The sequence below is a fragment of the Antennarius striatus genome, chromosome 8 (genome assembly GCF_040054535.1).
Source record: "Antennarius striatus isolate MH-2024 chromosome 8, ASM4005453v1, whole genome shotgun sequence".
In the NCBI taxonomy this organism is placed as follows: Eukaryota; Metazoa; Chordata; class Actinopteri; order Lophiiformes; family Antennariidae; genus Antennarius; species Antennarius striatus.
The window spans coordinates 14,256,515-14,399,180 of record NC_090783.1 but is presented as its reverse complement, the minus strand read 5'-3'; the positions used below and the strand labels follow the sequence as shown (position 1 = coordinate 14,399,180).

General features: G+C 40.9%; 10 protein-coding genes across 18 annotated transcripts in view; 4 read left to right on the top strand and 6 right to left on the bottom strand.

Annotated features, from left to right (window-relative positions):
- Positions 1–135: 135 nt before the first annotated feature.
- LOC137600563 (uncharacterized) lies at positions 136–16,068 on the bottom strand. Of its 4 annotated transcripts, XM_068322260.1 has the most exons (8): positions 15,896–16,068; positions 13,817–13,944; positions 12,169–12,225; positions 10,188–10,589; positions 5,536–5,667; positions 4,819–4,869; positions 759–824; positions 136–493 (listed from the first exon to the last, which is right to left on the bottom strand). In XM_068322260.1, exons 2-8 carry the CDS (start codon positions 13,887–13,889, stop codon positions 390–392), a joined length of 885 nt encoding a protein of 294 aa, XP_068178361.1. In that variant the 5' UTR covers positions 13,890–13,944; positions 15,896–16,068; the 3' UTR covers positions 136–389. The 4 variants fall into 4 exon arrangements, with proteins under 4 accessions (XP_068178361.1, XP_068178362.1, XP_068178364.1 ...); XM_068322261.1 differs by lacking the exon at positions 759–824; XM_068322263.1 differs by lacking the exons at positions 13,817–13,944; positions 15,896–16,068 and adding an exon at positions 13,730–13,809.
- Positions 16,069–21,214: 5,146 nt separating this feature from the next.
- On the bottom strand, positions 21,215–30,374 carry vps37c (VPS37C subunit of ESCRT-I). 2 transcript variants are annotated; one of them, XM_068321595.1, is made up of 6 exons: positions 30,094–30,374; positions 29,886–29,998; positions 29,342–29,451; positions 25,715–25,886; positions 24,086–24,168; positions 21,215–23,234 (listed from the first exon to the last, which is right to left on the bottom strand). In XM_068321595.1, the coding sequence occupies exons 3-6, from the start codon at positions 29,432–29,434 to the stop codon at positions 22,506–22,508; spliced, it is 1,077 nt and encodes a 358-aa protein (XP_068177696.1). In that variant the 5' UTR covers positions 29,435–29,451; positions 29,886–29,998; positions 30,094–30,374; the 3' UTR covers positions 21,215–22,505. The 2 variants fall into 2 exon arrangements, with proteins under 2 accessions (XP_068177696.1, XP_068177697.1); XM_068321596.1 differs by having other exon boundaries at positions 29,886–29,993.
- Positions 30,375–31,809: 1,435 nt separating this feature from the next.
- On the bottom strand, positions 31,810–40,080 carry si:dkey-9i23.16 (uncharacterized protein LOC571915 homolog). Its single transcript, XM_068320749.1, has 6 exons — positions 40,010–40,080; positions 35,326–35,425; positions 35,116–35,226; positions 33,855–33,911; positions 33,053–33,223; positions 31,810–32,734 (listed from the first exon to the last, which is right to left on the bottom strand). The coding sequence occupies exons 2-6, from the start codon at positions 35,419–35,421 to the stop codon at positions 32,627–32,629; spliced, it is 543 nt and encodes a 180-aa protein (XP_068176850.1). The 5' UTR covers positions 35,422–35,425; positions 40,010–40,080; the 3' UTR covers positions 31,810–32,626.
- On the top strand, positions 38,889–52,110 carry tmem176 (transmembrane protein 176). The gene is made up of 7 exons (XM_068320748.1): positions 38,889–39,207; positions 41,343–41,471; positions 42,406–42,516; positions 43,161–43,217; positions 44,279–44,416; positions 45,235–45,351; positions 50,774–52,110. The coding sequence occupies exons 2-7, from the start codon at positions 41,346–41,348 to the stop codon at positions 50,831–50,833; spliced, it is 609 nt and encodes a 202-aa protein (XP_068176849.1). The 5' UTR covers positions 38,889–39,207; positions 41,343–41,345; the 3' UTR covers positions 50,834–52,110.
- A 3,550-nt stretch (positions 52,111–55,660) lies between these two features.
- tmem109 (transmembrane protein 109) lies at positions 55,661–59,173 on the top strand. Its single transcript, XM_068322016.1, has 3 exons — positions 55,661–56,178; positions 56,527–56,629; positions 58,468–59,173. The coding sequence occupies exons 1-3, from the start codon at positions 55,975–55,977 to the stop codon at positions 58,839–58,841; spliced, it is 681 nt and encodes a 226-aa protein (XP_068178117.1). The 5' UTR covers positions 55,661–55,974; the 3' UTR covers positions 58,842–59,173.
- Positions 59,174–71,086: 11,913 nt separating this feature from the next.
- Positions 71,087–87,227, bottom strand: wu:fc21g02. Its single transcript, XM_068322072.1, has 14 exons — positions 86,905–87,227; positions 84,703–84,748; positions 84,481–84,628; positions 84,309–84,366; positions 84,120–84,201; positions 82,736–82,851; positions 80,993–81,161; positions 79,248–79,378; positions 78,607–78,690; positions 78,445–78,474; positions 78,227–78,277; positions 77,940–78,074; positions 74,544–74,666; positions 71,087–74,127 (listed from the first exon to the last, which is right to left on the bottom strand). Exons 2-14 carry the CDS (start codon positions 84,746–84,748, stop codon positions 74,005–74,007), a joined length of 1,296 nt encoding a protein of 431 aa, XP_068178173.1. The 5' UTR covers positions 86,905–87,227; the 3' UTR covers positions 71,087–74,004.
- A 534-nt stretch (positions 87,228–87,761) lies between these two features.
- On the top strand, positions 87,762–99,228 carry stx3a (syntaxin 3a). Its single transcript, XM_068320844.1, has 10 exons — positions 87,762–87,972; positions 88,933–89,007; positions 89,099–89,198; positions 89,608–89,682; positions 90,426–90,496; positions 91,434–91,542; positions 92,538–92,611; positions 94,691–94,825; positions 97,036–97,146; positions 97,766–99,228. The coding sequence occupies exons 1-10, from the start codon at positions 87,943–87,945 to the stop codon at positions 97,841–97,843; spliced, it is 858 nt and encodes a 285-aa protein (XP_068176945.1). The 5' UTR covers positions 87,762–87,942; the 3' UTR covers positions 97,844–99,228.
- A 1,738-nt stretch (positions 99,229–100,966) lies between these two features.
- On the top strand, positions 100,967–117,392 carry kdm2aa (lysine (K)-specific demethylase 2Aa). The gene is made up of 26 exons (XM_068320824.1): positions 100,967–101,501; positions 102,682–102,820; positions 103,085–103,163; positions 103,262–103,308; positions 103,412–103,590; positions 104,623–104,729; positions 104,831–104,924; positions 105,077–105,230; positions 105,308–105,423; positions 105,601–105,727; positions 105,824–106,065; positions 106,146–106,223; positions 107,073–107,197; positions 107,406–107,529; positions 107,604–107,732; positions 108,262–108,345; positions 108,662–108,922; positions 110,408–110,440; positions 110,555–110,660; positions 110,757–111,338; positions 111,440–111,605; positions 113,792–114,040; positions 115,429–115,592; positions 115,689–115,835; positions 116,101–116,319; positions 117,082–117,392. Exons 1-26 carry the CDS (start codon positions 101,466–101,468, stop codon positions 117,261–117,263), a joined length of 3,969 nt encoding a protein of 1,322 aa, XP_068176925.1. The 5' UTR covers positions 100,967–101,465; the 3' UTR covers positions 117,264–117,392.
- Positions 117,393–121,746: 4,354 nt separating this feature from the next.
- spcs3 (signal peptidase complex subunit 3) lies at positions 121,747–127,533 on the bottom strand. Its single transcript, XM_068320847.1, has 5 exons — positions 127,274–127,533; positions 127,011–127,084; positions 126,789–126,865; positions 123,998–124,113; positions 121,747–122,023 (listed from the first exon to the last, which is right to left on the bottom strand). The coding sequence occupies exons 1-5, from the start codon at positions 127,414–127,416 to the stop codon at positions 121,891–121,893; spliced, it is 543 nt and encodes a 180-aa protein (XP_068176948.1). The 5' UTR covers positions 127,417–127,533; the 3' UTR covers positions 121,747–121,890.
- A 9,603-nt stretch (positions 127,534–137,136) lies between these two features.
- Positions 137,137–142,666, bottom strand: part of nacc1b (nucleus accumbens associated 1, BEN and BTB (POZ) domain containing b) — a 46,464-nt gene continuing 40,934 nt past the window's right edge. For all 5 annotated transcript variants that reach the window (XM_068320835.1, XM_068320839.1, XM_068320837.1 and 2 more), the window contains exon 8: positions 137,137–142,666. This exon is cut by the window's right edge and continues 3,904 nt beyond it. The gene's annotated coding sequence lies outside the window, so the exon portion shown is untranslated.

Genomic DNA, 142,666 nt, shown 5'->3' with positions numbered 1-142,666 from the left:
AATGACAAATATTTAAAACCAAACTACAATGACTACAATGACTACAAACTACGATGACATTCAAAATATTGTGAGGTGACATGGAAAAATGTAACAGAATTTCAGTCAAGGTAACATAACTTCATCTGGTTTTATTTAAGTTCAGTTAATTAATAGCATTCCAGAATGAGTTATAGTCCTGTCTATAAATTGTTGCAAATAGCGATTATTCCATATAACAAATGTTTTCATAATATAAATGCAGGTACATTAAATATATTACATTTACATGACTTTGAATATTGTCTTGGCAAACGTTCCTCAATATACAAGGGTATATGAATTCTTCCAATGAGACACATTCCAGACATATTCACATATGAAGACATATACTAAACTCAAATGATATGTCAGACAGTGGATGATGATGATGGCAAGGCCTGCCAGACACTATGACCACTGTTCCTGTTCGATGAAGGTTCTCTGCTGTGACCGGTTATCAGTCCCTCCAAAGCTGATAAGACAACAAAAAATTTCAACCAATCAAATGACTACTGAGGAACAGTCATATAACGATATGGCTGCATGAGTGTTTAATGTCCACAAGTGTGTGTGTGTGTGTGTGTGTGTGTGTGTGTGTGTGTGTGTGTGTGTGTGTGTGTGTGTGTGTGTGTGTGTGTGTGTGTGTGTGTGTGTGTGTGTGTGTGTGTGTGTGTGTGTGTGCGCGGGTGAGTGTGTGCGTGTGCGTGAGTGTGTGTGTGTGATTGTATGTGTGTTACCAGGGAAGGAAATTCTCTTCTCTCCATCATCACATTTAACTGCAGTTTTCCCTCGATGGTAGGACACTGAGATAGAGACACAAACAGGTGACAAACAAACTTGGGGTTCGTGTGAGGTTTTATCCAAACAACTTTAAAAGTAACTCTGTCACAGGCGTGACTTCCTCTGTATCTCAAAGTATCTCTAAACAACTCTGTTTGGGCAATTACCACTTAATGGATAATGACTGCAACAAGGATAAAAGTCACACAATGACATCCTCTTAGCTAAACCACCATTACTGAAAAATAGTTTCTAAATAATTATCAAGCTATGGTAATTATATAATAAACACACATATATAGGCCTTTATAAACTAATTATTCAAAGCTACTACTTTACAGTAATTTTGATATTTTTATTTTATTTTATATACTTTAGTAATCCCCGAAGGGAAATTAAAAGCACACTCTAGTTAGTTAGATCAAATCACATGCATATATTAGTGTGTACAGGCCCTGAAAAAACACACACAGGGGGCCTCTACACATTCAAAGGGAGGTAGAGTGGCGGGCAGCTCCTACTTGGTGCGCTCCAAATCAGCAACTTGTAGGGGGCACAGCGCCTTGCTCAAGGGCGCCTCAGAAGTGCTCCGGAAGAGAGCTGACACTTCCCACTGTCAGCTCACCTCCAGGTGTTTTTTTGGGCGGGAGCGGGAATCGAACATTGGACTACCGCGAGCTCTGCCACTGAGCCACTGCTGCCCCCTCCTCCAGCAGTTTTCCAGCACGTCAGCATTCATCACCTTTCACACATACACTCATACTGTAGCAGGTGATACCGGCACTAACCATTGACATCATCATCAAAAGCTGTTTAGATAAATCCACTGGACTTTAAGAAATTTTCGTGAAGACGTTTCACTTTTTATCCAAGAGGCTTCTTCAGTTATGAGGAGATTTAAACAGCTTTGGATCTTCATGACCTGGATAATTGAGAACCTACACAGACATTCAAATCATCACTCACAAACCAGTGGAACAGCAACTGGAATCAGTTTGGGTATTTTAAGATTTAGTGTACTTTATTAATCCCCAGTGGGAAATTCTTTTTACACTTGATATGTTTAAACACACGCTCAGCAGTAGATGTGCAGTGCAGATGTCTTGTAGACAGATTGCCCCAACCATCGGCGGATTGAAGCCCGCTCCCGCCAGGATATCTCCGGAGGGAGTGTGAGCTGACGGTGGGAGGTGTCAGCTCACCTCCCAGCCACTGCCGAGGCGTCCTTGAGCAAGGTGCTGTCCCCCCTACAAGCTGCTCAATTAGGGCGTGTTCCTGAAGCCGGTGCCCGTCACTCTGCCTCCCAATGTGTGTTGTTGGATGTATGTAATAACTGCTAACTGCATGCTTACAGGCCCCCCTGTGTGCTGTGTTTCACGGGGCCTGTGTATACACTGATTGTCATAAACTAACACAAAGAACATGTAAAAATACCTGAGTGACTATGTAATTTCCCTGCGGGGATTAATTAAGTGTGCTTCTTCTCTTCTTCTTCTTCTACAAACTGGAGCACACACACATCCACAAAAGGCCTGTAGACATGCAAGTAATCTAACAATCTTTGCAAATGTTTGTGCAAACCTAGATATTTTGACTAAAGTAGTAATTTTATTCTTCTCCTTTTCCTTTCGGCTTTTTGAGGGTCGCCACATCGAATCAGTTGCCTCCATCTAGCCCTCTCTTCTGGATCCTCTTCTACCAGCTACCTTCATGTCCTCTTTCACTACATCCATTAACCTCCTCTTTGGTCTTCCTCTAGGCCTCCTGCCTGGCAGTTCAAAACTCAGCATCCTTCTATCAATATATTCACTATCTCTCCTCTGGATATGTCCAAACCATCTCAGTCTGGCCTCTCTGACTTTATCTCCAAAACTTCTAACATGTGCTGTCCCTCTGATGTACTCATTCCTTATCCTATCCATCCTGGTCACTTCCAAAGAAAACCTCAGCATCTTCATCTCTGCTGCCTCCAGCTCTGTCTCCTGTCTTTTCCTCAGTGACACTGTCTCTAGACCAAACAAAATTGCTTGTCTCACCACAGTTTAGTACACCTTTCCTTTCATTTTAGCTGAAACTCTTCTATCACACATCACACCTGACACTTCTCTCCACCCGTACCATCCTGCGTGTACACGCTCCTTCACCTCTTTTCCACACTCTCCATTGCTCTGGACTGTTGACCCTAAGTACTTAAAATCCTCCACATTTTCTTCTCCCTGTAACCTCACACTTCCACTTGGGTCCCTCTCATTCACACACATGTACTCTGTCTTACTGCGGCTAACCTTCATTCCTCTCCTTTCCAGGACAAACCTCCACTTCTCTAGCTTCTCCTCCACCTGTTCCCTGCTCTCACTACAGATCACAATGTCATCTGCAAACAACATAGTCCATGGAGATTCCTGTCTAACCTCGTCTGTCAGCCAGAACAACCCAGTCAGAAACTCTACTGCCATCTCCCCTAGACACTTCCAAACCTCTACAGGTATATCACCAGGACCGACTACCTTTCCACTTTTCACTGTCCTCACTTCATCTTGACTAATCTTTGCTACTTCCTGGTCCATAACAGTCACCTCTTCTAGTCTTTGTTCTCATTCATTTTCTTCGTTTATCAACTCTTCAAAGTACTCTTTCCATTTTCCCTTCACACTACTGGCACCTGTCAATAGACTTCCATCCCTTTCCTTAATCACCCTAACCTGCTGCACATCCTTCCCATCTCTTTCTCTCTGTCTTGCCAACCTGTATAGATCAGTCTCTCCCTCCTTACTGTCCAACCTAGCATACAAGTCATCATAAGCCCCTCGTTTGGCCTTTGCTACCTCTACTTTCACCTTACACTGCATTTCCCTGTACTCCTGTCTACTCTCCTCAGTCCTCTCAGTGTCCCACTTCCTCTTAGCTATCCTCTTTCTCTGTATACACTCCTGTACTTCCTCATTCCACCACCAAGTCTCCTTATCTACTTTCCTACCAAACGACACACCAAGTACTCTCCTACCTGTCTCCCTGATCACATTAGCTGTAGTTGTCCAGTCATCTGGAAGCACCTCCTGACCACCCCGAGCCTGTCTTAACTCCTTCCTAAAAGTCATGCAACACTCTTCCTTTTTTAGCTTCCACCATTTTATCCTCTGCTCTGTCTTTGTCCTCTTCATCTTCCTCACTATTAGAGTCATCCTACACACCACCATCCTATGCTGTTTGGCTACACTCTCACCTACCATTACTTTGTAGTCACTGATCTCCTTCAGATTACACCGTCTAGATGTAATCTGAAGGAGATCAGTGACGTCTACCTGTGTGCTCCTACCTCAACCTTTATAGGTCACCCTACATGTTCCTGCCTCTTCTGTAAGAAAATATTCAGTATAGCCATTTCCATCCTTTTTGCAAAGTCAACTACCATCTGTCCTTCTGCGTTCCTCTCCTGGATACCCACCCTGCCCATCACCTCCTCATCACCTCTGTTTCCTGCACCAACATGTCCATTGAAGTGTGCACCAATGACAACTCTCTCACTTCTATGTATGCTCTGCATCACTTAATCAAAGTCCAACCAGAATTTCTCCTTCTCCTCCAGCTCACATCCTACCTGTGGAGTATACCCACTAACAACATTGAACATCACGCCTTCTATTTCTAGCTTCAGGTTCATCACTCTATCTGAAGCTCTTTTTACCTCCAGGACATTCCTAACAAACTCCTCCTTCAAGATAACTCCTACTCCATTTGTCTTCCAATCTACACCATGATAGACCAACTTGAACCCTGTCCCTAAACTTCCACCTTGCTACCTTTCCACCTGGTCTCCTGGACACACAGTATGTCTACCTTCCTCCTCTGTATTACGTCAATGTTAAGTAGTATTTTTATTAATGGCTTGTAAATGTGTGTGTGTGTGTGTGTGTGTGTGTGTGTGTGTGTGTGTGTGTGTGTGTGTGTGTGTGTGTGTGTGTGTGTGTGTGTGTGTGTGTGTGTGTGTGTGTGTGTGTGTGTGTGTGTGTCACTCACCACTATGACTTTCTGTAGGTCCAATCCAGCGATTCTGCCTTCTGTCTGATACTGAAAAACGACAACCCAGCAATCAAACTGAACATGTAAATGTCACAAGGATATTTCATCAAAGTTTACATTACATTTGCTGTCCTCTGAGTGGATATTATCTCCTCACACAAAACATCTACAGGAGTAGATGCTGTCGGGTAGAACCAGTCTGAGTTTTTACCATTATCCCTCTTCCATACTTCTACAATATATCTTTTTTGTGAATGAAATGATGACCAGTATCTGATTATTGTAATCAAAGTAACAGTCAGATCTACATGTGGCACCCTCTGATCATTTGTGACAAAAATCTTTGGACGCTGTCCTCTCAGCAGGCTTTTGTGATGCTCTCTCTTTTGCACAGCTGTCTATTGTATTGTATTCTATTGTATTGTATTGCATTGCTGTCATTGCATTGCATTGAATTCCATTGAATTCCATTGTACTTTGCTGTATTCTATTCTATTCTATTCTATTCTATTTAATGTCTTAGAGCATCCTTGGATTTAAGAAAAAGAGATTTTCTTGTACATAATTTGTCATCTGGTCACTCTGAAAATATCACAGGTCTTCGGTCAAACCCTGATTGCATGCAAGCATGTGAGAAATGTGTGTGTGTGTGTGTGTGTGTGTGTGTGTGTGTGTGTGTGCGTGTGCGTGTGCGTGTGTGGTTAAGGTACTCACATCTCTTCTGTAGGGCTTTGATGGTGGGTCTGGTGAAGCGAATCAGCAGTAGGACAAACAGTACACAGCAGAGCAAAGCTGTGACTACTTTATGAGCTTGCAGCTGACCCTGTACATCTGTGAGTTCTTCACCTGAAAACATGCAGACAGGCATACGGAAACAAATAATCATGTAGTAGTGCTGAAATCTTTCTATGAGTACCATTGGGGGTTGAGGCTGTGGTGGAGAGGAGGACTCTGAACAACCTGTTATCCATCATAGATAACCCCGATCACCCTCTCCACCACACACTGGACAGAAAGCAGAGCTCCTTCTCCAGCAGACTGCTACAGTTCCGCTGTCGAAGGGACATATGCGGAAAGTCATTCCTGCCACAAGCCATCGCTCTGTGCAACATTTCTAACATATAAGATAAAGTCTCACCACATTCTGATGTTTACATATGGCTTATCATAAAGTCCGGTGTATTCAGAGTTTCACACTTATTAATAACCTTATATTTCTTATGCTGGGGTGGAAGAAGGAGAGGAAGAATGTGTGTTCATAAGGACAAAAGAGGAATGGCAAGAGTACAGGACTGAGACTAGGGATGTCGAAAGTACGAACTATGACAGGAAAAGGTAGAGAGTTGGTTGACATGATGCTGACAAAGAAGGTAGACATACTGTGTGTCTAGGAGACCAGTTGGAAATGTAGCAAAGTTAGAAGTTTAGGGGCAGGGTTCAAGTTGTTCTATTATTGTGTAGATAGGAAAAGAAATTGAGTAGGAGTTAACTTGAAGGAGGAATTTGCTAGGAATGTCCTGGAGGTAAAAAAGAGTGTCAGATAGAGTGATGAGTCTGAAGCTAGAAGTAGAAGGTGTGACGTTCAATGTTGTTAGTGGGTATGCTTCACAAGTAAGGATGTGAGCTGGAGGAGAAGGAGAAATTCTGGTTGGACTTTGATGAAGGGATGTAGAGCATATCTAAAGTGAGAGTTGTCATTGGTGCAGTCTTCAATGAACATGTTGGTGCAGGAAACAGAGGTGATGAGGAGGTGATGGGCAGGGTGGGTATCCAGGAGAGGAATGCAGAAGGACAGATGGTAGTTGACTTTGCAAAAAGGATGGAAATGGCTATACTGAAAACTTTCTTCCAGAAGAGGCAGGAACATGTAGGGTGACCTATAAGAGTGGTGGTAGGAGCACACAGGTAGACTACATCTTGTTTTGACAATGTAACCTGAAGGAGATCTGTGACTGCAAAGTAGTGGTAGGTGAGAGTGCAGCCAAACAGCATAGGATGGTGGTGTGTAGGATGACTCTGGTGGTGAGGAAGATGAAGAGGGAAAAGGCAGAGCAGAAGACAAAATGGTGGAAGCTAAAAAAGGAAGAGTGTTGCATGACTTTTAGGAAGGAGTTAAGACAGGCTCTGGGTGGCAAGGAGGTGCTTCCAGATGACTGGACAACTACAGCTAATGTGATCAGGGAGACAGGTAAGAGAGTACTTGGTGTGTCATCTGGAAGGAAAGTAGATAAGGAGACTTGGTGGTGGAATGAGGAGGTACAGGAGTGTATACAGAGAAAGAGGTTAGCTAAGAGGAAGTGGGACACTGAGAGGACTGAGGAGAGTAGACAGGAGTACAGGGAGATGCAGCGTAAGCTGAAGGTAGAGGTAGAAAAGGCCAAACAAGGGGCTAATGATGACTTGTATGCTAGGTTGGACAGTAAGGAGGGAGAGACTGATCTATACAGGTTGGCAAGACAGAGAGAAATAGATGGGAAGGACATGCAGCAGGTTAGGGTGATTAAGGATAAGGACGGAAGTCTATTGACAGGTGCCAGTAGTGTTATGGGAAAATGAAAAGAGTACTTTGAAGAGTTGATGAACGAGGAAAATGAGAGAGAACAAAGACTAAAAGAGGTGACTGATGTGGACCAGGAATTAGCAAAGATTAGTCAGGGTGAAGTGAGGAGGGCATTGAAGAGGATGAAGAGTGGAAAGGCAGTCGGTCCTGATGAAATACCTGTAGAGGTATGGAAGTGTCTAGGAGAGGTGGTAGTAGAATTTCTGACTGGGTTGTTCAACAGGATCTTAAATAGCGAGAAGATGCCTGAAGAATGGAGAAGTGTGCTGGTGCCCATTTTTAAGAACAATGGAGATGTGCAGAGTTGTGGCAACTACAGAGGAATAAAGCTGATGAGCCATACAATGAAGTTATGGGAAAGAGTAGTTGAAGCTAGACTAAGGGCAGAAGTGAGCATTTGTGAGCAGGACTATGGTTTTATGCCAAAAAAGAGTACTACAGATGCAGTATTTGCTTTGAGGATGTTGATAGAGAAGTACAGAGATGACCAGAAGGAGCTGCATTGTGTTTTTGTAGATCTGGAGAAAGTTTATGACAGGGTGTCCAGAGAGGAATTGTGGTATTGTATGAGGATGTCTGGAGTGGCAAAGAAGTATGCGAGAGCGGTGCAGGACATGTATGAGGACTGTAAGGCAGTGGTGAGGTGTGCTGTAGGTGCGACAGAGGGGTCCAAGGTGGAGGTGGAACTGCATCAGGAATCCGTTCTGAGCCCCTTTTTCTTTGCTATGGTGATGGACAGGCTGACAGACGAGGTTAGACAGGAATCTCCATGGACAATGTTGTTTGCAGATTACATTGTGATCTGTAGTGAGAGCAGGGAACAGGTGGAGGAGAAGCTAGAGAGGTGGAGGTTTTGTCCTGGAAAGGAGGGGAATGGAGGTTAGCCGCAATAAGACAGAGTACATGTGTGTGAATGACAGGGACCCAAGTGGAAGAGTGAGGTTACAGGGAGAAGAGATCAAGAAGGTGGAGGATTTTAAGTACTTAGGGTCAACAGTCCAGAGCAATGGAGAGGGTGGAAAAGAAGTGGAGAAGCACCAGGTACAGCAACAACATCTAAGTTCCATAAATGTTCCCTGTTGTTCGACAGTGGCAATGAGAATGTGTGTTTGTTACGGCCGACTGGTACACAGGCAGGATGGAACGGGTGGAGAAAAGTGTCAGTGTGATGTGTGATTGAAGATTTTCAGCTAAAATGAAAGGAAAGGTGTACAAAACTGTGGTGAGACCAGCGATGTTGTTTGCTCTAGAGACAGTGACACAGAGGAAAAGACAGGAGACAGACCTGGAGGTAGCAGAGATGAAGATGCTGAGGTTCTCTTTTGGAGTGACCAGGATGGATAGGATCAGGAATGAGTACATCAGAGGGACAGCACATGTTAGAGGTTTTGGAAATAAAGTCAGAGAGGCCAGACTGAGATGGTTTGGACATGTCCAGAGGACAGATAGTGAAAATGTTGGTAGAGGGATGCTGAGTTTTGAACTGTCAGGCAGGAGGCCTAGAGGAAGACAAAAGAGGAGGTTTACAAATGTAGTGAGGTAGTTGGTGTGAGAGAAGAGGATGCAGAAGACAGGGTTAGGTAGAGGCAACTGATTTTCTGTCGTGACCCCTGAAGGGAAAAGCCGAAAGGAGAAGTAGATTTCTTATGCTGGGGTATTATAATAATAATAATAATAATAATAATAATAATAATAATAATAATAATAATAATAGTAATAATGATAATAATAAAAAATATTATTATTATTATTATTATTATTATTATTATTGCTTGACCACCACTTGATTTTACTCTTAAACGTGTGTCAGCATAACAAATGAAGATTCTCATTCTGATTTCTCCATGCTTCAGGTACAGCAACAACATCTAAGTTCTATATATGTAACCTGTTGTTCGATAGTGGCAATGAGAATGTGTGTTTGTTATGGCCGATTTGTACACCGCAACAAATAACATGACAGTGTTCCGCCCCCGACCTGATGTTCTTTATCATGTTATGTGATAGGGCTTGATTGAGCTGTGCACATGCCCAAAAAAGTTATAAAAGGTTTGAATCAAACAAGGGAAAAAAGAAAAAGGGAAAGTTGACAAGGAGCTTGAGACAAGGCAGTCATGTTATATAAATAATGTAAATTATGTATTATAATTAGCATGAACACAGTCTCTTTCTACCAACTCATCACTAAATTATCCCCAGATTCCCTGAATATTAATTAAAGACAGAAATTTCTTAAACTTTGCAAAACATTAACACATTTACATTGATACCTACAGTACTAAATGTCAAATGAAATGTTTTCCTGTCTAGATTGGTCCTGGTTGTTTAGCGTTGTCACGTCTGTACTGTATGCTCTGCCACCATGGTGAGTCTACCCTCCCAACATGTCAAAGCAGTGTGAACACTTTGCTTCAGTTGATTTCACCATTAACATTACTTTGTACGAGGAAACAAAATCTTGATGGTTTAAATTCCATATTTAATACAATAAACATAAACTCTACCATATTTTCACCTGTAAACAGTTCCCACACTTCACTGATTTTGTACATGAAAAATTGTGTTAAAAAATAGCTCCTCCAATCCTTATGTTGAGACCAAAGAAAAAAGCTGCTGAATATCTGAATTTTTAGACCATATTGATTTTTTTTAAATATTACGTTAGTGGTTGGAGTAACAGCGGTTGGCTACACTATGAAATATAATAATAGTGTTTTCAGACTACATTCATACTGCATCATGTAAATTTCTACAGGTTAAAGTGTGAAGAAAATTATCAGACTCAGCACACAGACAGTAGACCAACCTGTGCATTGGACCCTCAGTGTTTCGCAGTTGGTTCCCACTGCTCCACTTTCTGAGAACCAATATCCGTTCAGTTTGTTTCTGCTTTTGTCCCATTGTGGTGTGCCTGTGCAGCCTTTCTTACTCTGACACACAAGTCTCAAAAGGCTCTGAACATTTGCTACAGAGCCGTGACATACAGGCAAGGGGGAGCTGACGAGATGGTGGAGGATCAGCTTAACATCTCCTTCACATTCACTTGTCCACACTACTGTGAGGAGGCCCAGTTCAAGTACCAAGCTGCGTGGAGGGGTGGCTTTGGCTGAAACGGATGTTGGAGTATTGGAACCGGTTCTGTTATTGTTGGTCTGCACATGAGCGTAAGTCTCTGACACATCCGGCCGAAATGTTGTTTCCACTGATTCTAGAAGACAAACATCAGTAGGTACAGAGAACACAGACATACGCAGCAGATAAAGCACCGCAGCTTAACAAACATTAAAGAATCAATTATGATTCATTAATGTTTATTAATGAATCATAATTCATTAATAATGCATAGCTGAATAGTTCTTCGCCATTCAAGTATGCACTAGAAGTATTGAAAATGCTTCATATATTCCTGGAGTTGGGCAGCATGGTGGCACATGGGTAGCACTGTAGCCTCATAGAAATAAAGTCCCCGTTTCGATTCCAGCAAGGGCATTTCAATGTGGGTTCTCTCCGGGTTTGTACACTGAAAATTTTGCGATATTTGTTTTATTTTATATAATTTCATATTTTTCTACATTAACTGGCATGTTAAAATGTCAAAACATCAAAATTTGGGAAATAAACATATTATTTATTCCACGTAAATGCAGATCTTTAGTTTTCACCCAAGTGATTTCTACCTGGGCTCTTTTGGGTGTAGAGGCTCTCACTGGTGCCTCAGAAAACAGCTGCAGTGAAAGGAAGGTCTGGTTAAGGTTGTAGTCAATGACAAAATATGATCCAGATCCAAACTATAGGCAGTCACCCTTATTTAGTTGTCGGCCAGCCAGTTAAGTGGATGTTATTTTTACAGCATTCAGACAAATTAGGAATTCAATCTCTTTTGTGAAGTTAGTATTTTGACCTGTCCTTATAGGCATAGCACCAGAGAAATTAACTAAAGGTCCCATCTCTAGCACAGAATTTAAGTCCCATAAGTCGATGACAAATCTGCTGCAAAGTATCCTTCCTTTAGTACTTTACGGTGACATACAAGCAGCATATTGATGTTTCCCTGTAGAACCTATGTAGGCCATGATGCCTCCGACAGTCTCAAGTGAAAAAATATTACCCGCCAATGAGACAAAAAGTTATTATGTTTGTAAAAAAAGCACACTCTAAAATTCAGGGTTTGAATCATGTACAGTAGTTGTAATAGAAGTGAAGACACCCCTGTCCTATTACTAGCATATACAGTACAAGTACAGTATATGTGAGAAATGTGAAACATATACAGCATATGTTTAAGCCTGATGTATGACCAAAAGCCACTATAAATGGAAGCCACACACAAGAGAATATTTTACTGTATATTTGGAGGAACCTAAAAGCATGGTATAGCTAGCAGACATCAGATGAGCTGGCGATAGCAGCCTGGTCATTCCCCATGATCTACCATCAAATAACAAGAGGGTATGCTGCTTATACTGTATGTTGACACATTTTAACCATCTGGAAAATATCATGGAGACTTTTTCACATGACAAAAATGTACATATTTCTTATTATCTAATTAGTGTTTTGTTTTTTTTTCATATTTACTTATCTATCAGGCACTGGGCGATTTTCTCACATACTGTCTTCAAGCATTGTCTTAGTGCTGGCCTTCTGCTGCTATTTTTCATACTTTAATATTGTATTATCTCTCAATTCAGTTCATGCTTGTATATATTTCACTGTTTCATTGGGCTCAGGATACATTGTCCTTCCTTTTGTAATTGACATATCACACAAAAATAATGTGCACTTACCAGTAGTCTTGAGTAAAAGAGTTGAGATGATCATAACAGTTCTGAGATCCATTGCAGCTGCAAAGAACAGTGAAAGGTGGAGGAAGACACACACAGCAAGGGAGCACAAATCAATTCAAGATACCAACAGCAGAAAAACTGATGAGAAAGGAAATGAGCAGATATGTAAAACTTCCAGTGAATCACTTCCACAGCCTGTTGCTGCTACTTGTGCAAAGGTGCAGATTTCCTCCCTTCAAAGAAAGCTGGGTGAAGAGCAGCAGACAAGGGAGGAGAAAACAACAAAATGATGCGAAGGAGGGAGAAAAGAAGAAGAGTGGGAGGTTGAGTGAAAGAAAAACTTTTTTTCTCGCCATTTTTGTAAATCCCCGAGTCTCTGCTGGGTAGGAAACTGGGGTAAAAGGGTATCTGTCCGGAGGAGTAGTAAGATATACTGTTAATGAACAAGTATATTTCTTTCATCACTTCAGGATCAGTGAGAGAAATCACTTTGGTAGTTCAGCTAAAAGCAGATCAGTCTACAAGAAGAGAAACAATGAAGAAACAAGCTGCATCCAGAAAGTCCTTGAATTACCACCATCCACTTTATGCATGCACTACCTACTCAAGCATGTGTTGGTTGTCAGCTATAGTATTTGTCTTTGTATTTTTTCACACAAGAACTGTGAGATGGTGCAAGAATATGTCTTCATTATCATTGTCTAATATCCGTTCGGTGTGTTTGCTGCTTATACTACATGTTCAAAAAACAAAGCACAAGAAATGACATTTAACCGTATATTCAAATCACTAGTAATCGGCAGAAGCAATTATACATTTATGATGATATGTGTCACAGTGTGAAATACCATAATTTTAAGAATGGTGTTTTGGGTCTTTATTCATCTGAATAGTTAAGTGAGATCTTTCATGTGTAACTGCTCAGCGTGACACATTTACCCCTTTTGCAGCAGACATAATTATACAGTACTGTATGATGAACTATGATGCGCAGGTTTTAGTAGTGTTTTCTTGTAATAACTTTGTAATGACTGGACCCTTTGGAGGCTGCTTAGGATTAGAATAAGCCCTATCACACTTTTTTTTTTTTACATTCTGACATCACAAGTAGTAGTAGTGTAATTTAATTGGATATTACTGAAAGAATGCCCTTCATACACAAACTTTAAAAAGGAAACCAACAGGGAAATTAATATTTTATAACAAATTACAGAAAGTAATGCAGAAATTAGGGTACTTTTATTGAAGATCACAATATTCTAATTAATTTGTATCTATTAGGTGCCCCGCAACCCGCCACAGCAATGAAGCGGTTGAAAAATGAATGAATGAATGAATGAATGAATGTCTATTAGTGAAGCACTAAAACAAAAGTAAAATATAACTGACAAGTAAAATACTAAATCTATACGGTCAGCCCGTCAAAGATAATCAACCACCAAATTTAAATGTTTCATCAGTTCTGATAGCAGGAGACATATTTGATAACTGGTCTGTTCCCCCCCCCTTCCATTTCATTCATTCTATTCTGACAAAGTTCAACTATCTGCCTCATACTCACCTCGAGTTTAATCACACAGCCTCATCAACCGCATCACTTGTTTTATCTCATCCTCCACCTCTATATGACGGAGCCAAAATAACTCACTCTTATCTCCTCCTCCTCTTCCGCTTCCTTCCTTAGTCTGCATCATGATATGGAAACTCCATCTGTTCAACATGGGCACATGTTCAGACAAAGGATTGTGATCTGTTGATCAGCAGCAGCTGTGACTCCTGGGGATTACATAATCACAATTTAAAAAATATAACATAGTGTATATAATCAATCAGCTTTTTGAACTTGGACCATGATAATAAGGCAGACTCTTAAATCCACGATGCACTCATATTAAACAAAGTGATACATACCTTTTAGCTGTGAACCAATTTTATCAACAATAAATCTAAAAAAAATTGTTTATAACAAATAATATAATTATTCCGTTGTTACTTTTTAATCAAAAACTTACTTGATAGGAAAATGATTATGATGCTGATATTTACTATAAGTTTACGTAGGTCACTCACATCACATTATAAAATCACATTTACACTCATCACATGTATCAAATAGAATGATATTTTTCTTGTTTTTGCAGAACCATACACTGGTCATGAGTCAGGAAATATCAATATATCAATATATATCAATATATTCATGGAGGCAAAGAGGTGAAAATTAGATCATAACCTTGAAAAACTAGGTCAAGGTCACATTTCCACTTTTATACCTTTTTAGGTACACATCTCTGAAACCTGATGAGATATAATCACAAAACAAAAAGGCACAAAAATGTGTAGGTCAGGGTAAAATTTTGAATTCAGGGGTGTTGCGGGGTGTTGCAGTTTGTGACTGCCTTGTTCATTTTTAGACACTCTGACCTTTTATGCTCTTGCGGGCCACATAAAATGATGTTTCGGGCTACATTTAGCCCCGGGCCTTGACACATGTGTTTTAACAGGTGAAAATAAACAAGTGAGATTGAAAAGATTTTGGCTTTATTTAGTTGCATAATAAGTCTGCACAATAGTTGTTAAATCATCATATACGTATAGATATGGTGTGAAGAAAGCCAAAAGTTCTCTTTTACTACTTCAGGTTTGAGGGTTTAAGGTTTTGGATTGACTAAGAGCACTGTAGTTGTACAATAGCAAAATTGATCCTCAATTAGAACCAATGCAGTCAGAGACTGCAACATCCCGCAACACCCCTGAATTCAAAATTTTACCCTGAACTGCTCGTATAGGTCAAAGATCAAAGCTTGTGGTCTGACCCACTGTCATTGATCAAAGCACTAGGTTTGATCTATGGTCTTACTCACACTGGCCTTCTCCTTTGTCTTTCTATCTTTCCCAGTTCCTGAGTGTACGAAAGTTAAACAACCACGCCCGAGTAATGTGTTTCATCTTTCTATCTGCAACGGTTGCGAAGATACTTGGTGGATTAACAGATGTACAGACAGACGAACAAACACACAAACGCTTACAATTAACAATTATTAACATTAACTAACATTAACTAATTAACAATTATTAGGAGAGATGTAACAATACAACTCTCCTCATAATTCTGCACACAGTGTAGACATAATTCATGAAGTTATAGAATGAATATTGCAATCGCCTCAAATGGTAAAGAATTATCAGAAGGCGAAAAAAAGATATCAAATGGATGTCCCTTGGACCATATGTACTTGGTTAAAATGTTAATCAATATCTGTTCAAAGGGTCTTAAGTTATCCTGACGTTACTACCCAGCTAGAGAAATGGAGAAATAGCATACAGTAAATCCACCAAGATTTAAAAGGGGGAACATAAAACATTTATTCAAATTCTCACTATAAGTACAAGGGTTTAACTAAGATTTCATTTAACAAACGAAGGAAGGACAATGGGCGCTGTACAAAAATGAACAAAAATTCAATAACCAAAGGACTCTCTATAAGATATAAAGATTAAACTAAAGATCGAGGCCAAATGGGCGTGGTTCAACGATAACAAAGGGTGCAACAAACAGAGGTCTCACAAACTTCCAAGACTTCACTAACTAAAATATTCAAATAGAACACAAAACTGTACCAGTTATTAACAAAGGGGTAGACACCAATTCAAAAGACACAAGGTCACAGATTGACATGCACGATGGCGTGCTGCCACAGTCAGACAGTCGCCCTGACTTACTGACCGGCTCGCAAAGCTTTTATAGTCCAGTGGCAGGTGACGAGGCAGGGCTTAGGTCTGTCAGGAAGATGGGACACCAATCAGGAGATGGACATGGTGGAGTGGCGTGGCCAGGAGTCTCGAGGACACAGCACCTGGCACTGATGAAGAAAGGCGGAGCATCTGGGAGCAGTGCAGTGCCAGCAGCTCAGAGGCAGGGTCGCAGAGGGATACACAATATAAACAAAAGTCATGAGCCGTGGCCGTAACACCTGACAACAAACTCATGCTGGTAAAAACAATCTTTTTACTGAAAGTAACAATGAGTCAATATTTCTGAAATTTTATGCAATGTTGTAAAGAATTGTAGAATTATAAAGTCTGTGATGCATCCTTAGAACATTCAGCAGGTTGAACTGTATTAAAACTTCAAATGATCCTCCTCTTTTGAACTCAATTCAAAATTCAGTGGTTTCTTCATCACTGCCTCTGACTTAACTGAAGCAACACCATTTTATTGACAGCTGCTGCATTAGCTCATGATCTTATTTTGATTGTCATTTTGATGTGAAAATGTTTCACAGACTACCTTGTGAATGTTAATAATTAAATGCTGCAAGGATTAAAATAACATTTAGAAGTCATAACTGCCAAGGTTCCTGAATGCATGCTGTATGTGATTCTCCAAGCTAAACCACTTCTTCTTTTGAAAATGAAAACGCAGTGTTTCAATTAGATCAAGTTTGGTTTATTCACAACCCCCCCCCCAAAAAAAGACAAGAAACAAAAGAAAGGTCTTTCACAATCCATCATCATTATCATTTGATTCATCCCCATCAGAACAGATAAATCCATCCATGTCATTTCCCCCTGGATATTAATGCTAGACTATATTGGAGCAGCTCCCTTGTGCTTCTTCTAAAACACTGTAATACTATTATTACTGTCATTCTTAGTCCTCCGTACATACTAGACTTATACATGTCTTAAAGTTGTATATGTAAAGCTTGTCATGCTCAGACTGTTACAGTAACTTTATCTTAAAACACACAATTCTGTGTGAGCATGTGTTGAGGGGGAAAAAAGACAGGTGACATACAGGTAAACACAATGATGTCAGTATCATACTGTAAGTATGTAGCGCTGCAACAGGGAATCAACAGGTCTTTTTTTGTATATGCACTATTTTTTTTAAAATACTTGACCAATGCATGATTAGACACCTTCTCAAAGATAAATACCACAGGACAGATTGAAAAAAGTTCACACCTGATGGGACATTGTCATTCTGTAAGCTTTTGCCATCATGTTACAATGAGTTCAGGTTGGGCATTTAGCATCTCATGCATGATTAGTTGGACATGACACATTCATAAATATGCTCAGTTATGTATTGTCACTGAACAAGGTCCCCTTCATAACAGGTTTATAAATTCTAACTGATGGCTAATTGATAGCAACTCATATTTAAGTTAGGGTTGTCAGATTGTTCAAAATCTCAATGGCTTTTGTTTTTCCTTGTATTTATTTAAAAAGTAGATGTCCTTGGTTGATTTCACCTGAAAGCACCAGGTATGCAAACACTATATAACAAGGGGTAACACGCTTTTAATCAATGGCCCATGAGGTCAGAGAGTATCCAAGTCATGACAAATTAAAGTTAAGATGACACTGGAAGTGTGATTGTGCTAAATGAGAGACACTAGCAGTACAGCTTCACTTAGATGTAACTCCAGCATTGACAGATGAAGATTTGAAGATTTCACTTCTCACCCCCTACAAAATCTACGGTTATTACAAATCTTGAACCTCTGCCTCTCCCTAGACATACTCTATCATTGATCATTGGTTAAAACATTTTAGATTTTGATTTCAGGTTTGTTGCCTGATTTAGGTGATCATTACTTTGAAAATGGCTTTTACAAACCACTAGTGACTTTTTACAGCCTGGCAACCCAGAAATGTTTACTCATCATTATGACTGACAAGGCTTCATAGACACATGTGAGATAGTACATTTTGCGTCAGCCATTCATAAACCCTTAGTTAAATTTTACTAGCATTTATAAAGGGAGCCTGATTAGACCTTTTTCAAAATATAACCTTCTCGAGATAAAAGCTGTTTTGTTAGTGGCCTGCAGATGCTCCAAATCAACTTGCATGTGATTGAGGTCGTACAGACAGTCGTGGTCATTCTATAAGGTCAAAATACATTATAATTCCATTATTGGTATAAGAAAAACTCTTTTTTTCTGGTTGATTTAATGAAGAAGCAATGTCCACATTGGCTCTTCCAGTTATACAATACTTTGCCTGTTGCAATGTTGCTATTTACATTTATTTTGCGCTTGACGTAAGTTTTAAAAAATGAAAGATTTCATCAACTTGGTTGATCACATGGCTGGATGAGCTTTGGAAATGTTGTTATTCTATTACAACAAAGCAGTTTCAGTAGCACCGTCTTCTTAATGTTAGTGACTGTGGGCTGTGGTATAACAGCACCCAACACCTACAAATACAACTCTTTTAGCATTCAAGGTACTCATTTAAGTCTGAAGAACATTTTTCTAATTGAACATCATCCAATTGGGAACACTTGGTGTAGAGGTAATAATTGAAAACACACCAAAGGGCCAGATGCATAAAATTGTTTTTTTAGTACTATGTTTAGGCACGAAGACTGAATTATGCATAGCTACACAGCGTTCTCGCCAGATTTATACATGTACTCCAAGAAACACTCTACATCATTCACACATATCAACGATTAAGGCCTGTTTTTACCACTTGTTAGTGCAGTGAAGTAGTGTCATTTGTGTCGCATCTGTGTGGTCCTCCAACAACAGTCAGCACACGGTTTTGGAAACTTATAAACGTGTGCAATTAATTAATCGGATGTATTTATATACTGTTAACACAGTTCTGCGCAATATCCCATCTGATAATTAAACATTAGGATGCTTAATGCCTTATTTGTAGAGCTCACAATGAAAGTCATTTTGAAAATTCATGACTGATGAATAGGGAAATAACCAGTCACATGTAAAAAAAAAAAAAAAAAAAAAAAAAAGAAATCTGTCACAAAGTACAGTATTTTCAAAATTAATTATTAGCTTTAAAGATTAGATTTCCTTTTGATTAGCATTTTAGACTCACTGTCTTAGCATATCAACCTTTTCTTCACATAAACTGAAGTATTTCACCGACAGCTATGTATAACTGCTCTGACGACTTATGTTACTTATGTTAGAGATATAGTGCATGCATGCTTTTCGTGTATTTCTGAATACTGGCAAGGTTCTGGAAATACAATGCACATCACAATACTGAGGGCATGACCCCACATGTTGTGACATACAGTATGAACATAATCTAAGCAGGGCATTACATTATGAATTTTTTAATCTAAATTTTGAAAACACTCATTTTATAAAAGCTTCCATATGTGTGAAATCTGAATATAGGTACTTTTTCTTCAAAACATTAGGATCTAAATTTGTTATATTAACTCCTGTAAAAAAAAGTTTTCATCAAAACATTTTGCATTTAATTATTTAAAAATTAACATAGCATTCCAGAAAATCAGTAGTTTCACATGTACCCAATATTCAAAACTATTACTACATTCTTAACCACCCCCACCCCACCCACCCCCCTTTTTTTTGTGTACTCGTCTTTTATACATCTGGCCCAAGATCTTCATTTCATTGAGTTGCAAATTCTCATTGGTCAGGGCTGACTGTAATATATGCTGTAAAATCTACATATGGCATTCCAGCTAACAATATGGAGAAAATACACATAGGTAGATCAATCATTATTTTATAAAGTTTTAATAATGCCAACCAGTGAAAGTAAGAAGCTGAATTTCAAGCGATAAATAATAATTAAAGAAAAACAATTGAGCAGAACGGCTGCTGGTCTACCCTGCTGCCAATCCTGGCAAATTTTAAATTGTGACATGCCATCAATTATAACACGATTGAAGAGTCCAAGAGGCATAAGTACTTTCTATCATAAAATAAGAAAGTTAATTCCTGTTAGACTCCATGGATAACAATTTTTAACATGCAGCGTCACAGAAGATGTAAATGTGTTGCAGCTCTGTAATATAATGTATATGATAATAGCACACTGCCCTCAAACTGCCCTCCCATTATACACTACTAGTCAACTACATCCTCTCTCTACATTTACATGCTTCATGTCTGGATTAAAGAACTGAATCTGAATACTCAATCTGAGCTCCTTCATTTTGTTTTTGAAGAGTGTTAATAGCAAAGCAACATTTAAGAGGTTGGGACCATTTAGGATTTAATTGAAGAATCAGTTCACCCAGCTGATGAAGGAAACATTGTCTTGATATGCTGAATTTACAACATATGTATGAGGCAATATTGGCACTTTAAGGACAAAAATCCTGAAAGCCCTGGATGAATCCTTCCAATCTATTTTCTTTATTGTATAGCTGCATTTTGGGTATACTCCAGAGCTAACGCTAATAACTTGCTCTGAGAAAACATGTACAAGATTAACAGCCTGATGAAAAGTTACACAGTGAGAAAAAAATTGGAGTCATATTTCAATCAGGTGGTTTTTCCAAATTTAAAGAGGTGATTATTACTTTTAAATGGTACAAAAAATAACCTTCATTGCAATTTCAATACTATCCCAAATGATTCAATTATTAAAGAGCTATAATCCATTACAGTCCATTATATTCCACTGTTCAGACCATATGTATTCTCAATGACAATTCATTGTAATTATACTATTTTTCTCTGTAATCATTGTCAAGCATCAGTTCATGTGAAATGAGATGAAGATGAGGAAGATAAGGGTAGGAATGAAGACGAGATGAGGACAGGGGAGTGTTGCTGCAGATGATACATGTTGGACATGATACATGAACAACAGAGACTCCAGCAGTTATCATTGTCTCAAGTCATGTTTTAGTGTTGCTACAGGACTACAGTGCTCCTAACTCACCCCAAATAACACAATCAAACTAAGCATAGTTTACTGCTTAGACTTTTAACTCACGTCAGACTTTTCCTTTACTTACTCTGATCACAAAACCATAAGGGATGCAGAAGACAATTAAATGGAGGCAATTGATTCGCTGTTGCGACCCCTGAAGTGAAAAGCCGAAAGGAAAAAAAGAAGATCGGCCTGGTTCTTCACTGTTGTCATGTTATGTTGATCACATGAGAATCAGATGTCGTTTGAAATGACAGAAATATTAATCAACACTTTGTCAAAACCTTGTCAAAGCCTGTTGTCCCAGGACCATGTCAATTGATTGTGACATTTATATTAACTGTTGGAACGCTCCGGTCCTCTCCTGAAAATCATTTATTGACCATAAGTCAAAATACCTGGGGGATGCAAGCCAGTGCAGAAAGAATAGAAAAGCAATAGCTCACAGTCACTGGTCCCAAATGCAAATGATCAAACTTCAATTAAACACTCACGTCAAGCTTTTTATTGTTTGATCGTACCTTTTCTGTGATGGACTGCAGACACTGCACCTAACTTACTTTTTCATTGATAAAGGGAAATGCAAAGCCCGGGAAAAATGACACATTTCTTTGGTAAAATAAACTGAAGCATGATAGTTTCTGACCGCACCAGCAAATGTTATCACAATTCTGTTCATAATTCTGGAGAAGCTGACAGACCAGGTTGGTATGGCTGAGAAAGCCTGTTAACTGAACAGTCATCCTAGTTAGTTAGTTTTTACATCCCGCTTCAAAGCGGTGACGTATTGTAATTGTCAACTTTCATGTGTTTGTCCGCTCATTCGTTCATCCACCGAATATCTTTGCAACCGTTGCAGATAGAAAGATGAAACAAAAAGCACATTACTCAGGCGGCAAAGGGGACGAAAATGAGATGATGACCTTGAGATAACTAGGTCAAATTTCAACTTTTGTACTCAGGAAGACAAGGAGAGAGCCTGTGAGTGAGACCATAGATCAAAGCTACCTCTTTGATCGATGAAAGTAGGTCAGAGAACTAGCTTTGATCTTTGACCTATGCAAGTAGGTCAGGGTAAAATTTTGAATTCAGGGGTGTCACGGGATGTTGCAGTCTGTGATTGCCTTAGTTCTACTTTTAAACTGTGTTCACAGATAACAATGTGACCCAGCAGATTGTGGTCCTAGCGGAAACTGATACATTGGTACAGATTTTACTTTTAATATATTTGTTATAAGGGAGAGTGCATTTGTAACTTTATAACCTGTTTGCCAAATATGTAGCAACACGTGATATGGACAGATGGATGCAGGGAGCAATACAGAGAGAAAAGACAGTGACTGTATGAAGACATAAGTGTTTCGACACTAACACAACGCAACAACCTGAGACTAGTGTGGGGGAGTTGGTGGGTTGGAGGGAGCTAAAAGTAAAGAGAGAAAGCCTGGGAGATCAAAAACTGATCATTTCAGACAGAGAGAAATAGTGCAACAAAGTTAAGTAAAGCAAGACACCTCTTGAATTTGGGTGAAATTAAGTAGTAGGGTAGGAAATGTATAAAGGGTGAGAAGGTGTGGTGTGCAGGGAGAAAGAGAAGAAAAGGGTGAGACAAAAAAAAAAATTAAAAGGATTCAGACAGCGGAGCAGTAGTGCTTTCAGGAGTATGGTTGGGGAACTCCATATCCTGGTCTGCAGATTGGTCTCCCCGTTGGTGACTGAGAATTAGAATAGCTGGGGCCAGCAGGGTAGCTGTACCCACCGTAGCTGTAGGAGGCTGGGTACGGTGCCGGCCCACTCTGGGGATGACTTGGGGTGTACTGACCAAATGCTGAGCCTGGATGTGGTGCAGGGAAGGAGGGCTGTACTGGGTAAGGACAGGAAGCTGAAGCCGAAGGCCCAAAAGCAGGCCTGGGGCCATGATAGCTTCCTGCTGGGGTGAAAGCTGTGCCAGAAACTGGATATGGAGGGAATTGCGATGGGGGTTTGGTGGAACCAGAGGCTGCAGCTGCTACAGGGGTAGGGTTTGGGGGGGTGGCAGGGTACGGGCTGTAAGGAAGGCCAGCGGAGCTCGCTGCAGATGAGGAGGCTGACTGTGGGGCATTTTGGTAGCTAGAGGACTGAGCTGTGGAGTTTGGCTGCTGTGGATTTGTCGTAGTTGCTGTCGTTGTGTGTTGATTCCATGGTGAGAGTGTGGCAGTGGGGTCCTGGCTGGCACCTGCTGATGACGTCATGATAGCGGGATTGCCCTCACTTCTCTGTCGCAGAATTTCCTGGAGTTTCTCTATCCGCACCCGTCTCTTGTGAGCAAGGGAACGCAGGGAGAGGAAATGATCCAGGAAGGAGTCCAATGTCACAGAACCCTCCAAAAATTCATCAGCTATAGCCTGCAAACAGACACACAGCGAGTGACAGTGGTGTGTTCTACTGCACTTCTTCATGTATTACATTCCCCATAACCTCAACACAAAAACTCAGAAGATGGAACTGTGATTGGCTGCTAGTCATAATGATTGGGACCTTCTGCTGCAGTCTGAGTTTCAGAAATTGAACTGCAGTACAACAGGAAAAAAAAATGTAATGCAAAATTATGTGAAAACTAGAGGGGTTTAATGTCATAAAAACTGAAATTGACTCAAGATTTCTGAGGGTCAGGGGTGAGAAAATAATTTTTAACTGAGTTTATAATAAGAGTTATAAACACAGTAAAGATTTTAAATTATTGCATTTTGTGATACAAATCTGCTGAAAGTCTGAAAAAAAAAACCTCATTAGAGACAAGCCAATTTGTCTTGAAATTTGAAGATTGAGTAAACAAATAAACCAGCCCTGGTAGGGACAAAACTCAACAGGTCGCTGCTGTCTTGCTGATCCCCCTGAATCTTCTTAATACAGAAATCCAAAAGATCACCACAGTTTTGATTCAATGTCTAAGATCTTGTTTTTGTAGCTTTAACCTGAACACATCATATTTCATTGTAGTTTACCAACAGAAGTGGACAAAAGAGCATATTTTTTGTCTTTGACTGTATTCACCCCTGCCCTGACAATATGACACAATTACATTGCATGGAGTCTGGCTGCTTGAGAATTCAAGAGTTTAAAATAATATTACATCGTGATAACAATTCTGAAAACAACCATATTAATATCTGGCATACTTTTGGGGTTTTACAATAATTTAATCAATAGGTAATATGTGTGTGTCTGTGTGTGTGCCTGTGTGTGTGCTTCTGACCTCAGAATCTGCCTCTGTTTTGCTGCCCTGTGCCTGCAGTCGAGAAAGCAAGGCCTCTGGAGACACCTGACCCACCATCCCATCTGAGCCGCACATCAGGAGTGGTGAAGTGACACAGAGATAGCACAGGAGACATAAAGACAATAAGTAAGATGGGGAAAAAAAAAACAACACTCCAGCAGAGAACAGTAAAAACTACCGTAGTTCTGTCAAAGCATTTCAAAGTGTCGGGCTGTCAAGCATTTTATCTCACAATTAACTGTCCTACAAAACATTTTATTTCTGTCTTTCTTTATTTTTTCCAACTATTACAGTATGGGACCCTCAGTTTTATAACACATACACTATCTACCAAGTAAAGATGAGCAGTTTACTGGCACTGTTGCATTTAAGTCTGTAATGTGAAAGCTTCAGCAAGTCACCTGGACAGTTTTGCAGCTGCAGGTGTTTGTCAAAGATTAACACATGCTTTTAAGGTATGATGTTCATTAACAAGTGGCATGAAAGACTCATTTAATTTGCTAATAATAGCAGAAGGTATACAACTAATTCATGAAGTCATTAACAACGACAATTCTAACACCAAAAGGTGAAAAACAACAGGGAAATAGTGACAACATACACTAGTACCTTGAGATATGAGCTGCTCAACATACAAAATTTTTAAAAACGCGAGCCGTCACTCTGTCCATATTTTTGATCGACATACAAGTGTAAGTCCAAGATACGAGCCGTGATCGGGTCTACTGGTTGGTGGATAGATACAACATTGGCTGAGACCGAATCTCGTTCTTATTTGTGGAGCTCGTGTGAGTTTGTGACTTTTGCTTCTCTTTTCATACTTGATCATTGTTTACAGAACTTATATACAGGTAGTCCTCCACCTACCAACACAACTGTTTCCAAGACTGTTTGTTGGCTGAATCGTTTGTAAGTCAGTATTTATAAAACTTCAATCTATAATCGCCACTTGAGGTCATTTAAATGGTATTACTTTTTTTACAAAGCTGGAGCGATGAAATTAGTTATTTCAAATGAGGAAAATTTGCTTAGTTAGAAGTTGTTTGACTTACGAGCTCTGTCACGGAGCAAATTGAACTCGTATATCAAGGTGCTACTGTATGACTTTCTCTTCTATGACTCAGATGAATGGAAGCCATTCTGGCAACTGTTAAAAACCACTACAGTCACCTCAATCAGGAAATAAAATAATTATAATGATGGGACTCAAAAGACTCTGCTGCAGTATAAAACACAAACATCAGAAAGATTCCAAACACTAAACTAGTAAAAATGTCCTCATTATCAAGAATGCTTTATCTTCCTAGAAAGAATCAACATCTCACTAATATTTGTAGTAGTATAAGTGATTATACATTTTATTCCAACTTGCTCCACAGGATGGTGACGAGTGTGACGGTATGGTTTTAGGTTAAAGGACAGATAAGAATGTGACTGAACTCTCCAATCCTGTTTCAGCCAACATTTTAAACACAAAGTGGGCATTTTTTTCTTGTGGTTTGATGACTGTGACAAAGTAATCCCAGCATTAATGTGTTTTAAGGTCTCCATCCCTCCTTATTTACTATTTTTTCAGCCACTCTCTGTGTTTCCCTCCCTTCCTCCTACCTCTTTGGGAGCAGTGTTGTTCGTAGGTTTCTCTGACACCCTCTAGCTGAGAATATCTCTCCACTAGCACCTCCTTCTGGGACTCCAGACGAGGCCTCATGTCCAGGTTTTGCTCAGCCAGGCTGCGATTTGATGCGAGTGCCATCTCTCTCTCTAGCTGAATGTTCTGGATCTGAAGAGAGAAGATACAGATTGAGATTTTTTGAAATTTATGGATGTTAACGTTAAATTCTGTGGCTTGTCCTTAAAGATGCTAGCACCATCAAAGCCCATAACTATACAGTGCCAAAAGCTGGCATTAGTCCAGATTCAGCACCTTGGTTATTTTTTTCCTAGATATATCAATATAATCCCAAGACCAACACTAATGTAATGACATTAATACTCGAGAAAAGACAGTTGTGTACATGCATGAATGTTGGTTCAGATGAGCCTTGAACATTTGTGTCAGTGCTCAGGGTAGGAGTAGCTCTTCTCTCCTCAGCAGCAGAGGAGCAATTATCACCCTTGAATCTGGCATCAGGTTCAGGCTGGGTGGTGGCAGGTCAGCTTATCAGAAAAATCTTGGACAGATTTATGCTTGGTGGCTGACATTTGCAAATCTTTGATTTTGTAAATGTGTTTATTGCATGGAATGTAATGACTTTCTCCTGAACTGGGGTTACTATCGGTCTACCTGTCTAATCTATTTTGCTGTGTGTGTGTGTGTGTGTGTGTGTGTGTGTGTGTGTGTGTGTGTGTGTGTGTGTGTGTGTGTGTGTGTGTGTGTGTGTGTGTGTGTGTGTGTGTGTGTGTGTGTGTGTGTGTGCGTGTGCGTGTGCGTGTGTGTGTCTGTGTGCAAAACCAGACCAGAGCACAGGAGTCAAGAAAGTGACAAGAAGATGGTAATGGTCCACTGAAATTCCACTAATTAAAAAAACACTGTTTATCTTTTCAAAAGGTCGGCGATCACGTTGGGGTTGACAACCACCTCTCCTCCACCTCAAAAGGAACGGTAGAGAAACATTATATGTAAATCTTCTTTTCCTTTCAACTTTTCCCTTCAGGGGTCGCCACAGAGAATCAGTTGCCTCCATCTAATCCTGTCTTCTGCATCCTCTTCTCTCACACCGACTACCATCATGTCCTCTTTCACTACATCCATAAACCTCCTCTTTGGTCTTCCTCTAGGCCTCCTGCCTGGCAGTTCAAAACTCAGCATCCTTCTACCAATATATTCCCTATCTCTCCTCTGGACATGTCCAAACCATCTCAGTCTGGCCTCTCCCTCCTCCTATTCTTCCTGGTCACTCCAGAGAGAACCTCAACATATTCATCTCCGCTACCTCCAGCTCTGTCTCCTGTCTTTTTCTCATTGCTGGTCTCACCAGTTTTGCACACCTTTCCTTTCATTTTAGCTGAAACTCTTCCAGCACACATCACACTTGACACTTTTCTCCACCCGTTCCATCCTGCCTGTACACACTTAGAATAATATAATATTTACATACCGGTATATGTAAATATAAGAAGAAAAATTGTCACCTGGTCTGACAAACTCACATTTCAGAAATGTTTTGGAAATACTGGATGTCATCTCCTCCAGGACAAAGAGGTAAAAACCATCCAGGTTGTTACCAGCACAAATGTCTAAAGTAGTATATTTGACCCTGTGTCATGCGATAGTCTCCATCTTCCATCACATGCTTTCACTCTTGGGCACAGCAGTCTTGAGGAGGGGCTTTTGTGGCCTTGGATTCTCCTGTGGTTTTTTAAAGTTCTATATTCCACTGTTTGCAATTTCACATAATGCCTTCAAGTCCCACCATCAAAGTTCCTTGCCTAAAACATCGTCAGATCCAACATTATACGATATGTGTGCAAAGCCTACTATAATGTATTGTTGGCCCCAAATTTGAATTGTTCTAAATATTTTGTGATAGGTGCAGTGAGCAAAAGCGAGATGATCTTTTATCTCATGTCTAATGTGTCAGTAGTCAGGTATCTTTATTGGAATATAATGAAAAGGTGTTTTTCACATATGGGACCTTTAGAGGAAAAGATAAACGGTAAATGTTAATCAAAAAAATTGCGAAAACTTTTATATTAATAGTATCAACTTTAGAATGACAATATATTTATTGATAAAGTTTGTAAGTATGAACATTTAGTATCTTGTCTTTATAGTGTATTCCTTCCACTTATGTTATAAAGCATTTTTTATATTCTTTTTTACTGACATTTTACACATTTTACTAATTTTCATGAAAAAGTAATTGTAATACTAGTGAGGGCTGTCACTTTATTTTCATTATAGATAAAAGTAATGCTTATTGTCAAAATTCAATACAGTAATTAATATTTTAGTTGACAAAACACCCCCAAAGTGATTTTCCAGTTGCTTCTATTTCCATCTAACTTTCAAAACCTCAAAACCTCTTCTAAGAAGTAATTTGTGTAGCGTAACTACCTTGCAAAATAGTTACAAAAGTAATATATTTGTATAAACCTTGACACGTCAGGTAAACTGATAATACTATAACAGGTTTACACTGGTGCTTTGTGCTGAAATGGAACAAAACCACTTTGACACTGTTACTGCAGTCACATCAGGAAGCATCTGTACAACCCCAAGATACATCTGGTCACTCAACAAAGGCAGTAAGTATCTGATAGCTAAATTTATCCTAATGATTTCATTTACACATGGCAGAATAGTAAGTTACAGAGGAGTAACAATGCTCAGGTGCTCATTTAGATCGTGGTACACAGAGAGGATGGTGAGAAAATTGGCAAGTAAGAATATATGGGGTTCTGAAAACTAGCTTTGCCAATGAGGCCTGAAAGTCCTAATGGAAGATTACATACTTCCTTGACCATACATCACAAATTTTGTGTTGTCTTCCGAGCAAAAAAAAAATCCAAATTGCAGAAGGGACACAGTTGTATTATATTGTTACATCAAAATACATTTAATTTGCTCAGTGACACACTCAAGTCTTGTATTATAATAAAATATTATCTGTCTCAGTAGTTATACATTAGGATGAATAGACCGTGTTAATGAATTGGGCAAACTGCATATTGAAAACTGCATTTAATGCACAGCGCTGTCCACAGCACCAAGTGGACAATGCTGGCTGTGCGAGACTTGTTCACAAAGTTGTTTTCTTAGTTCAAAGTAAATTTAGTGAAAGTCAATGAACTACTGTTTACATTCTGCTGATGGTGACAAATTTTTAACTTTTAACATGCGCCTCAGGTTCATTGGCCATTCCAAATTGACCGTAGTGTTTGAATGTGTGTGTGAATGTTTGTCTGTCTCTGTGTGGCTCCGCGGTGCACTGGGGTCACGCCAGGAGTTTCCCCCGCCTCACGCCCTCAGTCAGCTAAGATAGGCTCCAGCTCCTGCCACAGCGTATGAAGCGGTAGATGATGAATGAATTATCATGAACTGCCAATTTATTGGACTGTAATACTAAGCTTCAAAGTCAAACAAATTGGGTTGTGCTTTGTTTTGTATTAGTTTGCTTGCTTTGGGGGATAATAATGTTTTATTTTAAAGCAAATCCTATTTTCCCACAAAACCCTGAGTGCCCAGCCAAGTAAAGCACTCTTTCAAGCTAGAAGATGAAGCGTGATTTATACCTCGTCAGACTCCAGAGCCATAGACTCCACCCTCTCAGGGTTGTCCAGGAGCTCCTGGAGCTCTGATTGGCTCAGATCCTGGAGCTTCTCCATTTGATTTGCCAGGATGTCTGTCAGTCAAAGTGAAACCAGGAAAAGAGAAGAGAGTTCAGACAATGTTTGGAAACCGAAAGATGACAGTCAAGGGCCTAAATTCTAAACCGTAATATGAATAACGTCTGCTTGTTCTTTTATAAATCACTGACATGTTGAGCCATTGTTTACAACTCGAGATACAACAAATCATGGTGTCTAAATGCACTATCTTAATTGGGCAATCAAAATAAACATTACATATAATAAATGTGGTCAGGTCCAGCGAAGATAATTCAGAGTAACATATTCAGAATGCATTAACTTGAACAAAACCTGTTCAAAGCTAAGCTAACGTTTTAAAGCCATATCACTGAGGTAAGTGACTGTAGGCCACAAACAGAACAGACTGTTCAGACGAACAATAGTTACAGTGCACTAAGAAAAAAGTTGTGAATAAATGTGTACTTACACGGTGCTAGCAAACCAGTTTTAGCCTGACAGTCACCAGCGGTGACATCCAACACCACCGACCTGTTTCCGCTGACAGGTGACGTGACACGTCCTCGGGATCTCCGACCTGCCCTGGCGGAATTCCGTCAAACAAACAATCGTAGATTGGTTTTTGACGCGATCTGCTTGGCAAGCTAACAAACTCCTCGACAGACCTATTAATTCACCTGATGGTTCTGCGTTCAGTGACCTGATGACAACAGTCAGTATGATCGCAATGTCAGGCACTTAGCTGCCGTCAACTTCGAGGGAAGCCCAGTGACTTGACGATCAAAATGGAGCCTTGAATGAATTGCCTGGGTCCTGCCGATCAATACTAACAGTCTTTGGATTCCGATACTTATTGCTGTAATAAATGGATGAGCAAAGCGAATGATACACGTTAGAAACTGATTTTTTCACATAAAAATAGGAAAGTTTCCCTCTACATTGACAGATACCGCCGCCATTTTAGGAACAATCCATGTTTAATGGATCGTGGGGGTTTCTCGGACCAATTCAAAATGCGAGAATGTTCCAAATCCCTGGTGGACTGTTGTAAATTCCTAACTTACTATTTCAAAGGTTTTTAAAACATCATATTTGTCTAGATGCGTTCGTGAAAGGATTTTAATGGACATGTATTCCTTCTGATGACCCCTGCACCGCCAGTAATGGTATGTCCCTGAGCTCAGCTGATACAAGGGGAACCCTTATGTCCTAGTGATGGGCAGATGAAGCTTCATAATGCTTTGAAGCGTTTCATCCAATTGGTTCATTCCAACACAAAGCTTCAGAGCCTTTATTTGCTCTAGTAGGACATCTACTGGACGCAAAAAATATCAGATGGTATGACTTTGAAGTGTGTGGCATGTTTCATAAACCCTGAGAATACAAATTAAAAAATTGTTTAAAAAAATAAATTATGAAAATATGTATATTCCCTAAGGAAGTCTTCATCTTCATCACACACATACACACACACACACACACACTGGCAGTATGGAAAAATCATTGGTTTGAATTTAAAAACAACGTCTCTCCAAACTATCTCTAACTCTGTCTAAACTGTTTTTAGACTTTCTCCAAACTCTCACTGACCACAACTCTCTATCAAACAACCACAATTTGAATGGAGCCTGGGGGGTTTATTGTATTCCAGAACAAAATCAGTACCACTTCCTGAACCGGTCACGAGGTATCAGCCTGGCAGCGTGGCTTCGGACGTCTTTATTTTCAGCTCCTCGCCTCATCGCGGAAACGCCCCCTCCCTTATTCGGGACACGCTTCGAAGCCTCGATACGGATCACGTCATGATTTGTGTGACGCGTACTTTCCGTTGGAGGATTCCAGCACCACCAATACATCTGTTCATGGCAATACGAGTGTCTTTTTGCACTGCTTGAGGAATCCTACTTTTTATTCTTATTCTTTACTTCTGGAAAAGAAGACTGTTAAATCACATCTGGAGAGCTTAATATATAGGCAAGAGTCTTTGATAAAAAATCAATCATAACTTAATGGATGATTTATCATAAAATTCACTGAGTATGAATAATGACACTGCCATTGATAATACTAATAAAGTTTGGTGCGTTGCAGCAGCGGTACTGATGTCATTTAAGCATTTAAAATATAGGGTGCATTTTTTAAAAATACAGGAATACAATTAAAATGGCCAATAAGACAGGAAAAGTATTAATTAAACTTCTGTGTAGAAACATTTATTCTTATTAGACCCTCAGTCAGTGAAACTATAATTTTGTTTCCCGCAACTAGGTTGTGTTTTCACCCATATCTGTTTGTTTAACGGTTGATTGTTGTGTTTGCAGATTAACACAAAATCTCTTACCTCAACAAGTCTTTTGGAACTATCACTCCCAGTGAAAAAAGTACCCATTAAGTTCATATCAAAAAGAAAACCGGTTTAATCTAAATCAGGAATATAAAAAAATACATATTAAACTTTTCTTTAAATATTAAAGTACACATTTTTAACATCTTTTTAGGATTGAAAGCATTATAGACTGTTCCACACTGTATTACAGTTGAAGACACTTATAACTATCGTATATGTTCAGTACAGTACATATATACATAACAATATGTACAGTTCTTGTATGGTCTCAATGACAGAAGTAATTGTACACACTAAAATCAGTATTAAACTAGTTGTTATTTTCTGTTAACCTCTGCACAAAGTATATACACTAGTCTATTGCATCATAATCCAAAAATTCGCGAAGAGTACTTTTGGTGATTGTGTGTTTGCAGTGACACACTTTTGTCATTTTGTGACATACTTCCTTCTGATCTTAGATTAAGAAGTACATTACTTCTAGAGTACATTACTTCTATGTATGTGTGCCTGCACATGTTCATGCGTGCGTGCCTGCAGACAGACAGACAGACAGACAGACAGACAGATAAATAGATATACAGTATATATAATATATTCTCTGGTTCTCTGGTTTTCCTCCCATCATGAAAAACATGCATTATAATTGTCTCATCTTCCATTAAAACAAAACAACAACACAACATTTATAACATCAATGACAATAATATTATTTGAGGCAAAAGGATTCCACTCTCATCACATACAACATGAAAAATATTTCAATAAGATTATAATTTATTGGGACCAGTGATCATCAAAATCAAAATATCAATTGTTTTTGGTACACAAACATATTGTTGTTCGTATCAGTTGTATTAGTATCAGTCTGTTTTGAGTGCTCTGATGGCACAGAATGACAGGACACAATGCAAAAGAATGGCTCCACTGTCATAAAGCATCAGCAGCACTGTCACACTCCAGTTGTATGCCTGCAGGAGAAAAAATAAAACACATTATGCACTCACTTCAGGTGACAGAAGTTACGTATCTCTTTAACTTCAACATTAACGTAGTGTCATGTGTAACATAATAGTGATGTCTGTATTGACTTATTCACTCATGACAAATGTGATGGTGTTGCAGCTTCTAAAACACATGCATGCACAGATCACTTTCTCATTATTGTCATCATTACAGTTCTCGGTTGTAGGTAATCCCATTTTCTCCCTAATCTCAACCATTCATTGTATTTCTAAATGTTATTATTTTACATTTTCCTTTTACTCATTTGCAAGCAACATACTGACCGTCAGGAATTCGGTGGGACAACCATATGATGTGTGTCTGTAGTAATAATCATCAGTAGGAATGCTCACACACGGCTCATTATGTACTCTGCTAAGGCTGTAGCAGTATAGGCAGAAGGCGAGCACCGCCCCCAGCAAGCCAACCACATTACTGCATGCACATCCTCGAAGCTGTGGAGCGATGCAGACATTTTTAATCATCGTTCATTTGAGGATGAAAGATATAATACTACTGAGTTACTGGATTGTAATGGTGTTGTGCTATTGGATTGTGCAATGCAACATTTTAGTTTACATAAGATTTATCAAGAATATTTTTACAAATGTGTTGTCTGACCTCTGGAAATTGTAATAAAATACATTATAAAATGTTATTTTGGGGAAAAATATTTATGACACAGAGAGTTGGAAATGTGTAAGATATAGATAATGTCTTAAACATCATCCATCCATTATTTGTAACCGTTCATCCTCTGTACAGTAAAGGGGTACAGGAGACTATCCCTGCTGACATAGAGATATGAAGTACACCCTGGATACGTCACCAGTTAATCACAGGAACAACATATAGAGTAACCATTCACTTCTTCATGTTTGTGGACAATGGAAAGAAGCTTGAGGGAACAAACACAGACATGGGACATGGAAATATGCAAATTCCACACAGAAAAGTCCACCTGTCCTGTGGTGTTTTTGAACCCAACAAGTAGCTGCAGCGCATCAGTGCCATTACATCTCCATGATGCCTAGTTGAAGCACAATCTCCCATGAGTAAGTGGATAAGGTTGTTATTTGAACACACCAGTAGTCTGCTTGGGTTCCTCTCACTGGCCATTGTGAATGATCCTCCTGCCACAATCTACACACACACACACACACACACACACACACACACACACACACACACACACACACACACACACACACACACACACACACACACACACACACACACACACACACACACACACACACACACACACACACATACACACACACACACACAAAGATGATGTAGGATGTGGGGTGGGAAAAAATAAAATCAAACAAATCTGAAGATGTACGTAAAGGTGAGGTTAGATTGATTACAGCCATCAAAAACCCTTTCAGTGTACAGACAATAGATGTCATATGATTTATCTTAATGTAGAAGTGATCCTTGAAGGTCCTGTGTGTGATTTTGGGGGAATCTCATATCAGAAATTAAACTAAATGTTCACTATACTCATGGCTTTACATACTTTCAGCGTCAGTAGGTTTAGATGACTGAAGATGCACATGCACTGTAGTATAATTTAAGCCTCTTGTAAATTGCCAGGCTTATGACCAGGAAACTGAAAGTGTATTTTACATGTAGTAGTCTTGCTGTACAATCAACTGTACAGTTTGAGTGCATAAATCACAGCTCTAGCTTCCCGCTGCAGCTGATTTACTCATGCAGCATAACATTAAACAGCAACATTTCTCAGAAAGTCCAGTGTACAATATTAATAAGGTCTGTCTGTTGCTGGTTTGGACTTATGCAGTACAAAACCAGACTTTTATCATAATTGTTTAGTGAGCTAATAAATGCCCCCTTTTTTTAGTTTTAAAATAGTCTGGGGTTTTTTTTTACAAGGGATAGAAAATAGTTTTGGTACTTTATTAACTATATTATTTTTCATTACTACTTATGAGATGTTCTATTTTCCAGTAAAAATGTTGGTATAGTCATGGGATAACTGCTTCCTGACTTCATCAGTACAGATGTTAAGACTCTGTGTCAAGTTTCCCTGCACTTCACAATAGTTGCATACATTGGGTAACATTGAACATATTGTTGCTGAGCTGGACGGTTTAATTTTATTGCACAACACTGAGCAGAGCTCTCAAGCATAAAACTTTCCATTTTGTCAGTGACACTAAAAAATTAGTACACGCTGATTTCAAACTCATTTTCATGTCATACTTTTAGTTTGAGTAAAGTGATTATTTTTCCGTGCTAAGAGCTTTATTGCAGTTTAGCATGCTGAAACTATAATAGCTACACTAGAAATATGAATAAGAGCATACATAGTACATACTAGAATTCCTATGACGAAAGGCAGTACGAAAAACTTTGGCAGGTTTTTCTCAGCATAAGCAAGTAGGACAGAAAGCAAAATCTGGAATAGCCCCAAAAGGATGGTGACCACCTGCACAGAAAGGGAGATTTGGAATTACACACTGATTATTATACGGAATAATAACTAATTGGATGTTAGACTGTTCAGTCAGTGGTGGTCTGATCTCACCGCAGCTGATTCAGGGTCAAACCAGGCAGAGAGGCGATATATCCTTGGCCCAACTGCTTGTACCCCCTCCACTGCTGGCCTCCCCTCTGAAGACATGTTCCTGCAAAATAGCAAACGTAAGTCATAACAGATTTAAGGCATCATAGTGGTGCAGTGAGTGTTCTCCTCATGTCTGTGCGCCTTCCATCCTGGTTCTCCAGCTCTAGCAAATTCAGTGACTCTAAACTGACCCTAGGTGGGATTGTGAGTGTGAATGAGTGTTTGCTTGGACTGGGCTTGTAATAGGATTCATATACCGTTAATAAAAATATATTCAAAGAGCAAAACCGTTAAACCACATGATCATGAAACACATCACTAGAGAGCAGGCAGGAGACAGCAGGAAACCAATAAAACTAAGGAGCATGTGTATTGTATTTTCGCAATTGTTCTTGTGTGTTTCTGCTGTGTGCACATCTGTTTGGAATGGGAGGAAGGGATTGAGAAAGAATGGGGTAGTGAAAGAGGGGAAAAAAGGAACAGAGAGAGTATGTGAATGTGTTAGTTCATCAAAACCACATGTTAGAATCCTCTTAAGACAAAAAGGAATGCTGCAAAATGAGAAGCAGATGTGGTGACAAGAGGAAGGGGAGAGAGAGCAGGGAGACCATGAAAAAAATCAACAAGAGAATCAGTGAGGGACAACTTTTGTTTCCCGCAATCACCAAACAAGTTCACCTATTTTTCTTCATGTACATAGTTGTATATTTGTTAATTTATTTGGTGTTTTTCCCTTTCACTATAGAGAATGTACTTGGAATTTAACCCGAGAGAACCCATGGTGACACCAGAGTAACACACAAACTGACTGTTCCTGTTCTATGTGGTCCACTTGTTGATTGTTATAACCCACATCATGTTCCTTTTAGGATGAATGGGTGTGGGCTCCAAAGGGTTAAAGATGGATCACCATTCCATGCATAACTAGACATCGTCAGCAGGTCTCTTTAAAATTGGCCTGAATGTATAAACTGAGTTGTGCAATTGCTTCATGATGCTCTTATGTCCTATATCAGCAATACTGGTCATGTTCAGTCTGTGTCACAAATGTAGTTTGTATGGGTGATGAGCAATATGTGTAATCTGATCTTGTAACTTTCCACAATATATATTTATTACCATTTAGTCTAGTATGATAGAGTTTACTGATTGCTGTATGTGAGTCCCCTGGAAACAAAAAAGTGCATTGTTCCAGATTGAGTCGGCGTGCTTTTGTGTTGCATCATGTCATATTGTGTTGTTTTGTGTTGTATCATGTCATATTGAGTTGTGTTCTGTTGTGTTGTATCATGTCCTATTGTATTGTATTGTGTTGTGTTGTGTTGCGTTGCGTTGTGTTGAGTTGAGCTGAGCTGAGTTGAGTTGAGTTGTGTCGTGGTGTCAGGTTGAGGTACATCAGGGCTTATTGAGGGTTTTGTTGAGTCCTGTCATGCAGTGCAATGTTACATCATGACATACAGTATGTTGTGTTGAGTCCTGTTGAGTCTTAACATATTGTGTCATAACATGTTGTGTTGTTTTGTTGTGTGATTTCATGTTGACTCGCATTGTGTTGACTCTTGTCATGTCGTGTTGAATTGTGTCATGTTTTTGATGCCTCATATTGCATCGTATCATGCAGTGTAAAGTCATTGTTGCTCAATGTCTTGTATTGTTGAGCTATGGCATGTCATGACATGCTGAGCCATGTTGAGTCGTGTCATATTGTGCATTGTTGATTGCATTTTAAATTGAGTCATGTTTTAAATTGTGTCATGTTTAATTAAGTTAAGCAGTATTTGATTTGTCTCATATTGCAACATATGGAGTTATGTCAAGCCATCCTGTATTACATCGGGTCATTCCTCATCTTGTTAAGTAGAGATCAGTTATGTGTTTGTCATATTGTATTGTATCATATTGAGTTTGGTCATGTTGAATCAAATTGTGTCATGTCTGGCCATGTCGTGTCATATGTGCAATATCCTCCGGGATTAATAAAGTATCTATCTATCTATATCATGTCATCATATTGTAACATGTAGGTTGCACCTTCATGCTTGACAGGCTTCATATAAATTGGCTTAAGTCTCAGAGTCGGTGCATCATGTCATTAAAGATTAAGATTTAATCTACTTTATTGTCCACGCGTGGGGAAATTATCTTTACACTCTTCACTCTTTTTGCATGTGGTTACAGTCTTTTTGTTAGTCATGCATACATACAGTTTTTGAATACAGGCCCATGTCGTATCATATTGGTTTGTGTCAAAACATGTTATGTCATGTGTTGAATTGTGTTGTGTTTATATCTTGTCAATTTATACATCATGTTGTGTTGACTTGAGCGACATTTGTGTCTTGTTGATTTGGGTCACGTCATGTCGAATTGAACCGTGATTATGTTGTCTCTTACTATATTGTATTGAGTCAGGTCATATAGCGCTATGTAGTGTTTCTGTACTCTCATCTTGCATTGCATTGTATAAAGGCCTGTCGTGTCATACGGTATTGTGCTGAGTACAGTTGGTTCATGTCGCCTGCTACTGAATTTTATTGAGGAGGTCATGTTGAATCAAATGTGTCATGTCTTGTCATACTGTATTGTGCAGGATACGTCCACATGCTACATTCAGGTGCAGACAGAGGGTACACATGGAACACACAGATACAGACTAGCTTACAGACAGTATCTACTGTATACAAGTATAGACAGATTCAGTGCTGTTTCTACATCTCTGACTCCACAGTCATTTCTATTATCTAGTACATTTTATTTTATTTTATTTTGTTTTGTTTTGTTTTCGCTGTATGTTACTGATGACAAATCTCCAAGGGGCTATTCTTAACCAAAAATGTCACTACTTTTATTTGGTATTTATTTGGTGATTGTGTTTTAAAGTAGATATAATCAATCAATTTGCAACTCCAAATCATTTAAATTGTACAGGACAAAATTCTAACTCACTGTCAAAGTCGATATTTGCAGCTTCAACGTTTTAAACAGTGGCTTTGTCGGGTCGCGGGGAGCTGGAGCCTATCCCAGCTGGTTTAGGGCGTGAGACGGGAAACTCCGGGCGCGACGCCAGTGCACCAGGGAGCCACACAGACACACAGACAACCACGCACGCACACACTCACACCTACTGTCAATTTGGGACCAGACATTTAACCTGAAGTGCATGTGTTTGGAGGTGGGAGGAAGCCGGAGAACCCGGAGATAACCCACGCAGACACGGGGAGAACATGCAAACTTAGTTCTTCAAGTCTGGAAGAACGAAATCATTCTGACGTTCTTCAACATTAGTTACAGTTTATTTGCTGTTTACTGTCTAGTTTAACTTCATGTCATTTGTCCATTGTGCATTCCTGAACGAAATGTGTGGCAGTTTATAAAATGGACTCTTCGATCCATTTGTAGATAGTAGAACACACAAAACGTAAACTGACTTTTGCAACCATCCGTCCACAGATCAAATCCACCGTGCCAAAACAAATCTAAATGTGATGTGTTGGTCTGTGCAGGCGCGCCTACAGAGGGGTGACTTACCTCAACCAAAGGTCTGAAGGTACGGAGATGGCAAAAGGTTTATTCGTATTCCGTTTAGTCTCTTAGATGAGTAAATAACAACGGAAAATGTCGACAACAAAATGACTTCTGCAACTGAAACTTGGAAAGGATGTGAAGGAGGAGCTCAGTTGAATCTCATCCAAAGTCAGGGAACAATCTCTTCTTCTTTTGGACACACAACACCCGTCAGCAAGAGAACCCAGAAAGACAGACGCGCTTTATGAGGAGCGGTCGAGAGAAGTCCGAATTTATTAAGGAAGACAACTTTAAAAATACATCAAGGAGAAAAAAAAGGTAGGCAATAGACATTCTTTGGTTCCTAATATCGAGACAACAACATGATGGCATCCTGTTACGTCAGAGTGTGAAAGACTAGTTTAAATGTTGAGTCAATTTATAGATGAGGAGTTCATTGACCATGGGCTGTAATATTTAGATAGTAAAACCTAATCTGTAATCTGTTAGACCTAATCTGTTAGACCTAATCGTATCGTATGCGTAAACGATCATCCAACCATTGTAGATGTTCAGCTCAGACCATTTCTTGTTTGACAGTAACGCACGGAGCCATTGCACCAAACACCAAATCAGATTCCCAGTAAAAGTGAGGTTATCAAGACACTTCGACACATCCCTCCAATGTGCTGTTGTCCAGAGTAGACCCATTAATGTTCGATAAAGAGACAGAACTATGGGCATTTTTCCGTTTTACTTGAAAATCGCAACAACAACAAAAATTCTTCTTTAATTTGTCTGGTATTAATACATCGTTATGATGGTGGAGCTTTAGAGTTTGGTATCTATGGCATGGGCGATTTGGTGTGGATGTGCCACTCATCACACTGAATATAAAACATACAATAATGTTTTTCATCTGCCTTAGGATTTTCACATAGAGAAATAAGTGGAAATTAAATGGCTATTTGTAAAATTGTTGAAAACATTGAATTTTTTTTAAACCTGAGCAGCATGCTTTGCAAAATATTATTTCTGAAGTTCAGTCCTCATGTCTTTTACTACATGGGCTAAAATAGGAAAACTTGTAGACACACTTCTAAAAGCATTGAAAAAAAGATAATAAATAAAATGGACATACTTGCTCCAGAAAGTCAGATTCTGCTCAAAAATTGATCGCCTGTTCCCGTCCCAAAATCCCAACCTATAAAAGAGTTTTGAGATCAATTAATGCCCTCAGGATAGAAAAAAAATAATGGTTCCTCCCTCTCTTTCACAATGTTTGTTCATAATCTACAAAGTACATACACCATAAAATTGTCCATCTTGCTCCCCAGCCCTCCAGCCCCTTCAATCCATACAGCCTTTTCTTTTAAATTTCTTGAAAACAGCGTTTAATTGCTGAACTGAAATATTTACTGTTTTCTAATTAAACTAACTACTCTCATCAGTTATAACATTATATATTATCTTTTGCTATTTAGGGACTGTCATTTATGTTTTTATTTCTATGGTCACAAGCATAATTTAAATTATTTTGGAATAGATTGTTTTTTGCGCAGATCGTTTGTCTAAAATGAGGGTTTCTAGTACATAGCTTTAAAAAAAATGCTCACTGTATTCAACTGCAGGACATCCTGAACTCTTCGTGCTTGTTTAATGATTTACTTTGAAAAAATTGTATAATCACGCAAGAGCAACGACAATTGTCCCATCAGCAAAAATCAATTGCCCAACTGCAAAACGGGATAAAACACTACAATTGAGATAATATCAGAGATATTAGGCGATACCCTTTGCCCTGCCTCCACCCCGTGATTGGACCATTCATTGTTTTCTCTTCATTTCTGTTATTTTTCTCCTTGTTTTTGCCTGAAAACAAATAATGGTGTCTTGTTTAGTGTTGGCAGACCTTTACTGCCCCCTCCTGGACTACTCAAAAACAATACAGTACTGTATCCATTCAATGGACTTGTTCTGTTGACTGCTTGTGGCTGAAAGAAGAATGTTTTGGGGTTTTCCCATCTGTCTTTAGGTCTATCAGTCCATCCTTCTATCCTAGTCATGCACTATCTCAAAAATACCCCCTTTGCACTTGTCATGAACAAGGAAATTAGTTATAGCAATAAAAAAAAAAAGCTTTTATCAGCAGACTGCAAACATGCATTTGCTGCTCTAATGTTAATTCATTCATTTTTTCATTCATTCATTCATTCATTCATTCATTCATTCATTCATTCATTCATTCATCTACTATACCAGCTTTTCTCAACTGTCGCGGGTCGTGGGGTGCTGGAGCCTATCCCAGCCGACTGGAGGCGTGAGGCAGGAGACACTCCAGGCACAACACCAGTGAAATTGCATTATTTTGGACTGAGTGTGATGGATTCCGCTTCCCATCCCAGAGACTGCCACTTGGTTTTAGCTTATCTGTATGTATTATCTCTGGAGGTAAGCTCTGATCTCTTGTGCAGGCGATGGCGGTGGCAGTCTCCAGGGATCTGACCGTGCAGGTGCTCGAGGACGTGAATGCTGTCAAACTGACTGACAGACAGCAGGCTCTGCGCGCAGCCATCCAGAGGGGAGAGCCCAAATGCCTCGGGGTCAGTCTCAAATTCTTTCCAAGATAGTTGATACAGAAATGACGGAGTTTGAGAGATGGTAGGTTGATGTTTAGGGTCACATGGATTAGCTTATCCTAAAGCTTGTGCATTTTATGGCAAGAGTCCAGGGTTTCGAAAAGATAACTAAATCCAGCTTGGAAAAAATTGGAGCTGTTAGCTTAGCTTCCATGGTCTAAAGACAGAGGACGTTGTGTGCTACATTGATAGCAAAGCCTGCCAGAGCAAAATATTATTGAGACTGAGCTGTATAAGATTCCCTTAACTTTACCCCCATTGGGTGCTTTATGGCATTTCTCTTATGAAAGTTCTGTAATTTATTTGCACAACCCCCATAAAATCCATTTTAAAGTACACGACCAGGCTATAGATGTGTGCTCTTGTGGATGTGCACAAGATTCAGTCGTAGGAAAACTTGACTACAATGAGGAGTTACGAGGGGTTGGCAGTAGCTCAGTCCACTAAGTCTCTGGCTGGGGACCGGAAGTCCCCAGAGTGGGCCAAAACATCCGGAGTGTGAGCTGGAAGTGGGAGGTGACAGTTCACCTCCCCAAGTTTCCCACCTGGGCACACCCCGATGGAGCTGCCCATCACCCTGCCTCCCACTGTATAAATTGCATGATTACAGGACCCCAGTGTGTGTGTGTGTGTGTGTGTGTGTGTGTGTGTGTGCGTGCGTGCGTGCGTGTGTGTGTATGTTTGTTTCAGGGGCCTGTACACACACACACACACACACACACAAAGATATATATGCATGTTTAAAAAATATATATATAGTAAAGAGTGAAAAGATCATTTCTCCACGGGGACAATAAAACATTTAAAAAGTATCATCAAATTTTTAGTCTTAGCCAAAAGTAATGAATGGTTTCATGTTTAGTTTGAAATGCTTTGTGTGCTTATGTGTGTGTCTCAGGTGAGTCAGGTGATGCTGGGGCTGATGGTTATGTCCTACTCCATTCCTCTACATGTCACTGATGCCACTGAAGTGGTCACTCTGGGAGTTCCTTGGTGGACCGGTCTGACAGTGAGTGCATATGTTTGTTTTCACCTCTTTCACCTCCAAGCAAACTCTAAAATGATGGAAGGGATCAAGAAAATCCTTCTACTTTACTTAAGACAGTGCGTTTTCAGCTAGGATGAATTAACCATAAGTCTTTGTGTAAGGATGGGCCAAGCAAATCCAGACAACGGGAGAAATCCTTGTATTTCTTTCACTTTCATACTTTCTGAACAATGTCAATGTGCATGAACTACTTCACAAATGTGAAAAGAATGGACCCATTAAATTCTTTTAATAGATCCAGAAATAGGTAAGTTCTCTAATTTGCTGGAAGGTAACCATACTGATAGTTTGCATGTCATGTTTGGATTTGAGTTTGGCTATAATTCACTTAAATGGAACTGCTGGGCTGTAGCAGAGATATGCAGTGCTAGCTATTGTCCGTCTTATTAGTATTTATACCATATGTGTCCGTAACTGAAACAAGCATCGGAGCACAACCTTTAGCGGTTCAAGCCCACTAAGCAGAGGAATCCTGATACTGTTTCGTCATTGTGTGGTCCCCTCTGCTGACTTTCTGTTGTGTGTGTGTGTGTGTGTGTGTGTGTGTGTGTGTGTGTGTGTGTGTGTGTGTGTGTGTGTGTGTGTGTGTGTGTGTGTGTCCCTAGTTCATTGTAGCTGGAGCAGTCGCTATTGTCTTGGACAAACACTGCACTATGAAGACAGTAAGTTTATAGTGAACAGATACACACACATACACGCAGTGGTTATACATGTTCAAATGGGCTGTTTTACAGAGTGATCTGCTGGATGTTTTCTGTACTACTTATTCCTGTCTGCCCCTGTCACGGTTTGGTATTGCTGCTGCTGTGCTGGAGTGTGGCAGGAGGAGAACATATGGCGGAGTCTCGTCTCCAAACATGTCCCTCATCTCACCACCTGGACTTGATCAGAATGTTTAGCCTGAGCCTTTACAAGCCTGACTCTCTGTTTGTTCTGTGCCAGCATGTCTAGTTTGCTGCATTTCGCGAGTTTTCTCGTGTTTCCTGGATTTTTTCGTGATTAATTAAAATATTAATGAAGACTTCTCCTTGAGTGTTCTGCATTTGGATCCTAACCCTCGAGACCGCGCCTTGTCTCGATAACTGCTTTCTGACAAGAGTGGGTACCTTAAAGCTACATCTTGTATATTTTTAGGTAATCTTCATGGTCCAATGAACAAGTTGGCTTTGTTCTGCCAAACGGAAAAAATCTGATTTGAGCTGTTGTTAGTGAAATTGTTGAATTTGGCAACTGCCATCATGCAGCAAGTTAAGTAACCTGGGAAAGAGTTTACCTTGTTGTCAAGAAATGAATGTTTTTTTAAATCTGTTTTGCTGTCGTTTCCATATTAATCGCTTTATTTTGAATGTTCGACTTCTGATCAGAACTTTTAAAATTAGTCCATTATTATTAATGATTAGATACATGAATGACCACACACACACACACACACACACACACACACACACACACACACACACACACACACACACACACACACACACACACACACACACACACACACACACACACACACACACACATATGGAGGTTGAGTAATGCTGTTGCTGCAGTATTTGTACTAGTGTACCTGCTGCTCAAAGTACTATGTATCTACCACTGGAAAACATGAAGTGTGTGTGTGCATGTGTGTGTGTGTGTGTGTGTGTGTGTGTGTGTGTGTGTGTGTGTGTGTGTGTGTGTGTGTGTGTGTGTGTGTGTGTGTGTGTGTGTGTTTTCTCAGCTCAGGGTGTGTTTGTTGGTGAGCATGGTGTCTACTCTGCTGTCAGTGATTGCCCTGATCATCTACTTTGTGGACATGGACAGGAATCCTGACATCGTGTGCACGTATGGCTCCTGTAACCAACACCACTATGCCCAGGTTAGTATCAGCTTCACAATTCACCATGCTGTCACGACAGACAGCTGGTGACTGAAACATGGTGACAGGCTTCAAAAATGAAAATGTGAGTCTTGAGTGTTAGTCTATAGATAGCAGGACATAGGACAGGGATATTTGTGCTGGTTCTGTAAAATAAACAATGACTGTTGAAGATAAAGTATTGATTCACATCTTTATTTTGAGTGCATTTGCATTCGTTTCAGCTTTTATAGACACAATTTCCCAAAATATAGGCCATAGAAGCCATCAGTTTAATATCAATTTCAATATATTGTCACATTATTAGATTTTTTTGTTTGCTGAACCTCTATAAACTGTTTCGGATATGTGTGTCATATGTAGTTGTTACCAAGGTTGTTCTTTCATAATCCCAACATCAGTCAACCAGAGACATATGTGAATATATCTTACTCACACAAATGCTGCAGAGATATTCACGAGTGAGGTGAGTAAAGTGGAATAAAACAGGGTAAAAAAAAAAAGTTCAGTGTTTCTTGTAGTGAAAAATTCAATGAAAATTTTAAATTTCCAAATATGACAACAGAAAGGAAAGACTTTTAAATTTTATGGTTTATTTCCTAAACACCACTTTCATAGATGTTTATATTGTAAATAGTAATCGGATTAAATAATAGGGTTATTATTTAATCCGATTCCTACCAGTGAAAGGCTTTTGAAGTGAAAACACTTCAAAAGTCTTTTACTGGTAGGCTGGACAGCAGGTCCACTCTAATGTCTATGTTGTGTGTATCTTATGACTGACATTGATATGCTTGCTGTGCTACCTTTGCAATCAGAAGCTGAGCAGAGGAGTGAAGGCATCCCTTCTTATCTTCACGCTGGCCCAGACAGTCATCTCTGCCATTCTCTGCTGCCTTCTCTTCAAACAGAGACGCAGCTTTGAACAGTATTCTGTAAGATTCCAAAGTTTTCCTTTTATTCTCAAAGAAGATTCTAGCCTTGCTGAAAGAACATTAACTAACCCTAGCCCTAAACCTTTTGTGTTAAATACAGTGTTCAATTTTTTTCCTGCTTGGGTGGACCCATTAAATACTAAAGTACTAAAGTACTTGAGTACTAAATAATTCTACTGAATATACAGGGAGTGTAGAATTATTAGGCAAGTTGTATTTTTGAGGACTAATTTTATTATTGAACAACAACCATGTTCTTAATGAACCCAAAAGACAAATTCATATCAAAGCTGAATACTTTTGGAGGTTGGAGTGGGGATTTTTTAGTTTTAGCTATTTTAGGAGGATATCTGTGTGTGCAGGTGACTATTACCGTATTGGCCCGAATATAAAACAACCCTGATTATAAGACAACCCCTTAATTACAGTACATCTGAAACAAATGATTACATCAATATATTCGATCACATTCCAATTGTTTGAAGACTGTGCCTCATTTATAACCATCATCTTGAAGTTTGCATCATAACTTCTCCTCAGCTGACGGTTAACCTGGCCAATCTCCGACCCACGTTTCTCTAGATTGTTGCAATGTTTCTCCATTTTCTGTTATCTATTCTCTTATTTTCTTCTTTTTTCTTTCTAACCACTATTTTTTATTTTTCTTCTTCATGCTACCGCTATTTTTTATTTTTCTTCTTCGTGCTACTGCTATTTTTATTTTTTTTCTTCGTGACAGGGGTTCGCTTTGGCCTGGGCACTACGTTCAGCATTCGCTTCAAAGATATGTGGTGCCATCTAGCGTTGTGAATGGGTATAATGTCTAGACCCCGAATGTAAGACGACCCCCACTTTTTCAGTCTTATTTCAATGCAAAAAACACCGTCTTATATTCGGGCCAATACGGTACTGTGCATAATTATTAGACAACTTCCTTTCCTTTGGCAAAATGGGTCAGAAGAGGGACTTGATAGGCTCTGAAAAATCAAAAATACTGAGATATCTTGCAGAGGGATGCAGCACTCTTAAAATTGCCATGCTTTTGAGGCGTGATCATCGAACAATCAAGCATTTCATTCAAAATAGCCAACAGGGTCGCAAGAAGCGTGTGGAAAAACCAGGGCGCAAAATAACTGCCCATGAACTGAGAAAAGTCAAGCATGCAGCTGCCAAGATGCCACTTGCCACCAGTTTTGCCATATTTCAGAGCTGTAATATCACTGGAGTGCCCAAAAGCACAAGGTATGCAATACTCAGAGACATGGCCAAGGTAAGAAAGGCTGAAAAACGACCACCACTGAACAAGACACACAAGCTGAAACATCAAGACTGGGCCAAGAAATATTCAAGACTTATTTTTCTAAGGTTTTATGGACTGATGAAATGAGAGTGAGTCTTGATGGGCCAGATGGATGGGCCCGTGGCTGGATTGGTAAAGGGCAGAGAGCTCCAATCCGACTCAGACGCCAGCAAGGTGGAGGTGGGGTACTGGTATGGCTGGTATCATCAAAGATGAGCTTGTGGGGCCTTTTCGGGTCGAGGATGGAGTCAAGCTCAACTCCCAGCCCTAATTCCAGTTTCTGGAAGACACCTTCTTCAAGCAGTGATACAGGAAGAAGTCCACATCCTTCAAGAAAAACATGATTTTCATGCAGGACAATGCTCCATTACAGACATACAAGTACTCCACAGCATGGCTGGCAAGAAAGGGTCTAAAAGAAGAAAAACTAATGACATGGCCTCCGTGTTCACCTGATCTGAACCCCATAGAGAATCTGTGGTCCCTCATTAAATGTGAAATTTACAAGGAGGGAAAACAGGACACCTCCTAGACAGGTGTCTGGGAGGCTGTGGTTGCTGCTGCATGCAATGTTGATTGTAAACAGATCAAAACACTGACAGAATCCATGGATGGCAAGCTTTTGAGCGTCCTTGCAAAGAAAGGTGGCTATGTTGGGCACTGATTTGTTTTTGTTTTGTTTTTGAATGACAGAAATGTATATTTGTGAATGTTGAACTGTTATATTGGTTTCCCTGGTGAAAATAAGTAATTGAAATGGGTATATATTTGTTTTTTGTTAATTTGCCTAATTATGCGCAGTAATAGTCACCTGCACACACAGTTATCCTCCTAAAATAGCTAAAACTAAAAAAGCCCCACTCCAACTTCCAAAAATATTCAGCTTTGAAATTCACGAGTCGTTTAGGTTCATTAAGAAAATGGTTGTTGTTCAATAGTAAAACAAATCCTCAAAAATTCAACGTGCCTAATAATTCTGCACTCCATGTAGTAATGAAAGACCCACCACGGTGCATCATTGCACACATGGTTAAAGGTCAAAGTATTAATGCCAATATTTTGTTTTAAAATATTACCATTCAAACAAAATGAATGGTTTCAAGTGCATAGTCCAGTACATGCTGGGTGTAACTCAGGCATGGGCAAACTACAGGCCATATACAGCCCATTAGGCATTGTAATCCGGCCTGCCAAACTTGTTTGACTTTGATGCACTGCAAAAAGGGACACCAGCAGCACTGTTCCCATTGAGTACATCTACTGTTATGAAACCAAAATTTTAAGAAAAACTTTGTCCAAAGATTTATGGAACTAACTGTATGTACACCTATAATTAAACTGGCGGAGTGTCCAGAGTGTCCCCCTGCCTCTCGCTCGTAAACACGTGGGCAAAATTGTTGGTACCCCTCTGCTAATGATAGAAAAATCCACAATGGTTATTAAAAACACTTGAAACTTACTGATGTAACAATAAATTGAAAATTATTGAAAATTAAACAATCAAAATTAGTCATCACTTTTTAATTGTCGTTCAACATAATTAAAAAAATAATAAACTACTGAAACATGCCTGGGCAAAAATTATGGTAACTCTGTAAAAGATTGAAAAAATTGATCAGAGGCACATGAATAACTCAGGTGTGTCCTGTAATTGGCATCACAGGAGTGTTGAATCTCATAAGTAATCAGTTTGCCTATTTAAAGGATGACAAATAGTCACTGTGTGTGTACTGCACTGAACATGGACAGCAGAAAGCAAAGGAGAGAGTCGTCTCAGGAGCTTAGAAAGAAAATTATAGACCAGCGTATTAAAGGTAAAGCCTATAAGACAATCTCGAAGCGGCTTGATGTCCCTGTGACAACAATGGCACATATTATTCAAAAGTTTTAAGATCCATGGGACTGTAGCCAACCTTCCTGGACGTGGCCGCAAGGGGAAAATTGACAATAAATTGAAGAGACAGATAGTTCAAAGGTATCCAAAGAGCCCAGAACAACCTCCAAAGAAATTAAAGATGAACTCCAAGGCCAAGGTACATCAGTGTCAGATGGCACTATTCGTTGTTGTCTGAGCAACTTAGCCAGAAGGTTCTGCACATGGGAAGCACAAGCTAACTGTGCTTGTCCTTGAACACTATCTAGCAACTGTAGCATACCGACAAGTGCTCTAACTCTGCTTGCAAAATCACTGAAGCCTTGAGTCGCCAGTTCAAAGGGAGGGGAGAGCTTGAATTGCACTTATTTCACCAAGTACCAGCTGATGGGGCTGACCATAACGTTGCTGGGCAGCTAGTGCACGAGTGTAAGGATATGGGCTGTTATCATGGGGGAGAGCAAGGCGGTGAGCAGAATCCAGCTGTAGATGATCAAGCAGTATATGATATTTAAACTGTTCAGGTTCATCTGGGGATAGAAGGTTATGGAGGGCCACCTTGAGCATAGAGAATTCTTGTGGGTCATCATGAACAAAATGAGGGAATGAAGGGGCTTCATGGCGGGACTGGTAAGAAGTAGTCTGGTAAGCTGGCCATGTGACCAATGACCCTACAGGTTGGTGTAGCACATCAGGATGGAGGGGAGCATCTGTCTGTGGAGGCTGCGGAACGGCACCAACTGTAAGTGGCATGTGGTGACTCAAAGGAACAGCACGATAAGTATATAGTGGAGGGAAAGGACGAACGCCAGTGACAGCTTGTAATGGTTGAGGATGGAGAGCCCCAGTGGCAGGTTGGGAGGTTGCAGAGCTGCCACAGTAGATTGAGACCGAGGGAAAGAAGGAACATCAACAGTAGCTGCTCTAATTCGAACTGGAGGATATGAGGCTCTCGGGTAAGGAAGCTGCCGGTCGGAGGGTTCCATCACTACAGTCAGCTCTGCTGCAGGTTGTGTCGAACCAGGGGGTACTACACAGGAGGCTAAGGAGGCATCATGTGGGGGAAGGCTTGATGCTGGAACTGCACATAAAGTAGGACCAGAGATGGCCAGCCAATGTAGCTGTTGGACCTCGCAACGGGAGGGAGGCACTTGCAGAGAAGCATTACCCAAAGAGGAAATAGGAGGTGCAGCCTCAACTAATCCTAATGTTATATGAGCTTGGGATTTAGGAATGGAGGTGCTTGGTACTGCAGGATGCATCAGGTTAAGTGAAGGCGGCAGCAAGATATTATAGGTGGGAGGCCGACTGGTTTAAACTCTGATTATGTAAGGGAGGTTCAGAAGTCTTGATCAGAGAGTGGGACGTGGATGGTCGTGGTGGAGGCTCTGGTGTAGGCAACAGGGATTTAGTTGGTCTCTAACCAATTTATAAATTGTCCAGCCTCTAACTCCTCCCATTTCCTGATCCTTCAGCTCCTCTTCCAAACCTGCTCTTCACAACAATTGGAGTATTCTGAAGTGGCCTTCTATGAGCCCAGATCTAAATCCTATTGAACATAAGTGGAAAGAGCTGAAACATGCCATCTGGAGAAGACAACCTTCAAACCTGAGACAACTGCAGGAGTATGTTCACGAGGAGTGAGCCAAAATACCTGTTAAGCGGTGCAGAGGTCTCATTGTCAGCTACAGAAATCGTTTAATTGCGGTGATTGCCTCAAAGGTTGTGAAACAAAGTACTAAATTATGGGTACCATCTTTTTTTTTCAGGCCTGTTTCATTAGTTTGTTTTTTTTAATCTGTTTTACCAAAATTCCAAACTAATGTCTGACTTTGATTGTTTAATTTTCAATAAATTTGTATTTACTGTTACTTTGGTAAGTTTCAAGTGAATTTGGTGACCATTGTGGGTTTTTCTTTCATTTTACCAACAATTTTTTCCATGGGTGTAAGTACGCTGGAATAGGCCCCAGCAACCCCCGTGACCTGCAAAGAGGAAAAAATTGTTAAAAATGAATGAATGAATGAATGAATGAATGTGCAGTATGTAGAAAATGAGCAGTTACACACACCCTACTTCCTTCCATGTCCCCTAGTTTGAAAATTCCTACATCACTCACCTACAGTACATTTTCCTATGTCAGCTACTGAAAATGTGTCCCAGCTCATAGACCAATAAACAAGACAGTTTGTTATTACATAGGATGTTTAAATTAAAAATGGGATACTGATGCTCTTTCTGTTTTTTAGACTCTCTCGCAAGGAGCTCCTCCAACCCCAATAACAATCACACCCCCTGACCTGAACTGATCACTCAGTGAACGGGTGTTCAGCAAATGGGTGGATCCGTTTTCATCAGGTAACTGGATGCCTGTTTTCAGATAAAATTGTATCTATTTACTTGTATCTCTTTATCCACTGTGATATTATACATCACGTACTGAGGAGTGTCTGCTTTCACATTGTTGTCATCTTTTGAATGCTAGGTTTTTGTTATACTTCAGCCAAATAATTCATAACATAAATAAGCACTGAGATTTAAGTTAAGAAAAGAACAAAGTTATGGAGAAATGGAAGAAATGTTAAATATTGGACTGTAATTTCTGATTTAGATAACCGTCAACAAAATCACTGGAGAAGAAAGAGATGATTGACAAAGAAATAAATGTTTCTTGTGTTAAAGCCATAATAAGATGGTTCGGATGTAAAAAGTAATATGTATCTTGATAACAGTTGTAAACTGTCCTGATGGGATCAGATGCAAAGAGCATCCATGTGTGAGGGAAGTGATTTATATATACTCATTTGATTTAACAAGTTGAGTCGTATCGCCTGCATTGAGGTCTGACTTTGATTTTAGACTGAATATTGTCCCTTTCATACACTGGCAAATAATCACATTCAAAGCAATCTGGATAAGATGATGATCCAAATCCCCACCTGAATCTAATGAACAGGTTTTTTGGGCCATAACTCATCTTTCCCACAGAAATCAGCAAAATCCTTTTGATAATTTCTTTGAGCAATCCTCCTAACAAACACTGGCAAAAACAGTATTTATGCAGTAGACAGAGGTTCTGTACTTGATACCTTACTAGAAATGCTATGAAAAAGATTAAACTATGATTTATCTCCTGGCTTATTGCCAGTGGTTAAAAAAACTAAATGACAAACAGGGCAGTTTCTTCAGCAGGTTAGGAATATTAATGAGTCCAATTTCTGTCATTCCTCCGGTGGTACATAATCCTGGTTAGAAATGTGCTTATTTTTCACCAATGGGACTGAAGTCACTAAGAGTATGCAAAACACCAACCTGGTAACCTTACCAGGACTGTTGCACTTTGCTCCGTGTTTCCACTCTTTAAAAGCCCTTTGAATTCTCTCATTTTGAAAGTGTTTACATGATACCTTGCCAGTCTTTTTATTTTTGAACAAATATGTGTTACATAATATGTGAACTCTTTCTGTTTTCTAGATTGTTGGTTCAGTACAATGAAAGATGTGTTCATCTATTTTGTAACTAACTCCTAGACGTATTTTTTTATAAAACAAAATCATATGTTTAAATAAACAGTATACAGTATGTATGAAGCCTGATCCAGTGTGATAAATTTTGTCAAATATTTTTGAGTATGTGAGAAGAGAGTATGAATTAAAGACACATGTCTAATAAAGGAACATGAATGTGTGTTATGAAGAGCATACACTGCAGCATGAAGTCACTGCAGCCACACCCAGTGAGTGGCGGGGAGCTCTTATCAGCGGAAGCTTGAATCCTGCGAAAATACATAAAAACATCCAAAAAGAGAATCGAGTTGCTCTGAGAAGGAGTAACATTCAACGGAAACTCAGGCCCACCTTTATACAAACTGCTTTTTCTATTTCCCTGGTATTGAAATTGGATCCATATTAAGGGTCATTCTACCAAATTTGTGCAAATTGCTGTTTCACAATAAAAAAACTATTTAACAAAACAAGAATTCAGACTTTCAATATTTACTAAGATTGTGTTTTGATCTAGTTAAACACGACACTGTAACTAGGGTCCAATGTAAGTCATTGCATAACATTACATGATAACTATTAGTTAAATGTACATTGAATGTAATAATTAACTCAAATCTTTAAGATCACTTAATTCATTTTACAAAAAAAGATTGCATTTAAATTTTGATGAGTCTCGGAAAATAAACTTTGAAATTTGTTTTAAAAATTATTTTAATTGATTTCATTGTAAAACCCTTAGTAAATTACTAAAAAAATTCTTTAGAGGTTGTATGGACACACAATATTAATAGATTAATATAATAGTTTTTATTGCAGTGTGTTACTGTGTTATGATAGTGACTCATTTCAGGAGTAGAAAAACATTTCAAGAACAGGCAGGCATTAATATATGAAATGTGACTGCCTTTACTAGATATGCACCATAGAAGCATGGAAGAATTTATATGGACAAGGTTTTTGGAAAACAACTTTTGAAAATGTGTTTCCAACTCTGAACTTTGCACAAATTCAGTAGAATGGCCAAATATCAGAATATGGTTCATTGCCATTAATGTCAACTGAACTTTGGATATTTGGCATGTTGTGCTCTTCTCGGTACTGTTGTACTTTTGTGCTGCTATACTACGATAGGCCTTTAAATCTAAGTGCGTCATATTTGATACACTTGGCCTTTCAGGATTATGAGACTTCTACATAATAAGTTTGAATTTTTTTTTCTTGAAATACCTGAAGTATACAATGAGATGCATGCGTCTACATTTTTCATGTGAAGAAACTGAATTTACATAACTCCTCTGCCGTGTCACTCATCAGACTTTTCCTCTGTCCATGTTCGTGTCTGGTACGCATGGGGAGTCTCTCAATCCTCACATTGACTGGGCATCCGGAACTGTTCTGCAATGGGGTGCTTATTGTCAGATGTACTGTCTCAATTCTGTCCTGTCAGCTCCTAATTCCCGCCATTCAGGAGGATTGTCTGACTTCGCAGAGGTTTCGGACGGATGCACGGAACCCCAGGAGGCGCTTGGTTCTACCTCCCCTAAGGGCAGACTGTATTTCTTTTTGGCACCTCGGCCCGCTTCCGTCTCTGCGCCCCGGCCCGCTCCAGTCTCTGCGTCCTGGCCCTTCTCTGCGTCCGGTCCCCAGCCCGTCTCTGCGCCCAGACCCTGGTCCTTCTTCTGAGTCGGTTCCAGAGTCCCTCCTGGAACCCGGTCCTGGCCCTCCCCTGGGACTATTTTTGGGACATCAGCGGCCGTCCATAGAGGGGGGTGTTCCGTCACGTCTCTGTCACTAACATTTCATGCCATGTTGAGCCGCATTTTGTAATAACGGTGCATTTTGTAATAAATAGTCCAAAATGTAATAACTTTTTCATTTCATTTTGCAATAAAGCCGCATTTTGTAATAAAGTACTGCATTTTGTAATGAACTGCCCCAACGCATTTTGTAATAAATTTTGCCGCATTATGTAATAACTTATTACATTTTCGACGTTAATTACAAAATGCACCGTTATTACAAAATGCGGCTCAACATGCCATTCAGGATCCGGTCCCTCTTGTAATCACTTCATTCCCTGCACCTGCCCTCCCTTCGCTCACTTGCTGCCACTCCCCTAATCAGCCACCACTCTTCATATACCAGCTCAGCCCTCAGTTCTCTGCCAGATTGGTAGTGTTTGTCCTGACCTTCCAGCCATCGTATCCTGGCATACCTTTTGACCTTGTTTCGACCTGCTAGTTTCTTGGACCCTGCCTGTCATAACACCTCTTCGGATTTGTCTGCCTGGTTTGTCGGATTGCCTTTTGTGTATGAACTGCCTGATTACTAGACTCTGCCTGTTTGCTTGCCGTCTGCTTGATTTGTCTGGTTGGACTGATTCCCCGGTACCAGAGTTCTGCCTGTCTTATTAAACCTGTTTTTGGACTTGACTCGCCTGCTTCACTGTCGTTCTTTTGGGTACTCACCACCAGTCTTGTTCGAGCCGTGACAATTTTGATGACAACTTGAGTCCTTCAAACTAGAAGAGACAGAAGATGTAAACTAAAAATAGGCCTAATAGAAAAAAAACCTAGAACACAAGTCAATTAAAATGAGAGAATATACATTTTTAAAATACAGAATATCATAGAATGGAATATGGATTTGAAATACAAATAACATTAAAATTACTGATTCAAATACAGGGTAATTAGATTTATTCATTCATTTATCTTCCGGACCTCTTTATCCGCCATAGTGGATCAGGGGGAGCTGGAGCCTATCCCAGCTGGCACAGGGTGTGAGGCCTGTGCCAGCTGGGACGCCGGTGCACCGCTGAGCCACACAGAGACAGACAACCACTCACACACTACGGGCAATTTGAAACGTCCAATTAACCTGAAATACATGTTTTTGAGGGTGGGAGGAAGCCAGAGTATTAAGTGTTAAATATTATGTTGTCTACATTCTCTGTCTAACCTAATTGTATAAATATTGTGGCAATCTATGTCCACCCATTTGTCTGCAACCTTTTTTGATCTTTTTCATTATCACTGCTTGAAAAGGACACTCTCGAACCACCCTGACTTTGATGCCCACTGCTCCCCAGGGTAAGGTGAAATTTTGAGAAAGAATTTCTGCACCAGGAAAATACAGAATTTTATAAATGGAGGGAAGGTTATAGGTTGGTTAGAGTTAGGGTTGTGTAAAATTCAAATTGGCAAAATATGAAGGAATCAGTATATTAATTACATACATACATACATACCTATACATACATACATATTGAAGTAGGAGACTGAAGTGTATGGGACTCCTCTATCCTACAGTCCTTTGTTGGGCCCCAAGCAAGCAGTATGCCTGCCCAGTATGTAAGTATATAGAAAACAGATATGTAATCTTTGCAGGACAGGCTTTTTCTTTTGTTTTGTTTTTACTGTTCACCAGTGATGTACAAACTACCTGACAGATCAGCATGAAATTGGATAAATGGAATGTGACAGAGGCAGGGGCTCAGAATTAAAGGCACAAATGCTTTTTCCACTACATACTTCTTCTTTTTTTTATGATAGTAAGGGGAATTTTGACAAGTTTAATTTCTATTAAGTAAAAGGGAATGTACATGTATGTGTAGTGTTTCTTGATACATATGCATTCAGCACTCAGTGTCTTTCTAATTTGGGGTTAGTATAAATGCTCTAATTTTTTTAACATGATTCAGTGTTTGAAATGATTTATGTTAATGATGTAATTGACCTATTTAACCATCTTCTCTCTTTTTCTGATGAATGGAAAACTTGTTGCACACTCGGCCCAGACGGTGGCACTCAATTCTTTTCATTCGTTCTTATTTTTTCTCCACACATCTGTTGCTGCTTCCCGGTGCTGCTTCTCCGAACAACAAACTTTTTACCGCTCATTTTGAGTTTTCATAGGTTCTGATTGTGATAGACATTTCTGCCATGTTTCCCCACTTCAAACAAACTGCTTTGGGGCGCCTGTGCGTACTTGGCGTGCTGCTGCTTTCGGTTTCCGGGGAGAAAGTATTGGAGAGTCGCTCCGGGATGATCCATGAGCTCCGGGCAGCAGTAGCAGACTTGGCCGAGCAAGGAAGGGTCTACGTGGGTAGGCTGGCTGGGGAGCAAACGGTACTCTCTGTACAAAAGGTGAGAACAAAGGAGTTTGACGTCATCAGAAGCCACCGGCGTGAGGCCAAATGCGAAAAATGTGGATTTGATTTATTGTCCCTGGAATCTAATCATCCATCCATCAAAAAACGCAATCATCGTCCATAAATACCAGTGTTTGAACTCTTTTCATCGAAAGAAGACGTGTTCCGACTTTCATGGGAATAGTTTTCTAATTCGGTGACTTTAGCACGGCATACATGCTTAAATGGGAGTGACGTATGTTGTTGGAAAGTGAGGATCATGAACGATTACTTCCGGATCCTTTCTGAAGGCAACTTGTTGCTGACTGGTGACTGTCTTAACCCCTCTATTTCTGTCCTCCAGGCTTTTTCTCAGGTTCTGAATGTTGTGGTGGGGAGTTTGGCTGCAGGGCTGAATGTGCTCCTTCAGTATGTGTCTCACCTCCTGCAAACCGCTGGAATCCAAGGTGAAAATCACACATTTAAGACTAAACTATCCATTCCCATTACAGTATAGACCCATTCCCATGGCGTAGGACTAGTCCAGCTCACTCGTCAATTTTATTGTGTCTTTATGCAAAAGAAAATCATGCTCCCTGAATTACATTTTTAGGATCATTTTAACAAATATGAAAATTGTTTAATTCGAAACTAAACTGAGAAGTGACAAAGAAAGCTCCAATGAAATCTGAAATCATATTTAAATATTTGAGAAAAAAAATGTTCATTGAGTGAGCTTAGTTATCAAAACTGTAACAGAGTCCAGTGACGCTTTGTGTGACTTAAAGACACGCAGTATAAAGAGGCTCCCTTGCTATGACAGTGCATCTCAGGTCCTGCTGCTGGATTGATGCTCTCCTACATCCAATGTTCAGAATGTTCTGTCAAAAAAACACATTTTCTGTCAAAAAATGTTCTCTTCTAATGATCTTGAACATGTTGGAAGTTTTTGAATACAAAGTAAAATACTGAGACACAATTAACTGTATAAATTTGTAAAAAGAGTGGAAATACCGGTAGTGTTGGTAGACTTTAGTATGAGCCATGACCGCTGGTAGTAGTGAACTCCACACTGGCAACATGCTATCCAGACACTATGGTCAGTTCATAAGCCTTATAACCCAATACAATGAGACATAAACATTTGGAAGATTTATTTGTTTGTAACATAACATTCTGTGCAGTCCTTGCTTGAAACGAATAATTTCAAAGCTACATGTGTAAGATTCTGATATTATTTTTTTTTATGAGCAGAGATATTGGATTGTATTTCTATGTTTGTAAAAAGATTGCTGAAGCCCCTCCTACCACCCGCTGGTGTTACACAGTGGAAACGCAGCAAAGTTATAGTATTTTTCAGCAGTAATAATAAGGCCACTTAGTGAATATACAGAAGACAAGAAAAGGGGCAAAAATGAAGAAAAAGAAATCACATTTCTTTATGATTAAGTAGTTTTGTAGGGCAGAAACACTTAGCTGACGGATAGTACAACAATCCCCAACCACTGTCACCATGGATTGACTGTTCACTAAATTTAAAAAAAAAAAAAAAAAACACAACAAAAGTTGCTGATTCCTAGGTACTTCAACTTCTTCTTCCAACAAAAAAAATGACTTTCTCATTGGAGGTCAACTTGCTCCATTGTTTCTGGTTGGTCCTGTCACCTGGTTCCAGACTGGCTTTTATATCTTCTATAGACTACATCATTAACAACAAGCCATCACCAGATCCATCTCACTTGTTGTGAAAATGGGTGAAAAAAACATACTATTTGATGGCTTTTTAAATTATACTTACGAAGAAAAAAAATCATCAGAGGAGATGGAGAAATAAACCGCAGGTCAACTTAGGTTAAAAGAGTTTTAAGTCAAAGATGATAAATGTTTGGACGGTACCTTAAGGATCATGTAACACTTTGACATGAGTGTGTTTCCTGTGGTGGTTGTTCAGGGGGATTTTAATCTCTGCTGCAGGGACTTCCTGTCCGCCAATTTAGAGATTCCAATGGGAATTTGTGGAGAGGGTTGGACTTCCGTCCAGGGAAATGTGAATGTGGATTACTTTTTTTTTTTTCAGTCATTCCCTTCTTAATAAATATGCTCTAGTCTAAGTGGAAAAGAAGTAAATAATTAAGAATTTTTATTTTTTGAACAATAGTTATGAAGATTTAGTCTTAACAAATAATTGAAGTTCAATAGTCTTTGCTTTTTAATCCTGAATTCATCAAAATGAAATCTAATTAGTTACTGCATCAGTACCTAACTGCCGTCTTCATTATTGACCTTGTGTTCCTGTTTTCCACAGCTGACTTTCCTACCTACAAAGTTACCCCAGAGGGTCTGATCTTTGTTGCACGATGGGTTATTGTAGCTCTCATTGGCTACTGGCTGCTCTCTCTTGCCCTCCGATTGGTTGCATCCACCTTGAGGCGGGCGCTCTGGCTGCTGAAATTGAGCATGGCTTTGGTCTGTTTCGGACTCATCCTAAGTGATCGTAGTGTTGACACAGAAACCATGGCCATCCGAATGGCTGTACTAGTGTTTGTCTGTGTCCTGTTGGGCGTTTGGACTTCGCAGGGTCCTAATGTGGCTGACAAAACAGCTCGCCTCGAGCATCAGATAAAGATTCTGGAGAGACGACTGAGAGAGATGGAGAGATGGAGGAGGACAGAAGAGTGATGGAAAGATTGAAAGAATCAGATCTTACTGTGTTCGACCTGATGTCAAATGCACAGATGATGGAGAACTGCTGTCCATGATATAATTTATGGAGCTTCGGAGGAAAAACGTGTTTACAATTAAGAGTCCAAAAATTAATCCCTTTCTCAGAATTGGTATGTAACACAATATAATGACTGGGTACTTGTAATTGCTGGATTAAGTGATTTATTCATGTGTCTACGTGTTCTATGTTTTCTGTCTGTCTGTCTCTTAAAAATGACAATTTGATAATGAGACAAAGTTCAACAGTTTTTTTTACTCATCCATTATAATAAAAGTGAAAAAATGTCTTTACTTGCCCAAATATTTTTAGTTCTATTTAGGTTTTTTTGTGTGTGATGATCAAATAAGCACAAAGACCTAAGTTGACTGTTTTCTTTCAGACTTTCAGAAAACTATACATATCCCCTATGTCAATAAATTAAATTCTTGCTCCAGTGTTTTTTCTACTACATTAATGAAACAGATTGCTTCTATTTAACTTGCTTTATGAGTTTAGATAAGAATACTTGAGTTTTTAAACTCGATTGATTGATTCAACATCAGCATTCATCTATCCCAATATCAAATTATTGGTATGTAGTACTTAATAATACCCCACACCCAAAGATTTAGAAAGAATGTCAACTTTATTTTTCCCCAATGTGGAAATTATCTTTACACTCTTTACATGCATATACAGTGCGCCCTCGTTGTTTGTGGTTAATGCGTTCTGGGAACCACACGCGATTGAGGAATCCGTGATCGAGACCACAATGTATATATCTTATTATTTACAGTAATTATAAACGTTTATGAACCATCCCCATACTGTTATTAAACCATTTTCTATATGTATTACCTTTTCCCACACTTTTATCGGCTGTTTAAAGCACTTTTGTGTCTCACAAAAGTCCAACACTGACGGAACAGAATGCACTTCCGGATGCTGTCAGCCAATAGAATGCGCGTACGGTATCATGTGACTACCTAATAAAAATCTGTGATGAGGTGGAGTCCCAATCGTTGATGCGCGAGGGCGCACTGTATGTATCAGACCATGCATACAGAATAATGTGTACAGGCCACTGAACAAACACTAATTGCATGCCTGTAGGCATACAATTAGTACAAAAAACAGTACATGGGGAGGCAGAGTGACGGGTTGCAACTTTGGGGTGCAGCCCAAATGAGCAGTTTGTAGGGGGACGGCGCCTTGCTCAAGGGCACCTGGGCAGTTACTGGGAGGTGAGCTGACATCTCCCACTGTCAGCTCACACTCCGAGGATGGCTGGCAGGCCACTAAGCCACAGCCTCCCTATTTCTATTGTGTTTTTACATTCAAACCCCAGAAGCTAATTTACGTAATGGCCCTTTACAGCATCTATGCCACCCAGAGTGACATTCTTCCTTGACACAATGAATGCTGAATGTGGTACATGGGTTGTTTGTTCCATCTCTGAAATGACTGCAAAGGTGGCAACAGCATTAAATCTCATCTCTGTGCAAACAAGGTGGAAAGACAGAATGGGGATGTGACATACTGATTATGCGTGTATCTAAACTCAATGACTTAAATAGCAGTCAGTAGCAGTTTCAGCCAAAACCATACTTATAGTGGGGAGACAGTACAATGTTTGTGAGCTCCTTACCATCCAGTTAGAAGACAAGATCAAGTTGTGTCAAACAATGCATTTTGTTGCTCACAGGAATCTGGAAAATTATTTACAATTACAAACGACAGAGATGTTCCTCTTGTATTCTTCATTGTGGAAAAAAAGATTGCGCAAACGCTATGAAAAAGGCTTATCTTAAATTCTGCTGACATAATTTATTATTTAGTACATAGATAAGTGGGAATCTACACTAACATGCTGTGTCCTGCAATATTCAGAAAAAGTATCTACAAAAATACTTTTGTGTAAATCCAGTAACCTCATTTTAGCAACCCACTCAATTAGTGTTCAGTACATTTAATTAAACATCACTAATGTAGCCGTAAGAGGACACAAGCCAGTGTCTTATTGTGCCGGTCCAAATCCCGGATAAATACAGAGGGTTGGGTCAGGAAGGGCATCCGGCGTAAAACTTTTGCCAAATCAAACATGCAAATCAAACCTATGACTTCCATACTGGATCGGTCAAGGCCCGAGTTAACAACAACCGCCATCGGTGCTGTTCACCTATAGGGTGCCAGTGGAAATTGGACTACTGTAGGTCGAAGAAGGGGAGGAGGAAAGTGTGTTTGTAGGAAGAGAGAGAAGAGGAATGCCAAGAGTGTAGGACTGAGAGTAGGGACATTGAATGTTCGAACTATGACAGGAAAAGGTAGACAGTTGGTTGACATGATGCAGAGGAGGAAGGTAGACATACTGTGTGTCCAGGAGACCAGGTGGAAAGGCAGCAGAGCTAGAAATTTAGGAGCAGGGTTCAAGTTGTTCTATCATGGTGTAGATAGGAAGAGAAATGAAGTAGGAGTTATCTTGAAGGAGGAGTTTGTTGGGAATGTCCTGGAGTTAAAAAGAGTGTCAGATAGAGTGATGAGTCTGACTCAAGAAATCAAAGGTGTGATGCTCAATGTCGTTAGTGGGTATGATCCACAGGTAGGATGTGAGCTGGAGGAGAAAGAAAAATTCTGGTTGTATCTTGATGAAGTGATGCAGAGCATACCTAGAAGTGAGAGAGTTGTCAGTGGTGCAGATTTCAATGGACATGTTGGTGCAGGAAACAGAGGCAATGAGGAGGTGATGGGCAGGTTTGGTATTCAGGAGAGGAACGCAGAAGGACAGATGGTGGTTGACTTTACAAAAGGATGGAAACGGTTATAGTGAATACTTTCTTCCAGAAGAGGCAGGAACATAGGATGACCTGTAAGAGTGGAGGTAGGAGCACACACATAGACTACATCTTGTGTAGACAGTGTAATCTGAAGGATATCAGTGACTGCAAAGTAGTGGTAAGCAAGAGTGTAGCTAAACAGCATAGGATGGTGGTGTGTAGGATGACTCTGGTGGTGAGGAAGATGAAGACGGCAAAGGCAGAGCAGCGTGTGTCCCAGGGACGCGAGCTTTAAATGCTGACGATAAAAAAATTGATGCTACCTTTTTCTGCGATATAATATTAGGAAAAACTTGGGAAAACTTCCCCACCAGTGGGAGGGGCCATAGGGGTCGGGTGCATTGTGAGCTGGGCGGTGGCCAAAGCCGGGGACCTTGGTGACAGATCCCCGGCTACAGAAGCTGGCTCTTGGGACGTGGAATGTCACCTCTCTGGCAGGGAAGGAGCCTGAGCTGGTGTGTGAGGTCGAGAAGTTCCGACTAGATATAGTTGGGCTCACCTCCACACACAGCTTGGGCTCTGGTACCAGTCCTCTTGAGAGGGGTTGGACTCTCTTCCACTCTGGAGTTGCGCATGGTGAGAGACGCCGAGCAGGTGTGGGTATACTTATGGCCCCCCGGCTTGGCGCCTGTACATTGGGGTTCACCCCGGTTGATGAGAGGGTAGCCTCCCTCCGCCTTCGGGTGGGGGGACGGGTCCTGACTGTTGTTTGTGCTTATGCACCAAACAGCAGTTCAGAGTACCCACCCTTTTTGGAGTCCTTGGAGGGGGTGCTGGAGAGCGCTCCCACTGGGGACTCCATCGTCCTGCTGGGGGACTTCAATGCTCACGTGGGCAATGGCAGTGAGACCTGGAAGGGTGTGATTGGGAGGAACGGTCCCCCCAATCAGAACCCGAGTGGTGTTCTGTTATTGGACTTTTTGACTGTGGGACTCCTGAGGCAGCTGATGGGTACCGGCTGGCCAAGCGGAATGCAGCTTTGGTGGTTGCTGAGGCAAAAACTCAGGCATGGGAGGAGTTCGGTGAGGCCTTGGAGGACGACTCCCAGACATCTTCGAGGAAATTCTGGTCCACCATCAGACATCTCAGGAGGGGGAAGCAGTGCAGCATCAACACTGTGTATAGTGGGGATGGTGGGGAGAATACTTCGAAGACCTCCTCAATTCCACCGACACGCCTTCCCATGAGGAAGCAGGGTCTGGGTTCTCTTAGACGGGCTTTCCTATCTCTGGGGCTGAGGTCACCGAGGTGGTTAAAAAACTCAGTGGCAGGGCCCCGGGGGTGGATGGGATCCGCCCAGAGTTCCTAAAAGGCTTTGGATGTTGTGGGGCTGTCCTGGTTGACACGTCTCTGCAACATCATGTGGACATCGGGGACAGTGCCTCTGGATTGGCAGACTAGGGTGGTGGTCCCTCTTTTTAAGAAGGGGGACCGGAGGGTGTGTTCCAACTACAGGGGGATCACACTCCTCAGCCTCCCTGGCAAGGTGTATTCAGGGGTTCAACCGATGTCAGAGTTTGGTCCGCATTGCCGGCAGTAAATCGGATTCATTTCCAGTGAGGGTTGGACCGGGTGGCTCGGGCATCTGGTTAGGAAGCCTCCTGGACGCCTCCTTGGTGAGGTGTTCCGGGCACGTCCGACCGGTAGGAGGCCCCGGGGACGACCCAAGACACGCTGGAGAGACTGTCTCCCCGCTGTCTGGGAACACCTTGGGATTCTCCCGGAGGAGCTAGACAAAGTGGCTGGGGAGAGGGAAGTCTGGGCTTCCCTGCTTAAGCTGCTGCCCCCGCGACCCGACCCCGGATAAGCGGAAGAAGATGGATTGATGGATGGATGAATAGATGGAATTTCGGGAAAAAATGCACTTCCATTCAACAAAAAATACTCACACTTTATCCATTTCTCCACTTAAATTTCAAACCCGGAAATTGCCATTGTCTCGCGCGAGACTCACCTGCGGGATTCATTCCCTTTAAAATCAACTTGCATCGAGATTAACGGCATCACTACGTCTCCTCATTTTACACGCAGTAGTGAGAGCGACGAATTAATCTTACATTATCACCATGCCTCCAAAAAAAAAACCCCCAATGCAATCAGTGTTTTTTTTGGATAAAAATCAATCAAACATTTATGAAGACAAAGAGACAGATATTTCTGTGGACAGTAAGAATGAAGAGGCAGAAGAAGACAAGCAAAAACCAGTAAAATCCAAGCATTTTTACACCAATGGACGCTATTGTTTCCATGGGTGAGGCACGTGGATAGCTATGGAGACACTACATGTATTGCGAAGTATGCACACAACACAATTCAATGTTATGCACAAAACATTTTAAAGGTTGTGAAATGCATGGCTGCTGGAGATATACCCTTCAACTGATGTGGATCTCCTTAAACAATAAAACGTGCATTATGACTCGTACTTCACAGAAAGCCAACTTTTGGATAGTTTGGCCGAAGTCACAGAGAAAGAGTTAATAGAAAAAATTCAGGCATCCCTGGTATTAAGCATTCTTGCAGACGAGTCAACAGATGTAACAAATTTAAAGAGGCTCAAATAATTTACTCTGATACAATATTTCTAAAACTTTTTTTTAAAGAATAACTGCCAGGCTTTAACATTTTGATTAAAAAAAAAAATGTAATTTTTCTTTTTTTTTTTTTTACTAAATAAACAGTTATGACATTATTAATAATATAATTAAAATTAAGTTTTTTTAGTTTTTATATTAAACTATTAGCTAAACTCAATCCTTGTATACAGCTTTTACCATATATTCTGTTATTACTTTTGGGATGCATAAACGTAATGCTGGGATGCACAAAATGGTGGAAGCTGAAAAAGGAAGAGTGTTGCATGACTTTTAGGAAGGAGTTAAGACAGGCTCTGGGTGGTCAGGAGGTGCCTCCAGATGACTGGACAACTACAGCTAATATGATCAGGGAGACAGGTAGGAGAGTACTTGGTGTGTCATCTGGAAGGAAAGTAGATTAGGAGACTTGGTGTGGAATGAGGAGGTACAGGAGTGTATACAGAGAAAGAGGTCAGGAAAAAAGAAGTGGGACACTGAGAGGACTGAGGAGAGTAGACAGGAGTATAGGGAGATGCAGCGTACCGTGAAGGTAGAGGTAGAAAAGGCCAAACAAGGGGCTTATGATGACTTGTATGCTAGGTTGGACAGTAAGGAGGGAGCGAATGATCTATACAGGTTGGCAAGACAGAGAGACAGAGATGGGAAGGACGTGCAGCAGGTTAGGGTGATTAAGGATAGGGATAGAAGTGTATTGACAGGTGCCAGTAATGTGATGCAAAGATGGAAAGAGTACTTTGAAGAGTTGACGAAAGAGGAAAATGGGAGAGAACAAAGACTAGAAGAGGTGGCTGTTGTGATCCAGGAAGTAGCAAACATTAGTCAGGATGAAGTGAGGAGGGTATTGAAGAAGATGTAGACTGGAAAGGCACATTTATATGACTTTGAATGAATGTTCATTAACTTGTTATCTGTGTAAAATGCCCTAGAAGAAGCCTCTATCTAGGGATGAGCGAGTACACCACTATCTGTATCTGTTCAACCGGGGGGGCTTAAACCGAAAGTAAGTGTAGTGTCAGGATTTGCAGTTGCTTCTCTCTCTCTCCCTCTTCTGAGTCCCTCATAGTTCCACCTACCTGGGTGTGGCTGTTGCTGGCGGCAGAGCACCACACCTGTGACCAATCTGCAATCTCCAGACCTTCATGAGGACCAGTTTTCCACCATTCATCGCCAGTTCGTTTGTACTGCTTGTCAGTATCCACACCTTGGCTCACTTGAACTTGCACCTTGACTTTTTTGATAACTCTGTTCTCTCCGTGTTCCAGTTCTGGTCTGTTGCCTGTTGGACTACAACCATTTCCAGCCGCCTGCTTGTTTTCTCCTCACCTGTCGATTTACCTGTTCAGCCTGATCACCTGGTTCATCATCGCTTCACATTTATTGTTAAATAAATCTATTTTTTCCTTTTACCTGACGTCTGCGCATTTGGGTCCTACAGTAAACCCCGACAGAACGAACTGGCCAACATGGACCCAGCGGAGACGGATTCAGATCGCGTCCGCCTGGCTCTTGCAAATCAAGGAGTTCTACTTGGACAACATGAGCAGCTGCTACATAGCCTCTTGGAGAGTCAAAAGACTTCACAAGACCAGATCTCCCAGCTCAACTTTATGATCCAGGAACTTGCCGGCAAACTCTCCACATCCAGTATTCAAGGTCAGCCTGTTTCACTTCAGCCTCAAGCCTCTGCTGCACCTCAGTCTCCACCACCGTCCTTCAGAGAAGTGCACATTCCGGACCCTGACCATTATTCAGGTGATATGGGTAAATGTGGGAGTTTTTTACTGCAGTGCTCACTGGTTTTTAGTCAAAAGCCAAACACCTATGCCTCTGACAATTCTAAAATTGCTTACATTATGGGACTTCTCCACGGGAGGGCGTTAGAATGGGCAGCTGCAAAATGGCAAAACCAACCGGTCATTCGTAATGATTACATGACTTTTGAACAGGAGCTGAGAAAGGTTTTTGACCATCCTGTCCAGGGTAGAGAAGCTTCTAAGAGGCTCCTCTCAATAACCCAGGGGACTCGTAGTGTGGCAGACTACTCAGTTGAATTCCGGACTCTAGCAGCCGAGAGTGGGTGGGATGATTTGGCTCTGCAGAGCGTGTTTTTGAATGGACTTTCCGAACAATTGAAGGATGAACTTGCTGTAAAAGAAGATCCTGCAAATCTTGATTCTTTAATTTCGACATCCATTAAAATGGACAATCGAATCCGCGAGTGCCGTAGGGAGCGTTCCAGCCACCATATTTCCACCTTGTCTCACCCTCGCAGTGTCCCACCACGCAGGTTCAGCACATCCCCTCCTCACAAGCCTGTGGTCCCGACTACTGCAACTTCTGAGGAGGAGCCAATGCAAGTGGCTCGGGCAAAACTAACACCAGATGAGAGGCAGCGTAGAATCAGGGCTGGTGTTTGTATATATTGTGGGATTCAGGGACATTTTCTCGCCACATGTCCTGTTCGGCCAAAAGACTGGGCTCATCAGTAAATATGGGGGTGCTGGTGAGCCACGTTTCCACCTCCAATCCCCCAACAAAGATGTTACTTCCTGCTATGCTCTGTTTTAGTAACTCTACTCTGCCGTTGACTGCCCTGGTGGATTCCGGAGCTGAGGACAATTTTATGGACCGTAATCTGGCTCAACAAACTGGGTTGGATAAGATACCCCTTGCTACTCCGCTAGTAGCAAATGCTTTAGATGGGAAGCTAATCTCAAGAGTGACCCATTGCTCAGAACCAGTTAAACTTTTATCAGGCAACCATCAAGAACAACTGCAGTTTAAATTAATTTCTTCACCTCAGACTCCGTTAATTTTGGGATATCCTTGGTTAAAACAACATAATCCGAATTTTGATTGGGTCAGTGGAAAAGTGTTAAGTTAGAGTTCTTTCTGTCACTCGAAATGTTTGCAGTCTGCTCTTCTACCACCAGGTTCCACCATGCCCTCTCCAGTGCCTCCAGATCTCAGTAATGTTCCTGATTTATATCATGATCTGGCACAAGTTTTTAGTAGGGAGCAAGCACTTTCACTTCCACCCCATAGACCTTATGACTGTGCCATTGACCTTCTCCCAGGTTCAACTCTGCCTTCCAGCTGTCTGTACAGTTTGTCCAAACCAGAAAATGAAGCGATGGAACAGTATATAAGAGACTCTCTAGCAGCGGGTATAATCAGACCTTCGTCCTCTCCTGTTGGTGACGGGTTTTTCTTTGTTAGTAAGAAGGATGGTTCACTTCGCCCCTGCATTGACTACCGTGGGTTAAATAACATAACAGTGAAAAACAAATACCCTCTTCCTCTCATCAACTCCGCTTTTCAATCTCTTCACAATGCTACCGTCTTTTCTAAACTTGACCTTCGCAATGCGTACCATCTTGTGCGCATTCGCAAGGGGGACGAGTGGAAGACGGCATTCAATACACATTTGGGCCATTTTGAATATCTGGTCATGCCTTTTGGGTTGACAAATGCTCCTGCAGTTTTTCAAACCCTGGTCAATGATGTATTGAGGGATTTTTTGAATCGCTTTGTGTTTGTCTATTTGGACGAAATTTTGATTTTCTCTTCTTCTGTAGATGAGCATGTTACCCATGTCCGTCAGGTGCTGCAGAGACTGCTGGAGAACAAACTATTCGCCAACGCAGAGAAATGTGAGTTCCATGTTGAGTCAGTTGGATTTCTCGGTTACATCATTGGCAGCGGGCAGGTGAAGCCAGATCCCTCGAAGATCCAAGCAGTTTCGCAGTGGCCAGTCCCTGATACCCGTAAACAACTTCAAAGGTTTCTCAGATTTGCTAATTTCTACCGCCGTTTCATCCGGAACTACAGTTCAGTGGCAGCTCCTCTTACTTGTCACACCTCCCCAAAGATTCCTTTTGTGTGGACTTCAGATGCGGATGAAGCCTTTCAGGCTCTTAAGAGACGTTTTACTGAAGCACCTGTTCTCACGCATCCTGACCCAACCCTGCAGTTCATCATCGAGGTGGATGCTTCGGACACTGGTGTTGGAGCGGTTTTGTCACAGCAATCTGCCTCTGACCAGAAACTGCATCCTTGTGCCTTCTTTTCACGCCGTTTATCCACCGCTGAACGGAATTACACCATAGGCGACCGAGAACTACTTGCTGTCAAGTTGGCCTTGGAGGAGTGGCGACACTATCTGGAGGGAGCAGAACACCCGTTTGTTGTCTGGACAGATCACAAAAACTTGTCGTACATCCAGTCTGCTAAACGGCTCAACTCCCGTCAGGCTAGATGGGCTTTGTTTTTTGGACGTTTTAATTTTACCTTGACCTATCGACCTGGTTCAAGAAACACCAAACCCGATGCCCTTTCCCGACAGTTTTCTCCTGCAGACTCATCTGACATTTCTGAAAACATTCTTCCACCTTCTTGTGTTTTAGCTGCTGTTACTTGGGAGATCGAGTCTTGCATCAGGAAGGCTCAAGAGACTGATCCTGATCCGGGTAATGGTCCTCCCAACTGTTTGTATGTCCCACAGGCTGTCTGTTCCCAGGTCATCCAGTGGGGGCATACGTCCCGATTTGCTTGCCATCCGGGAATTCGCCGAACCCTAGCCCTCCTCAGACGCCATTTCTGGTGGCCAACAATGGAGAAGGACACAAGAGAATATGTTTTAGCCTGTACAGTTTGTGCTCGAGGGAAGACGTCCAATCAACGGCCAGCTGGTCTTCTCCGCCCCTTACCCATTCCAACTCGTCCCTGGTCTCACATAGCCCTTGACTTCATTTCTGGTCTTCCCGTCTCTCAAGGTAACTCCATAATTACGACCATAATTGACCGCTTCTCTAAATCTGTTCATTTTTGTGCCCTTACCCAAGCTTCCTACTGCCCGCGAGACTGCTGACTTGCTGGTCCAACACGTCTTTCGGTTACATGGGACTCCTCTGGACATTGTTTCGGATAGAGGACCACAGTTTATTTCCCAGGTTTGGAGGCGGTTCTGTGAAGCCTTGGGTGCTCAAGTGAGTCTGTCCTCTGGTTTTCATCCAGAGACTAATGGCCAGTGTGAGCGGGCTAATCAACACTTGGAGGCTGCCCTTCGTTGTGTTGCGGCGCAAAATCCTGCAGACTGGAGTTTATATCTCCCTTGGGTGGAATATGCACACAACTCTCTCCCGTCAGCCGCAACTGGTATGTCCCCTTTTGAATGTGCTCTTGGATATTTGCCTCCACTGTTTCCTGAACAGGAAGCAGAGATTGCTGTTCCATCCGTCCAAGAGCATGTTCGGCGCTGTCGGGAGATTTGGAGGTGTGCTCGTTCAGCCTTGCTTCGTTCCGCTGAGCGAAACAAGCGGATTGCTGATAGACACCGGACTCCGACTCCGCCCTACCAAGTGGGTCAAAAAGTATGGCTGGCTGCTAAGAACATTCCCCTGCAGGTAGTCTAGAAAATTGGCACCCCGTTTCATTGGTCCATTTGAGGTTGTTGAAGTGGTAAACCCTGCTGCTGTTCGTCTGAGCTTGCCGCCTTCCATGAGAATTCACCCCACCTTTCATGTGTCTCAGCTAAAACCGGTCCACTCTAGTCCTCTCTGCCCTCCTACCGATCCCCCTCCTCCCCCCCGGATCATTGATGACCATCCCGCGTTTACCGTTCACCGTCTTTTGGATGTTCGCCGTCGTGGCCGTGGCTACCAGTACTTGGTTGACTGGGAGGGTTATGGTCCGGAGGAGTGTTCCTGGGTGTCCCGCAGCCTCATCCTGGATCCCGAGTTGATTATGGACTTTTACCGTGCCCATCCTGGCAAGCCTGGTGGACCGCCAGGGGGCGGTCGTTGAGGGGGGGGTACTGTCAGGATTTGCAGTTGCTTCTCTCTCTCTCCCTCTTCTGAGTCCCTCATAGTTCCACCTACCTGGGTATGGCTGTTGCTGGTGGCAGAGCACCACACCTGTGACCAATCTCCAGACCTTCATGAGGACCAGTTTTCCACCATTCATCGCCAGTTCGTTTGTACTGCTTGTCAGTATCCACACCTTGGCTCACTTGAACTTGCACCTTGACTTTTTTGATAACTCTGTTCTCTCCGTGTTCTGGTCTGTTGCCTGTTGGACTGCAACCATTTCCAGCCGCCTGCTTGTTTTCTCCTCACCTGTCGATTTACCTGTTCAGCCTGATCACCTGGTTCATCCTCGCTTCACATTTATTGTTAAATAAATCTATTTTTTCCTTTTACCTGACGTCTGCGCGTTTGGGTCCTACAGTAAACCCCGACATGTAGTTTGACCAGAATTGGTTGGGGTTTAAATCAATACATTATTTTAAGTCTGAAATTGATATGGATTGATCAGAAGTTGTTATATTTAATGTTTATTTTAAAACTATCTACAGTACAGCTTCAAAATTGAGATTAAAATCAATGTTTTTGATCATAAAAGTAAGAATTATTTTCAGAACCTTTTTAGGAACTCAGAACATGAATACATAGTGTTTTTTTAAGTGTCTGAATGAATATGAATGAATGAACAGCCTCAAAACTGAGATTCAATGCGTTTGATCACAATAGTAAAAGAACTATATACAGCAGAAGTTTTTTATGAACTCAGACAATTAAGTGCATTAATGAATACAACGCATGCAATCTGAAATGATGAACTATAAAGTACTGTATACATGAATAAGAATTGTCATACTCAACACAAATTTCTAAAAAAAAAATCTTTTTCTTATTTTGTTATTTTTATGATCAAACTGTTTTTTCAATTATTCATTTATTTTTACCACCTAATGTTCTTGCAATTTTTTTCACACAAAGTTTATTAAGGTGTGTGAGAAATCACCAAGTGAGAAAATGTCAAACTAAGAGCAAGCAGGTAAAGAAAAACGACTGGAGTGGAGGCAGTGATTGATGCGACATGAGCAGTTTTTAGTTCTGTCTGGTCAAATGCACTGCATATGCGCAACAAAACAAGAAACAAGTTCACCAAGTAACCCTCAGTAGACCAAAATAGAGAAAAGTTGAAAACCTAAGGAAAGCAACGTGAGCTTAAGTGAAGCCACGCATAGAGAGATCAGTCAACGTTTGCGTGTTCGCGAGAGCGAGGCAGAATGTCCCTGTAAGTGTTTCTGTCGGGAGGGCATGAAGACAGTCAGTTCTGAGGATTTTCCTTCAGCTATTCCAGCTGGGATACGTTCCAGCTCCCCGTGACCTGCGCAAGCGGATGAAGCGGTCAGGAAAATGAAAGAATGAATGAATGAGCACGAGTATTGACAAGTTCTACTTGTAGCATGTTTGTACTCATCAAAAATGCGTTATCCGTACCGGACACTGAAACGAGTACTTGGCTCAACCCTACCTCTATCTGATGCCGAAACCTGATGCTGGCTGTATGTGGGCACTCAAACATAACAAGAAGCTGATTAAACAATTGTGATTATTGTATTAAGCTCATCACAATATAATAAAATCTTTGTATGTACACATAAAATTTCTAAGATCTCTTACATTAGCACAAAAAATTTCAGCAACATTGAAGGCTCAGTTTACTGTCTGCATTTAAAAAGAGATGTTTTAAACCAACAAGACATTATTTCTGTCTTTTCAGAAGGCTGTAGAGTGGGTTTCAGATACTTTTTCTGTTTAGCAACAACATGGAATGGACCAGGACTTTAAGGTATTACTCCTGCAAAATGTTAATGATGAATTACTAAGCAGTCAACTGTAGCACCAAGATATTTCACTTTATTCATGCAAAGCTGCACATATTGTATACATGTATATTAAGAAAACCTATTAAATGACAGGTAGGGAACAAAATTCCTTCCAGAGACAGGTGTGGAACTGGAGAGGCCTAAATACCACACAAACTGAGATTAATGGTGTCTCCAGTTCCTACTACCACAATAATCAACTACAACTACGCTTAGGAATATTATTGTTACACAATAGTGCAGCAAGGAAGGACTCAAAGAGAAGGAAATAATCAGAATGGACTAAATGTTTTGTATTTGCAACATTATTACATTCCCCAATATGTAAGCTAACATTTGTTAGTGTGGACATTAGTGTATCTAGAGTAAGAATTTGTCAATTTTGTGGATTATTACTCTAACATGTTTGTGTAACCCACATATAGAGGGAATCATCATGTATACCTCATTCAAGCAACTGAGTTTTTACACACACTTTCATTGTCGATACCAGTAGTTCCAAACCACTGTGTTGTGACACAGTAGTGTAATGTGAGAGAAAGTCAGGTGTGCTGTGGGAAATAATCCAATTTCACTTCTTTCTTGAGTGTGGGTGCTGTAATCTAGAATCTACATCACAGCAGTTCGGAAACATTGACCTACACAGCCCTGTAACATATCGAATATAAATATTTAATATCCAGTAAGTGGTATGAATGTCCTTTCTACTCTCTGTGTCTTCCCATGCTGCACTGTAACCGAAGGACAGTTTTTTAAAGCTACATATCATACATTTACACACACAAAAATGAGTCACATTTGAAACTGAGCCTTAGTTCACACCTCCATTACCACTACATAGAACGATAATAGAATCCCGTACACAAAAGTTAAAAAAAAGATTGAGGGGGAAAGATGTCAAGTCACCTTCACATCTGAGATGAAAAGGCACTGACTGTGTTCAGACAATCTCAATACCTACACATTGCATCAGTTCTGTTAACTAACTTGTATGGTTCCTTTCAGTGTTACGTGCTGCTTATGTAGGTGCAACCATTTTGATTTTGAAGGTAGTCTCACAGTATATACTCACCTTAAACAACATGAAGAACAATATACAGTACGTAAATAAAATCAGACTTTGGCACTCGGTGTGCTTAGAATATCTGTTATAGATCAATGATGACCTCCTACTTATCAGGAGGGGCACAAGAATGGATGCTGAGTGATATGTTGTTTTTGCTGTAATAGTAGAGGCATTAGGCAAGTGTTGAAGGCAGTCAGGTTGGTTCTTCCACTAGCATTCTTACAGTTACATCAAAATAGCACTATGACAGGACTAGTGGGTTTGAGATAAAGTCATTTGGACCAGTGACCAACCCAACAGTAGAGGTAGATTGATTCATCTGCAGTAATAGGACCTTTTACTACCTTTCTAGCCTTTCAGGTGGAATTCAGCTCTGGTGCTGGTAAATGACAGCCTTATGAAATCATGATGAAATGAGTTGTTCAAAGACACCAGCTTACTGGTTTATTCTGCCGACAATCTACTGGTGAAGGATCCCCAACTGTCCCACACATGGCGAGTGAGCACTGGTCTCCCAACCAGACCCAAAATTTTGGAGCTGAAAAATTTTCAGTGAAATATTCACATGTACTACAAAGCTGTATGACCCTTTAGGAATTAATTCCAAAGGATTCAGTGATAAGTACAGCAACTATATCAAGTTATTCAGTAATTTATAGGGATATTTAGGTGTCAGAGAGAAATACATATTAATTCATACTCATTACAGGTAGAAGGAATCAATGCCTTCTACCTGTAAAATTGTTTATTTGTTTGGAAATTATATCATCCAAGAATGTGTTGTCTGTAAATCTGAAAACATGAATACAGAATCATGCCTCGTAGTTCCTATGAATTGCTAAACAACATTCGAAAGTGTTTTCTCCTTAGCTGTGAGAAAAATCACTTTGTAGTGGTGATGTCGACCTGTAAAACTGGCCTATCGTGATGAAATGGTCCTGCTGTTTGTGTGCCTATTCTGTGTCCCTACAGGAAGTTGGTGGAAGATTTCTCTCCATCAATCTCAAACTTGTAGGCACCTTCAGAGGAGTTGTTAGCACCGGTGGAGGAGGGGGGCACAGGAGCTGCAAGAGAGGATGCAGCATCTTCCTGTGTAGTGGACATAAAATGAGAATGTTTAGTTTACATTCAAAAAATACATGTCATATTGGATGTTTTCATTTGGTCATATATTGATTATTTACTAATCACACAGGAGGCAGAGACTAAAACCGGCCGTGGAGGGGGACATGCAACAAAGGCCTGATTGATCGACCTGCTCATTTACAGGCCACTGCAGAAATATTTTATAATAATTCAGTCTGGCCAATTAGAGCATTTTAAGTAAACTAGTGTAAAATTGCTGAACTTTTTCTAATAACAATAACTCTGGTGTGGGTTTAGTCTCCAAAGGTTGAACATCTAACAGAAAGAAACTGTGTGTGTGTGTGTGTGTGTGTGTGTGTGTGTGTGTGTGTGTGTGTGTGTGTGTGTGTGTGTGTGTGTGTGTGTGTGTGTGTGTCTACCTGTGGTTTGCCAGTCAGTAAGGGATCAGTCGGTGAGGAAGGCATATTGTCCATCTTCTCCTCTTTAACAGGATCGCTCTCTGCTGCTGGTGGAGGAGTGCTATACATGGCTGGAGTGTAGCCCTTCACACACGCACAGGAGAATATAGTGGTGAGAAAGCACAGATAAAATATTTAGGGGGTGGCAGTGGCTCAGGTGGTGATGGTAGGATTGGTGGTTCAAATCCCAAAGCACTTTTGTGTTTCACGGAAGTGCGCTGCTTTCCGAGACTCACGGAATGCAGCGCACTTCCGGATGCCGTCAACCAATAAAATGCGCATACAGTATCACGTGATTATCAAAAGTATTCACTCATCTGCCTTAACCCGTATGTGAACGTAAGTAACATCCCATTCACATTCCATAGCGTTTAGTATGATGTTAGTACACCCTCTGCAGCTATAACAGCTTCAACTATTCTGGGAAGGCTGTCCACAAGGTTTAGGAGTGTGTTTATTTGGACAAGAAGCTACAGCTCTCATTCACCACTCAAATTCAGCCCAAAAGTGTTCTATCAGGTTGAAGTTAGGACTCCTTGCAGGCCAGTCCAGTTCATCCACACCAGTCTGTCATCAATGTCTCTAAGGACCTTGCTTTGTGCACTGGTGCACAGTCATGTTGGAAGAGGAAGGGGCCAGCTGCAACTGTTTCCACAAAGCATTCAGAGATCCTTTCACTTGAACTAAGCGGCCAAACCATGCTCCTGAAAAACAATCCCACACCTTAACCACCCTTCTGCCAAAAATTACAGTTTTTGGCAGAAGGGTGCCAAAAACTGGCAGCTCAAAACTCAGCATCCTTTTACCAATATATTCACTATCTCTCCTCTGGACATGTCCAAACCATCTCAGTCTGGCCTCTCTGACTTTATCTCCAGAACCTCTAACATGTGCTGTCCCTCTGATGTACTCATTCCTGATCCTATCCTTCCTGGTCACTCCCAAAGAGAACCTCAGCATCTTCATCTCTGCTACCTCTAGCTCTGTCTCCTGTCTTTTCCTCAGTGACACTGTCTCTAGACCAAACAACATCGCTGGTCTCACCACAGTTTTGTACACCTTTCCTTTCATTTTAGCTGAAACTCTTCTATCACACATCACACCTGACACTTTTCTCCACCCGTTCCATCCTGCCTGTACACGCGTCTTCACCTCTTTCCCACACTCTCCATTGCTCTGGACTGTTGACCCTAAGTACTTAAAATCCTACACCTTCTTGATCTCTTCTCCCTGTAACCTCACTCTTCCACTTGGGTCCCTCTCATTCACACACATGTACTCTGTCTTACTGCTTCTAACCTTCATTCCTCTCCTTTCCAGGACAAACCTCCACCTCTCTAGCTTCTCCTCCACCTGTTCCCTGCTCTCACTGCAGATCACAATGTCATCTGCAAACAACATAGTCCATAGAGATTCCTGTCTAACCTCGTCTGTCAGCCTGTCCATTACGAACAAGCGAACAAGAAGGGGCTCAGAGCTGATCCCTGATGCAGTCCCACCTCCACCTTGAACTCCTCTGTCACACCTACAGCACACCTCACCACTATCTTACAGTCCTCATACATGTCCTGGACTGCTCTAACATACTTCTCTGCCACTCCAGACTTCCTCATACAATACCACACTTCCTCTCTGGACACCCTGTCATAAGCTTTCTCCAGATCTCCAAAAACACAATGCAGCTCCCTCTGGCCTTCTCTGTACTTCTCTATCAACATCCTCAAAGCAAATACTGCATCTGTAGTACTCTTTTTTGGCATGAAACCATACTGCTGCTCAAAAATGTTCACTTCTGCCCTTAGTCTAGCTTCCACTACTCTCTCCCATAACTTCATTGTATGGCTCATCAGCTTTATTCCTCTGTAGTTGCCACAACTCTGCACATCTCCCTTGTTCTTAAAAATGGGCACCAGCACACTTCTCCTCCAGTCCTCAGGCATCTTCTCACTATCTACGATCCTGTTGAACAACCCAGTCAGGAACTCTACTGCCACCTCTCCTAGACACTTCCAAACCTCTACAGGTATATCATCAGGACCGACTAACTTTCCACTCTTCATCCTCTTCAATGCCCTCCTCACTTCATCCTGACTGATCACTGCTACTTCCTGGTCCACAACAGTCACCTCTTCTAGTCTTTCTTCTCTCTCATTTTCCACTTTCATCAACTCTTCAAAGTACTCTTTCCATCTTCCCATCACACTACTGGCACCTGTCAATAGACTTCCATCCCTATCCTTAATCACCCTAACCTGCTGCACGTCCTTCCCATCTCTGTCTCTCTGTCTTGCCAGCCTGCATAGATCAGTCTCTCCCTCCCTACTGTCCAACCTAGCATACAACTCATCATAAGCCCCTCGTTTGGCCTTTGCCACCTCTACCTTCACGGTACTTTGCATCTCCCTGTACTCCTGTCTACTCTCCTCAGTCCTCTCAGTGTCCCACTTCTTTTTAGCTAACCTCTTTCTCTGTATACACTCCTGTACCTCCTCATTCCACCACCAAGTCTCCTTATCTACTTTCCTTCCAGATGACACACCAAGTACCCTCCTACCTGTCTCCCTGATCATATTAGCCTGACCTTCCAGCGTTTATCTCCTGCATATTCTGATTGTGTGTTTGACTCTGCCTGTTTTCCCGGACCCTGCCTGCTGTCTTCCCCACCTCGGGTTTGTCTGCCTGGTTTATTGGATTGCCTTTAGTGTATGACCTGCCTGATTAATGGACTCTGCCTGTTTGCCTGCCGTCTGTGTGGACTGAATCCCCTGGTACCAGAACCCTGCCTGTCCAATTAAACCTGCATGAGACTCTTGTTCTGCCCGTTTGTGTGTTGTGCTTTCGGGTTCCCCCTGCCTGTTGTGTTCGAGCCATGTCAGACTCGTCCATCAGATTGCCAGATGGAAGTGCGATTCATCAAACCAGAGAACTCATTCCCACAGCTCTAAAATCCAGTCGTGCTTTACACCACTGCATCTGACGATTTGCATTGCACTTGGTGATGTAAGGCTTGGTTGCAGCCGCTTGACCTTGGAAACCCACTCCATGAGGCTCTCTGCACACTGTTCTTGAGCTAGTCCGAAGGCCACATGAAGTTTGGAGGTGTGTAGTGATTGACTCTGCAGAAAGTTGGCAACCTCTTTGTGCTACATGCCTCATCACCCATTGATACCGCTCTGTCAGGTTTATGTGGTCTACCACTTTGTGGCTGAGTTGCTGTCATTCCCACACGCTTCCAATTACTTATAAAAAAGCCGGCTGGATTTTTTCACACTGATTATTCAAACAGCAAAGCTGCAAGTCTGAAAATGACTAACATTCCTCTTAGGAATTCCTGTCAGATGAAGGATTGAATCGTACCATTGGGGCCATAGGTCCAGGGGGGTACTGGTCAGACGGGGGACCGTTCCATTGTGGTGGCTGGGCAGGGGGGATCATAGCTGGGCCAGTAGGAGGGTAAACAGGATTCTGGGGTGGGTAGGCTGGGTTAAAGCCCTGCATAGGAAGACAGAAGTTCAGTCAGTAATTGTGGGGCAGGATGAGGCAAAAAGGAAATGAATGTTAGGAGAAAACACAAAATTCAGCCTTGAGAGAATTGAATGTGTCAGGAAAAGCAAAACTTGTTCTAGGCTTTGTTAATTACTTACTGGGGTGGGTGAGAAGCCAGGCTGCCCTGGGGGAGGATAAACTGCAGGACCCTATGTAGGAACATATGCATACAGAAACTTGCCTTACATTCCAATCAAGTAATCAAAGTTCTCAATTTATTGGAAAAATGCAGTGATTGCATTGAGAAGTTACACAGCACTGATGAGAATAGATACCACTATGTGTAGGTAATATGTAATAAATGTGTGTTACGTACCATGCTGGGGTCAGGGCCATGATAGTACACCTGTGAACACAGGCAATAGTCACGTTCTTGAATCAAGTATCAGTAAATAACACCGCATTCACACTGAGACATTATTATTTCTGAGTTATACAAAGAAATGCCTGCAAAAACAGGTCAAAAGTTTATTCTTACTACTCCTGGTTGTCCAGGGGTGTTGTAAGGAGGACAAGGTCCAACAGGACCACTTGGTGGAGGAAGGACTGCATCTGCGGTTGTCTGAAAGAAGGAGATATACAATATATACATCAATACACACCATTGTCAGGGACTCAAATGTGGAATACGTACAGCATTATCAGTTTCTAATCTCTGACCGCATTACAAAACACAAAAAGTTCCTTACAGCAGGTGGTAAGTATTAACAAAAATATTTTTACAGGTTAGACAGTTGGGCCATTTACAAGACAGCCAGGAAAACATTTAGCTGCATTTTCAGCGACTAAAACTGTCCACTTTTGAAAATACGCTTCAAAATGGGATCTTTTAAGAAATCAAATCCACTGAAAATAATGATGGCGCAATTCCACTTTCTGCATACCTGTCATGGTTCATGGCAGCGTTAATCATGCAAACATACAGTGCAAGTGTAATAAGACTATAAAAAAAATTAATATAGCCCAGGCTGTCCAGTTCTGTATGTGCAACAAACTCTTTTGAGTTTATTACTTTGCTGAACCGTCTCTTTAATTCTGTAATTCTGACTTTGAAAAGTCACACCACCAAATGTAATTTTTTTTTAATATAAAAAAAAAGCATTAATCTACTGTAATTACATGCAGTGTTGCAGCAGTGTTGGCCTTCTTCTTAAAAATTTTCTTCCGACAACAGCAGCAAATTCCGGCTGGGATGCCAAGCAGCAACATCAAAGCCAAGAGGGGGTTTCCCCCTGAGTAGTCATGATGGTCTGCAGCAGAAAAAATACGGCAATAGGTGATTTGCATTATTGTATATCCCGTACATCAACCTAAATCATAAAGATACCAAGTCTTATCTGAACCAGAAATGTAAAAACAGACTGACTGGCAACAGCTGGGTGGCCCTACTTTCTTTGCTATTTCTATTTCAAATAAAATCCTTTGTTTGTTTGTTTGTTTGTTTGTTTGTTTGTTTGTTTGTATGACCCCACTGCAATCCTACTGAGGAATGTAAACCAACCAGATACAGGGAAAGAGAAAAAGAGGTGGGTGAGTCTGTGTTTGGAACAAGATTCAACTGAAGTTAAAATAAAATCCTCAGATTTAAGTTGTTTGTGAAGAAACACTACAAAAAGATAAATGACGAAATAGAACTAAATTAAAAACCTCAATAGAAATACAGTGGTACCTCTACTTACGAATGTCTCTACTTACGAAATTTTGTACTAAGGAAATTTCTCAGCAGGAAAATATTGCCTCTAGTTACAAAACAAATTTTGACTTATGAAAGGTAAAAATACAGCATGGGCTGATACTTGCAGCTCTCACAGGTTCCTGAATGCAACATTCTCATAGCTCCTCTGCCAGTGGCTATTACCTAGTATCTTCCTGGCATCCCATTGACTAGGGGGACCTCTGTGTGGAGCTAGATCGGTGTTTATGCAGGGTCCTCGTCATTTGGCTCTCGACCCGTGAGGTGTTCTGATAGTTTTGTGCAAATATATTAACTTTTTGAGTATGCACTATGGACCCCAAGAAAGTGATGGAGAAAAGATGAAAAAAAAAAGAAGAAAAGAGGTTTTTTGACCGTACAAACAAAGCAAGAAATAATAGAAAAGCATGAAAATAGGATGCGTTTGGTTGATCTTGCCAAAGAATATGGCCATAATGCATCTATAATCAACACGTTATTAAAACAAAAGTAAGTTTTTAGGGGTTTAAGGCATCACTTGGGTGGTTGGAGAAGTTCAAAAGGAGGACTGGAATTCACTGTTGTTTGGCATTGTGAGGCAGGAGCGCATGAACCAAAGAGGGCAAAAAATAATGAGGACAGCAGTTAAAAGGTAAATGACCACCGTTTTTATTCTTCACTCTATTCTTTGTTTTTTACATTATGCACAACTCTCATTTATTGTGTAATAATCTAATTGTAACATGTATTTGTTACATGTTTTGATGCATTTTCATGCTTTATAAAACATTTATGTCTGAATTTTGGGGGGCTTGGAACGAATTAGGGCATTTGCATGGAAAACATGTCTCTACTTACGTAATTTTCTACTTACATAATTTCTTCTGGAACCAATTAATTTCGTAAGCAGAGGTACTACTGTAGAGGGTATTTGAAGGGATGCAATAGCTATACTACACAGGCATTCACATAGAACTAGGAGTGGAGTTGAAATGAAGTGCTTTCCCCAGTGTTTGTGTGTTTGCTTGATTATGTATGGGAATACATTTAAACTACTGCTCTTCATCGTTTTCCAGCTTCTCCTTCACAGATCTGTTATAGATCCTAAAAATACTTGATACATGTTTTGTGACTACTCTGTGGAAGAACAGGTGAATCTGTCAAAGGACTACATAAAAATATGACAGCCTACCTGTCAGGTCCATCCTGGTGACCGACACTACCCGATGCCTACGGTCTCTCAGAGTGTAATGTCCCTCATCAGAATAGTTTACATTCCTGATCTCAATGTTCATGGAGTGGGTCTTTACCCGGTTCCAGTAGTCTGAGAGGTCCTGGGACACTGCAGCACCATCATGCACCTAAAGCAGACAAGCCACTGTCAGTTTGGTAAATGTCACAACACACAATGTGGCATTCATGAAGTTGTTAGAGGTAGAGCAATTACGATATACACTGCCCGGCCAAAATTAAGTCACACACTAATATTTCGTGTGACTGCCTGTAGCTTTGATTGCGGTGCGCATTTGCCGCGGCATTGTTTCGACAACCTCGTACAACGTTACACCATTTATTTCTGTCCAGAATTGCATTCATTTTTGGCTGAGTTCTTGTATTGACGATAGGAGTCAAACCACTCTGCAAGGTCTTCTCCACCACATCCCATAGACTTTGAATGGGGTTAAGCTCAGGACTGTGGGGGCAAACTGATGTGTCAGAATGATTCCTCAGCTCCCTGGACCACTCTTTCACAATTAGAGTTCGATAAATTTTGGCATTGTTGTCCTGGAATATGACATTGCCATCCAGGAGAAAAAATCCCTTTATGGGATTGCCTGGTCATTCAGTACATTCAGATACTCAGCTGACTTAATTTTTTTGCTGAATAATATTGCTGAGCCTAGACTTGACCAACCGAAGCCACCCCTGATCATAATCCTGCAATTTGCTTATTGAAACCCAAACGGTGACTTTTTTTTGGCCGGGCAGAGTATGTTTTTTTCAGAAGCAACTATTGCACCTCAACAATTAACTTTAACACACACATTGACCAAATAGGCAGCTGTGGCTCAGTGGTCTGCTTGATCGGTGGATCGATCCCCAGCCCACTTGTCGAAGTATCGTTGTGCAAGATACTGAACCCCAAATTCCTCCCAGTAGCTATGAATGATTACTAGGTGGTGCGTGTCACCACCACTGTATGAATGCCTGCTTGATTGGGTGAATGTTGGCCAGTATTGTTATGCACTTTGAGTGGTCAGTCATATTAGAAAATACAACATATTCTTCTGTGAGAAAAAAACATTCCCCATATTCTTAGCTCTGCACCTCCTGAAGTCCAGACAAAAAAAACAACAACTCCGTTTAAACCTTCATTTCCCCTGTCTTACTGTGATCTTGTTTAAGATTATACATTCTGTTTTTTTTATTCTTAAATTTGGTAATAGAGCAACAATGGTTTTGAGGCTATAGTGAATACACCACTGTATATGCTAAAACTATCTACCCATTCATAAATCTTCTAATTTTGGGGGCAGAAATTTAATATTCATTATGTTACGTCAACAGCAGGGCTTGCAAACCTAGGCTTTGTTCCTTTTCTCCAGGTCACTGTAGTTACAGGCCCACTGGGGAAATTATCTCACTGTGAGAAAGGTAGCATCTGTAACAGCTCCAGAATGCACACGCAGCATTTCACAGTGGACCACTCCAACAGCCACATGGGACACGCAACAAACTTCAGCATTTTGTCAGCATACTAATAAAACTCCTTATGTCTCACCTGCTTATCCATTTAACATAGAATTAATTCACAGAACAGATGTTGGATTCTCTCAAAATGTTTCTCCCTTGACTGACATCACAGAACAATGCCCAAACCTCATCTACTCTTTTGTATGTCCATAACATCCATCATCTGGTCTATACATCTCACCAGTGTAACATTGCCACCCTCCCCAGAGAAGGACAGTTCAGCGTCAGCCAGGTCAATGCCTTCCAGCGAGATGAGGAGACTCTCTCCTGCCACACACTTCAGGAAGTTACGTCTGGCTGGAGTGGGGATGAGAAGAATTAGGAAACTGTCCGACAGGAGAGAAATTCACATTGTGTGTTACATTTGTGTCTCCAGGCTGAGTATGTCTTGAGATAAAGGTTTTTACAAGCACATAACTCAAATCACACATCCAGGGATTTTATCTTGGTCAGTATTGCTATGTCCCAAATTGCATCTCAAATCTTTTAATAACACAAATACTAGTACAGTACAAATTACTAAATTTTTTACACCCTTGAGCATGTGCCGATTATAATTGATTTGTTTATTGCATCTCTAACAGACAATTCTACCTGAAAAACCTAATAGTATTAAAATTAATTCATTAAACATACAAATCCACTTCATATACTGGCTGACACACATTTATCAACACACTTTCAATTGAATTTAAATCATTCCTCTTAAAGAACACTGCACCAAGTTCTTCGTAATATTATTTAGAATGCTGACACCTACCCTTTACAATTTGACATAATTCAACTACATTGTGTATTTTCTAACTTTCTAAATACACTCTGTAGGATTCAACCCCTATATTTCACTTATCAACTTGTTCACAATCCTGGTGCTTCTGAGTAAAACTTTGCTGATCTATCCTGCAATTAAATATCAGCATTTGCATTTTTCAGAGTACTTCCATAAAGCTGTTGATATTGAGAGCTGCTGAAGTGAAAGTTTAATGGATTTAACCCACTGTACTTTTTTGCCCAACAATTTAAGGTAAGGAGGTTGCAGTTTTTTGTTTTATTGTCTGTTAGGATAAAAGTTCTGACCTCATTTTGTTTGTCGGTTTTGTGAGAAATAAAGTACGATTAAAGGAGCTATTAGATTTTATTGGTGATCCAGATCATCATCTGGACCAATCAATCAATCAATCAGGTAGCTTTTATTTGTAAAGCACTTAATTACATCAACAGACAATTGAAAGCGCTTTATCTAGATCCAGATTTTTTAAGTGTGCCTTCAAAGATAAACTCTACAAAGCTTGGACAAAAGTGACAATATCTGGCACAAATCAAAGTCTGACCTGGATGCAAGTGATATTCATGATGTGAATTCTAAATTCTATAGGCAGGTTTCTACGGTCTCAAGAATAACTGTTATTATGAAGGACAAACTAACATGGGGGTGTAGCTGCACAGTTACATATTGGGAAAACTGATCTGCCTTGACAAATGCTGCCCTCTCTGGGTACAGTCTTTCACAAAAGATCCAAACAATATCACAAGTTTATGGCGAACACAATGCTAACTTAACTCACATGTGACAGCCACTTTGACGGTGGAGATCTCATTATTCCAGTAGTCTCTTTGAATATACGTCCCCTGGTCCTCATAAGTCACCTTACAACATACAGACCACAGGAATACACGGTGAATATCTTGAGTCTTTGGCCACATTGAATTAAAATACTACCATAGTTCCAATCATATGAAAGATAACTACTAACCTTGTCAATGTACCAACGTCGATCACTGCCCGTGCCAGATATCCTGCCTTTGTTCGTCCTGCAGAAGATGAGACAATAGATGCATGGCAATCAACTGAAACAATGCAGAAAACATTTCAAGTGATCATTCTTCCCACAACCGGGACATGGGATATCCCTGAGTGCTTCTGACCTGAGCCTGCCCCTCTCCCAGTACAGAAACATCTTGTTGGGTTCATCGGAAGGAACGAATTCCAGCTTTTCTGCACTTTTGGGCAGATAGATCTTTAGCTGGCGACCATGGCTCAAACGTTCATGGAGATCACGGACAGCATAGGACTCTGAAACAAAGGTCGGTGAACAAAGATATATATATAATCACTCTCACATACCCCCACACAGAGATGATACTCACCCGCTTTGAGGACAGCTGCCAGCAGGATCACAACATTCCACATCATCTGTACAAAAAACAGAAGTGACTTCATGATCCGTCTGTCACACTAAGCAGCCTTTTCAGGCAGAGATCCGAAATAGCGATGGAATGAGGATCTCTCACCGCCTGGGCAGCGTGACAGCACACCTGTTTACAATTCTAAACAAGGGTTTGAATACAGGTGTGACATATAACAGCAGAGTCAGGATCTAGTTTGGCGTCTTACATGTGTTAAACTACAAATAGAAAAACACCACTGCATTGTACAATGATTCACCCTCCTATATCACAGGGTAAAAAATTTTTAAAAATGTATTACCCTTCATCAACATCAACCCGTGTCTGTGGAATGCAGCTTAGAATCTCCTGGTTCATCAATGAAGAGCATTTACAAGTCCTCATTGAATTCTAATACTTTATTTAGGTATATTCTGGTTTATTCAGCAGCATGGAGGATTGTGTGTTTGCGTGTGTATGTCTGTGTGTGTGTATATAAGTCACAGTCAATAAACATTTGACAATAAAGTAGAATGTCTATCAGAGCAGTGTAACTTTCAAAAATCAACACTACAGAATAAGATCACAGCTATGGTTCAGCAAATTTACATTAAAGGACCATTAATAAACTAACCCTAACCCAGCATTCACACACTGTTTTGTTGTTTATGTTGTTATTCTGTCCATGAATGCATGTACCAATACAACTGGACCCGAAACAGCAAGACAAGGCCATTGTGTCACCATCACTTTCAGAGGAGTTGGATTTTCCTTGTTTACACATTGACACTAGACTGGAGTTTATGTGGGACATCAATCTATGATTTGGAGCATGTCAGCATGTGTTTGTGATTGTCTTTGTCTTGAGTGTGTAGTAGTTAAGAGTTCAGATGGGGCAATTCTGTGTACATAATGAGGACAGAAGTCAGATCCGTGGACAGTCATTGTCTTTAGAAACAGCAAAGGATCACTGGTCTGTGGATTTCACTGATTGAAACTCATCACAAGATCTTCATCTGTTGTCCTATCATTACTTGACAGTATGAAAGCTTTAAACTACACTGAGAAAATTAATCATCTATGTCTTGCTTAAGACTTAAGCAAGTCATAGATCATTAATTTTCTCAACTTAATAAGTTGTTAAACACATTCAAAGTTCATTTAATGCTGAGCATCAGTATTTCAGTTTCAGTGTAACACCTATATATAAAAACATGTTAAATCAAAGCAGTTCTAGGGATGTCAAAGTGATCCAAGGATTTGCTGACATTATCCCTGAAGTTATCAAATTAAACCCTGTGATTACCCCCATCCCATACTGGAAAATAAACCTTTCAAATAAAAGATGGACAGAAGAGATATTCTGTCCAAGATCTCATCAGAATGTAGGACACAGCCTCCTGTTCAGACAAATGGGGAGGTTGTTTCCAAACGTCCCTGTCATCAGAAAACCAAAAAATGTCAAACGTTCCGTTACTGTGGATATTTTCGACAGCACCTGAACGCCCCAAAGGCCCCCGCAGACCGGAGGCGCGCCCCCTCCTCCGAGATGAACTGGAATGAATAAAATTATCCGAGATGAAGGGAACAAAGACGAGTTTAATACCTGTAATCTCACAGGCATGTTCTGCTCCGTCCACGTTGTTAAACGTGTCTAAAGTGACTGGTTGTGACCACACGCAGACACGGAGAGGCGCGGCCGGGAGCGCCGATGGAAATAACAAATAAGACCAGTTTAAAATCTCAGAATAGATCAAAAAAATCAAGTCTCAGTGCGAGCGGTAACAAGGGTCGAAGGATGTTTGCCGTACGAAGTGAAACCGGATCCACTTCACGAAATCGAGACTCAGAAGATCGTTCCAAAATTATCCCAGAGTCGCGGTCCTCAGACAGACCATAGCGGCGGACAACAGGAGGCGAGCAGGGTGGACCCGGCACCATCGTTAAAGTTACTCTTTTGTTTCCTGTTATCTGAGCGCGTTGAGCCATGCAGCATCCGGACTGATTTAGGGAACTTATCATTAATGGATGCATGAATATTCTTACTGAACATTAAATTCAGTCGTGTAAATTAGTGTCCACCCGGTTTATGGTGTTGGACGTGTCAGATGAGTCGAATTCAGCCAGCTTTAGAGGAAAAGGGATTACCGAAGCTGTCAGAGGGCTTCAGCCCGTCTCACTTACCTTGAAGCGGGACCAGCTCGACCTCTCACGCCCCGAACCCGGTTCTAGGACAGTGTGTCTCCGACACGCTGAAGCCCGTCAAACCAGTCTGGAGCAGCGATGAGAGAGGAGCGGCCAGGAGGTGATGCCTTCACGGCCTGTCGGAAACATCCCCAAACGTCACAAAAATCCCTCTGGAACGAACGTGGTGCAGTGGAAAGTATTTATCAACACCCTAGATGCCTCATCCACGTTCCAATAATTATCTAACTCAATAAAGTTATCCGTATCGTAACCGGCTGGTGATTAATGACTGAGCGCTGGGCTCTTTAACTTTGATTTGAAAGAATCGGTTTTTCTGTGCGTGTAAAGAATCCGGTTTAAGAGACAAGATCCTGTGAATTGTGGAATAAAGTTAAATAGAAAAACCTTCTGCTGTGAGGCAACAGCGCCACCCTGTTGCCCTGGAGATACATTTGGTTATTATTTGGGCCCCACCCTACCCCTCCCCCCACAACACACACACACACACACACACACACACACACACACACACACACACACACACACACACACACACACACACACACACACACACACACACACACACACACACACACACACACACTGAAAGAGCTGTTCACCTGCATATAGCCATTTTAATAATACTGTCCCCATGAAGAGTTTTATTAAACTCTAAATATACATAAAACAAAAAACTGTTATTTTCATTCATTCTTTTTCCTGTTGGAATTTCAAACCAGTACCGACAATGTTTTACAATGAAGTTGGGGGGGGGGGGGTTATCGTCCTGGAAACTGTTGTCCTAATCCGTTCTTAGAGGATAGAGGCTTAGTGAGGCTTCAGGCTGACTTCACTACAAGTACTGAGAGGAACATGTATGCAAAGAAGACCTGTTCACAAATAGTTTGGAATTATTCCTTGTAACTCACATTAATGCCTGTGGCTCGTCTTCTGGGTTGACTAAAGGAAAACTGCTCCATTTCCACAGCTATTCAATTCTATCTGTTGATCTATCCTTCCATATATCTTGTCAAGATGAAGGACCGCCTGGCGCAGCTAAAGGAGGTGAGGAGACATAATTTTGTGTTGGAGAACCTGTTGCTCAGTCACTAGTAGATCGCTATAAACTATGTAACATAATATAATATAGTGTAATATAATGTAATATAATATAATGTAATATAATAAAATATAAAAGTATATTGTCACACATTGAATAATTTAGACTAATATCAACAAGAAATAGAATACAGTATTGCAGTAATATATAAACTGCATTCATGATTTCTTATTAGAAAATTAGGAAAAAGATCAAGCTGAGTATGAATGTGAATGAACACGTGAATGAATGTATTCCAGAGATACACAGAAAAGAGTGGTTTGAACCATTTTCTATTTACATTTATTAATAAAATTTATTTATGTGGTTTTAAAATACATTGGCCTGAAAACTAAAAACACGTGATCCATTTTATACAGTCAAAATATTATGTAAAGCTCAGCAGTTAAATTAGTTTGCTTTCATACTGAGATAAAGGAGCAAATACAAGTTTTAAATTTTGTTGAGCCTAGTCTGTAGATTTCATGTGAACGCATCAAGCATGCAGTCATCATGGTAACTGCAATTAGATTAACACTAGAGGTGGTTGTTCTTTTTAAAATAATTAGTTTGAGTGGTTATGGAGGCCGGTTTGAAAAAATATATTATATGTCTTTGTGATGGATGGATGGATGGATGGATGGATGGATGGATGGATGGATGGATGGATGGATGGATGGGTGGATGGATGGATGGATGGACGGATGGACGACTGATAGGCTCGTTGGTCGATCAATTGACAGAAAGACAGACAGGCAGAAAGATAGATAGATAGATAGATAGATAGATAGATAGATAGATAGATAGATAGATAGATAGATAGATAGATAGATAGATAGATAGATAGATAGATAGATAGATAGATAGAAAGAAAAATCGATCGATCGATCGATCGATCTTAATTCGTTCCTGTGTGTATTGAACAGAACAGCGATGCTGGAGGGGATGATGTTGTGCTTCCTGTGGAGAACGAGGCCTTCATGAATGACTTCTTTGCTCAGGTATCTATTCACATCAATCCCTTTTTTCCTCACATTTCTCAAAGAATTCCCATGTTGTTTTTACTGATCTGTGTCTGTCTGCACATTTCAGATTGAAGATATCCGTACCAGTATTGACAAGATTGATGAAAGCGTCACAGAAATTAAAAAACTCTACTCCACCATCTTGTCTGCCCCCACGTCTGACCAGAGTAAGTGATACATAAAAACAAAAACTGTTCTTTGCTTCAGCTCTCTTCATTACACTTTCATGTTTCCACTGGCTGAAGCTGTGGGTGGTGCGAAAGAGCTGTTCCAATTCATCTTGATGTTTTCTTCGTCCTGCTGTTGATACTGAGATGTAGAAAATTTAAACTGAAGGCCTCTGATTGGTCAGGGAAAATTAGAGAATCTATTGGCAATGTATGAAAATGTCTGTGACCAGTTTCCAGCACAAACCTTACCTACATCCAAGACCTGTCTGCAGTGGAAACACCAAATAGATTTTCAGTTATATAGAGGTGGGATGAGTTATGTGTGGAAGCAGCTAGATACACACGCACAAGAATATTCAATATTTTCAAGCTGATAACCATCTGCTGTTCTTTATTTGACTTTCAGAAACACAAGATGATGTTGAAACCATAACAAATGAAATCAAGAAGTCTGCCAACAATGCAAGAAACAAACTAAAGAGTTAGTATTTGTGTATTCTTCACTAATGAGAACAGCTACATGATCAGTCATGTTTCTTTGTCTGTCCATATGACATCACGATAAAATATCATCTATCTATCTATCTATCTATCTATCTATCTATCTATCTATCTATCTATCTATCTATCTATCTATCTATCTATCTATCTATCTATCTATCTATCTATCTATCTCTATCTATCTATCTATCTATCTATCTATCTATCTATCTATCTATCTATCTATCTATCTATCTATCTATCTATCTATCTATCTATCTATCTATTCATTAATCTCTGTCTGTCTGTCTGTCTGTCTGTCTGTCTGTCTCTGTGTCTGCCTGTCTGTATGTCCGTATAAGGGAATGTTTTTGACAGAAAAATTGTCTCAAATTAAAACAGGATATTAATTGGGGGTTTAAACTGAACGAATGACATGAATAAAAAGATGGAAAAGTTTTCATTTGGCTTTAAAGTCGTGATGACAAAGGTTTGTAGAGAAAGATTTCTAAAATTCTCAAGCTTAGATGCCTGTTGGCCAAAAGAGGGTTTATCATGGATTGGGTAATGCTAACAAACATGTTACAGATGAGAAATGTTTTAAAATCTAGTTTTCTAATCAGTATTGTAACATGACTGAACATCTGACACTTATTACTCAAGTTTCATCTTGTTATTCGCAAAACTGTTGAAACTGTTAGAGCTATCCTTTTCCCACTTTTGCCTGTTCCATATCTTCCTCAGGTATTGAGCGCCAGCTTGAGTCAAACACAGATGAGCGAGCCTCAGCCGATCTCAGGATACGCAAATCACAGGTCAGACAATTTAAGTAACAAACGTGGATGGAGTTCACCTAACCTTAATTTCACTGAGCTCAAAGTGGAAACAGTTAAAGAGTGTTCTTTTTGTTGTTGTTTTTTAGCAGGTTGAAAGTCTTCATCCCACTTGTAGGATCAGAGGATCAGAGACTGAAACTGTTTTAAGAAATTTACAAATTCCTTATCATTATAAATCTTAGCGTCAGGTTTCATTCTCTAAGATAGAATCCTCAAACATTGGATTGGTCACATCAAATTGTCCGTAGATGTGAGTGTGTGGGTGAGTGGTTGTCTTTCTTGTGGCTGCGCGATGTGCTAGCAACGCGTCCAAAGCGTACCCCGCCTCTTGTTCTTAGACAGCTGGAATAGGCTGCAGCAGACTCGTGACGTGCAAAGCAAATAAGTGTCTGTAGACGAGATGATTACAGTCGTCTTGTCTACAAGAAAATGGGAGAGCGGATGATCAACACAATACACCAATATACTCATTGGTTTGCTGCAGAAAGTTTATGCAGCAAATATAATTGAGGTTTGTCAAAATGAAAGACCTTAAATGCTTCTGCAGAAAGCTTGTTCCATTTTTCTTTTTCATATTATGTATTTTGCTCCGTGGTGCACTGGCATCACGCCTCTCGGCCATAAGTCCGTAGGGTAGGCTCCAGCAACCCAGCGACCTACGATAGAGGAAGCTGCAGTTAAGAAGATGAATGAATGAGTGAATAAAACGTATTTTATGAATCGTTACTTATTATTGTGGTAATGGTGTTCATGTGGTAAACTTACACATACTGTACGTTGAACAGTGGTCAAGTTAAATTAATTTCAAATAAATTAGTGATTAACGGCTGTTTTATGCATATCACATTCTCATACTGTTCAAAACTTATACATTTAAGTTTTACAGTGCATGGTTTGTGCAATTTTATTTTCCCAGCATGCTATCCTGGCCAAGAAGTTTGTAGAAGTGATGACAAAATACAACGAAGCTCAAGTTGACTTCAGAGATAAGAGCAAAGGCAGAATCGCACGACAGCTGGAAATCAGTGAGTGGTGGTAGATTTTAATACACGTTACAATCAGACAGACGGAAGACGTGATCAATTACAGTAAGCCCCCATTTGAACACATTTTGGGCACTTGAAGATTTTTGAATTTCTATTCATGATCTATGAACAGATTTACATTATATTTTTCTTCATGCCATCCATCAATCAACTTTTACTGATAAATCGCTTATTAACATCAACAGCTTTACAATATCAGACTGTCTTAAAGCAGCCTAAAACGAGGTACTTATACCTTCAGTTGGTATAATGGTGGTGACTCCCTTCTAGCCATGCTGACATCCGTAATTTGTAATTATTCCTTGTATCCTTTGTTGTTTCCGGGTCTCTGCCTTTCATAGGTTTCTGTCTGTTGACTTTCTGTGTCACTCCTGGCATATTTTCTGTTTGCTTTATTATTCTTATAAACTTTATAATATGAAGCCATCCACTATTTTATTTTTACAAAGTGTGGGACAGCACATAGTCAATTTCCCAAAATAGAATTATTCTGAGAATACACTTAGAACAGGGAGAAATGAGAGACTGGAAACACTTGCTTTGAACCACTCACAAATTGCTCGTGTTCTCACCTATGAGACCCATCCAAACTTATTTATTTATTTTTTATTTATTTTATATACTATAGTAATCCCCGACGGGAAATTAATAGCACACTCTGGTTAGTCAGTCACACACATGCACATATACTGTATGTTGTGTGCAGGTCTGAACACACATAAACTCAAGGGGCTTGTAGGCATGCGGTGGGAGGTAGACTGGGGGGCAGCACCTTCTTGGTGCAACTTGTAAAAGGGGATGGTGCCTTGCTCAAGGGCGCCTCGGCAGTGCTCCGGGTGGCTGGGCGGGAGCGGGAATCATTCACAGGGTTTGAACCAGCTCTTTGTTGGTCTGTCTCTACCATCGGTATTTATACACACCATTCAGCTGTAAACTTATTTTTAATGTTAAATTGCTTTTTCTGCTCATTACAGCGGGCAAAGCAACAACTGATGAGGAGCTAGAAGAGATGTTGGAGGGAGGCAACTCAGCTGTCTTCACTGCAGGGGTAAGGCCAACACCGTTACAGGATTACATGATATTTAATTAACACACAGTTCATCGCTGTATTATTGCAAAGTTTCAACACAATACTGGTCACAGTTCTGTTAATAAATTACTCTCCAACTTTGTAGGTCCCAGCCCTCCTCCTACCACAAAGACCACATTAGTTTTGTGGTCTTTGTGGTACCCTTGGTACTCAATCAATTTGTGCCCCTTCTTTCTAGTATTGTTATAAGCTAATACAATATATTGCCAAAAGTATTTGCTCACCCAACCAAATAATCACATTCAGGTGTTCCAATGGCTTTCATGGCCACAGGTGTATAAAATCAAGCACCTAAGCATGCAGACTACTTTTGCAAACATTTGTAAAAGAATGGGTCACTCTCAGGAGCTCAGTGAATTCCATTGAGGAACTACGATAAAATGCCACCTGTGCAACAAATCCAGTCGTGACATTTCCCCGCTCCTAAATATTCCACAGTCAACTGTCTATTACAAGACAGTGGAAGTGAGTGGGAATGACAGCAACTCAGCCACAAAATGGTAAGCCACGGAAACTGAGGAAGCGGGGTCAGCGGATGCTGAGGCGTATACTGTAGTGCAAAAAGGTCACCAACTTTCTGCAGTCAGTTGCTACAGACCTCCAAACTTCATGTGGCCTTCAAATTAGCTCGAGAACAGTTTGCAGAGAGCCTCAGTTAATGGGTTTTCATGGACAAGTAGCTGCATCCATGCCATACACCACGTGCAATGCAAAGTGTCAGAAGCAATGGTGTAAAGCACGTCACCACTGGATTCTAGAACCATGGAGACATGCTCTCTGGAGTGACGAATCACACTTCTCCATCTGGCAATCTGATGGACGAGTTTGGCACTTGCAGAGAACAATATACTTGTTTGACTACGCCAGGTGTAAAGTTTGGTGGTGGTGGGGTTATGGTGTGAGATTGTTTTGTAGGAGCTGGACTTGGCTCATTTGTTCCAGTGAAAGGAACTCTGAATGCTTTGTGGAAACAGTTTGCAGCTGGCATCTTCCTCTTCCAACATAACTGTGAACCAGTACACAAGAAGAAGAAGAAGGAGAAGGAGAAGAATTATCATTTATTAATCCCATTAGGGAAATTATTTGTCCACTCTTTATTGATGGCTCCGATCTTCTTTTTACCATTCAACTGTCTTTCCAAGAACTGTTACCTGTTATCTGGAAGTATTTGGCTGTGGTTTACTTGATTTATCTCATCAGAATGACATCTCTATTGCTATTAGAGTTCCTGGTGAAGTGGACCCATGAGTCAATTTCTAACTAATTCCATGATTTTATCCACGTAGAGTGTATGGACTCAGTATCCATAGTTGTTCTTTGTAATGATTTAGCTACTATGTCAAACAGCAGTGAGGTTAACCCTTATGTGTTGTTCCCATTCTTTAGCAGCTGCTTCATCTCTGTTGCAAGGTGTCCATGGAGGGTAGTTAATATTTTAAGGAAGTACATGTGGATCGCGTTGGGACTTGGTGCTGTCTGCCATTGAGATGGTTATTGGTCCTTCTTTTGGTAGACTGATGTAGTTTACTCTCAGGTCCACTAGCCATCATTGGTGTTATGTCTGTATTCCTTTCCCACAGTTTCTTGAGATTTTCCATCTCAGTTAGTGGATGTATAGATTTATACATTACCTATATTTGATTTGGTTAAATACTCTTTGTATTATTCTCTAAATTAATTTTCATCATTCATTGATTAACATACTATTGTAAACAAATTGATTTAAATGGGTGGATGGATGGTTGGATGGATGGATGGATGGATCAATCGTTGATCAATTGGTTTATTGATTACTTCCTTTTCTCCACTTAATACAGTTATATTCCATCCATGGGCGTGGAAAGACATACAGTTAATGTAAACTCGTATTTCATTGGTTGAAGGAAGTACATAACTACAATGTTATTTTTCTACATCTTGCAAAACAGTAAAGCCATGTCCTTGATACAAAGAGGACATTTTTATGGCTTTTTTTTTTTTTGCTTGTTTGTTGTCTGTATTAATGTGTATTCCACAACACACCTCATCCCTCGCCAGATCATGGATTCTAAGATTAACCAGCAGGCCCTGAATGAAATTGAAGCTCGTCACAAGGACATCATGAGGCTGGAAAGCAGCATCAAAGAGCTCCATGACATGTTTGTGGATATTGCTATGCTGGTTGAGAACCAGGTAAACACACATGACAGACACATGACACAAATGAACAGTCCTGAAATTGAAAAATAGGATAGTAGTAGTAGTAGTAGTAGTAGTAGTAGTAGTAGTAGTAGTGGTAGAATTGTTGGTAGTGCTACAAAAACAGTATTATGCAGCAATTATTTTATTGTTTTACACCCTTATTGTCAGTGACGTGCGGTCAGGGGAGGCAGGTGAGGAACGGCCTCACCTGCCATCATAAAAGAAAAAAATGGAAAATGGAAGAAATAAATTAAATGGTAGTTTTTATACAATGATGTGTATTATATAGTTTTTTTTCGTTTAAAGTAACACATTTTACATCATTTTTACTCAAAATTGCCAAATTTTCACGTTTACTGCTGAAATACTGAGCAGAGACCTGTGGTGAGACACCAGCCAGCCGAGCCTCACCATGGATTGCACAATGGCTCGGCTAGCAGTGCTAGCATGCTGTATAGTGAGACCGTAATGCTGTTTCTATATGTCACTATTAAAATGTTCAAACATGTTTGCTCTATGAACTAAATTTCCGTAATTTAGCTAAGATATTAATGTAGTGGGTTTTTTTGTCAACAACTGTATGTGTGTAGTACGTCTTTCTTGAGTTGAGCGATCCTGAAACCGCTGGTAAAAGGCACAAAGTGAGACACGCCGTTCTCTCATGGTACGAGAACGGCGTGCCCAGGGATTTGGCCAAAGATTTTTCTTCCTCGGCAATAGAAGTGAAAGCAAACTACAATCTATAGCAGGGGTGTCAAACTCATTTTCAGCGAGGGCAATATCAGCATAACGGCTGTCCTCAAAGGGCCAGATGTAACTGACAAATATAATTAAATGTAACTCAGTGTAATGTAATATAAGTGTAACTACTCCTTAATGTTAAATAACTCTGAATTTATTACTTATTAAAGTTACAAATATTAGTTGCACGAAAAAAATACGTTTGTTGGTTGCTCTGTTATATTTGTCAAGTTATGAAGCCCACAAAACTTCACCAATCAAGGATCAAACTATCCAAGTGAATAAAAAACATCAAACACAAGTTAGGACATTAACCTTGTTCAAAACATTTTTGTGAGAGTTAAAATGGGCTTAATTACTGCATTGTGGGAAATGTAGTTTTGGTCAAAGCACACTTTTGACCTACTGTATTTATTTTTAGACACTCTGACCTGTTATGCTCTCGCGGGCCACACAAAATTATGTGGTGGACGACATTTGGCCCCCGGGACTTGAGTTTGACACATGTGATCTATATTCAGCGAATCAACTGCAGCCATTCATTTGTTTTCTGCTCACCTTGCCTTACTTTATGAAAATGGAGGATTACATATCTCAACTCAAAATTTTTTTGATAATTTTGTTCTGAAAGAGCTGCGAATGGATTTCATCTATAAGTAAACATAACATATAAAATATGTAGGTAACAACATAACACGTTTTTTTTTAATCAAATGTGCTTATTCGTGTGTTACAGTTTGTATGTGTAAATAATTCTGCTATGATACTTTAAAAATAACCCATTCACTGTTGCTTATTAAATGGTGAATAAGCTACACTGTAGGTTCATATGTTTGTAAACATCTTCATCTGATTATGATGAAGTCAGTGCTTCACCAGCCATGAACCTCACCGCACATCACTGCTTATTGTAGCCATGTAGGTTTTCTAAACTTGAAAAACAAGAATGTGGGAACACTTGAAAGTCAAAGCAAAAGTCTTTACATTGCTTGACACAATTTATTCCTGGAGATTCAGGCCCAAATTTTTAATTGAGTCGACGCAAAGAATTAAGGACACAGCATAATTATGTAATAGGTTTCCTTTGCAAAAGGTAAGTACAGTACAGTACTGTATATCCTGCACTGTTAATATAATTTGTAATAACCAACTTCATAATAAAACATCCACATCACAGAAAACTGGACAGTTGGAGCCTCCACTTTGACTTGGTTGTCTATAGAAACACTGTAGAAACAGATTTTATTTTTGGATGCTATTATCTTATTATTAACACAATATATTTTAGCTGTTTGTTTTTTTTTGACTGTTTTCTAACTTTGCTCACTATTCACCAAAAACATAAGCATGTTCAATGAAGACTTTCTGTTTCCACATTCCAACAAAAGGCATGTCTGTAAATATGTCTATCTGTACTTTCCTCTTTCACTTTCTTTCTATCCTTTCTTGTCTTGCTCTAGGGTGGTATGATTGACAGAATTGAGAGCAACATGGACCAATCAGTGGGCTTTGTAGAGAGGGCAGTGGCCGACACTAAAAAGGCAGCAAAATTCCAGCAGGAAGCACGCAGGGTAAGATGAAACTGTTTCAAATGTGTTCACCTATTAAAATCATGTTTCAAGTCCCAGTAGTTCAAGATACTTGTAGGGATTTATGTTTTTTATGAGCTTGTTTCATCTGATCATTTTTAAAAGATCTGAACATCTTACCTTTATTTACTGAATAGATTAATTTCTTTCATTTGTCTTTAATTAGGAAAGCAACATTGGTCAAGCATAATTACCTTTTTTGTTGTATTTCCCATTTTTCAACCTGAATTGTTTGATTGCAGAGCTCTTTACCTCAATACATTTAACTATGTTTATTTCAGAGCAAGGAAACCACTCGTGATGCCATTTCATACACTGTATTTTAATCTAGGGAAATGCCTTGACTGTCTAATATGGCAAAAAAAACTGTCGTCATTAATAGATTTTTTTAAATTACAGATTATGTAAGTATGTTGAGATACAGATTATGTTTAGAATTTGCTGTGATCTGTTCTTCGGTCATCTGGGTTTGACCTTGAGCTCCTCCTTAATTTGGTCATAAATTGGATTTAATGTTCTCAGTCTTGGTTTGCCTTGTGTGACTTGAAATACACTGAAGTGTGTGGATTATGCTCATGCTTCCTTTTCTTCTCATTTCCAGAAACAAATGATGATCTTCTGCTGCTGTGTGATTTTGGTGGTTATCCTTGGCTTATTTGTCTACAGCTTCATCAAATAAAATATTTTAACCAACCATGAAGCCACCGAACAGCTGAATCTATACACTAAAGAATGAAAGGCACCGACTTTCCAACTCAGTAGAAATAGATGCTGTATTATTTATCTTTTGTAAGTTATTTTCTTACTTTCTTTACCTTTTCAGAGTGATCAATGTTTAAATTCACGTGTCTGAATAAGTAACAATATATCCAGAGAGATATTTGGTAGAACATATCTTATTTTATGAAAAAGCTCTTTAGCTTGCGGATAACTGTACGATGTCAGGGTAACAGAACAACCTTAGAATGACCTCCTGGCCCAATTATATTAAAAACTTCATGGATGCTAGACGTATTATAGAGCTGTTATATTGCATAAATTGTCTGTTTCTTCATATTTTGGTCTTCCTGAGCCTCACATCTGTTTTAGTATAACTTTAAATATAAATATGTGCAGTGGTTGTCAAACAATGTTGGTATAAAAATGTAGATCTTTTTATGAGTGCTGAGTTTAGATTACAGGGTGAGTGATCATAAAGATATTTGTCATTCATTGTGCAGAGACTATAAGTAACCACAGAAAATATGGTCTTAACCTGGCAGCTTTCCTGTCCTAACAGGGTAAAACATTTTTGGTTAATTATATGTTAATGTAGGCTACTATGTAGGTCTTTGTTAATTTTTTTTCCCACATGAAGTAGATTTAATTTCATTGGCATGCCCCATGCATCTCTGTGTCCTTTTGACTAAAAGGAAATGTTTCCTTATAAAACTGTCAAACCTGGAAGAAAATTGTAAAAGTGATTCAAAAAGAAGCTGTAAACTGTTATCTCAATTTCAAAGATTTAAGAGACATTGTTAAGGTTTCAGGATCTGCCTTCACTCTGATAGAAATAGTAATGATATAAAACTGTTGTCATATGCAGGAAATAATATGAAGGGATTTATGAATGACAAAGAACTGAGAAGCAGTTGCTCTTAACATTGTAATGAAATGAAAATGTACCGACGTCTCACAGATATCGCTGTAGCCCAGCTAGATCATACCAGACTGGTCATCATTGTGATGCATATGAAGTCAGTATCCTAAGTATTGAGACAGTTGTTGTTATTATTTTTTATGTTTGTCTGTTACTATGTTTTCATGTGGATTTTTTAATACTGTTCCAATACAAACATGTCATGTTCTGAATAAGCATCTGCAGTGACTCCATTGTAGGTCTTGAACCACGCAATTTTAAGAAAGTCCATTTTCAGACAAACTAAATGCTTCAGTTAGATGTGGAACCAATTACATACAGATCAGTGGTTGAGTTTGTCAGATTAGAAAAGGATATTACAACATTTGTATTATATTTTATCACACTGGCACTGCCTTGAGGTGTTTTCTTGCTTTAGGTGTTTGTTGATTGTTCATTTTAAAGAGTCCTTTGACTTTAACAAATGTGTGTGTGTGTGTGTGTGTGTGTGTGTGTGTGTGTGTGTGTGTGTGTGTGTGTGTGTGTGTGTGTGTGTGTGTGTGTGTGTGTGTGTGTGTGTGTGTGTGTGTGTGTGTGTGTGTGTGTGTGTGTGTGTTCCTTTTCCTCTTAAAGAACTGCAGTAGTCTTGTTTCAGGCCACGGTTTGGCTCAGAATGATCTCTGACATTTCCATCTTTCTCTGTGTTCTACAGTAGATCCACAAATAGCCTGACTGACTTCACGGGAGTGACCAAAGCCTTCTGTAGTAGTGTCAGAATGCTGTTCCATTTCAGCTTTAACAATTTTTGCATTATGATACAAGAACTGAATCATTAACCTAGCTGTATTTAGAACCCCTGTGAATGTTAATGTGCCACTTTCTTGTACAGATCCAGCTGCTGTAAACTCCATTTTTCTAACATCCAATGTTCAAAAAATCTAGATAAAGTAAATCAGTTGTGAATTGATAAATTGATGCAGATACATTGGTGCAGTAAACAGTAAATTAATGCAGACCCCTATCCATGGGAAACACAGAAGTTGACTTTTGCAATTATTTTCTAAAATGATGTCAATATACGTAAATCCACACATCAGAGACCACATCATCTGAATCACAGGCTTTCTTCTTCTGACTTGGCCTGTTTCTATCCAGGTTCCCCAGGAAGGAACAAACTAATATACTGTATATATATGTATATATATATATATATATTGCTTTTCTACCAATAATACTAATGGGTTAGCTGAAAACAGGATGTGTGCTGTAAACAAGGCTGGTTACGAGTGATGCTACATTTATTATACAACCACAGCAGTAGTCAACGCTCGCCTTAGTTCACCTTTATTAGTATTAGCTTGTATGATGATAGCACTGTGATTTTTTGTGACTTATTTACTGATTTACGGAGGTTAATCTGAAGTGAACACACCATTTCTATTATTTTACCAGCAATAAAAACAAACACGTTGTTATTTATTTTGCTTATTGTAAGTATTTTAATTTCTTTCATTCGATTGCGTTCCGGGACTTCCTCTCGCTTGCCGTACTTCAAGCGTGTGCTTACGTACATGAAGGACACGTTACGGTGACCAATCACAGGAGCCTTGCAACATTTTCTATCCAATCGACAGACGCTTGCCCCCAGACACTTCCATTTATGGATCTGCAAGCACTTCCCGGTTGAGGTGAAAGCTACAAAACGTGTCCGTCCGATGCTAGCGTGTGGGGAGAGGAGCGCTGGACGTAGGAAGCATCACACATGACAGATCAGTCCGGCGTCTGAAACCGGATGAGCCTGTGTGACATGGGGGTACGTACCGGATCATCCTTTATATTTGAGCAAATTTTGTTTATGGGGTGACGATTTGTCATACTGAGTCATGTCATGATGGTTGGTGCGTTGTGCTATCGCAGTGATTGGACATTAGCCATGACTGACTGGGCACTTATCCAATGATCACCTACGTTTGGATATATCAACCAATGAGGTAGACGGTCGTTTCCCAGGCGTGCTGCTATTGGTGGTCTCGCTACATTTTGTACGGCTATTGGTTATTTCTGTCCTTTCGCTTGAGAGGCACTGCTGTCGTCCTATGAGAGCTTTCCCGGCTTCTTTGTGATTGGACGCTGAGAGTTTGGGGGCGTGTCTTGTGAATGTTTTGTGATCGGATTGAAAATGGCGGCTGTTTGGAGAACATATTAACTTTAATCAGTTCTAACAGCAGAAACGATCTGCACTCCTTTATCGCGGAGCTTTGGACATTTCTGCATGTCGTTATTTTAATCAGGACTTGAATTCATCCAAAAACTTGCATCGGTGGAGGAGCAGCTCTGGAATCCCGCTGCAGGAGCTGCACACGGCTGGAGGAACAAAGCTCCAGCACTCCGGCGGGCTTGATTTCACTATCATTTCAAAAAGTTTTAGTGTGACTTGGTGTCGTGTTCTCGTCTGAAAACGAGCTCCACATTTGGAGCTCAAACATTCTGTGAGCTCACCAACGAACGATCATCGTGAGGTTACATGACTTCAGGAGCACCGAGGTCTGGGTTGCATCGAGCGACTCCAAAGTAAAAACAAGTTGCGCTCCGCTGCTGAACAGGCTGGAGTCCTGATGGGGTCTCGGTAGGTTCTGGTTTAAATACCTGCGTTGGGCTGGATAGAGGTGTGTTTCCCAGTGATATGGATGATTCCAATCCGCGATACAGCAAAAGACTGGTAAGTTGTGTTTTAATGTGGAAGCTCTGACAGCAGTGTTTATATCTGTTGAGTAATTATAATTGATAAGGAAAGATGTGTCATTCACAAGAAATGTCCTCTATGTGTAATCACCTCCGTAATTTTTATTAGGTATACATTTAGAGTTAATCCTGATCTATGTAATGAAGCCAAAATGTAGAAAACTCTTCTCTAAATACCGCTCAAGTTTTCCATTATGTCCTGGCTCCTAAAACCAACACCTCTGAATGTGTGGCCCTTGTTGAAAATAAAGTCTGCCCTTAGAATCTGTCATTATAAAAGCGCCACAAGTTACTGGTGTTTGAAAGTTGACGACTACCAGAATCAGTGATTTCATCTACATTCGGATTTTTTTAATATTATCATCATATTATCATGTTATAGTATGCAGTCAAATCATTTTCTTTTTTGTTCAGTTAAATGATGTAAACTGAAGCTGAACCATTTCCCAAGTATCTGAGGTTGATTTTAAACAGCGTGTTGTTTTCAACTTTTAAACTTTAAATGGGGACAGGAATAAAGAGCTTGGTAGAGATTGTGGTGCCATGGGGGGAATGTTCAATTTGGATTATTTCTGTCAACTCCCAACAACTTCTTTTCATTTTTTAAAATCTTTTTAGACAACTGTTTCTTGCCTGTAAAACCAATTCTTATTTTTTTAAATTTTCTATAATAATCCCCGAAGGGAAATTAAGAACACACTCTAGTTTCATCAACCATGTGCATATATATTGGTATGTACAGGCCCTTGTAACACACACACACACACACAGGGGGCCTGTACGCATGCAGGGGGAGGTAGAGTGGCGTGTAGCTCCAACATGGTGCGTCCCAAATGAACAACTTGTAAAGGGGGATGGCGCCTCGCTCAAAGGCGCCTCGGCAGTGCTCCGGGGGTGAGCTGACACCTCCTACTGTCAGCTCGCACTCCAGGTGGCTGGGCGGGAGCGGGAATCGAACCACCGATCTCGGATCATAGGACCACCCGCTCTACCCCTGAGCCACTGCCGCCCCCAGCAGTGGGGCTTACAGCTCTTAAAGCTCCTGATCTACAGATCTTGCTCTTGACTTGATTTGATTTTCTCATTCTTTTTTCATGCTGATGCATTTATTTTCTTTGCCCCATAGCATATTTTCATCCTTCCTTCCTTTTCCGTAGCGGGCAGGTACCCGGAGACGTTACCATGACGATGGCATCTCGGATGAGGAGATCGATGGAAGGAGAACTTTTGATCTGGAGGAGAAAGTCAGTAGTCAGAGGTTCAATTCTGACCGAGTCCTTCGCATGGAAGGAAGAGGTGGGCGAGCTCAGTCAGTGAGGTTGATATTGTTTGCATGTGGACACCTGCTTCTTGGGTAGAAACGCATATCGGAAACGAGTTTTTATTCTTCTGTTGTAGCTGTTGACAGTTGACATTGCTGACATACACGTCACGATAGAGGTCTACAGTGAACCGCTTATCATTTAAAATTTGTGTTCTTTTGTCACTGAGGCAAAATCACAAATCGTAAAGAAACCTCACAACCAAAAGTGAAGTTGTAACTTTTTCTTTATGTCTCAGACTTCACATATGAGTTCATCCAGAGAGGTGGATTGAGGGACCCGATCATCTTTGAGAAGCCTGATGGACTGGGCATCAAGTAGACCTCCTCATTTTTTGACTCATCTGCATCATGCATAGAGCTTACTGCATAAATCTTTACTGCCCAGTCTGTTGTTAACACCACTTCTTCTTCAGGATGCCAGATCCAGACTTCAGTGTCAATGATGTCAAAATGTTTGTTGGTAAGATTTCGCAGGCATACAAAGTTTCATGTTCATATGCAAACTGTCTGTGGGTAAAATGACTGTGACCAATATTTGTTACCGATCGTTAAAATTCTCACAGGTAGCAGACGTATGATCGATGTGATGGACGTGAGCACCCAGAAGGGGACAGAGATGTCCATGGCTCAGTGGACACGTTACTATGAGACGCCTCCGTGTCAGAGAGAGAAGCTCTATAATGTCATTAGTCTGGAGTTCAGCCACACAAAGCTGGAGAACCTGGTCAGGAGACCTGCTACGGTACGTACACACACTTCTAAAAGAGCCTGTTCAGTAGTATATAGTAATGAGTAACAAGAATACATCACACAAGCAAGTCACTGGTAAACTCATCTTTCTGGCTTAATCTGACTGTGACCCACACCGGATCAGGCTAGTTTCCATAGTAACTAAAATCAGTTGAACTTGCTTTATGGAACCATAGCAAGTGAATCTAAGCCAGGCTAACCAGAATTAGCTTTGCTTATTTGGAAAGCGTGTTTTGTGAAACAAGTCCGTGAACTTCTTCTCAGGTGGAATAGTAATGAATAGAATGAGGTAAAGGTAAAAAAAAAAGCCATAACATGTTCTGCAATGGAATGGTGATTGTACCAGTGATGGAGGAGGAATGAAGTCCTAAAGACGGTGATGATTAAAATCTGTCCAGTTTATTTAAAATATTGAAAAGGCAACAGCAATAAAATAAAATCCTGTAGGGAAGGAATGCGTGTAAACTTAAAACGCTTGTTTTTGCCACTTCACCACTCATTCCTGTATTTGCACCTGCTTCAAATGCCACAACTATTGTTTTCAAATAAAATCAGGTAAGAACGTTTTAGACACACTAGCAAACAGAAAAATATTCATGATCAAGAAACTTCTTAGGTGTTGGTAATAACAGAGAAAATCCAGATCTATGACTGGACTCTGCAGGTTCAGTGCACACCTGCAGCAGCTCATAAGTGATCATTGACAGATGCTGAAGATATTTGAACTATCTGCAATCATACAATAACATAACCCTTTGGAAATACAGTATTTTCCACACTATAAGGCACACCTAGAAGCCTTTAAATTTCTCAAAAACCTGCAGTACGCCTTTTAATCCCGTGGGCTTATATATGAAAATGGTTTTAAAATAGGCCATTCATTGAAGGTGCACCTTATAGTCCAGTGCGCCCTATAGTGTGGAAAATACTGGATATCCACACACATAGTTGTTGCACTTGCAAATGTTCAGGTGACAAAAGAGTGGTCTGATGTACTGTTTGTCTTGTATTGGTTTGTGTGTAGGTAGATCTAATCGACTGGGTCGACAACATGTGGCCCCGTCACCTGAAGGAGAGACAGAGAGACTCGACCAACTCCATCAATGATATGCAGTACCCCAAAGTTCAAAAGTACAAAATCTTATTTCATCTGATCAACAATCTCAAAGTAAGGTAATGGGTTTGATTTTAAATTTAAGTTTCATGTTGCTGATCTTGGCGTGACTCTGCAGATACTGTCTGATGAGCGTTGAGGGCTGCTACACAGACTTTCACATTGACTTTGGGGGGACTTCAGTGTGGTACCACATACTGAGAGGAAGTAAGGTGAGTTGAGAAGGAGCTCAGATGGATTAACAACAATGAATGCTGTATTTGTTGTTCAAAATGGAATCCAGGTTTGAATGATTTCCTTTCCAGGTTTTAGAGCGACAACACATTGTGGATGGTGTGTTTGAATTTATTTATTTTTTCCTCAGGTTTTCTGGTTGATCCCTCCCACCCCTCAGAACCTGGAGCTGTATGAGAACTGGGTGCTGTCGGGGAAACAGGGAGACGTTTTCCTCGGAGACCGAGCATCTGATTGCCAGAGGATTGAGTTGAAGCAGGGATGCACCTTCATAATTCCCTCAGGTACACAAATCAAGTTCTCTCATGACTTGCTGAAGAATTTAACAGCAATATAATGTTCGTGAGCGTTTTGTCCACAGGCTGGATTCACGCAGTCTACACGCCTGTGGATTCTATGGTGTTTGGAGGAAACTTCCTGCACAGCTTCAACATCCCGATGCAACTCAATATCTGTAACATAGAAGACAGAACGAGGGTAAGTGCAAGAGCGCTCTCTTACAGGTTGTAAAGGACGGGCATCATTTCCTACCCTGTTCATGCCAGCACTGCTGCGGCTTTATTCCGTCCTGATATTATGTATGAACACATTGAAGGCATCATGGCGGCATGCGTTGCCTGTAATTGCTAAATGGCTTTTCTTCCTCCACCACAGGTTCCAGTGAAGTTTCGATACCCCTTCTATTATGAGATGTGTTGGTATGTGTTGGAGCGCTATGTGTTCAGCCTGACCAAGATCTCCTACCTCACACCAGAGTTTCAGAAACACTCTCTGGGCATCGGTAAGGATACAAACCAAAGACGCCTCTAGCCGTTCACTATTCGTGTCTTTTTTTGTTTTAAATTGGTTACAAATGGAATGTGCAACTTCTCGTCAGGACTGACGAAGCCATCTGGCTCAGTCGCAGCTAACGACGAGATGAAGGAGGATGAGGGGAGTGGCAGTGATGAAGAGACCTCAGAGATGCAGTGTGACAGGCCTACAGTTAAAGTTCATCTGACTCCGCTGGAGCTGGAGGGAATTTGGAACCTGCTGGGAAAACTGGAGAGTTTACCGTCCAACAAGAAGTGGGTCCCAGCTGGGATACACAACGCCCCCGCGCTCATGACACACATCAAGGTACGACTGCATGTCTTATCGAGACTTTTCTGTCCAGCGCCCTGCTTTCTCTCCCCCATGCTCACTCTGCTGTCTTGCAGGCACTACTGAAGGAACATGCCAGTGACAATCCCAAGTTGTCCTACACAGGAAAACCCATCATCAAGTGGCCAAAGAGAGTAAGTCTTATTTTTTTCATAACACAGTAGCCTTTTGACATTAAAGTGACTCAACACACACGTTTTTGAAGGTACGAGCCATGGCTCGGTCCATATTTTTGTTAAAGATACGAGCAAAAATCTGTTCTGAGTTGCGCTTCAGGACAAGTTTTTTTAATATAATTTAGAGGGCTTTTTTACTAGATTGGAACAGATTAAAAGTAGTGTTAAGTTGTAAGGGGAAACATTTGTTTGCGCTACGAGTAGATTGACTTACAAGCTCAGTCAATGAATGAATCAAACGAGTATCTAAAGGCATTACTGTGGTAACAACGATAATGGTGTTCTGACATCCTACCTGAAAGGTAACTGGTCTCTGCTTTCAAAATTCATTTTATTTTAGTTTATCAGCATACAAATATCTGTAGGATGGAGACACCATTGCTTTTTTATCAAGCAAATAACATTTTTCAAAATGTTCTTTTTTGAACAAGTAGTGCAGTAATGTCAACACATGCTAATCTTCTGAAGTGCAGCCTTTTTCTTTCTCTCTCGCTCTCTATGGATAGACAGATGGATGATACATAGATACTGTAGATGGATGGAGAGATACAGGGATATAGATACAGTACCAGTTTATTCTAAATAGCTTTCCCAAGAATGTCTACTAAAACTGTTAGTAGTAAAGTGAGTTGATGACACTAAAACGAATCAAGACCATTCATCTGAAATAGGGGGAAAGGACATCTCAGGGTTTGCTGCTTAATTCCATCAATAGTCCAGTTTACTTCAGATACACAATATTTGTTCTTTTTCCTCTGGTTACACTAGCTAATGTTTCTGCTTCATTTTTCTGCTCTTCTCCACTAGCCTTCATGGTACCAGCCTCCTCCACCACCTCCTCCTCCTCGTCCTAAATTGGCCTCAACTCCCATCATCCCACGTCCACAGAAACCAGCCTCCTCCATGTCTGTTCTGAGACGGCGGAGGGTCAGGTGTGTGTGTTTGTGCGTGGGGGAGGATCTATCAGTCTGAACTACAGCTAAGATTTCCAGTTGTTTGACAAGTCAATATTAAGCCTTTTTTATTGAGAGTCAAAATATCAGCATTTTTTGTGCAGGTGTAGATTTAACTGTATTCAAGGATAAACTGTTATAGGCAGCTAGTGTGATAAAAATGTAACGCTGTTTGTTTATCTCCTAGATGTAAGCGCTGTGAAGCTTGCATGAGACCAGAGTGTGGAGAATGTAACTTCTGCAGAGACATGAAGAAATTTGGAGGACCAGGGAAGCTCAAGCAGACCTGTGTTTTACGTCAGTGTCTCTCTGTAAGTCTAATTCATTTCTTCCTCCACATATGTTGAACCTGTCGGTTTTTTAACTCGTCCTCTGCCTCGTCCAGCCGGGCCTTCCTCTGTCTGCAGTGTGTGAGGTCTGCAAGGAGCCCAATCAGGAAGAAACTGGAGACTCATCCCTTACCCTGATGGAATGTTCCAACTGTGCACAAATAGTCCATCCTGCCTGTCTCACGGTAACACACACACACACACACACACACACACACTTGACATTTAAACTCTGCACTGCAGCCTCATAAATGTCCACAGTGGAACAGAAAGAAAGTCTTTATGGGATAAAATGCTGGTATTCTTTGGGGAAAAACTAGCATTCACTACACATCTGTAGGAATGTAAGAATTTTAACACTGTGATATTAAAGACAAATCAGTCAGAGCCCGTATTTCTCCATATCTGATAGACAGATGTTAATGCATCCTCTTAATGTGCAGATGATAAACTCAACTAGGAGTCATGGAGTTACTGTATGTCTGGCTGCTCAGGAACAGAACCTGTAATCGTCTTTAGTCCTCTGACTTTGTGGAATTGCAATATCAAATTACTGGTGTTTTTTGTTCTAATTAGGCACACTGTAGCACACGTTGCATAGGTCATGTTATACTGTTGGATGACCGTGTTTGGTCTCTGTTACACTATGAATGTATTTAGCTGGATATAAATAACAGTTTAGTCTTTTATTTGAACCTGTTTCTGTGTCTCCAGGTTCAGGGTGAAGGATTGGTGAATAAGGACTTGCCCAGTTGTTGGGAGTGTCCAAAATGTGTCCAAGGAATCACTGACCCAGAGGTAGAGAATTCATTCATTTCTTCTTTCTTTTTCTTTTTTTTTCTTTTTTTAATTCGCCCAAACAGCACTGAGGTGGGGGGGGGGGGACCTGCTTCTGTCGGTGGAGTGAAAAAGCTGCTTCTGGTCAGAGACTCTTTGCAGAGACCTGAACTCGGTGTCAGAATCTGTTGGTTGGTGTGGGCTAATGGGTATTGTGTGTCTCCTCTCTGGTCGTTTCTCATTATTTATTAATTTTTTATTTTTTTATTTTGTTTTTTTTGTTGCTTTATTTTATTTTTGTTTTATTTTTATTTTAACTTTCAATTGACTCCCTCAGTCATCTGGCAGTGATGAATCGTTGGTTGCCGGCCAACAGCAGCACATCCGTCCCCGTGGCCCCTTGGTGCTCAGGCTGGGTCCCGGGCCCTCTGCTTCCATAGGGGGTCCAGCGGGCTCCCAGCAGGATGGGGAGGTAGTCCGCTGTGGTTTCTTCCCCCCTCCTCCTCCTCCTCCTCTTCCTTGCTGCTCTTCCTCCACCTCAACATCACTTCTATTGGTGGCGGCCCCTCTGCCTTCTCAGCCAATCAGCTCGAGACTGGTGAGAGGTGTCGCCTGTTCTGCGTACATCCACCCGTCTGTGGCGTGCACTCCATTTCTTTTTTCTTTCTGTCTGTTTTCAAGAGAATAGACACAACTCTTGATGTAAATGTTACCGCTGAAACTGTCTTGTTGGTGGCAGACTGGTGACTCCATTTAAGATTGTTTATTTTATTTATTTATTTTCACAAGAGTAGTGCCTCCTCTCTCTGTTGGCTCATTTCATTTTGGATCTGCCTCCTGCGCTGGCTGGGTTCTGTACAGTTTTATTTTATCTGCTTTGCGAATTATTTTTCTCATGACTCATCTTTATTGACATTGTGCATCCTGGTTGTGTTTAAATAACCAACATATTCTCAAGTGTCATATTCAGATTGGAAGCACAAAAGTGCAGGAAAGGAAAGTTGAATATGAGCCTATTTTGCGTGTCAAAACAGGAAATGCTATGAAGCGTTCTGCAGGTCTGTCTGCTTTAAATTCTTACTGAACTGGAGCTGGACGAGTGTCAGAACAGACGTTCAAAATGTTTTTGTTCAATGGACGTCTTCACTCAACTTGAATCTTTGGATGGACTGCTTGAGTCCCTTCACTGCTTTTTCTCCATCAGTGCAATAACTGAACTAGTATTTGTGAGTTGACAGTGTGAGGGTGTGTGTGTGCTCCTCTGTGGTTGTCCTGACACTCCCAATGCAACATGGTGCCAAGTGGTAGAAGGGTGTTTGTCCTTGGGTACAACTGTCACTCCATAGAGTGAATAGTTTTAAATAACTGCAAAAAATCCAATTCTGTCTTCATCACTTGTCCTTTTCTGTTTTATGTCAAACACACATTTGAAAAAGTAACACAAAAAAAAGAAATGTTCTCGTGCTGTTTAATGTCAGAGGGGGTCAGTTGTGTTTTGTCCAATGTGCTTCAAAACATGAATTGACAACTGATGTTTGTATTCAGGTGTTTTTCAATTTGACGTGACTTCATGTAGTTTTAAACGGTTGACGCTGAAATGACAAAAATCAATGCAGGATGTAAGTCCTGACTTGTACAGCAACCATTTTTATTGTTAAATAAAAAAGCTGAATGCTTAAACAGTTTCACTAAAATAGTTTTTAATCTAAGGATACACACTGTTCAATGTTTGCTCCCTTTGATTTCTTTTTTATGTTCCATATAAAGTGATGTTCACTTCAAGTTTATGTACTAGGAGAAAAAAAGTGAGCTCTTGTTGATGTGCCTGAAAAGTATTTTGCAATCGGTTTTAGTGGAGTTTCGCTGATTTGACTGAAGAGAATTTTCTACTCAACATATTTCCTTTCCTTCAGATGATAATGATTGCGGGCTTGAAAAAAATTACAATTTCTCAATTCAACATCCTCAAATATTTATTTAGGCACAATGGAAACCACCAAAACATCTTTAGCTGACCAAAGACATTGTTGAGATTTAAATTTAATGACTTTAAGTTACTTAAGTTCTGATTTTTTCTCCCCAGCATTCAAGAGACAAAGGCGAAGGTCCTCTAATGGTGTGTATTGTGACCATTTTGATCCGTTCAGTTTATCTCTGAATGCGCTTTAACTTAAAAATGTGACACAAATGTTTGTTTCTGCTGTTATTTTGTTTTTTTCTACATGGCCAGAAGCGAAAGTCTTCCTCCCTCCTGGATGCTCGCATGGCTAAGATTTACCGACAGCAGAGACACAGCCGTGACGGAGATGACTCCGCCAGTGATGACGATGACGAAGGTTTGTCTAAGTTTTCTGATTATTCACCGGGAAGTGGAATAAAAGAGTGTTGCTGTTATGATTCTGCTCACTTCAGACACTTCCATTGATTTCCAGTTTCTCACAGAAGTAAGATCATGCTCCATACTCGAGGGGGGTCCCACTCTTCCAGGAGGGGTCTTGGTTCCCACAGGAGAGGCCTGCTGAGAGGAGGCTCCTCCCACAGAGGAAGCAGAGGGGGAGTCATGGCCACCAACTCCTCCCATAAGCGAGGGATGGGCATGAGGGAGGGGGGACGCCGGGGTCGAGGGGTGAGGCTGAGGGGAGGCTCCAGGATGCAGCGGAGAGGAGAGGAGTCTGAGGACTCAGACAATGACGATGATGAAGAAGAGGAAGAAGAGGAAGAGGAGGACAGTGAAGACGGCCGTAAGGAAGGACGGTATCGACCGCGTCGGAGGAGACGCAGAACGGATGACGAAGATGAAGATGAGGACAGTGAGGGGTTTGACCCAGAGGAGGAGGAGATTGACACACTGGAAGATGAAGAGGAGGACGAGGAGGATTTGGAGGAGGAAGGACAATGGGATTCAGATCTAGAACCTCCGGTCCTCCTTGTGTCTGATCTGAACGATGACCTTCTGAGCGGCTCGTACCTGACTGTGACTCTACAGCAGCCTCACAAGACCAAGAGACAGCCTGGTATGTCCTACTGGAAACCATGTCAGTATTAATTCAGCGTGAAGTTACTGGGCATGAACCAACGACCATGTTGAGCTCCAGCAGTCTTTTTCATTCCTCAGGCTCTATCGTCCCAAAGCTAGAAGCTGCCATGGGACCGAGGACGGCTGCAGTGGGTTCCGCTGCTCAGCAGGGCTTCATCCAGAGGAAGACGGCTCTGTCCAAACACTCACGACTCAAGTTTATCGACACCACAGCAGATGGTGTGACCCCAAGAGGCCCTGGCAGGTAGATTGAAACGCAGGGACATGTTTCATTCAAGTGTTCTAAGTTGACTGTTGTCACCACTTGTTCTCATGGTGTAAAATGTTGTAGTTTGATAACACTCCAAGCATGCCAGAGAAGATGAGAGGATTACATTTTCTGTACAAGCTGTAAATAACCTGTTAAAAATTATTTAATTACAGTATTTCCTGCACTATAAGGTGTGTACCTAAAAGTTTTTAATTTTATTAAAAACCAACAATGCACCTTGTAATCAGGTGTGCCTTACATATGGAAGCGGTTTTAAAATAGGCCATTCATTGAAGGTGCGCCTTATAGTCCAGAAAATACTGTATTTCCTCCGGTGGAGGCAATGTGAAGATCGGTGAGCATCAGTACAGTTCGTGCCAGGAAAAAGCACTGCAGATGTAATTTTGTATGGAACTAGCAAAGAGACAGACGTTTTAAGGACATGGGGACAACCGTCCAAAGCAGTGGAGGGTGTGAAAGAGAGGTGAAGAAGTGAGGAAGGCCAAGTGAACCAGATGGAGAAGAGTGACAGGAGTGATCTGTGACAGAAGGGTTCCAGCCAGGTCGAAAGGGAACGTCTGCAAGATCAGCTGTGATGTACGGCTGAAGGACAGGATGTTGGCCTGCAGGTGGCAGAGCTGAGGTTGTTAGGTGACCAAAATGGACAGGATTAAGAATGAGGACATTAAAGATAGAAGAGGCTCGTGTTGGACAGATTGATGGCAAAGTGAGAGATGAGATTGAGAAGGTTTGTATGCAAGAGAGATTTTACCTAAGTAGGGAAAAGGATGCTGAAGAATAGAGTTGCTGGGCAAGAAGAGAAGATGGAGACCAATGAGGAGGTTTATGGATGCAGGTGAGTGGTGAGGGGAAGAATGGTCCAGACTGAGGGTATTGGAAGAAGATACTGTGTTAACCCCTAATGGAAAAATGCTGAAAAGAGGGAAAAGAAATCATAGTAATAAAAAAAAGTACCATGTATCTCTTTGGTATCGTCTCCATCAGGGCTCCAAGAAAGGTTAAGGTTCTAAAAGGTGACATTAAAAGAATGCAGATTACAGTACTGATTTGTCAGTACTGCATAGCACATTTAAACAGCCAAGCTACAGTAACTAGTGATTTGTTTATCGACGGGACACAATTACGCAAACTGGAAACACAAACGACATTGTGGTCGAGTAAGGAGGTGTAGGCGTTACTGTTTATTGCGAAACACGCGAATGTCCTAATATTATAGTATACTGAATAGATTAAACACATTTTAGCAATGATTTAATCTATTTAATCTGTGTTAAGTTATTTTGTTTGTACTGTACTATCAACAGACAAAATACGTTTATCAGCAGTGCAAAACCAAATCAGATTTTATTTGTATAGCCTAAATTCACAAATGACAGTCAACAACAAATGATGCAGCCGACGTCTGCATCTCTGTCTCAGCTCTCTCTCGTCTTTTTACCAGCACATGGATGAGTGTAAATGTGCGTATCTCTGGATACTTTCAAAGACAATGTTAAACGTTTTGGACTACACATATTTGTGTGAGCAGATTTTATGTACGTTATGAACTTAAACAAGGACCGCTTGTGACTCCCACCCTAAATTTTACGCTTGCCCATCACTGCTCCGACCAGACTGAGTTCATACATTTGGTAATTTCATTTTTTGTTGTATTTAAATGAAAATGTTAAATAATAGAGTATTTGTGTTCGTATTTGTTTTAAAAATCATCAGGGAAACTTGGCCCTCAGACACAATGGGGCAAAGATTCTTTTTTTTGTCTGAGAGGAGGACATTATAAGGAGCACCTTCAGTGCAAGGCCTATTCTAAAACCCTTTTTCAAATAGAAGGCGCACCTGATTATAAGGCACACCTAAATGAATGACCTATATTAAAACTTTTTTTTAATGTATAAATTGCACTGGATTACAAGGTACACTGTCAGGTTTGAGAAAATGAAAGGCTTTTAGGTGTGCCTTTCATCATCCCACAGACTGAACAAATTAATTTGGATGTAGATAACCGACTAAAGGTTTCTACTGCTGCAGAATGTAATGTGTGAACATGCCAAGCCATAACATGCAATCTGCAACTTTTTGCTTTATGTATCCATTTATTTTTGGGTTGGTTAGTTAGGTAATAACCAACTAATCATTATTTGACATTTTTGACCTTGTAGGCCACGTGTGCGAGGTATCCATGGAGACAGAGGCACTATGGATCGTTCTGTGTCATCTTCAGAGGAAGAAGAAGCATCTCCTTCTACGCCCTTTTCTCTATCTCCTCCATCCCTGCTGTCGCTGCCATCTTTTAAGGATGTGGGCAATGAGAGGGGAGGGGAGAAGGAGATTTGGGTGTCTGTGTTCAGATACTTAAACAGAGCTGAGCTGCTGGCCTGCATGATGGTCTGTAAAGCCTGGTACAAGTGGTAAGTCACGGTTTATTTCCTACAACAAATCAGAAACTTTCTCAGTTAGCTGCTAGGTACTAACTGCTTTCTATGTCTTCTGGTTTGGGCCAAACAAAATAGTTTGATGTGGGGAAAACTTGTTTCCAATTGATCACACGTTCTAACATGTTTAATAACTGGTCGCGAGCTGATTCAGCATTCTGTAAACATGATGCATCCACTCATCTGTCAGCTACTGCCAAGTAAAAATCTCAAATTCGCATACAGTATCCAGGACTGTACCTGCATGTAGATGTGTGGACTGCTTGAAATTAAGTACACAGTCCCTTTTATGAAGTTTGAAAAAGAAAATCCAGTCCTCTCCCTTGACCATGTTCATAATTGAATGGGTTACATGCTGCTGCAAGCACAGCACAGCTACATTTTAGGATAATGCACTTGGTTTAAATAAAACACCATCTCTCTATATTGAAGAAAATGGGGGGGGGGGTATGCATCCTTGACAGGGGTAATAAATGTCCTCATGACAAATGCACATTGTTTAGTACATCCAAAGTGGTGATGTGTTGGTGTGTTCAACCAAATATCTTCACAACCGTTGCAGACAAAAAGATGAAACAAAAAGCACATTACTCAGGCGGGAAAGCTGTAGCTTTGACTATGAAAGTAGGTCAGAGCACCATCTTTGATCTTTGACCTATACAAGTAGGTCAGGGTTAAATTTTGAATTCAGGGCTGTCCTGGGATGTTGCAGTCTGACTGTATTAGTTTTTGTTTCATTTGAGCATAGAAGAGCTACTTTTATAATGTCCTATTTGTACTTCATGTGCTGTTGTTGACTATAGTGAATATGTCAGATATGAAGACAAGGTGTTTCTGTTTTTGCCACATGAATGGTGTTAATTTAGGAAGGGCTTCTTTCAGGAGTAACAATGGGCAGGAAATTTACTAATAGAGTCTGGACACACTGTTATTTGCTGCATGTGTGGGTGAGAGGAAAAATGAAGGAACATTCTTTACAAGATTTCTCAATACTTGCAATCCAACTTTCTACATGAAAACCAAGTTCTGTATTTTTTCAGAATTCCAAAATGTTTTTATAAACCTTTTTATATGCATTATATACATCTTTCATGTACTGGAGAAGTGGTTTTTTTTAATGTTTGGGAAACTTTAAGCATTCATTTATTTTAATTTTAAAATGGAACATTTTCTCAGATGTGGAATAATCCAGAATTACAGTTAATAAGGACAACCGATTCTTGTATTTCTCTTGGGTTGGGTATCCTCAATTTTTTCTTCTTGTTCACGATCTGATCCCAGAACAGGAAATAAACTGAAATGAATGAGCATTTCGTCTTTTGTGTTCAAGTATTGACTGATCTTTATTTCTCTCTGTCTTACAGGAGTTGTGACAAACGTCTGTGGAGCCATGTGGACGTGAGTCGGTGCAGCCCACTCACTAATCAAGCTCTGGCAGGCATCATCAAACGTCAGCCCACCTCTCTGGATCTGTCCTGGACCCCCATGGCCAAGAGACAACTCAACTGTCTGCTCACTAGACTTCCAGGTGCAAAGACACATTAAATACTCACGCGCACACACACACACACACACACACACACGTCTAATCCTGTCTCTTCCTCTTGCCTGTGTGTGTGTTCAGGTTTGAGGGAGCTGAGGGTGACGGGTCTGTCCTGGTCCTGTCTCTCAGCACTGGTCTCCCCCACTCTGCCCTGCTTGCGACTGCTGGATCTGCGCTGGTGTGAAGGCCTTAAAGACACTCAGATTAAAGAGATTATCATCCCACCTGGTCAGTAACAGCACAATTGAGCCAAATTCTTTTCGTGGGTTTTCTTCATTATCCTGTATGTGTTGGGTGTCTTATCGGCTTGCCCCGAGCATCAGTGTAAGTAGAGGCGTAGTAGTCCGTGCGACAGACAATTCAGTAATGTTATACAGGTGATGATAAGAAAGAGAACTGAGCTGGTTCATCTCAATGAAATGGAGCTTTTAATCTCCACATTTCCCTTTGCATATCAGCTGACTTTTTTTATTCCATCTGGTCATCGCTGTAGGTTCAGAGTCGTCTCGCAGCAGGCTGAGAAACATGGTGACGCTGCGTCTGTCCGGCCTGGATGTCAGCGAATCCACTCTGAGGCTGCTGCAGCGTCACATGCCCCAGCTGGAAGAGCTAGATCTGGCTCATTGCAAAGACATTACCGATTCATCCATTGCCCTCCTGGCGGCAGCAGGAACTCACACTCGCAACAATCTCACCGAACTCACGCTGGCAGGTGCAGTTTAAAGCTGAGAGTCACACAACCACTGTTTTTATCTATCTGCTTCTTTGTTCAAAGTCATAATACGAGCCTCTTTTACACAGCCTGCTCAAAGTGGGACTTGTGACCTTTACTGCGCCTGTATAAATGCTACAAATATGCAGTGAAGTGTTATTATTTTACAACCTTTTGAGGCAGGTTGAAATTACAATCAGACAAATGGAGCAAGGTAGTTGGACAGAAAGGAGGCGTCATGTTTTGACACCAAATCATTTTAAAGTGGTTAGCAGCTGACAACGAAAAAAGTTGGATGATATTGTCTTTATATCGGGGAGACAGTGTGATGTCCAGAGGGTACCAAAACTCAACTGAGATCAAGTCCAGTGCATCTAAGAGTGTAAATGATTGTATTTGCCATGAAATAGTATTTACTCAGCTACTGGACAAAAACGCTGCCGTGTTGTACAGTTTGTGTTCAGACTGCCAGGGCTTCTTTAGTTCTATGGTACGATTGATAGATAAAATGAAGTCTTACAGAAACCCGATCATTCTGTTTATACCCCTGCCAAAAAGGGCATGGAGTGATTTTCTACTTTTCTCACATTCAATTATGATGATGATTATTGTTTTTCACAACACAGTGGGCGTGGTACTTATGTTTGCCATTCACACCATTTACTCACAATTGTATTGTGGTGGTGAAATTCAATGCATCCTTTTCATTGGAAGCAGAACACACACTGTTGACATCAGTTCTTCACCTGTCTGTCTGTCCAGGTTGCAGCGAGCTGACAGACGGCTGTCTGTCCTACCTGAAGCGTCTCTCCTCTCTGACTCTGCTGGACCTCAGAGGCTGTAAGAGCATCAGCAGACGAGCCTGTGACGCGTTCATCTCTGACCTGTCCCATGTTGTTCTCTTCTGTATGATGGAGGAGAAGCTCATCCAGCGCATAGACTGATGCCTTGTTACAAAAGTGTGTGTGTGTGTGTGTGTGTTTATATGCTTGACCTCTTCCATACAATGAAAATAGCTCCAAAGTTCAGACATTTCATTGTTTTCTGATTCAGTGTGTAAATAAAAGTTCTTTGTCAACTAAATTCAGTTGCATTTTTATGGTACTAAATGTAATCACAGATATACCACAACATAAAAACTTCTGACCTTTAGAAACAAAGAAGAAAGTGTTACAATAACTTTATTAAATCAAGCAGAGAAAGAAATATGGAATCAAAAAAACCACACGAGTACTGTGTTGTGTCACCTATAGTTTTTACAAAGGCTTGAATTCTGAAGCATGGACTTGATTCCTGTCAGACAGAACTCTTCATCAATCCAACTCCATCTGTCTTTTATTGCTGATACCACATCAGTTTTGCGTGTTGGAGTCCTGCCATAGACCATTTTCTGCCATAGATTTTCAATTGAACTGAGATCTTCACTTTTTGCAGGCCATGACAGTGACTTTATGCGTCTTTTCTTGAAGGTTGCCATGTCATTTATTACATGGCAAGAGGCCTCTTGAAAATGCCATTATCACTAAACCTTCTTTCCATTGATGGAACAAGAAAATAGTTGAAAATGTCAATGTAAATTTTTTGCATTTATTGAAGACTTAATGCCATCACCCGCAGTCTTTCCAGATCATCAACGACCCTGGAAATTTACAGGACTGTTTTTGACGCAGTCGTCTTCATGAATTTCATCAAAGTTCCAGCATCATCACCACTCAATGTAGATTTGGGATTCATTATTGAATATCTCTTTCATACAGTCTTCCACAGACCATGATTGCTTTTCTTTGGCCCACTGTAACCTTGTTCTTTTCTGTATGTGTGTCAATGATGGATTTTGTGACTTTTGTATTTAAATCCATTTCCTTCCATCTATTTCTTAGTTCAGTCACAGCTATTGATGCCAGTTTTGTCCATTTGAATCTCATTTTGTTGTGCATTCTCAGTTTTCTATCTTGACACTTGGATGTGTTCTTTCGTCTACAACTATGTACTTTCCTTTTACAACCTTCCCATTCTGTTTGTACTTGGTTTAGATTATAGACACAGTTGACGAGGAAACAGCTTTTGCAATGTCCTTGAAGATTTACCTTCTAAAGACATTTTATATTCCTCTCCTTTCTTTCAACTGACATTCGTCATACCTGAGCCATGATTCATGGTAATCTGCTTCGTGCAGCAGCTAAGGTGTGACCGCTCTTTTTAAACTGCAGACTAATTAGTAGATGCAGGGGTTATTTTGAACTGGAAATTACAAATCAATTCCTTAGTATCTTTTAGGCTTATACAGTACTGTAGGTATCTTTATAGGCTGGGTTTTTGTTTTTTTTAGAAAAGCAGTTTGAATGAACATCCTTCAGTGATGGTGATTTTAATTTGTGCAAGGGGTTGTGAAAAGTCACTTGTTTTTAAGAGTTAAGGTTTGGGGCAGAAGTCTGAACTGACATACCATAATCACTGCTGGGACAGGTGAAGGCTGTTCCAGGGACAGTAAGGAGTGGTGCCCAGGAGGGGGTTGGTTACTACCTACATGTTGCAAATCAACTGAAAGTAAGGACCACCATCAATTCAGGGTTTCATAACCTTAGGGCAGAAACAGGATCCCTAGAGTTTTCAGCATGTTTCATTCAACGGTAGGGAGATTTTGTTGGGCTTTACGTCACACCATGTAGGACTGAAGCATGGCAACACAGGAGATGTAAGGGTTACTTTGAGTAGGGGTTGGCCATCATATGTTAGTTAGGACGCGTGTATAACTACGCAACGATTAATTCTTCATCCTTTATATTCCTACAATGAATTTTGCGATATAGTCCCCCCTGTATATGTACAGTGCCTTGCAAAAGTATTGGCCCCCCAAGAACTTTTTGACATTTTGTCACATTTCAGGCTTCAAACTTCAAGATAACAAACTGAAAATATTTATTAAGAACATCATGTGAGACACAATCGTGAAGTGGAACCAAATTTATTCAACATTTTATATTGTGTTTACAATAAAAAACTGAAACGTAGGATGTCCAAAAGTATTGGCCCCCTTTGAATTAATACTGTACTTTGTACAACCTCTTTTTGCTGCGATCACAGCCGCAAGTTCTTTTGGGTATTTCTCTATAAGTTATGCACATCTTGAGACAGAAATATTTGCCCATTCCTTCTTACAAAACAGCTCAAGTTCCTTAAGGTTTGATGGAGATTGTTTGTGCACAGCAATTTTCAGATCTTCCCACAGATGCTCAATTGGATTGAGGCCTGGACTTTGGCTTAGCCATTCTAACACCTTTATATGGTTACTTTTAAACCATTCCATTACAGATTTGGCTTTAAGTTTAGGATCGTTGTCCTGTTGGAAGGTGAACCTCTGCCCCATCCTCAGGTCTTTTGCAGAGTCCAATGGATTTTCTGCCAGAATCACCCTGTATTTGGTTCCATTCATCTTCCCAGTCCCTGCTGGAGAAAAGCAACCCCAGAGCATGATGCTGCCATCACCATGTTTGACGGTGGGGATGGTGTTTTCAGGGTGATGTGCAGTGTTACTCTTACGCCAAACATAACGTTCCACATTCAGCCCAAGAAGTTCCATTTTGGTCTAATCTGACCAGAGCACCTTGCTCTTCATGTCATCTGTGTCTCCCATGTGGCTTCTTGCAAACTCCAAATGGGCCTTTTTATGGTTTTCTTTCAGAAATGGCTTTCTCCTGCCACTCTTCCACAAAGGCCAGATTTATGCAGGGTATGACTAATAGTTGTCTTATGGACAGATCATCCCACCTCAGCTGTTCCATGTCTGCAGGTCATCCAGCGTGATCATGGGCCTCTTGGTTGCTTCTGCTTAATTTCCTCCTTGTTTGGGCTGAAAGTTTAGAGGGATGGCCAGCTCTTGGTAGGTTTGCAGGGGTTTTATGCTCTCTCCATTTTAATATTAATGCTCGCATAGTGCTCCAGGAGACTTTTAAATATTGTGAAATCTTCTTGTAACCCATTCCAGCTTTGAACTTTTCCACAACTTTATCTGGGACCTGCCTGGTTCTTTGGTTTTCATGATGCTGTTTGTTCTCCAGTGTTCCTTTCACAGACCTCTGAGATCATCACAGAGCAGGTGCATTTAAACTGAGACCAGATGACACACAGGTGCACTCTGTCATTGTTAGTCATGTAGGTCAACATTGGATCATTCAGAAGTCATCAGGGGAATTCTGGAGTCGGTTAACTGAGCTGAGAGAACAGGGGGCCAATACTTTTGCACATCCTACTTTTCCGTTTTTTATTTGTAAACAATATAAAATGTTGAAAAAATTTGGTTCCGCTTCACAATTGTGTCTCACATGTTGTTGATTCTTGAAAAATATTTTCAGGTTGTTATCTTTAAGTTTGAAGCCTGAAATTAGGGGAAAATGTCAAAAAGTTCTTGGGGGGCCAATACTTACGCAAGGCACTATCTACTGGGAGTGTATGAGTCGCCATGTACTTCATCTCTGGTAACAGTACCACTCGACCATTATGGAGATTTTTAATTTGCATACAAGTGTTATATTGTTTAAACTCATGGCTGAAAACATTTCCTGTAGGAGATTAAATGAGAATGTTACTTCTGTCAAGCAATAGAACAGCTTTTCTATATACAGGAAGTCCTCAAGAGACATTAAACTTACATTCATAAGTAACTACTGTAGTTCCCCTTTCTGCCAAAGCCCACGTCGAACAGCATACCATTAACACTCCATAGCTTATGATTTCACATCATGTTAAGATAATCCTCCTCAGTGCACGAAACTGTCCACTTAGGAGGATAAAATTAATTTAGCAGGGGTAGATGTTAAAGTTACATTCCGACAATACTGTATTTTATTTCATATACAGTATGTGTTGTTTTTCCATCCATCTCCTAATCACCGCTTTACCTACTGTCGGGGGTCATGGGGAGCTGGAACCTATCCCAGCTGGCTTAGGGCGTGAGGTGGGGAAAACTCGAGGCATGATGCCGTTGCTCCACGGAGCCACACAGACATACAAACACACACTCTCACCTACGGCCAATTTGGAACCGGACAATTAACCTGAAGCACATGTTTTTGGAGGTGGGAGGAATCCGGAGAACCTGGAGAGAACTTGCGCAGACAAGGGGAGAACATGCAAACCACCCACAGAACAGGACGAGAACCCGGAACTATCTTGCTGTGCAGCAACAGCACTACCCACTGCGCAACTGTGCCAACCATGTTTTTATGGCCTGTTCTAGTTTCTGGTAAGTCTTTCAGAATAGTTCTTTTGTTTTTAGAGTAGTAATCGTATTTAAATGACCTCAAATAGTAATTATAGATTGAAATTTAATGAATAACGACTAACAAATATCTTACGAACAACTTTCGGAACCAATTGTGTTCATGTGTTGAGGACTACCTGTAATTTAAAATCCTTACCAAGACATACTGTAGATGCTCCAATCTCCTTGTTTATTACAAACCACTTTTACATATTCAAACAAAAAAAGTGTACAGTGTGTGAGTCATCCATTTGTCTCCTGGTAACATTGATACAATATGTGCTAAAACCAGTTTGGTTGTTTCCATCTCTCTAGTAGCTCTTCGTAGACTCGTATGTATCAGGAAAAGGGAGGCTGACGTGTCCACTTCCAGCCACCAGAGGCAGTATTCCAGCATTGGGAACAACATTCCATGACAAAGTCAGAGTGATGTTCTTGTTGCCTCTGTGGACAAAATATGACTGAGTCACAATACATAACAGATTTCTAGTGACAATTTTACACATGTAGTAAAATCCATACAGACAATGGCGGCATAATAATGTACCTGAAGGAGCATCCTCAATTCAAAGGCCACAATCTTCAAAGGCTCTTTTACAGAGCCGCAAAGAATACATGTTTTCAATCAACTTCAGCTTACGCTATGCAAAATTTCAACAATATTTCTTTACAAAATGTGAAATATAAAAGCCAAAAATGAAATTACACAAACACTACAAAATGTGGTGTCAATTACAAAAAGGAGCGCGAGTCTTAAATCCTCATCAAAATTGGTGCTCACATCCATCCTGAAAGATTCACTTGCGAGATTGGCCTGCTGAGTGAGACTACATCCAAAATGTACTTAAGATGGATTTAAAGATTTCCTGTCAGGTTCAGGTTCAGATTTCAGACATCACCTTCTTCAGGAAACCCACCACAGGTGCTCCAATGTTGCCCACACACACTGGAGCAAAGCACTGGCAGGACCTAGACACACCCACTTCAGGGAAGGGGTGTGGTGAGCTTAACTTCATTTGCATTTTTAGCCATACACACATCTGAAACTAAAACACAGGGGTATACAGGCATTCCAAAAAACATGAGCCAAGTAATATTTTAGGAAAAAAATCTTCAAATGTATATTTTGATGACTTCAGAGAAATTTTAAAAAAAAATTACTAAGCGTATGAGAGAATTCAATTTACCTCAAAGAAGTGCATCCCTGGGATGTGCTTCAAGAAACATTTGTGCATCCCAATATGACGTTTATGCATCCCAAAAGTAATAACAAAATATACGGTTGAAGCATAAGAAAGGATTGAGTTTTACCAGTAGTACAATATAAACACTAAGCAAACTTACTTTAAATCATTCTATTAATAACGACGTCATAACTGTTTGAGTAAAAAGAACAAAAACAGTAAAATTATATATTACTTTTATCAAAATGGTAAAGCTTGGTAATCATCCAAAAACTGTTTTCTAAATACAGAAAAATCTAATAGTTTTTTTCTTAACTTTTGCTTTTCACTCAATAGGTTTCTTTAATTCATATACTATATTCTCCTGTGGAACTGGAACCAAGCTGGAAGAGCCTTCTCCACACAAATTTCAGTAAAAATCTTGTCAGTAGTATCTGTCTCTTTTTCCCCTTCTGATTCCCTTTTTTCCCTTCTGATTGTTTTTTATGCAAGTAAGCACTCATTGTCACTTGGTTTTTCTCCAACTTTTGCATCTTTTTCAGAGGCATGGTGATAATCATCAATCCACCTTTATTTGTGAAGTGCTTAATCGCATTAGCAGACGTGCTTTAATAGACATACAAATGCAACAGGATGCTTATGCTTGCTCTGGAGGGTCTAACTCCTCATTTTCACTGCAGCGTGTAAAACGAACAGACATTTAGTTGCCGTTTGGTCAACTTTAATAAGGCAGAATCACGCAGGTGAGTCTCGTGACAAGAAACTCGCATGAGATCAAAACATAATTGCAATTTCTGAGTTCGAAAGAAATATTTTTGTTGAATGGAAGTGCATTTAAAGCTTGCATCCCAGGGACACATGCTGCCTGACAATCGCGCATACCTGTCAAAAAATGTGTGTACAGACGCAAGGACGCACGCAAACGAGAACGCTGAGTATAATACTGGACCTCTAAGCACTGTGAACACTTATCCCTGAGAAAAAGTGATAAACCATCTAATCAAACATAAGGTGTGTTTTGAAACAAGAAGCCAAAAGACATAATGGAATGATTTCCATTTGCCTCACTGGAATTTAATGACTGGGACATGTTACTACTTGTGACTGGATCACACAGAACAGACTAAGTCCAGATGTGAACAGGCACTTGATCAAAAATGTATGCCGACTACCTAATCGCAGATTGCTATTAGATAATGTAGAGTATGTGTGTATGTGTGTGTGTGTGTCTAACCTGAGTCCATTCCCATCATCAAAGAAGAAGTATTTTGATTTTGTATCTTTGAGGTTCAGTTTGGTGTTTTCACCTCGAAGAACAATCTTGTCCCAGAGCACCACCTGGTTCAGAGACTGAAGCATGCGCACGCACACGCACACACACACACGCACACACACACACACACACATCAACAAAAATGTGTAAACCAAAGATTATTTTCATCCGCTGTTCCAAAAGGTTTAGCCTTAAGCTCAATGCTCTCATGAAAACTGCACTGTGCAACAAGATTAAATTCACTGTCAAACCATAATTGAGAAAGGAATTTTCTAGTTCTTGTCATTACAGCAATTAAAGGGTTGCAATGAAAAGAAAGATCATGTTTGAGTTGAAACGATGTGAGATATGAAGCTAATGCATTTGAAGAACAACCATAAAAAAACAATTGGTAAAGCAGGTATAAGAACTTTTAAGTTAAGTTTTAATTATCAAGACGTGAATGGTGCTTCCCTGACTGATAGATGACATCTTTAATTTAGTTTATTTTGTGATATCATCACAAAATATATAAATGCATGGATTTGTAAGACCCTTAATGGTTGGATTTGAAAGGCAGTTTTATTCCCTCTTGCTAACAGCAGCAGAAGTGAAAGATTCTTTGTGTCCACGCAAGACACAAACAGTACGTTCAGGCATACACAGACACACTATATACAGTATAACACATGGCTTACATAGGCCAAGTGTGTGGAAAAGAATGACATCACTGTTGTGTATATTACCAGTGATGAATCCCAATCTAAAACCATTGAACATCTGTGACTGGTTGAAGGAGTGCCACACCATGAACAACCACCAGGCTGCAGCAACTCTGGAAGCTGCGATGGATGTATGGGCCACCTCTGACCGGATGACATCATCTGACAGGATGACATCATCCAGTGGTGGTTGGGCCCATGAGGAGGAGGATTACTGCCATCAACAATGCTGATGAGACACACTTACAACTGGTTGTGCATAACGTTTAAAACTGCATCTGTGTCACCTGAAACATTTACTGTGCTTACGTTTTTTGGTGTTGTTTATGCTTAGAAGAAGTATAATTTATTTATCCCGCAAGGGAAATTACATCGTCACTCAGGTTAGTATAGTATACAGGCCCCCTGAACACAGCACACAAGGGGGCCTGTAAGCATGCAGTTAGTACATACAGGTACACATCAAACTATACATATCAGGAGGCAGAGTGACGGGCAGCGGCTTCTGGAACGTAGCCCAAATTGAGTTGCTTGTGGGGGGGGACGGCGCCTTGCTCAAGGGCGCCTCGCTCAAGGGCGCCTCGCTCAAGGGCGCCTCGGCAGTGTTGACTCACACTCGGTTGGATGTTCTGGCGGGAGAGGGATTCGAACCCCCGACGGAGGGGCGTTCCTGTCTTCAAGACGATTGCTCTACCGCTGAGCCACTGCCGCCCCAGGCTTACGTTACTCATTAAGTTAGTAAATTCAATCATAATGGTGTATTCCCTCCCTTTCCTAAACTAGGACGAGATGGACTTCACTCTTTTGCAAATGTAAAATTGAATCGCTGTAAATATTACCAAATAGCAAAAGGCAACCCTATGAAATGAGGTAGTTTTAAAGTCATGGTATGGGCCTACACATAACAGTACAAGTTATACATTTTCCTAAAATGAGACAAAATCATGTAACAATTTTGTATATTTTAATGCGTTAGCCAGGTTTATTGACAGAGTATTAAAATATTCCCTCACATTACGAACACAATGTGCATTTTTTGCAAAATAGACTACAAAGAAAATAATACAAGCATACACAGCGGTGTATTTATATCTCCCTGAATATGTCTGATAAAGATGGAATAAAATCAACATTCTGAGATTCATGAATTTGGAGTACGTGGCAACGATGTTTACTGCTCTGTTTTGGTCTACGAATAAAGTGAACAGTGAGTGTAGAGATGAGCGAGTACACCACTATCTGTATCTGTTCAACCATCTAAATTATCTGTATCTACTCGGAATAGGTAGGACTTAAACCGGAAGTGGGGGTGGCTTGACCAGAAATGGGTGGGACTTAAATCAGTACATTATTTGAAGTCTGAAATTGATAGGGATTGATCAGTAGTTGCTATATTTATATTCCCCCTAGGGGAAATTAGTGGCACACTCTAGTGTTAGTAATTTTACACATGCATATATATTTAGTGTACAGGCCCTGAACACACACAAACACACACAAGGGGGCCTGTACGCATGCAGGGAAGGTAGAGAGGCAGGCAGCTTCAGCTTGGTGCACCCAAATGAGCAACTTTTAGGGGGGGGGACAGCGCCTTGATCAAGAGCGCCTCGGCAGTGCTCCAGAGGTGAGCCAACACCTCCCACTGTCAGCTCACACTCCGGGTATTTTTTTCTGGGCGGGAGCGGGAATCGAACCGCCGATCTTAGAACATTGGACGACCCGCTCTACCAGTGAGCCACTGCTGCCCCAGGAATGAATAAAACGCATGCGTTAGGAAATTATGCACTACAAAGTATGCATGAACAAGAATTGCCATACTCAACATAACCTTCTAATTTTTTTTCTTCTTAATTTTTTTTTTTAAATGATCAAACTGGGGGGATTTTTAAAAAATTATTTTTTACCACCTAATGTTCTTGCCATCTTTTTCCCAGACAAAGTTAAATGTTAAGGTGTGTGTGTGTGTGTGTGTGTGTGTGTGTGTGTGTGTGTGTGTGTGTGTGTGTGTGTGTGTGTGTGTGTGTGTGTGTGTGTGTGTGTGTGATACTTACATTGCTTTCTGTGGCATACTCAGCCGACAGGTAGAGAAAGAGCTGTTTAACATTCCAGTCAAACACCGGGTCCAGGTGTAGGAACAGCTGAGGAAAAACATCTGAACATCTCCAAATCATCCTGAACAACAAGCGATGTCTACCGGGGTTCTGAGGACAGAACTGAACCATGTGATGGACTGAGAACTACGTTACTCTGATCAGCAATAGTCGAAAGGATATCAGCTGAAAGGTCGAAGGTGATGAAACCCAGATCGCTGCGCTCTCTGGACCCCGTGAAGTCATCAACATTCTTCCTGGTGAGTCGGAAGAAAGAACAAGAAGAAGACTTCAGGGAGAAACAGACTGATGAACACAAAGATAGCCGTCAATGGAGAGCAACACGGTGGCAGCTCGGTAGGCGTCGGCTTCACCATTAAGATAATTTGTGTTACATCTGTAGACGCGTCCAGCGCTAACAGCTGCGGAACAACAGTGAGTCTTACAGCATGACTTTAGCGACGTGTACATCCACAGGAACTCTTCTGTCTTTGAAAGCTGTCGTAACAAAGCAACCGAAAGTTAAGGCCGCCATGACGCTCAGAGAGAAGGCGAACAAAGAGTTGGCTCTCGACAGAACAGTATTCATGTTTAAATAAGAGCTACGGGAATGATAAGACTAATATTAAAGAAAAGACGAATGTTATACGCAGTCTAAACGCGTCAGCTAGCTACCGGCTTCTTCTTCTGTGGTGGTATTTTCTGGTTGGCAATCAGCGCCTCGGAGCGTTACCGCCCCCTGCTGGACCACGTGACAACACGAGAGTACAACCAGATCACCACACGACGACTCTCAACTACAATTTTTTGCCAGTAGGTTTGTTCCGAACAGAAACCGTGTTATAACGTTTCCAGCTTTACGTTTCACCCACGAATTGACATTCCTGAACCGGTTACAAAAAAACACACACAAACATATATAGTTCCCTAACCGGTTACTAACGTGACTTGTAAATATAAATAGGTAGGTAACTTTAAGACTTTTAAATCGGCAATTAGTTGACATACTGTAGATAAGTCTCTACAGTAAACAGGACAACAGCACTGATCCAGTTACGGAACAGAGGATGGAGAATCAAAGGATGATGGAGAAGCTGTGACAACTTATGATGCAACATAGTTTGCGTACATCAGAGCCTACCGAGGCGCCGATGTACGCAAACACGTGAAGCTCTGAACAAAGCATCTCGTGATCGGTCAAGAACAGAAAGAAAACACCGATAAAAGTCCGGAGTGTCAGAGGAAGTCCACCGAAGGAGAATAATTGTTACAAAGCACTGGCAGTCCAGGGAACTCTGCTCTGAAAATTAATTAATGTCTAAATTAAACATTATTTAAGATTGACAAACTGCTATGAATATAACCAAGATTGGGAGACAGTCTTTTCCTTGACTGCTGGTGATAAGCCTTAACTTCTCTCTGCTGTCATCATGCATCGAGTGAATGACAAGAAGGGAAGCATGAGGTCTGATATTTTTTTCAAGAAGAAAGAAAAAAACGGTATCAACCGGTTACAATTATTTTTGAATAACTAATTCTGTTCAAGAACATTAAAAATATGAAGTTTCTGGTTTCATTCCATATTCCATTAATCGGTTCAAAAGCCTGACTAAACATCCCAAGATCTCTGTGAAACCTTTCCAAACAGTCCATGTCTTTTCAGTTCCTCCATGTATTTATTACATTTCATTTGTATGAAAAACGTTCTTGATTATAATATGAAGCTGGACTTGCTAGGAGTGTGTGGTTCATTTCAGAGTTTACTGGCCTAAGGCTTTGTTCCCTCCTGTTCCTGCTTTTCTGCTATTTTGTTTTCTTACACCCAATATAAAGGAATTCTATAGCTACCATTTCTATCGTATAGACAGAAATGGTAGCGATGATCGTTGATCTTTTCAGTGTTTATGGGGCAGCAGTCCACAGGGACTTGGCTTAGGGACCGGAGAATGGCCAGCTCATGTCCAACGTGAACCAAAACTCTAGAGCATAAGCTGGTAGCTGGAGAGGTGTCTGTTCACGTCCTGAGCACTGGTGAGGTGCCCTTGAGCAAGGCACCAAACACCACAAGCTGCTAATAGGGCTTCCCATCACGCAACCATCTTTCTATTACTCCATGTTTACAGGCCCTGTGTGTGTGTGTGTGTGTGTGTGTGTGTGTGTGTGTGCATGTGTGTGTGTGTGTGTGTGCGCGCGTGCGTGCGTGTGTGTGTGTGTGTGTTTCGAGTGTAAAGACAATTTCCCCATTTGTTGGTTAATAACGTTAAATATATTCTGTGCGGAGTTTGTATGTTCTCCCCGTGTCTGTGTGGTTCTCCAGCTTCCTCTCACCTCTCAACCTGGAACCGCCTTGCTGTGCAACGACAGCACAACCCAAGGCACCACCGTGCTACCTAAATCAATTTAAATTAACATCATTTACAAATGTGAAGTACATTATGGTGACTAATTCAAATTTAATTTTAAAAAATCCAGTTGGCTGGGATAGGCTCCAGCACTCCGTGACCCGTGACAGTGAACAAAGCGGGCATTGAAGATGAATGAATGAATGTCCTGACAAATAACAAGCAAAGGCCAACATTACCACGACAGCAATGTCACATGACACAAAATCGTCATAAAAACAAACATTTAAAAAAAAAAAGCTTCTGGATTTGCCTTTTCATCTATCCCTTGACCAGCAACTATAAATGAGATGATCACAATCATTTACAAGAAAATGGATGGGTGGACTACAGTTAAAATAAAATGAAAAATAGCATTTTCAAACAATTCCTAATAATTGATAGATGTTAATGGAGTTAATTGAAGGCATTAAGCTAGAGATTGCGTGTTCTTATTGAACCTCTTATTGACAGCATGTTTCTAGCATATGACATTGATGTCTTTGATGATTTTGGAACCTGATAATAGGGAATTTGATGAAGGTGGATGCTTTGTTGGCCGCCTTTCTGAATTAAAGTATTTTCTGATGATACTCTGATTTTTTTAAAAAGTGGATTTGAAGTACTATTTGTAAAAATACTCAAAAGGTTCAAAAGGAGCAATCACACATACATCCTGAAATGTGTGTGATTGCTGCTTTCAAAATCTCTGAGCCCTTTCACAAGTTCAGACTGTAATCAGAGCAGGAAGGTCATAAGTTCTGTGGTGCACTGGCATTGTACCCTGAGTTCACCCTACCTCACGCTCAAAGTCCGCTGGGATAGGCTCCAGGAACCCTGCAACCTGCGACAGCAGAAGAAACAGGCACTGAAGATGAACGAACGAATGAAATAAAAGATTCTGGCCTTTAACAGGCAGAAAAGCATACATATGCAAGGTCAGTCAGTCAGTCATTTTCATGTTACCACCGTTATATCCGCCGCAGTGGGTCACGGGGAGCTGGAGCCTATCCCAGTGGCATAGGGCGTGAGGCGGGGGACACTCCGGGCACGACGCCAGTGCACCGCGGAGCCACACACAAAGACGTACAACCACTCACACACACACTCACTCCTACGGGCAATTTGGGACTGGCCAATCAACCTGAAGCGCATGCTTTTGGAGGTGGGGGGAAGCCGGACAACCCGGAGAGAACCCACGCAGACACGGGGAGAGCATGCGAACTCCGCACAGAGCGGGACTCAAACCCAGGTCCGCCGTGTTGTGAGGCAACAGCGCTAACCACTGCGCCACCATGCCGCCCCATATGCAAGGTTTATTGTAAAAAATATTTTGCAACTGCGCTTATTTCATAACAGTAGATTTATTCATGCACAATTTCAGTGAGATCAGTGCTGCTGGTGTCCTATTTTTGTCAGTGCATCAAAGGCAAACTAGTTTGGCGAGCAGCATTAAAGAGTCTAATGACTATATATGGCCTGCGGGCCGTAGTTTAACCATGCCTGTTTTAGGATAAACCTCACAGACGCATTCAAATCTAGGGATGTTATGAAAAACGCACAACTGTAACGATTTAATACTGTGTTAAAAACAAGATGACAAATTGTACACAATCTGGTAACCTTTACTGATTCAGTTAAATCACACCAAGATCCTAGATGAAGTGTGAGGTTATCATTTTAGATCTGGCCAGTAAAAAAATGTATGTCCTTCTGGTGGTTTGTCCTGTATGGCCTGCAGGGTAGTGCGATTTCCTCCGGGATTATTAAAGTATGTATCTATCTATCTATCTATCTATCTACACTCCGGCCTCTGCAGTGCACTGGCGTCATACCTGGAGTGTACCTTGCCTCACACCTCAAGTCCACTGGGATAGGCTCCAGCAACCCCGCGACCCTTAAAAGCGGAAGAAGCGGCAATTGAAGATGTGTGTATGTGTCCAGTCCTGCTTGGAGTTGACCCTGTAGAGTTTGATATGGACACGTACTGTATTATCTATTCCATTCCCCCACAAGATTATTCTAATTAAAACTGGAACACTTTGTACCCTGAGCATAACCACTTTCAAACCCTTTTCTAGTTATTTTTATCTATTTTATTATCTTATTCTTTCCCTTTATTTAGTCAGTTAATTTTCTTTATATTTTGGGGTTTTGATCCAGGATGTTGTAGTCTCTGACTGTCTTGTTCATGTCTGAGTTTCTTACTTGCACACATGCACATTATACGTACAGCCATAATCCAGGAATGTTTTCATAAGAACCCAAAAAAGGAGAAGGAAAAAATTGTTAAAAGTGATCCTGTCTTTTCTAGTGGCAGTAACATCAAGCATTGTAATGCAGCAACAGTCTCTACATGCACCAGCAGGAGATGGACTCCTGAAGCAGAGGAGGCTCTCAGAGACTGCTACAACACCACGGACTGGGATGTTCTGCTGGGTGGACATAGCGAGGACGTCGATGGGATGACCCACTGTCTCACGGACTACATCAACTTCTGTGTAGATGTGGTCGCCCCCACCAAGACAGTTCGGTGCTATCCAAATAACAAGCTGTGGATAACACAGGACGTCAACAATGTCCTCAACAGGAAAAAGAGGGCTTTCAGGACGAAGTATGAGGAGATGAGAGAAGCACAGAGAGAGGTCAGACACAGCATAAAGGAGGCCAAAGACTCCTACAGGAGGAAGGTGGAGCAGCAGCTGAGCACCAACAGCATGAGGGACGTCTGGGAAGGTGTGAGAAACATCACTGGGCACAAAGCCAGGACCAGAACAGAGGTGGGAGGGGTGCAGAGAGCCAACGACCTGAACGACTTCTTCAATAGGTTCAACCAGGCCCCCCCGCAGCACCCCCTATTAGATAGATAGATAGATAGATACTTTATTAATCCCGGACCCTCCACCCTCACTACCTCAGTAGAAGCTCACCAGCCTCACCCCTATCCCATGGCCTCCTTCCCCCCTCCACAGCAGCAAAGTGGCCCCTCTCCACCCCCCACCCCCTGCCTCCCTCCCTCCCCCTCTCCCTCCCCCCCATTCAACCTCCCACCACAGCCTTCACACATCTGTAGGTAAAAGGAGCCCCCTACCATCCCTCGTTCCTCCAGTTCCTCCTTCTCCTCCAAACCTACTGACCCCCTCTCTGCAGCAGCGGAGCAGTCCCCCTCAGCCCCCTTTCCCCCGAGCACTCCTCCTCCCCCTATCCCACCACCTATCCTACCTCCCTAAAGCCCACCTCCACATATCCTAGCTCCCCCTCTCCTCCCTCCCCTTCTCTCTCACCTGCAAGCCCTCCTATCTGTCACAGACACCCTCCCTCCACCCACCAGCTCCCACCACCATCACAGCCTCCTCCCATCTTCACGGCGGACCAGGTAAGAGGAGAACTGAGGAAGCTTCGGCCCCGAAAAGCAGCAGGACCAGATGGGGTGAGCCCCCATCTACTCAAGGCCTGCGCCGCTGAACTCAGAGAGCTGCTACAACGGGTCTTCAACCTGAGCCTGCATCTCAGGAAGGTGCCCACCCTCTGGAAGACGTCGTGCATTGCTCCAGTTCCCAAAAAGAACCGGCCCAGCAAGCTGAACGACTTCCGACCAGTGGCGCTCACATCGCATCTGATGAAAACTCTGGAGCAGCTCTTCTTCAATCTCCTCAGGCCTCAGGTGCAACATGCCGAGGACTCTTTACAGTTTGCCTACTGGGAAAAGGTCGGCGTGTAAGACGACATCCTCCACATACTACACCGAGCCCAGTCGCATCTGGACAAGGAAAGCGGCACTGTGAGGATCCTTTTTCTGGATTTTTCAAGTGCCTTTAACACCATCCAGCCCTGTATCCTTCAGGAAAAACTCCTACAAATGTGAGTGGACCCCGGCCTGGTTGCTTGGATCCAAGACTACCTCACCAACAGACCACAATTCATCAGGCTAAAGGACGCCACGTCTGATACTGTGATCAGTTGCCTCCGTGCTCCACAGGGGTCTGTCTTGTCCCCAATCCTCTACTCCCTGTACACGGCAGACTTCTGCTACAACTCAGAACTGTGTCACATCCAGAAGTACGCAGATGACACAGCTATCGTGGGATGTATCAGGGACAATAAGGAGGAGTATAGATGCTTGCTGAAGGATTTTGTTGACTGGTGTCACAGCAACAGTCAACAGACTTAAGCTCAACACCTCGAAAACTAAAGAGCTGGTCATTGACTTCAGGAGGAACAGACCCCAACCTAGACTAGTTCTGATAGGAATGGAGGAGGTGGAGATTGTGCAGACCTATAAATATCTTGGGCTGTGGCTGGACAACAAGCTGGACTGGACCAGCAACACGAGGCAGCTGTACAAGAAAGCACAGAGCAGGATGTACTTTCTGAGGAGGCTGAGGGCATTCAACATCTGCAGGAAGCTCCTGTGGATGTTCTATCAGTCTGTGGTCGCCAGCGTCCTGTCGTTCGCTGTGGTGTGTTGGGGAGGGAGCGTGACTAAGGCGGATCTCTCCAGGCTGGAGAAGCTGATCAGGCGGGCCAGCTCGGTGGTTGGGATGAAGCTGGACCCTCTGGCAACAGTGGCAGAGAAGAGAACCTTGGACAAACTTCTGGACATCATGGACAATGTCAGCCACCCTCTGCACACCATTACCAACAACCAGAGAAGCCTGAGTAGCTAGAGGCTGCGCCTCCCTACATGCAGGACAAACAGACTTAAGAACTCCTTCATCCCACGAGCCATTAAACTGCTTAACTCTTCTCTGGGGGAGGTGAAGAAGAAAGTCCACATGAGTGCTGAGGGATGACACAAACAATACACGTAGACAATGCAAACACTACAGACATTTCACTATACCCATACTTAACTAGGCCTGTTTATATTTTTATTTCTATGCCCATTTATGATTTTCTATTTGTATATTGTTGATGGGTAATTTATTAATCTTTCTATTTGGTGTTGTACTACTTTCTATGTGCTGGGGCTTTCTGTGTGCTTTTTCTGTTTTGTGTACTCACTATGCTGTGTGCGAAGGAGAAATTAATTTCCCTGATGGAACCTCCTTAAGGGATAAATAAAGTTATACTCTACTCTCTACTCAACATTCATGTTCTGGACCTTTCCGGCAAACTTTAAGACATGCCAAGGGGATTAGAGGGGAACCCTTACTGAGAGGGGCGGGGTGTTGTGAGCAAAACAATTAATCACATTTAAAATTATTTTCACTTGTATTAATACCCCTCACTTCTATCTCCTCTATAATATTGACATCCAGCTACTGTAAACACATTAGTCAGAGCTGACAGCAGGAAAGATGTTACTGCATTTTGTATTTTTTTGGTTTGTCTCTGTGTGATATTAACATTGATTTGATGATCGGAAACCTCTGTGAGTGATGAATATGCAAAAAACACAGAAAACAGGAAAATACTTTTCACGGCACTGTATCTGTATCATTCTGCAAATGAATTGTAACATTTTCAATGACAGGTCATATAACTCTTACTTTGCTTTAACTGTCATTATTTTTAAGGTTTGAGCTGAAAATAGGGCTGACTGTAACCACATTGGTCATGTGATGCCACCTAGGCCTAAATTCATTACTGTGATCACCATTTTTTTGGAGGGGGATTGCATTTTTTTCAATGGTCCAAGCTGTATATTGTGTTACATGACATATACACACAGTCATGGCCAAAACGCCCAGTCTGTGGGCGTTTGTTTGTATTTGACATTTAAGTGCAACAGAGAATGGCTTACCATATCTTCTAAAAGATTGTTGAACAGAAATCTGTGAAAATAGTAATATGTGTAATAAAGCCTTCTGACTCAAGGATATTCATTATGACAACATATAATTGATCACAGTTTTGTGATAAAACCTCAATATTTTTACTTTAGAGATATTAAAAGGAATAAAAATCCCATTCCACTCACTCTTGAGCATTTAGATTAAGAAAAGAGAAAGAAAGACTGAACACAGTTTTAATGTCAATTCTGTTTGTTAAAAACTTTTTATTAAGATATTCAAATTTTTTTCCTCATTTTTAATCAGTCTGGTTTCTTTTTGTCTTTACAGTCGTTAATGTGCAATTTATTAATGGGTCATAGTTAGGAATTCACATAGTTATTGGCACTTGGAACACATGGGGAAAACACTGGCATGTACACAGGGCAGGTCAGTGGGTTGGCGCAGAGGGGTATCGGGCCAATGGATTGGTAAGGGTGGGGTAACACCGCAGGGCTGGGGGAAAGATTTGAGGGTGGGGCAATGTGTATGTGGCAGATTGAGGTTGGGTGTTTCTGTAGACAGCGGTACACTTTACTGCATTGTTTTGATTTTTTAGGTCTCCAAAAATTTTACTTTTTCATTTTTCTGGGTTATGAAGAATAATAAACAATAATACCTCATGCTGTGAGTGCACATGTAACAATCAAACTTGGATAGTGCTTCTGTTATAATGTACAGTTTATATATATATATATATATACTTATTTATTTATAGTGGAAAAAGGAGAAAAAGAGAAACGTCTGCAGACTATTTTTTCACCCAACACCAGAGACAAGGAGGAGAACAAATAAAAAATAGTTTTCCATGGATGCTATGATTACATATAAGCACACACCCCGCTGTAGCACAATTCTGAGGTAATACTGTGTTGACATGGACTCTCAACTTCTGTCCCGCTCCTATAAAAACCCTGCGTTGTATGCATTCATATGGTCCAGGAGTGCTCTGCTGAGGCTCCTAGGTTTGTTCCTGAAAAACAAAGATGTACCTGCTTTGAAACGGCAGCTACGGCGGATCAGAAGCTGCTCGCAGCGCTGAGATATCTGTGGAGATTAAGGTCTGCTATGGCTGAGAGCTCCCGAGGTAAACTGGTACGTTTTGAAAACTGCATCAGTAATACGAAGACACACACACTTCCTACAACACATATCTAGAGTCCGCAGGTGTGTGTGTGATTGCTTCTGTATCTCAGAGGTTTGCCTGTTTTGTATTCATTTATACATGTACAGTATATTTATAGATACATATGTGTGTGCTCCCCGTGACCCGCTACAGCGGATACAGTGGCAGAAAAATGAATGAATGTGTGTGTAAGTTTTGTCTCTGGTGTGTGGGGATTTGGGAAAGAGGAGTAAATGTTTCTGGATAGAAGACTGCATACAGCAGATAAAGACTCGCAGAACTTGATGATTGTGGGGGAATGATCATCTGGGGGCTGAAGTCAGGCCTATCATCCAAGATGACGAGCACTTGGGCAAATGAGCGGTGGGGGAATGGAGAGGGATAGATAAATGATGAGGATTGACCTTGGGATCCACATCTGGATTTCAAAAGTGTCTCACATCCCAATCTCTCGCTTCCCTGCTTCACAGAATTTATACATATAAAGAGACAACATTCCTCTACATTTCAGCTGGGTCTCTACACAGATTTTTTTTTTTAACTTTGTGTATAAGAAAAGAATAATCAGGTCTCAAGTATTGACATGTTTCGCTGCATTCAAACTCTGGCCACTTGTCACTTGTACATTTACCAAAATGCATAAATTTTCCACATAACATGGTTGTGACTGCCTAGTTGTTTGCTGTTGTCTCTGCTTCTTTGCAAAATCAGAAATACAGTATTTTCCCCGAAGGAAACTGTAAAACAGATTAAAAGAGAAATGCTCAAAACGCAGAAAGAATGCAATCTTACTACACTGCCCTCTAGAGTCACTTTGCATCTTTCAGCAGCAAACACCAGATGGGAAAAGTTGTTGAAAAGTATTTCTAGCTAAAAAAAACAGGTACCGCCTACAAACTGTGCTGAAACATAAATGAATGCTGACTTAGATTCATCGGATGGCCAGAAATTATTCCAGATGAATCCAAAATTCCTGTTGGCAGGATGTGTTTAGAATTTACCCCAAACAAGGAAAAAAGTGAAATCGATAAGAAAAAAGAACATATCTTTAATGCCACTGACAAATATTTCATGGTGGGGTGTCCTTTAACATTTGTACTGGATTTTAAAGTTTGTTAATGGATGGCAAATATGACCTTTAACCAGTTGATACATTTGTCCAATGCATCACATGACACAAGTCAAACCAGACAAGCACACATTTTTGGCATAACTAATAGATGAAAAGGTCACAGCATCCCATCTTTTTTTTCCTTCATTGATTTTGACGTCACAACTGATAATCTACCTGATTAATAAATTGCAGCCCTTTTTTTTGAAGAACTCCTCTGATTGTGGCTGTATGTCACATTCCAAGTTCAAATCTGATCAAATCATGAAATGTTTGTTGAGTGAACATACTTTTACACGGGTATAGACCCCAAAACGTTTCAAATTCAATTTGATTTCTGTGTAGGAACCCAGTCTGAAACAACCTAAGCATTCACATTTTACCCCTCACCCAACCAAACTTTTAACTGCTCCCCACCCCAATTCTGAGGAGAGTTAATTCCCACTGTCAACTGGGGGTAGAAAGGCTTCCAATGGGCACATCATAATTATAGAGTAAACAAAATGTCAGAGAACACAGACATAAAAAATAGGAATAATAGTACAAAATGATTTTTTTTAAAAAGCATAAGAATCTTACATAAAGAACCCTCACATTATGTCTTCTTCCCATCCACTACACTAAAGTCCACCTCAGACACCAGCATCCAAACCACAAAGAGGAAGTGACATATTGAGTATGCTCAGAAAGGTGCAGACGGCTTTGGCTCCCTGGGACAGTTGAGCATTCGCCCAAAGGTGCTTTGTTTAAGATTATCCACTCTCTCTTTGCCACCTTTGTCCCTCTTTGTGGTTCACCAGCTGGGACAATGATCAGGGGTAAAAAACAGAAGGACAAAATCATGGATGGATGAGTCAAAGTTCAAAAACAACTGCAAGGCTCTTTTTTCTTGGAAATGTTGACAGAAACTTTCAGATTTTCTGGCAACTTTATTTGGCATCATGGCCCACATGTGGGAGACATTTCTAACAGATCTGTGTCTTGTGTCAGCTTTGTGAACAGAGCAGAAGCCTGCAGGGGTCTACTGTTAAGGTGCCTCAATGATTACAGTGATCAAGACTCATAATTACAATCGTAGCTTGTGTAGGATCACTGCCTCTTGGGATACTGCCTTCTGGTGGAGCTGGCAGTTACTGTGGCGACTGAGCCCCCCCTTCTCTGAGCCACATTAGCTGCATTTAGCCACCAGGGAGAGTCGAAGAAAAAAATAATAAAACATTCAAGCAGCAGTAGCTTATGCTTCGCAGAAAAGCTGGTTCAACAACCAGGTCAAGTAAACTTACTTTGGATGTTTGGAAGTTTATTCAAAATCGTCACAAGACAGCAGAATATGTTTTGCCATTGTAGAGATTTTTTTTAGAAAAACAGACATTCAAACTTGTAGTCTTAAAAGGTTGTAAACCCAACAGTGTTTCGTCTTGACTGTCCATTCATCCATCCACAAGTAGGTCTGTCTCTATTCTCAACTAACCCAACAACATCGTGCAGTACAGTAAAAACATCTCATCCAGCATTTGAAACCCAACCCTTTTCCCTCCCACCTGCAGCACATTGGCTGTACAACAATCCAAAAATATGTTGTTCTCTTTCTCTAAACTATTTTACAGCTAATCATGTGTCCACTTTCTCTCTTTGTATTCTTCACACAAATTGGCAACTCTACAATCTGTTGTTAATGTTGAATTTTTAGTAGCAGTGCTCTTAAAAATAACTACAGTAAACTAGCTAAAATGCTGTCAATGTAAACACACAAAAAATGCAACAGAAATGAAATGTGAATGATTAAAATAAAGAAAAACTTTGAAATGTGTAAAAAGATCTCCTACGATCAGTCTCATATTGCTCTGGAAAAGAACGTCGGCGTAGCTTCCCTGCAAAGACACAAAATGTTTCCACCTTATAGGCCAAAAGTGTAAATTATATTAATAATAAAATATCCTGTCATATAGTCAATGATACTGATTTACTTTTTGCAGGACATACAGATAAGCTCTGCAGCCTGATCATCCTCTCCTTCAACCTTGTAGTAGTATTCAGTTGCTAGTAGCATGTTCTCCCACTCACGGAGGAAACAACACCAACAGACAGAAAGAGAAAATACCTCTTGCTTTGCTTTTCACAAGTACACTAAATTTGTCTGACATGTGCTTTACAAACCCTCTGCATCCAGTTGGCAACCCATGTCTCCAGCAGAACTGGCCAGGTACCGACAAACAGCAAAGTCTTGGACAAAAAGATCACCGGATCTAATATAACACTACAACCACTACTTAGACATTCTTTCCAAATGTCTTGCAACAGTGAGCACAGTTGTTTTTAAAAAGAATAAAACTTTGATTTTAAGTTTAACATGTTTAGACTGTTAAAGACTAAAAACCAACACTGGGGTCTAAAACTGCGACTCTAGTGTTCCCTACCTGTGGCTTCCTCACGCACGCGTCAGAACCAAAATTTTGACAGGTTAACCACAGTATTGTTCTAATCTAATGAAACTTATTATCATTATGCTGCTTGTCATGCCTTCTTGAGCAAAAGACAACAGTCCAAAAATCTTTAGCCCTTTTTACAGAGAATCCCCATTTCCACTGCAGCAAATAAAACCTTCACTTAGCTTTTGCTGATTTGCAATGTACAGAACAACAGCAGCAGCATAGACACCATCCTTGCATGCAATTTTGGATGGCCTGCTGGTATCCCAAATTAAAAGGCATGATGTGTAGCTTCGATGAATGTTTCACATACATAAGCCGCTAATGTATGTTTCCTAAGTAATGACATTGCATGTCAAATACCATCATATTCCATCTTGCTGAATGGTAGTTGATCTTGCTCTTCATCAACACATCGCACAACCGTCCTGTCCTGCTGCACCTCTGCCCACCTACTTTCACTACCCTAACCTCCCATCAAGCCTATAGCTTTTATTTCAAACAGCAAAGTTGATTAAAGGTGCAACATTCCCACCTCAAGCAGGTTTAGCAAAAGTTTAATACACTAAATATTGAAGTATTTTAATTTGAGCTGCGAAAAAAGTGGGAGCTTGTGATTTTTACTCATTAAAATTTTCCTTTACTCTTGATGAGCTGATACTATTCAGTTTCTGCTGTTAATGAAATGATATAGTCTGAGAAGGAAACAGCTGATCATGCAACTTCTGATTGATTGTATGTTATTCTATGACTGAGTGAAGGGTCTCGATAGTTGGGAACCCTTGTCTTGCTATCTCTGTATCAAGATCCTAAATGAAAAATCCATCATTCTTCCTGACCTCTATCAAAAACAGATGAGGATTGTTCACCAAAACATACACTGACAAAAGCACGACAAGATGAATGACAGTGACACTAAAAATCACATCTTTAGTTGCAGCACAAAATGTCTTCACATTATCAGATATCAGTGCGGGAAAAGGACAGTGGGGATAAAACATTCAACCAAATGTGTTTCTGGACATGAAACGGTTTTTCCACCATTTTACAGATAACGAATGCAACTTCAAATTTTTCTGCTTATTCTCTCTTGGCTAAAATTTTACAAGCTGTATTTTATCACTCGATAACCCCTACTATCTTCCAGTGGACATTTTACTCGGATCACTGAGTGATTTAGACATGCCTACGGTTTCTTAGTTCAGCCCATGATTCAGCCCTCTGCAAAAACTGGCACAAAAAATAAACAAGCACAAAGGTATTTATCTTGCTGGAACAGGGCCAGAGAGAGAGAGACAATCACCTCCTCCTTCTCCCTGTCATTAGCCTCCCCTCACTCGTCTCTTTGTCTGTTCACTATTGTGACGGCAGACTGCCGCAATGCCTCATCTGTCCTGTGAGATTCTTAAAAACATCTCCTCCACAGGAAGAGCAGCACGACCTCCTTCTCCTCCCCTCACTGCTCAAGTCTAGAGTGACTGCAATTATGATGTTTTTTGACCCCCATTTGGTCACCTGCTTTGACAGTATTGTCAATATTTGCATCAGGATCAGCTGTCTCTCATGCTGGCCACCAGCCAGAGGAGCACAGGGGCAGACAGACCTCCCTCATCAATCGTCTGATTATTCAAGGTGCAGTAAACACACAAATCACAAAATTTGACCACAGTGTCCCATGAGAAGGGGGTGGGTTGCACACAGACACACACACACCCAAGCAAAGCACCGATGTTCTTGGTCAGATGAACCTACACCAATTTACTTGCATATTTGCATTTGAATAGCAGCAAAATATTTGACAGCCCCATCTGTTCTTGTAGACACTAAATGCACACAAAAATACAGATAAATGGGTCAGAGTTTGACGGGGATTTGCGCTTCACAAAGAAAATGGAGTCGATACAGAAGGGAAGCAAAGATGGGAGGAAAATGAAGGTTTATGTAATGAGCAACAAAAGGCTGACAGGACTTTCCTGTGTGCATGTTAGAGAGACAGACTGAAGCAAACAGAACAGCATAGTTAATGAAGAGATGAGCAAAAAGAGATGTAAACAAAGAAAATATAAAAGACAAAGAGGCAGGCGAGGGCAGACAGGAGGGGGGGAGACCTGACAAAAAACAACTGAAGAGATGGAGGAAGAAGAAATGATGCGTGTGTCCTGGCTGCAGATGTGCTGCTGTCCCATGCAGGACTAAATGTGGTCTAACCACACGGCTAGAATATTCATAGAGGGAATTGAGAATAAAAAAAGTAAAAGTAAGAGGCAATAGAAGTGTTGTTGGGTTGCTTTGTTTGTTGTACACCAAAATGATTTTTATGAAAAGTACTGGTTGAAGAAAAAAAGAGCTGCAGGCATGATGGGTAAACAGCTGGAATACATGTGAAACTATGGCACATAGACTCTGGGTGCAGATATGACTTTGTGTGTGTGTGTGTGTGTGTGTGTGTGTGTGTTTGTGTTAGACAGAGGTGGCAGACAATAACAAACATCTACTCATTTCAATGTCTATGAACATACCACCCACACAGACACACACAAACAGACCTTGCAGATATGAGCACCCAAACCACCCACACACAGTGACAGACATGCGCAGTTGGCATATGAAGCCAGACATACACGTATGCAGCACATATATCGAGATGCAGACCCAGCCTGGCATAAGCACACGCATTACACACTCGCACACACACTCGAACACACACACACACAGTCAAGGCTGTTTAGATTGAGGAGACAGACATTAAAATGCCATAAATGGAGATGGAGAGAAGCAGTTGGAGAGGGAAAAAAGCCTGCATACATACATTAATATGCGTGCACACACGCACACACACACACTCGTGTACACTTGATACTTGCATGCCACCCCACCCCCCCTCCTCTCAGAGAGGCTGAGACTGTCCTCTTCTCTCTCTACTCTCATAATTTGCCTTTCTCGTTTAAGGCGGTGCTTTTAAACAAACCTTTGGAATTAAAGATTTTTAAAAGAGAATATAAAACAAAATGTGCAAAT

Coding starts and splice junctions, on each gene's coding strand:
- LOC137600563 (XM_068322260.1), bottom strand. CDS start 13,889: ATGTTGAACAGATGGAGTTTCCATATCATGATGCAGACTAAGGAAGGA. Junction 12,226..13,816: donor AAGAGGAGGAGGAGATAAGA/GTGAGTTATTTT, acceptor TGTTCTTTGCAG/CTGCAATGGATCTCAGAACT. Junction 4,870..5,535: donor CAAAGCCCTACAGAAGAGAT/GTGAGTACCTTA, acceptor GTCGTTTTTCAG/TATCAGACAGAAGGCAGAAT.
- vps37c (XM_068321595.1), bottom strand. CDS start 29,434: ATGGAGAAGCTCCAGGATCTGAGCCAATCAGAGCTCCAGGAGCTCCTG. Junction 25,887..29,341: donor TGGCTCTGGAGTCTGACGAG/GTATAAATCACG, acceptor TTCTCTCTTCAG/ATCCAGAACATTCAGCTAGA. Junction 23,235..24,085: donor AAACAGAGGCAGATTCTGAG/GTCAGAAGCACA, acceptor GTCTGTTTGCAG/GCTATAGCTGATGAATTTTT.
- si:dkey-9i23.16 (XM_068320749.1), bottom strand. CDS start 35,421: ATGTCTTCAGAGGGGAGGCCAGCAGTGGAGGGGGTACAAGCAGTTGGG. Junction 35,227..35,325: donor TTGACCCTGAATCAGCTGCG/GTGAGATCAGAC, acceptor CTTTCTGTGCAG/GTGGTCACCATCCTTTTGGG. Junction 33,224..33,854: donor GGAACCCAAGCAGACTACTG/GTGTGTTCAAAT, acceptor ATCGCTCCACAG/CTTCGAGGATGTGCATGCAG.
- tmem176 (XM_068320748.1), top strand. CDS start 41,346: ATGGCGGTGGCAGTCTCCAGGGATCTGACCGTGCAGGTGCTCGAGGAC. Junction 42,517..43,160: donor CTTGGTGGACCGGTCTGACA/GTGAGTGCATAT, acceptor GTGTGTCCCTAG/TTCATTGTAGCTGGAGCAGT. Junction 44,417..45,234: donor ACCAACACCACTATGCCCAG/GTTAGTATCAGC, acceptor CTTTGCAATCAG/AAGCTGAGCAGAGGAGTGAA.
- tmem109 (XM_068322016.1), top strand. CDS start 55,975: ATGTTTCCCCACTTCAAACAAACTGCTTTGGGGCGCCTGTGCGTACTT. Junction 56,179..56,526: donor CGGTACTCTCTGTACAAAAG/GTGAGAACAAAG, acceptor TCTGTCCTCCAG/GCTTTTTCTCAGGTTCTGAA. Junction 56,630..58,467: donor GCAAACCGCTGGAATCCAAG/GTGAAAATCACA, acceptor TGTTTTCCACAG/CTGACTTTCCTACCTACAAA.
- wu:fc21g02 (XM_068322072.1), bottom strand. CDS start 84,748: ATGATGTGGAATGTTGTGATCCTGCTGGCAGCTGTCCTCAAAGCGG. Junction 81,162..82,735: donor AGGGTGGCAATGTTACACTG/GTGAGATGTATA, acceptor TGTCTGCTTTAG/GTGCATGATGGTGCTGCAGT. Junction 79,379..80,992: donor CACCAGGATGGACCTGACAG/GTAGGCTGTCAT, acceptor TTTCTGCTGCAG/ACCATCATGACTACTCAGGG.
- stx3a (XM_068320844.1), top strand. CDS start 87,943: ATGAAGGACCGCCTGGCGCAGCTAAAGGAG. Junction 89,683..90,425: donor TGCAAGAAACAAACTAAAGA/GTTAGTATTTGT, acceptor TATCTTCCTCAG/GTATTGAGCGCCAGCTTGAG. Junction 94,826..97,035: donor CTATGCTGGTTGAGAACCAG/GTAAACACACAT, acceptor GTCTTGCTCTAG/GGTGGTATGATTGACAGAAT.
- kdm2aa (XM_068320824.1), top strand. CDS start 101,466: ATGGATGATTCCAATCCGCGATACAGCAAAAGACTG. Junction 104,925..105,076: donor ACATACTGAGAGGAAGTAAG/GTGAGTTGAGAA, acceptor TTTTTTCCTCAG/GTTTTCTGGTTGATCCCTCC. Junction 110,441..110,554: donor AAGGCGAAGGTCCTCTAATG/GTGTGTATTGTG, acceptor CTACATGGCCAG/AAGCGAAAGTCTTCCTCCCT.
- spcs3 (XM_068320847.1), bottom strand. CDS start 127,416: ATGAATACTGTTCTGTCGAGAGCCAACTCTTTGTTCGCCTTCTCTCTG. Junction 126,866..127,010: donor CACCTTCGACCTTTCAGCTG/ATATCCTTTCGA, acceptor AGCTGTTCCTAC/ACCTGGACCCGGTGTTTGAC. Junction 124,114..126,788: donor AGTATGCCACAGAAAGCAAT/GTAAGTATCACA, acceptor CGCATGCTTCAG/TCTCTGAACCAGGTGGTGCT.